Genomic DNA, 144,179 nt, shown 5'->3' with positions numbered 1-144,179 from the left:
GTTTCCTGATGTTTGCTAATGATTATTTTTATGCTTTCACTTTTCTAATTGCTCTTAAAGGGCTACACGGCAGCTCTGTTGTTGGTGAGCAGAAATCCAGGCTGGGAGGTGAGGGAAGCTGAGAGCGAAGTCAGGCCTGAAGCCACAGGAATCTGCCTGCCCGGCTGCCTGTGGCTTTGAGCGCGTGGCCACCACGCAGAAGGTTGTGCCCCGGGCCACTCTGTGATGTCTCATATGAGGAGGCTTTACAGAGAAGCTCATTCTTTCATTTTGGTCACTCGAATGAGTTTTTTCTGGTTAAGAGAGTGCCATTTTGGCTGCTGTCAGTAATCTGCATGGTTACCCTGGCCTTGCTGTTCTTGTTAATCTTTCTCAGTTTAATCCACTTTGGCTTTTGCAAGAAATGTTCTTAATTTTTTACACAGACACACACCCCCTTGGGGCACTGGGTGACAGTTCAGCACAGGTAAATTCACGGTGTGTGTCCCCAGTGAACTAGCTACTACATATTTAGGTGGAATGTGACCAAATGACCTAGTGACGGTATGTTTAGATAGAAGACTGATAAGAGCAACAAAACACCAACTCTTGATGAATTTTAAGGTCACAGATTAAAGGAATAGCCACTTACTTTAGAGTATATTTTAAGAGTGACTAGCTCCATAAATAGTAAGTCGGAGTTGTTCTCCTAACACCTTACTGGAAAAGCATAATAGGATTTCAGTGAGAACAGGTTGAACTGTTGTTGAAAGGAGTTAAGTTAAAGCCTGACAGTGGAAACCCTTATTGCTAAGTAGTCACATTGAAGCATGCTCTGCTAATAACCAAATTCTGCAATGAGCAACCCATCTTCAGAAAAATTATCTTTTAGTTGCTACACACACTTATTAATGACACAGCACACTGCTAGGATTCTTTTTAAAACAAACTGTATGTAAAATGTCATGGGACTAATTTTTATTTTATAGCTTATGTACTACTCAGTTACCAACTTTTTTTCTTAGAACACGCATTCCCTTGGCTGGACATGGCATGGGAATGTTTGGGTGGAATAGCGAACACAGCCAAGTGTTTCTGAACGGCAGCTCTCCCCTTGTCTTGGGCTCACGTGGCTCTGTTGGAATCGAGCTCGGCGGATATTACAGCTGTGGTTAAGCCTTGCTTCAGGTAGTCCCTTGAGCCTCCCGCAGAGCTGCCTCATGGTCTTCTCATTCCTAACTGGAATATTTGCTTTGGGAATATTTTTTTCTAAATAAACAAAAGTAACTGCTTTCTGTTGCAGCATGAGACCTCAGAATAATTTGGGAGTATGTTATATTTCAAACATATGGAATTCAGTATTCTTTTTGTTTGTTTTCTTGGGGGGGTTGTTTTGTTTTTTTCCTATTTGTTCAGGTGTGCATCAGGTGTTTCACACTGCACAGGGTACCTGTAGTATTTGCTGCCTCTCTGCACGCCTAATGAAGCACGTCAGTAACTACGCCATTCAGAGTCCATACATGCTACTGTCGTTTCACTTGGAAGCGATAAAGCTTTGTCTTTCTTTCCATTCTCTTTTGTTTCTTACAAACTCTATAGGTTTGCTTTCTGAACCAGAGATTTTGTTGTGTTAGACTAGTGCAACACAATGGACATGAATATTCCTCTAAATTCAGCACAAAACATATGTTGTGTGGGCAAAATGGTGTCCAGGAATAAAACTGCATATAAACTGGCTGTCATTCAACTTTCTTCTCTTGTGTCCTTTTTAGTGCTTTATGCAGATCTTCAATTTGGTAACTGGAGATGCAGCAGTTTATATAAAATGATGAAAATGTGTATTCTGTAGCTTTGTAATTTGTAGGTCTGAAAAACTGTTTCAAAAATAATAAGTGTGCACTGAAGAGTTTATAGCAGCCACTCTGCCAAATTACTTTTCTGCTTTAAGATTTCTCTTCACTGCCTCCACAAGTCATTCAGACGTGACTTCGAATGACTCTGTGTTCCAGATTAGTACAAAAATGTAACTGACAGTAGTATTCTATTTGCTACCAGTAAACGAGCAAATTGGTAAAAGAAACTGTTTTTGTTAAATGGCGCTTTGAAGATTATGTGAAGACTTTTCGAAAAGTCTGATTGCTTTTTCTTAATCTTTTATTCAGCTTTCCCCAATTAATTAGCAAAAAGTACCATTCTGTTTATTCAACAAGATGCAGTGTGGACATTGCCAATCAAATCAGCTTTAATGATTAAATCCTCTTGAAAAGAAATAGTAACTTGGCAATTAATGGAAAGTTTTCTCACTAAATGCAATATGAGGACAATAGCTGTCTTATTTCAATTACTTTTAAGCGTATTTCAGTGTTCTTTGAAACATGCATCACTATTTTACAACTTCTGACCATGTATTACCACATTGCCAAGGTACTTGAATGCCTCAATGTGTGTGTATATGTATATATGTATATATACACACACACAAACACACATATATGTATATGTATATCTCCTCACTCAAGGACATGGCCTAAACTACCTAAATTGTATATAATTTTTAATTTAATCAGCATTAACTTTTTGTCTGGATTGATAACTTCATTTTTCCAGGGGTGGGAAAGAGGAGAGATAGGAAAGAGATGAGGCTGAGATGAGACGTGGCTGCTGCCAGGACAGTGACTGGGAGAAGGGACCTGCTGTACCCTTTGCACAAACCTTTGTGCAGGTGACTTCCCACCAGCATCACTGAGCAGAAGCTGTGGCTTTTGTGGTGCTGTAGAGACAGAGGAAGAGCTGCCTTAGTTTTACCCCTCCGCACCTTCTCTCACTGTAGAGCTGAAGCACTTTGCTGCAGACATCCTTACATAGGTATCTTAAAAACACCTGAAACCCACAGATCAGTTGCTAAGGTTTGTCTCTAGAGGAGATTAGAGCTGGAAATCTGAGGAAATACCTTACGCTCTAAATATCCCTAGTTTTGCAGATATGGCAGAACCTTAGGACAGATCATGAGCTCTATGATTTTCCTTTGCGTTAGAAGCCTATATTTAGGCACTGAATACTGCAAAATATGAGAGTGCTTTGCTGGCCAAAACTAGCTGTGCAGTATGGCTCACAGATCTATGTTGGCATCTTATATTCGGGGGTGGAGGGAGCGGGAAATCTATAATTGAGCTAACCAGCTCTACAAATAACTTTCTAAACTGATGAAAAGTCAGTGGTCTGAATATTTGTATTCAGTGCTCTATTTAAAAAATATCGAACTAGATCAATTCTAATGTACTTGAAATTCTTGAACAGCACATGCTATGAACAGCACATATCCCTATTCTCTAAGAATAGATGGTGCTTGGCATAAGATATATTCCATAGTAGTTTATATGATCTCTTTCAAGTGACATTTGTACCCAGTTAGCATTATAGTCTGTGGTATAGGTACCATCCCTTAAAGGTCTAACGACAGCTTTTCTGAAAGGAAAATAATGTAATTGGTTTATGAAACTCTTTTCCCTTGAAAAGATATTCTGCATTTTACTTTTGTTAACTGTTAAACCTTTTCACAATGCCCTCTTCCCAAAGAAATGCTACCCACGCTTCCCCCCCCACTGTTTTTTAATCACATTCAAAATATATAAGTAACATGCGCCAATAAATGCTTGAATTCTAGTTTCCTGTAATTAACTACAAGTAATTGCTTGCTTTACAGTGAGTTGTACAAAGACGAGTTTATTGAATAGAACTATACACTACTGAAGCCATAGATCTCCAGGGGCATAAACTATCGATCACCTCTCATTATACAGGAAAAAAATCTATGCATAATAAAGGAGGAGAAAAGATAAGAAACTGGATTAATCTGTATTATAGGAACTAACTGATACTGTCTAGCTACCCAGACTGCATGTCTCCAATTATATTTAATTATATTTAAAACAAAAGGTTTACCTTTTATAGTCAGTATGTTAACCAATCTAGTCACAATTTCAATGTGGTAAGATGATATATCATCTATCAGTTTAAGACTTCAGAAAGATACTTTAAAAGTCTTTAAATATTGGTTAGAGGAACCTAAGCTGAGGAAGACCGATTTGGAGGGAAGAATTTTTGGCCGAATCTGCTACACTGCTGCACCTGCTGTGATAAATACAGTTTATACAAATTAGCTAGGTCACCAGTTCATGTCTTCTAAAGAAGGAGTTCAGCTCCAATGTGAGCAATAAAGCAGCAGAATTTATAATAGACTGTAGTTATATATAACATGCACTCTTTTTCTTAAGGTCAGAGGGAACTATTGTGAACTTTCATGCCAAGAGATTATAAAGAATTCTTAGAAGTAAGACAGAATGCTTTAGATGTCAGAGAATCTCAGGCAGGTAAAAGTAAAATGGGACATCACAGCAGAACAAAAATAAACTAGAAAAGCTCAGGATGCATAGAAATTTTTGTACCGAGCGCTAAAATGGAATCCCTCTACCAGCCTCTTCTAGCTATTCTTTAGTAGCTGTCGGGACTTTAATTCTTTCATAGGGAGAAAGGGGAGAACACTGTCGTGCTCCCTTTTCTGCCCCTCAGTAAACCCAAATGTTCAATTCAAAATCCAAAAGCTACTGCCCTCCTCACATCCAAGCAAAATGGGTCACCTTCTAATTAGGAAGGGGAAACGTATCACAGAGCTAACAGTTGCTTCCTAATTCATCAGAGCCCTCCCCGGGAATGCAACCTGTGGGAAAGGAGGGCTCTGACCTGTCTTGTTCCCTTTCTGTACTAAAAAAGAGCACAATATATTAAGCAAACCCATTTTCATTACCTCTTGCAAGCAGTTTCTTACCATGCTCTGTGGATTTAGGTCTGTTTCAAATACCGTTAAGATGCATTTAAAAATAAAGGAAAAAAAAAAAAACACAAAACCTTCAAATCTTCTAGTTCATATTCCAAGCTAATTTCTGCCTGGCACCCTCCTGCTGCTTCCTTCAGAATAGCACTAAAGCAGAAAACCCACCGGTGAGGTCATCCCTGTATTAGGCTTAGCTAAACCAATCCATTTACTAAGTGAAGTCCTACAGGGTGACCTGGAGGGAACCCTCACCCTCCAGACTGGGAAGGGAGATGACCCGGCAGGATCTTCCGTGTCACACCAGCCAGGGATCTTTTCATTTCTTTATTTATTGGAACTCCTTTTGGAAATCTGACATTTTGGGGGTGCTCTGATAGCATCTCAACTCTAGGGCGGCCTTTGTGAGGGGAAGGAGAGAATCTAGGCTAGTGAACAGACTAAAACATTTCTGGTTTCTGCTAATGGAAAAATAGAAGAGTTATGTATCTGTACATATATATATATACCTCTGTGCTGGAAAACTGTTTCCCACCCACTCTCTTTCTGTGATGTCTGCAGAAGTATATGGCTAATTCAAAATACTCAAGGTTATTGGTTATAGTAATCTAACAGGGAGAGGGCACAAAACAGCACCTGGCAATTCTGGGGTCAGATTTTCTGTTACTGCTTCTCCACTGCAGCAGCATGAGCTTACTGCTGACCTCCCAGAGGCTTTCATTTAACAGAGGTAACCTCAAAAACCTCTGCATCTTCTCCCTGTCTCAGCCCCACCAAGGAAAGGGGGGTGCGGAAAGGGCTGATGCGCGAGAGAGTCCTAAGCCGATGTCAGTAACTGCACTCTTGCTGCTGTGTGTTTCTGAGAAATGGGGGAAATGCCCCTGTTCAAGAGGGCAAGAAATGCTGGCAGATACATATTTATTTCATATATAATAAATATATCTATGCACATGTTCGTGAGCCAGTGCTTGAGCGTATGCTGTACTGAAGCTCCTACTAACTGTTCCACTTGCTGTATATACTGCAGGGGCTCCTGGGCAATGAACAGGTCTCCTGCCAGAAGGATGCTCCCTCCATCCCCAAACCCTTTCAGCCTGGTGCATGTGGCTGCCCCTTTCACTTCAGGAGACTTTCCAGATTTTTTTTTCCTCCCCAGTATCCAAAGAGGAATAGTCTTGGAACACAGAAAGCCCACAGTGCTGAGAGAGTGGAGGAGACAGTCCCCAGTCAGGTGGGGATGAATTGGCTCTGTGTAGCAGGGTGCCCTCTCCTAATCTATTGAATGGCTGGAAGACGAGACCAAGACAGGGACCTGCCAGAACGGCCCCCCCTGCCTCGCAGCCTCTTCTGTCCCCGAAGCTGTGAACCCTCACCCTGAGGAGCAGCCCCATGCAGTGCCCAAGCCCGCGCTCCCATCCTCGGGCAGGTCGCGCTCGCTGCCCGTCGCCGGCGCCGCGCGGAGCTGGAGCCCTGCGCGCAGCATCGCTCTGCGGGCGAGCGGGGCAGCGGCTCGGGGATGCTCCGGGCAGCGCCGCTGCCCTCGGCTCGGAGCCCCGCGCTCCCACCGCCGTGCCGCCCGCACCGCTCAGCCCGAAGCAGACGAGGTTAAGAGGAAGTGTCCAGGGAGCAAACCCGGGCGGACCGGGGCTCCAGGTGCTGCTAGGCACTTGCCTCTCTTTCTACTTTTGCTTTTTGCCCCCTTGTGTTCTCCCGCAGCCGCTCTCCGCAGCGATGCGCGGCGTGGCGGGCTCCGCGGCGCTGCCACCTGCGGGAGCAGGTGCCGGGCCAGGGGGCAGGTCCCTCCACGTCCACCCCGAACTTCCCACCTCGCGGTGCCCTTCGCAGCCGCCCCGCATCACTCACCGGCGCGGTCCGCCCTGCCATGGGCGCCCGCTGGCGACGCGGAGCGGAGCGCGGGCAGCGCGAGCGGCACCGAGCGCCCGCCTCAGCGCGGGGCGAGCGGCACCGAGCGCCCGCCTCGCCTCGCCTGGCCTCGCCTCAGCGCGGGGCGGTGCGAGCGGCACCGAGCGCCCGCCTCGCCTCAGCGCGGCGCCCCCGGCGCCCGCTTCTATGGGCCCCGCGCCGCCCTCCGCGCCGCGTCAGCGCCGGCGCCTCCCCTGCCCTCCCCGCCGCGCCGCCCCGCAGCCGGTACCGCCCCGGCCCGCCTGGGCCCGGCCCGGCAGCGCTGCGGGGAGCCCGGGCCCGCCCGGGAGGCGGTAGCGCGGCGGGGAGCGGCGCGTGCCCTCCCACCGCCTCCCTCCCGCACCTACGCGGAAACCGCCAAAAGGGCGTCTCGGGAACCGGCCTTCGCGGCTCCGCTCATGGCACCGTCAAACGCTCGTAGTTGTGTTCACTTTTTTCCCACTTCTTGGTTGTTTTCTGGAGTTTACATGGTGGCTTTGTTTTTTTTTTATTATTTTTCTCGAAGTGCTCCTAGGTGAGGTGGGAACACTTAGAGCGGGATGGGTGTTTGGGATGAAAAAACCCTGCAGCTTCTTATGAGCAGTGGGGGAAAAAGAAGGCTTTCCGGGGATTCAAGTCATTCTCTTAATTTGTTGAGATAGGCCTGTATTTGCCAAAACACAATGGATTCTTTTTTTTTTTTTTTTTTTTCCCCTCTTAAGAGAAAACGCAATAAAAATGGTATTAACGTGCTGCGTCTTCGTCCATGAATTCAACAGCAAAACTCTTAAAATTGTCTGGGAATTAAAAGCAGACCCATCCAACCGAAAAAAAAAAAAAAAAAAAAAAAAAAGGGCGAAAAGGCGCCGGTGGGGGAGCTCATTTCTCATTTTCCTTTGCTTTCTTTAGCTCCGCTGCTGTCTGAGGAGCCTTGTGCAGCCTGACAATTCGACCCACTGTCAGCAGTGCTGGAGAGCCCCTAGGAAGGTGGATTAGTGCTGTTTTACACAGGTTTTAGTACAGTCTGCCCAAAGAAATAGTTTACTAACATAACAGATCAGTGCTTTGCTGATGGCGGTTGAATGGCAGCCTGGCACCTTTCTGCAGTTGAGGGTCTATGTAAGATTCCTGGGAACCTTTAATTTTTAAGTTCTGTTTTTCTGCTGTAGTTTTGTTAGCAGGGATGGTTGTTGCGTGTTCACCAGGTTGTTGCGTGATGGTGCTGAGCGTGGGCTCAGTGCCTGATGTCCCGTCCGCGCCGGGCAGCTGCACACGTCTGGTTTTGCCACCCTTCTGCGGCACACTGTCCCTGCGGCCGCTTAGAGCTAAGCATCGAAGCAGGGCATCTTAAAATAGTGTGAAAGAAAGGCGTAAATCACCTCTTCGACCTTTAACCAGGAACGGGTAAGGTACCCACTGAGCGAGCTAGTGACAGGTTTGCAGGATATTGTGCCCATCGAGTGGGACTTCTTTGCGCCTCATGTCCTGCCCTGAGAAACGTTAGGTCACACGTGTGCGCTGCGCCATGCGCCAGCTCCCTGCGCTCACACGCAGTAACGCTCCGTGTGCTCTGCATTTGGGAAATCCTTTCCCTTTGCCCTGGCCTGTCGTGGTGATCCAACAGCAGCCACAGCAACCAACGAGCTCCGCTCCCTAACTATGACTCCTGTGGAAGGACGCGGAAACAGAGATGCTGTGTTTGTTTAAGTATCACCAGCAATTTCAAATGCATTAAAGGAAGTGGGTGTGAGGGAGAGGTATTTTGTTTACAACTGTTTGTCTGCCTCGAGCCTTGGATAGGCGTACTTTTGTGGGGGTAAATTAATTAGTAAAATAAATATGTAATAGAAAAATCCGAAGAATAAAAAGCACTCGGTTATGTTTGCAAAGCATTATCTCAATGGAATTTAGCCAAAGGTTTTTGAGAAACAAGTGCAACTATTTAAGGAAAAACAGGATAGTTTAATTATGAATTCCTCTTATTTGATTTTTTTCAAATTCAATATTTCACCAAATCACAGTATCATGGAATGGGTGAGGTTGGAAGGGACCTCTAGAGGTCATCTAGTCCAACCCCCTGCTCCAGCAGGGTCACCTAGAGCACGTGGCACAGGGTGGCATCCAGGCGGGTTTGGAAGATCTCCAGAGAAGGAGACTCCACAACCTCTCTGGGAAGCCTGTGCCAGGGCTCTGTCACCTCACAGTAAAGAAGTTCTTCCTCACATGAATGTGGAACTTCCTGTGTTTCAGCTTGTACCCATTACCCCTTGTCCTGTCACTGGCCACCACCGAGAAAGTTTGGCCCCACCCTCCCTTCATTCTCCCCTCAGGTACTTGAACACGTTGATCAATCTCCTCTCAGTCTTCTCTTCTTTAGGCTAAACTGGCCCAGCTTGCTTAGTCTTTCCTCATAAGATAGATGCTCCAGTCCCTTAGTCATCTTCATGGCTCTATGCTGGACCCTCTCTAGAAGCTGCACGTCCCTCTTGTCCTGGGGAGCCCAGAACTGCACACAATACTCCAGGTGTGGCCTCACAGGGCAGGATCACCTCCCTCGACCTGCTGGCAACACTCCTCCTGATGCAGGCCACGAGGCCTGCATCCATTGGCCTTCTTGGCCACGAAGGCACAGTGCTGCCTCGTGGTTAACTTGTTGTCAACCAGGACTCCCGAATTCCTCTCTGCGGAGCTGCTTTCCAGCAGGTCAACCCCTAATCTGTACTGATGTCTGAGGTTATTCCTCTCCAGGTGCAGGACCCTGCACTTGTCCTTTTTGAACCTCATGAGGTTCCTCTCTGCCCATCTCTCCAACAAGACTCTCCTAAGTCTCTCTCAATGGCAGCACAACATATTTAAGATATGCCCTGTATTTCAACTTACTAAATCTTTTGAATATAATGTCTTTATCAGCCATAGATGTATGCATATACTGTACTTTTGAGATATAAAGGAAGCATTCAGAACTGTATCATTGCAAAATAATATAACAATAACACTGTCTTTTACTTGTGTTTTAGTATCTTCCTTTATGTTTTGTTATAGACCTGAGGGTCTCATAGAAAAATACTTTCATTTGTGATTAACCTTGTTCATTAATCCTGCTATTTATGGCATGTGGGGTTTGGTTTTCTTGCAGACAGGTTAAAAGCAAAAGCTTAGATGTCGGTCAGCTGTTGCAGACTCACACAGTTCAGCCATAAGGGATCAGTATTTCTTCTATGTGATCTCTAGGTCAGATACTGTAATACTCATTTACTAACCTGCATGTTTAATATTCAGTCCTGATATAAAAGAATCAAAAGATGAAAAAGACACCATTTCTTTAGGTATTTTGCTCCAATAATGAACCATCTATAGTATCAAAATATAACAGAAAGTGTCTGTGCACCTCTTAATCTCACAGTATCTAAGTGTAGTTTCCAGCCATTGCTTTATATTATCACCTTCCCAGGTATATTAAATATATCTTTTGCCCCAGAACATACTTTTTTATTCTAATAAAGTCACCTCCTGATATTACTTTTTTTTTTATCCCATTTGCCAGGTTTGTATCCCAGTTATTCTGAGATCTGTCAATTGTGCTGTTCTAAAGCTATTTCAAGTGAGCCTAATTGACATTAAATCCTTATCTTTTTTTTTTAAATTAGGATGTTCTTATCTATTAAATCTGCTTTATGAAAGCCTATCTTATCTATCAAGCAAATATGTAATTTCCTCGAAGCAGATTTGTTTGACATGTTGGTGATAGTGTTTCTTCAGTTGTGGGAAAACCAGTAAGAGTTGAGTGATTCAATAGCGACGCGTGTGCGCTATTTTGCTGTGTTGATTGAGTAATGACTAATGTAAGAAGAGGAAATAAGAATTCGCAAAGCCAAAAGTGAGAAAGGAAATGAAAAGTCTCAGTGCAATATTTACGTGTTCATTTGCATCTCCCTAATTAATTTGAAAAGAAGGATGTGAAAAATCAGACCTTTGGTATTACCAAAGTTCCAGTATATCCTGGATGACTGGCATGTGTCATATGCTAGAGAAGGGTGTTCTGTCCATACACTAGATGAAATGCTTGGAAAAAAAACTGCTTGGAAAAACTTATTGGACAAAAACAATTCCGCGTGGGGACATGCCAAACTATTTGGGCCTGGTCAATGCTGGGTTGTTCATGCTGCCATCAGTGTCAAGGAGGGAATCCCTCAACTTCATTTGAAAAACTCTTCCTCTCCTCATGTTGCTACTCCGGTGTTTCTTGTAATAACTGTTTGGGAAATGCAGAGGTGGAAGGTAGCTGAAAGAAAAAAGACACGAAATTGAGGAAAAATTGCTTAATTGACGAAATACTTAAAAGCTTTCTTTGGTCTACTTCGGAGCTGCCTGTTACATAACAAACTTTAAACTCGTCAGGTTGAAGTAATGCAGTTATGACTTAAGCAATTTGGGACAATTTAGGCTTATGGATTTCTAGATTTATCAGTAGAAATGCTCAAGAGAAAGCAGGGAGAAAGCAGTGTTTTAATCAAGTCAGTGATGGGGATTCAGAGGTTGAGTTACAAGGTACATTTAAATGGATATATGAGTAAGGCAGTGCTCCTTTTTGGGCCCGGTATTGTTGTGGCTAGAGCTGTGGGTCAGCAGATAGGGTCGAAAATGTATCTTGGGGTAATAAAATCTTGTAGCACATAAGATATTTGTGGGATTTTGTGCTCCAGAAGAAGAGTTAGCTCAGTGTGTTGGCAGAAGAGACTGTGTCTCCTCTGTGGGGAAGGCTTTTTGGGCTGCTTATGAGAGAAGACCTGCTGCTGAGATGGAGGACAGCAGTTGGACTGTTCTTGCTGGAGGATATAGCTGAAATAAGATAAGAAATCGTGGGAATGGGGCAATAATTCCAAAATGATAAACTGCTTGAGTAAATATTTCAAATGTTTACAGCAAAAACAGCAAACCTTCTGAAACCTGCTTGCAGGTTCAGCTCTTTATTTTGAGCTTGCTTCTGTCAAGTGCCTCAGGACCACTCTCTGCTACCAAAACTTTCCAGAAACAATACAGCTTAATGATATAATGGCAATATTGAAGAAATACGATACTGTGGCCCAAGCTAAGAGTCATCTTTACCATGCATTTTCTCTGTGGTTCAGTGTTTTAAAAATTAACTTCATATCTGAGATTAAGCAATTAAGCTCCAGGAGTAACTGCATTGGGGCCCATACTGCTGTAAGAGAGAAGTCTGTCACACTTGTAGTTCGGTCCAAACAGTTAACACCTTGTTCTTCCTTTCCCTAACTGAAGGGCAGCTTATAATAAGAAGCAGAGATGAATACTTACTGATGCAAGTTTTTGGATTATGACTTCTACCTCATCTGAAGAATATTTGACTTAACAAATTACAAGGAAAACAAAACAAAGCAAAACAAAACAAACAAACAAAACAAGGCCGTGGATAAGATCCAAATTCCAGAGGAAGATGTTTCAGACTCATTATGGCTTTGAAAGTGATTAAACCTCTTCCTTCGAGAATGCAGAGCACCCCTTGACGGAATGGAGTTGCTCTATAAAGAAGAGGGGAGAGGAATGGAGTGATAATTGGTACAGTATAATTTTCCTCAACTATGTGTGCGTAGGTGACTAGAGAGAGCTGTGGGCAAGAGAGGCAGAGGTGAGTCAAGAGCAGTTCCTGCTGTGCAGATTTTCCAGTCCTACTGCTCAGGGTGATGTCCTAAGGCTGTCAGAGCCTTGCACGGATGGCAGAGCTCTTGGTTGCTGTCGGGGCTGGTCTCTCATTCCCCATCCCCTCCTTCATGCTGCCAAACACATTGAGGGGGCAGTTGTTTGCTACAGCAGCAGGAAAACAGCAGCACAACCAGCAAAGAGTATCTTCCCCTGTTTTATGTCTCCTTGAGGGCTTGCACCAGCCAGCGCCAGCCCATGAGCAGAAAAGGGCAGGATCCCCGTTTTCAGGGGTCCCTGCCTGTGTGATCATGTCACACTTGTTATTGGAAGAAAGAAGATGACTGCTGCAGCAATACCCTGGAAGTTGCAGTCAGCACACTGTTTACTCAGAGTAGGTGACTGCCGTGCTAGCATCTGAGCACTCCTGTGCAGCTTCAAATCCAGAAAAAAATCAGGATGATGAAAGGAGGCAGGGCAAACAACTGACCCCGGTCCACTCAAGCATTGCTACACCTTTACACTTGTAATTTCACACATCTCTCAGTGTCAAAAAGCATCTTGTCTTATTTAGGTCTATTATACTTTTAGCTGGAGAGATAGAACAAATAACCTTTTTCTAGTCACAAGCGTGTACAGATGATAGCAGATCAAATCACAGAATCATAATGGTTGGAAAAGACCTTTAAGATCATCAAGTCCAACTGTAAAGGTCCTCATATGACAAGTTATTTCTTTGCTGAATCTTCTGACCACTGTAAATTAGAAATGCAAACTATCTTAGCAGAAAGATATTTATGGCCTTCAGAATCATGTTGTTTCACTCCTTTCATCTCACTTTCTGCTGGGTGCTAACTGTGATTGAGAGCACTTGTATCTGCATTTGTTCTGTCCCCCTTGTATTTTCCTATACGTGCCACCTGGTGCCATCTCTACTTTTGATAGAGTCTTCTGTATCAAGGTGGCTTTCCAAGGAAGCCCATTCCTGTCGTGTCAGTGCTGCCTAGTCTGTGGCAGGCACATACACTACTGGCTTTCTTGCTTAAGTGAAGGTCGGACTTTCCTTTGAATTTATACTCGGCAAATCGAATACAAACCTTCATCAGGTAATGAGTGGTTCTTCTAGTTCCACACTCTGCAGTTAAGGGCTGGGCTTTGCACAACCCTTAGGTCGTGACGTGGGCCCCAGGGAGATCTATATCTCGCGCGGCTCTTGGGGAGGCTGATGACGTTGCAGTGGGGACACTTTGCTCCCAGCAGAGCTGCCTGGGGTGCTTGCTGGCATTAAGGGATCTCCAACTTTCCTGTCACACAGGCTGGCATGGAGTGAAGCAGACCGGGTGTTTCCATAAACACCAGGGACTGGCGGGATGCTTCCAAGCTGCCTTTCCCTAGCAGTATGATGTCTCGCCTGCCCAGGGCCGAGACTGAGATCCAGTGTATTGTCATCGACACCCCGGGTTTACACTGCGGGAAAAACTTATTTTGACTACTGGCTCTCCCTTGCTTCTTGCAAGTAGAATATAATATCACTGAATGGACTAGAATCCAAAAGTGGTGCTGTGATTGTTTTTAATGTTAGCAAATATAAGGTGTTTGCAGTAGCTACAGGAAAGGTAGCTGAAAAGAACATGCCCAGGCGCACACATGCTCTGTAGTCTTTATTAGATATGATGTTCAAGGCTGAGTGCTTTCACCTAGCAGATGATATCCAGCATAACTGTGTTCCTGTAAGGGCACTGTCCCTCCCTCTCCACGTCCTCTAACCCCTACGGCTCAACTCTGCCACTCGGATCCAAAGCATTACCTTAGTCTGCAAGCGATTCCACAGAAATTAACTGCACTTGCACAGAACGGTACCTTCTGCAGAGGAAAAAAGAAGCTTTATCCATACTCTTGTTAAATACAACTCATGTGAATAATGTAGGCTGGTCTGTGTTCGTCTTTTTTGCCTATAACTCGGCACTAGTGCCATTAGGTTTTCCAGGCACAGGCTGACCTGGGTTACAGATGCACAGCAAGATCCAAGGAGATTAGATGACCCACGTTACAGACATAAGACAAGTTCCATATAAAATATATATTGCCCCAAATTATTGTTGCAAGAGTAATAAAATGAAGGCATAATTGCAAGTTCCAAAGTGATATATTTTTATGATCTTAGAGCTGCTGTTTTTATAAATTCAATAGAGAAGCTGTTTGGACTTGAACGTTTATTTCCCTATTTCATTTGTTAGAAAGATGAAAAGCATTTTGTTTTTTTCTGTTTACTAGAAATGAAACTCATTACCTATCTGAGTCTGGCTGTTGAAGTTGTATTGAGATAGAGTCTATCAGGTTGCTTAGACATTGAGGGACAGAATTGGGACCAAATCTCCACGGGCCTTCTTATAATGTACGAAGTAAAAAAATAAAGATGGTTAGAAAAATTTGACTGAAGCACATACTCAAATTATATAGTAAAATCGCAGTATTTCAGCTGAGACTAGCTTGTGCTGGTGTTTGAAGGAAAGCTGTTTATTTGTGAAATTTTGCCTAAACCTGCCTATCTTCTATGCTCGAATCTTTCCCCAGCTACCCAGCTTCCCTGTCTTGGGAGCTGGCTGTTTTGGTGGGGGTCACTAAATCGTCCTGGCTGTGTGGCTGCAAGTGTATCCACGAGCCCCCGGAATTGCTAAATCAGGAATTGTAATCCGAGCAAACTGCATCCTGAAATATCAAAATGGTCAGTGAAACCGAGTGCCCTTTGTCTGGCTAGCACCAGTGCAAAATGCTTTCCATTTCCAATGCTTATCCTGACCCAAAGGCAGCTCTACTGGGCTACGTAAATTTGCTTTATTATATTTTTACTAGCATCACTACAAGATTTCTTTATGGAGGGAAGGAAGAACCCCAAGCCACTGCTGTTTCAGTCCGTGGTTAGATAAACACTTGTTCATTCTGACCTACTTCAGGTCTTAGTTCAATTTCCATTGGAAGTGATTTCAGTTCCAGGCAGATGTAGTGCCTTTGGGGTGTATTCTGACTGAATAAAAAAAGCAACACTGCGTGGAGAAGCCTCATCTAGGAACTGGCTAATTTTTTTTTTTTTTGTGACAGTAATAAAAGTTGATCCCCTTTACATCCTTAAAGAGAAAATGTAGTATATTTGCTCAAGCTTGTATATCACAAATGTAGGGTTTTTTTTCTTAAATTACGGATTTAAAATTGTTTCTTACTTATTTAAAGGAAAAAAATATCAAAAATTTGCATTTAGTACCAGAATAACTTGAAACTTTTATTGGCAGTTCCCTTCTTACCCTGCTGTTACTGTTCTTGCTGCTCTGGCAGGAATGTCTCCCAGTTTGAAGGCCAAGAGAGAAAAATAGAAACAGCTACATTTTAATTAAAAGATTTGAGTGTTTTTTTGGACCTTTTTCTTTCTTCCAAGCAAAAACCAGATTCTTCTAAGCAAAAACCTCCATTTTTTTCTCCTCCCTTTTTCTCGCACTGTTTGAAAGAGGAGTGAGATACATGGCATGTGTTGTAGGATAGACTCCTTAAAATAGGCAGGTGTACATGAGTAGTAACTAGTGTATTCTGAGGCAATGTTGTTTAAAAACTGACGTGTTTAAAATTCAGGCCTCTTCTTAGGCTCTTGTGTCCCTATGTAAACACCTTTGTACCTCTCCTTCGCTCGCTGTTTCCCTGTGGCAGATAAGATACTGGCATCTCAATTCATCCAGCTCAAGGAAATTGGAAGTGACTGGAATCACAAGCTGCAAGTGCTACGCTAGGGAGGGAACAGGTACCTGCTTTTAAATGTGTCCTCTGGTCTGCTGCTCGTTGGCACACACTCACCATGAGGGCTACAGCAATTGCAGGTATCTGTGGCCAACTAATGTGAAGTTTTATGCCTCTCTAGCACAATTGCACATCCACCTTGAAAAATGCTGTTCTATACTCATCGTTTCATCTGCCTTCATGCTCAAGTTCTGCCTCTCAATATAAGAAACTGTTTCCGTTTGTCTTTCCGTGGAAAAACCTCAGTAAAGAGGGGCTGACAAGTGGGGTGGAGCTGCCCAGAGGCCGCCGGTGGCTGCTGTGGCCTCTGAGGAAGAGGGGCCGAGTTTCAGGGCTGCGGAGGGAGCGTGAGGCAGCCGGGCAGCAGCTGCTGAGGAGGAGGCGCCGCGAGGGCAGGGCGGGCACCAGGGCGCCGAGCGGCCTGCCCGAAGTCAAACCGCGGTCGAGTATCCTGTTCTGCCATTAATTCTTCCCTGTTTAATTGTCCCTATGCGGTGTCCAGCTCTTCAGTGAGTGAAGATGTGCTGGGCAGATCGTGCTGTCTGCCTTAATTTATTGAGCATTCTGTCACCAGCCTGTGCTCTGTGATTTCCCCACTATTGCACTTTCTCAGCTGTAACCAGTTCTTAGTCATGGCTTCACGTACTACTTAATATCCTTCTCTTTTATTATAGAAAACATTTCTGTCATGTTAATATTTTCTGCCATGTTTTCCTAAAAACCTCTTATCTCTGGTCTCTGCATGCTTAAAATGTGAATTACTAGGACAGGTAGATCTTTACCTCAGAGCTAAAACCCCTTTTTATTTCTCACCAAGAAAGGCTATTTTTTTCCAATAGATCTAACTGTTTGTTTGCCGTTTTCCACAAGAATAGTTTTAGCACTGGAATTTGATAGGCTGGTGTTTCTGTTGACATGTATTGGTTTGTACTGGAATATATTTCAGCACTGAAAAGTGCTTGACCCATGCTTCTGTATTTACATATTTATGTTAAAAATTATGGATAATATGACTAAAATGACAGACTTTTTTGAATTAAATAGGCTATATCTCATTCGTTTAAAAATGATACCATGAAAGAATTCTTCCTGTTGGTGAGCATCAGCTCATGCATTCTTTGCTCCAAATCAAATAAAGAGAAAAGTAAGCAAAAGTGAACTTGAGTTAATTAAAGTGTATTTTTAAGCAGGCTTACTCTAAAAAGCTATTAAAATACAGCCTCCATTAATGAGGTGCAGCTTGATTAAAAGAAGTGACTTTAAACCCCTTGCCTCTCCTTGTTCTCTGGAAGAGCTGCAGGAAGAATTGTTCGGTAGCACTGTGCAGAACTCATTAATAAAAGAGTGATAATGCACACTTGTTACCCCGGTAAGCTGTATCTTATATAAGCCTGATTCAACCAGACAAATGACCTGTTTTTAAAAGAGATGGAAATGTTTGCAGTAAACCTCTTGGCTGTCAGACGTGTAGAGGAGGGAAATAGCTACTACAGAAAAGATGTTTATTTAAATTCTCCAGACACAGAAGGTCAAACAAGCCTAGTTAAAAGTCAAGAAGGGAAATCAGCATTTGGGACTGAATCCTTTCCTCAGTACATAGGCTAAATACCCAAGTGGTTCTCTTTGGATGTCATTGGTCCCTGGGCAGCGTTGCTGCCTCACAACTGGAGTGGAGCAGAAGTAATCTGTGATGACTGTATATAAATATATATGTATATATATATATACACACACACCTGCTGTACAGCAAAGGTTGTTCTGCTCACTGAGCTCTGCATCTTTTGTAGTTCTAGTGGAAAACATCTTCTCAAATAGATAAGTGTACACAGGAGAAGAACCTTACCAAAAGAGATACTGAGCTGTTGAAAGGAGTGGAAAGTTTCCCAGTAGGTTCCAATTAAACTTCTTGCAGCACTGCCACCACTCAGAGAGAAAAGCCAATTTTATGCATTAGTATATTTGTACAATTTAAAATACGTAAGTTTCCAGAATATGTAATTAACCATCTACTCGGGCAATTGCTGATAAGATATATATATAAAAAAGATATCTATTTTTTCTTGGCTTTCAGTCTGGCATCATGGAACAGCACACAGATACCCACGTAGCTCATTGACTGTGGCAGAATTATATCTAATTTGCCGCAAACCAGCATTTTCAACTGAGAGCTTAAGAAACATAGCTTTCTTTCTAATGCTTGCGGAAAGAGGACTTGAAAAATGCTGTTTTCAGTATTTTTATGCTCAGTTTATGCTCTTGCATTTACAGTCTCTCTCTTGCTGACATGTTCCTTGCATTTCTTATCTTTAAACAATGCTGAAGATAGCTGACTTTCAGGTTTTTATCAGTCACTCTACATCTAAGGAAAAGCAAAGGAAGCATTTTCTTATAACTTTCTAAAGGAGGTGAAAAATAACCAAGTAGAACACTACAGCACTTTTCGTTTACAAATATTTGTCAGCACTCCCGTTTTTCAAGGAACACTTCTGTCACAAAGAGGAAGGGGCCTGGTATGCATCCCTCACATTTAGCGTCGTCTTCAGCTCCACGCTTATGCAGTTGTATACTTAGGCCAGTTTCATATGCCTTGTTGATCAGCTGCTTGGGAACCAGGCCAGCAGTCCACAGCTTCTCAGAAAATTGCCTTATTAAGGTAAAGGGGTGGTGGGAACATTTTATGTGGTAACATCTTCTTGTCAGATTTCCACTCCCTAGAATCTTTCTGAGCAGCTGGGAAAGAAGTATCATACACAGTGTGCAACAGTGTTCTCATCTAAATTTAAGCATTTAAAAACGGGGCGCAACTTTTAGATAGTGTAGCAAAACAGAGATAGGCATTTCTGGACAGGACCTCCCACATCTTAGGTGTCCCCCTGTGGAGGCACATTGTGTGCAGCAATAGTAGGAGCCCATGGAAGGAGCCCCTTCTTCTGTCTTGCACTGCCTGACCTTAAGGAACTGTGTTTGGACAAACCGGTTCCTATCAGACATTGCTTCTGGTCAGCTCTTAAGCTTCTTTAAGCTGGACAAGTTGAACCTATCACGTGCTAGAGGATGGGGAGTGCCCAAGGCTAATTAAAGTCAATCTGAATCAGAATTCTGTGCTCTTAACCTTTGCCTGTACTTCTTTAATAAAAAGCTCGAGGAATTATAATGTCCAATTAACACTTAAACTCGTATTTCTGAACTGACATGATTCCTCAGTGAACAAATGTAAGTCTTTTTTCAGCTGACTGAGTTTGAATATCCTAGAGCTCTCCAGCCCTACTTCCCCAGTTCCTGAGGATGACTGGAATTCCCATGGAAAGGCATGCTGAGATTTTGCTAGTGGCTGCGTAAATGTGCATTGCTGTTGTGTGAATGTGACCCAAAGGCACGTTGTCTTACTTTTGGCCTTTTAGGAATGCAGCATACAAATGCTAATGTGTGAAGAGTTGCTGTAGACAGTGCTGTTTACTCTACTGAGAGGGGATGCCACAATATGTTATGAAATCCTCCTAGCCTAGTTTAATCTTTCTCTTGTGTTCTCTCACACAGTGTTCAAAAAAAAAAAAAAAAAAAAAAAAAAAAACAGTTAAGTGATGTGAAGAATAATGCAGGTACTTTTTATAGCAGACCATGTGGGATATCATTTTTATGGATTAGAACAATTCATTAGAAGTCAGTTCTGCTAAGTTTTACCATGCTGTGTTTTCTTCACATCTTGCCTAGCCTCCGTAGTCAGGCTGATCCTAAGCAAAGAAGGGGACTGAGGGAGCTCTCTCAATGGTCAAATACTCCCCAGTGGACATTTGCCTACACAGAAAATAATCATTTTTTTTCAAAGTATCAGAGCTCTGCCTTTCCTATCTTTCCCCTTTCCTTCCCCACCCCCGCCCCACCACCTCTTTTTTTTTTTTTTTCTTTTTTCTTTTTTTTTTTTCCAGCAGAGAAATACAGCAACTTTGAAGAAAGAAAACATACACTGTGCTCCCTCTGTGTCCAGAGCTGCTGATTAGGTGCGGAGGAGACAGGCTACATTTCTGGTGTTGCGGAAATGGGTTTTATTCCTCTCCTCCAGAACAATGAGCAAATGTGGGCAAAATGAACCAGTGCATGCATTTTTGGGCAGTATGAACTGTTCTTGGAAGGAATGGCCAAGGTTTGCTCAGGACCCGGAGGGGCTGGCAGGCAGATTCTGGGCTGGGGCGCCACACGTCAGATGTGCCAGCCAGAATAATTTGTTTCTCTCTGCCCTCTTTCTCTGCAGATGCCACCCTGCCCCCTTATATCTCCAGTGCTGTATCCTTAGCATGTCTGAAATGCAATAGGATGCAGGGCATGTCTTCTGGGTGTGCATTTGTGTATGTTTAGGTGACCTGAGATTGTATGTTCTGTTATATATATGCACACACACATATAGGCATATGCCTCTCAATGATGGTGAAACACCTGTTTTTTGGGCAAGTGTTAGATACATAAAGGTAGACAGTATTATTATGATTTGTCATTTAGTTGCAAACAGATATGGATGACTGTAGGCATCATCAGTGTGATTGTAGGATGGGTTCGTGTTCGCTTATACTACAGGGAGGGACCATGGTGTAAAGCAGTCACAAACCTTCCTGAGAGCTCTGGTAACCCGAAAGGTTGGACACCCCTGATGGAGGTAATTTTTGACATCTAATCGTTGTATCACAGGTGGATGCAATAACAGTCACCTTCCTACACAGCTGCCTGTGTCTACAGGTATGGGTGGTGAGGAGGGAGCACTGTGGTCTGTTACCAAAATGATAGTGTGGAGTCAGAATGGACTCAGATGCCAAAGCACAGATATATGCAACTTTATGAATTATACTACCTGCTGACCCTATTGGAAAGTCAATGCAATCCAGAAGAAATAGGGAGCGCCAGCACAGTGATTCTGGTCGTGTGGTGCACAGTCCTGGGGCAGAGCCATGGGGAGCCTGGGGCAATCTCACAGGATTTTCTCTCCATTTTTGAGTGACTCTGGATACTGTGACTAGTCATAGCATGCATAAAGAATACTTGGTTTTTGCTTGGCCGGTTTAAACTCCATTAGAGCCTATCTGCTGGCTGGCACCAGTACTAACAACCTGCCTCTCTTGCCCTTTGACAGCTTAGCATCTTTCACAGGTTTTTACCTCAAGGTGCTCCTCTATTTTTAGAACCTAACTGCTGCTTTGTCACACAAGGTTAACTAAAGTTCAGATGCTAACACTGTTTTCAGCTGGACCTAACCCATGCTAGCTGCCACCAGCAGCACTTTCTAGGCTTGATTCATTCCACCCTGAAGGTGGCAAGAGTCGTTCCCTTGTCCTCAGGGGTGTCAGATCTCACCAAGGTAACAGTGGCCAAAACTAATGCCTTTTAATTCGTGTGCTAGAACTGCACCAGCGTATGGCAATTCCAAATGCTACATTTACAAGTACATTTGCCAGTTGATTCATGATTTACTAATATATGTGTGTATACATGCACAACCTACACTTGTATCGCTGTAAGGAAATACAGCTGGGCGACTTGATTCAGACTGCTGAATGGCTTTGTTTTGCTTGGGCTTCTATGGCATTTAGTGGCACCAATCAGAACTATGTTCAGCTCCATGCAGGATTATATTTTATCTTGGCTCCAAATATGTTCTCAAATTAGAATGATGATACAGATGGATTCTTGTCTTGGAGCCATATGATTGATTTCATCTGTGATATTTCGCTCCATCAACATGCAAGGAATTATCCCTGACATCAAAGGGCAATCTGTTTACACTGGAGGTGCAGAATATCAGAACTAAGCAATGCAAAACAGATTAAAAAGAGTGTCACTGCCATTTCTTTTTGGGAAAAAACACCCAAACAACAAAAAAATAGGAAAGCCATGCACTTCTTTCTTTGAGACAATTCTCTTAAATGCTAAGGACATAAGAACACCCGTAGTGAGTCAGACCAAAGGTCTGCTGTCCCATCAAAAGCAGTGTTCAGCTGAGGATGTTTGGGATTAGAACAGGACAAGCGGGCAGTGCTCCACTTCCCCTCTTGCACCAGCCTTAAAAAAGATACAGCCAGTACAGGATGAAACAAAAATTAGAGTCTATATTGCAATTCTTCTGTAAATCAATACATAGGTATTTTTTCTTTTGTCAAATAGTAAGAGAAACACAGACACATAGAATTGCTTTCTTCCGTTTCCTTTTGGAACACAGATGGTGACATATTTATTTTGATTCAGAAGATTGCCTTCTGTATATGTCAGTGTAAAGGATGAAAATAAATAAAGCAGATGATTTAAATTCTGACCTTGACATTTCTAGTTTTAAGCTTGCATTTTTAAAATTTTGATTCAGGACAAATTTTTACTTGATGACTTTAAAGATACTTACTTTTTCTTTTTTATACTGGCCTTGTTGTACAGCTCATCTTTGTGAGTTCCATTTGATGAATGTGAAATAATAACAGAATCTTTTGAAAAAAATAATTGCTAAAATAGTGAGTATGAACTAATCTTACACAAGCAATAGATTGGGTAATATATAACCCTCTCTCCAGTCTATCATTTATTTTACAAGGAAGATCTTTCTTTCGTATTTGCATTCCATACAAATAATGAAGTATCTATCTGCTTTAGTCAGCTTTTGATACTGAATTCTTGCAGAAAATTGCAATTCTGAATCAAAATGTGTTGTAAAGAGAAATAATTCTCCAGTAGAAACAAATGAAGTAATCTGAGAAACTCTCTGCTACAGTACTCCACTGTACTCTGAGTACGGTACTCTGAGTCTGTCTTCAAGGAGAGAATTGCAGTAGCTGATATTTAGATTAATAAAAAAGAAAAAAAATGATCACGTATAAATGGGTAGAGCTGCAGGGAAGTAATATTAAATTTTGTTTGACTTATATTAGTTTCAGAAAATTTCTCTCTGGATGGATTTCCTTTGAGAGAGACTCTCTCCATTCCCAAGGAACTCTTTCCTTTTGTTTCTTTTTTTCTGTTTGTGATCTGGAGTGAAGGGCTATAAAACTTTCTGAAATCAGGCTGCTACTTGAGCTTGGCCTTACTCAGTGTGTAAAATACTGAGTATAAAACACAGACATGATTTGCCACATATCTATTTTTGTATTAGAGGGATTGTGGAAGGAAAACCTATTTGGAAACCTTCTTTAAAAACTGCAATGAAAAAAAGTTACTGTGTTCCAGGCAGCTTTATCGGGGTGGCTCCAGGGAAATGAACCTGATGGGAGGATGTGGTGCATCATTTTTATTTATTATCAGTAATTAGCCATGTGAGCCACTTACGCATCCCTCTGTATGACAGTAAGAAGGCGAGTACATAATTCTAAGACAGATGGTTGGGATTATATTACTTGCTAAATTAAAATATTTCTCAGAAATGTTTTCTACCTCAGATTTCCTTCTATATTCCTCCCTTCTTCAAATCCTACTTACACAGGAGTATGAATCTGTGTCCTGGTTGCAGTTTCAATGCCTTGCCATGAATCCTATTTCTGGATCTCCAGCTTTTTTGTGTTTGTTTTTCTCTATTACATTTTGTGCTAATCCAAGCAAAATTATTTGGACTGTGAGATATCTTACACGATGAAATATTCCTTTCTTGGGAAAGGCAGAAACCACTTTCCTAAAAACTAACAGCCTGGAATGTGTGATAGGAAAAGGTCTGAGTTAGAAGGGAGTGAATTAATGGCTGGTCCTTTCCATCCCCAAGCAGATTATTGCAGACTCATTGAATGCAGTGTGGCTTTTATTTGACTAGAGACAGCAAGCTAAGAGTTAGGATTAGTGTCCCACAACCCTTTTAAGTAGTTGTGATTACTTGCACTTACAGGCCATATCATGAAATATATGGAAAAGTTCATCATTTTTGCCCCTACACTGAATGCAATTGCTGCATATCACAGTAGGCCTGCTACAGGCGTATTTGCACAAAGTGGCTGGTTGGAATCATTAAATATGATTCATGCAATACATTAACCTATTTTTAGCATATAGTATTTTCAGTTTTCCAATGAGTTTATTTTTGCAATGTAGCACAGTCTATAAAACAAGGAACCTGACTTTCAACATCTCAGTAGCTTTTAAAGTGGCTTGGTGTGGATCATGACACTGATGCTGTGGCACTGGCCAAACTAGAACCCAGGTGTCCTCTTTTTATATAGCAACACCTTATTAAGTTGATTATGTCACTGTTTGCATAAGTAGGGAGCAAGGTTTGGCCCTGATCATGGCAAGAATTCCCATCTATTTTAGGAGTTTGTAAGGGTGCCCATTCCTGTGATGTCTGAGTAATGTTCGCGTAAAGACAAATATCAAAAGCTGTGTCCCTACTGGCCTTCCCTTTGTCCTCTCCAGCTTACCTAGACCTCTGCTTAGATGAGCTCTTTCATTTGCTTTTTTTTTTTTAGTGAGACTAGTGAAGAAAAAGGAAGAATGTTGGACCGTGACTCCGATTCTGATACAAATGATTGATCAGTTAAGGGACCAGGTAAAAGGAGGTTGAGCATCACAGAAATTATTTCTAAGCTCTGGAAAGAAAATCTTTGCTTTATTAGTATGTATAAAGACATTAAATAGTATTTGACACCGAAAAAATACTATGATCAGTCAAACATATGATTTTTTAATTTTTTTTTTCGTATAATGTGACCTAGGGAAGTGCATTAGCTAAGTAAGTACATTATGGATTTGTTTTTCCATTAACAATGAGTGAATTCTGTGTACATGACCTACAGTAGTGCTTTTTGGGAATGAAATAATATTGATAAAGAGAAGGGAATTTCCAAAGGAAATATTTTTGTCTTTCCAGAATACTGCACACAAAACTAAGACACTCGGGCTTCTCTGGTTTTGTATCCTTTAGAATGACCCTCTTTGTTGTGTTGTCTTCCTTTATCTCCAGGTCAAAGGAATCATGCTGCATGTTGTAAGAGCAGCATTGCTTTCATTTTCTCAACATCTATGCTCAGGCCATACCTTAAAAAAAGACAAATTTATCTTATGACTGTCTGCTCTTTGACATGTTATATAATTTGATGTATATTTATTTACATCTCTTCATTACAAAGAATGGCAGTTTTCACCAAAAGAAAACAGGACATTCATTTTCATTTCTTTGGGAATCCAAGATGTATCTTAGCAAACAATTTCCCTACACTGTTTAATCTAAGATTGAGAACAGAAAATATAGATCTGGGATGGAGAATATGACAAAGCGTGTGGCATTGGAGCTAATCTGTTATAATAAAGATTGGCCCATGATAGGCTGTGTCTGCAATTGCCATGCATTTATGCTTTCCTGATGTGTTAAGAGACAAGTATACAGCTACTGTAAATTGATATTTGGCAGATTTGTTAGTATGCAGACCTTTGCAAGATAATCAAGAGGGGACTTAGGAAGTATTGCAATAATAAATTTTTTAGAACAGATGTTCCTTAGCAGATTTTCTGTGTCATTTTGGTGATCAATCCTTCTGACTTCTTAACCTTTAACTAAATTTACATGTTTACTTTCGGTTGTGAGAAATAAAAGGAACTGATAAGAATTTTATAAAATAGGCTTGATTTATTCAGAAGTCAATGAATGAAAAAAGTTGCTCCCAAATTTACTGTGAAGAGCAATAAAGCTTAAAATTTGTGCAAAGAAGTAAAATCATTGGGTCTTATGTTGTTTTGCTCCAAGTTCTTCTCTCAAGCTCTTCTTGCAAAATATTAAGTCATCTTCATCTAACTTTCATCTTTCAACTTCATCTAACTTTTCATCATTCATCTAACTTTCCTAAAACATACTGCTCCCCCATTTTTTTTTTTTTTTGGATTTTGTTCTGACCTTGCAGATGGATTAAATGTGTCATTCAAAACACCTAACTTCAACCTTCCAAAATTATGGTGTACCAAACTGTAGGCGTCAAGGCTGTCTTTATGACTGAGAGAGAAGACCTCTCCCAAAGGGGAGCTTGCCTTGCAAGCCTTACGTGTGTGAGGTACCTGTGCCCACACCTTGGCACAGCATGACTCATGCCTGAAGTTTCACGCTTCCCGTGGTTTAGTAGCAGGACTACAAGGTCAGTTTTGTAGTTAATCCTGGCTGCAGGCTTTGCTCGCTAAAAGGAAACCTGTCCAGTTTGCTTGGGTTCTAGCCTCAGCTGGGTTTAAAGTCTTTTCTGTCCATAGCTTTCCTCGGTGAATAAACTTAAACGTAAGTCTTTGAAGATGTGAGCATTACATACCTGAATGCCTTTGAGAAAGTAAGCACAATTTTCCTTGTGTCATTGCAAAGCATGTTTTGTTCCCTTCCTGCCATCCTAAACTGAAGATCAGTAAATTAAATATTGAGAGATGGTTAGATACTGTTACTGCATCTCTACTAGAAAATTTAAAAATACCAGGAAATATTTTACCTGTAATGCCAGGTAGCATGATCTGCCTATATCCGTAAGGTTAAACTCTCTTCCCCTCTCAAACAGGGTGGCCAAACTGCCTGTTGAAATGGTCCTTAGCCTGTGTTAATGCCAAACATGTACTGAGAGTTATTTGGGATGCGGTTATTTGGCCCTGGCCATAACAACACTAGAGATGATTTGAACATCATGGAAAACCATGTCAAGAACATTCCCGTTATTTTTTATTTTACTACTATCATTGTGGTCTGTGGAGATGGAGGACATTTAAGTACTTTTACTAGTAAGAGTATCTTGATTATACTTGCCGTGGTAAGTTGAACTGTGCGAACCTCTTATTAGCAAAATAAAACTTTGAGAAGCATCATCTAAGTGCTGTAGATATGTCTGAGATTGTTTCTTCAATGTTTACCGTGGCACTGGGAGTGATTAGCAATGGCTTACAGCGCTCTGCAGTCTGGAAGCTTGTCTGCAGCACAGTGTGAAGGAAAGCACGGGACGGTGGAAAAGCTGGCAGGAGGATGCAGAGTGTTTGTCAATCCCTCACACGCCAGGGGCGAAGAAAGAAGAGACAACAGGAGAGCAGTGAGGAACTGTAATGTTTGTAGGCTCGACCCCTCTTCAGCTTAGAAGAAGTTGGGAGTGGACAAGAGCTGGACCACAGCCATTCCTGGGCGGCTGCGGGGATGGTGCTCGGAAGGTGCCAAGCCATTAGGGAAACCATGTGGAGTCTGCATGCTGTGCCGAGCTGGGCCAGGGGAGACTGGATTCCTTTTAGTCTTTGCTATTTCCCCGTTAATGTATGTATCAGCAAACTCAGGAATGGGAGATAAGTTAACTGGATGGTTTCCAGGGAAATTTCTAGAGGAAAACATGGTCACTAGTTGTTAATGCTATTAAGAAAAAAAAAGGATGCATATCGGAAAGGGCACTGGGAACTAGTTCACATCTGTCCCTTCCTCCGGAGGTGTTTAAGGCACCCCAAGGGCATAGGAGTATGGACATGCCTGAAGTCTTTTAGTGTTTCTTACCGGATTTTTCAAGGTTTCACTCTGAATGAACCTGAAACGCAATCAAAACTTGTTTGCAATCAAAACTTACAACAAGCCCTGCCAGCAGCCAGAGCTGCTTCAAACAAACAAAGCCAGTTTATAGACTCATAAATATCAAATGCAGTGCTTTGAAAACTGTATTGAACAGCCCCAAATGCCATTGTGGCGGCTGAGCAAAGATTCAAAGAGCAATGCACAGAAAAAAAAAAAATCCAAACACCTGCATGTGCAGGGAAGCAAAACCAGAAAACATAAGCATAGTTTGTGTATGGTACATTCAGGGACGTATACAATTTACCTCACACCTGGATTTGTTTATTTTGAGAGAATGAAGTGGATCCCTAAGAATAAAGCTCCTTAGAGCTGACAGAACAGAGGAAGCAGCCAATGCATTAGGGTGTCAATAAATACTTATCCCAAGAATGAATACATTTTTCACAGGCTCAATGCTTATTTTCAGTGTTGTTAATAGCAGAAGCAATATGCCTTTTATTGGTTGGGTAGGGAGCTGAGAAAAGAGCAGATCATGCATCAAGGAACTTGAAATCAATATTCAAGGGGTAGAGAAATGGTTGGCTTGTGCCTATTGTTGAGTATTTGCTGTGGGCATGGTTATTCAATAAGAAAAAGCGTATGTACTTTCTTACACTGGCATTTGATTTGCCTGTCTCCTGGGCTGTCCTGAGGATGAGGGCTACAGCAGACTCTGCTTTTGCAGCTGTGGCTGCTGTTGCTCCAACATAACTTCATTCTAGAGCTGGTGGACTGAGCGTCAGTAGCAAAGAAGAGTCTGTCTGTGTCATGACCAATAAGAGTTAGATCTACCTGGCTACTTCCTTACCTGGGGACTTTCACATCACAATTTCTGTAGGTAGAAATGTTACAGGCTCATCTAGGAAGAGTTTAGGACCTGGAGAGGATGCTTGCCAAAATGTCATGAAATATTATTCACTGATTTTATTATCCGTGTTTCAGTATATTTCACATTCTCAATGTGAATCAGCCCATTCCTCTTCAATTGAACACTTTCCCTATCACACTTAAAATGTAGAAGGAAGGGAAGGGACAGAGAGTTGGCATGACCTGAGAATGCAGAGTCTTTGGGATTTACATTTCTTTGGAGTCGGGTTTATTTTAAGATGCGTTGTGCTTGTCTTTGTAATGCAAGGCTGTAATGAGCATGGAGCTCAAAGGTTTGCTTGGGTCCTGATTGATTTCCCTGAATAGTTCTCAGCACATTCATGTTTTTTATCTGCACGCTTAAAAGGCTTATCCCCATTTTGGAGCTATGCCAGATCCAAGGGGTAGACTTTGGATCTTGGCTTTCGGTTGAATTCCTATGAATCCTCAAATCTGAGCAAGTTCATATCTGAAGTCTGGGCTTTCAGAGAGTTATTTTGCTGTAGGTATGTATATATTTTAAAATCACATTTGAAAGGGAATGTGCTTACATTTGTTGACACTTATGATACTCTTTATGATACTTACACACTTGAGTCATTCAGTTTGTTGGAAATCGACCTTGTATCCTGACACACTGGGAACTGGACTGAAGTAGGTTAACTTTGGAGACAGACTGTCTGAGGAATAGCAAGGTAAAAGCCATGTCCTATTTTGCAAAGACCGTGGAAGCTGCTTTCTGAATTACTTCCTGTTAAAATGCTTAAAAGAAAAACTTCCCCAGACTTCAGTCTGGTGCGATTCATGGGTACCATAAACTGAAGTATACTACACGCAGAGTGGCTTTGCTGTAGTCTGTGGGGCTGTTTGGTATGAGTAAAGGCAAGTGTCTGATTCTGTGTAACTCATAGGCAATTATAGCAGTGAAGGTAAGAGTGGGACTGTAAATAATCGAAGTAAATGAGAAGGCAGATACTCCTGAGCTTTTCTCACCTAACACCACAGAAGTGAAGGGCGAGAGTGAAGCAGCTTGCACTACTTGGGGAAACTTATTAACTTATTCATTGGGAAGCAAAAGCAAGTGAAAGGGCACCTTCCACATCAGTATTTGAAGCAGGTTGTAATAGCATTTTTAATGAGAATGAGACATAGGCAGAAAGAAGGGTTCATCCTTCAGGAGCACTCATCAAGCAGGACTGCATGGCTCATCGCGTGGAGCAGAGACAGTCTGTCAGGCGGGGAGGCCGGTTAGCGTCATCCTGGCAGAGATGCAGCCAGGAGCCAGGCACGGCGCTTTGTCACTGCCCTGCGTGTCCTTGCCTCCTCTTAACGAGTCCATCTGGGCAGGAGGCAATGTTTACCCGTGTGGAGTAGGGATGCTATTTTGGGCAGCACTTAGACCCTACTCTGGGTCGCATAGTTGTGTCCCAGTCCAGCTTGCCAGCTCTGATGTGGTCTTGCCAATGACTTGCAGAGGGATCCAAGAGAGCTTTGGCATCCTCGCTGAGCTCAGAGCTATCTGTAAAATGGAGACAGTTGTATAGTCACTCATGTTATTAAAATAGCTCAGTATTGCTAATGGCTCTGTGTATGGAAAAAGAACATATAATTTCTCAATAATTTCCTGGTAAGTGTCAGCTCCTGTCCTGGTAGTAGTTTTAAACTTCACTAGTGTGAATCTCTGCTTCAAAATATTTGTTCGCATTTTTGTGAGAGTCAGATTTGAGCAAGGGTCAGGGCTCAGCTCAGAAGCTTGGCATCGCCTCGTGTACGGACAAGAAGGGATATTTGGAGAGAGGGAGAGTGGGGATTGCCGGTGAGGAGGATAATTGTCAGCACATCAGATGGTGCTTCAGAGGTTCCTAAGCTGTGCCCACTGCCGGGTGTCAGAGCTGTGATGGATGTCTAAAAAATACCTGTATTACTTCTTATAAATATTGCTTTGTGTTTTTTTTGCTTTTTTTTTTTCAAATTTGATGTTACAGTTTCACAGTGACTTGTGAAATGTTTGCTCTAGTCAGTAAGCAATTCTGAAGCATGACTGTAGTCTGCTAATACAGAACTGGTCTCCTGCAGCTACTCCTTCAAATGATGGTGCAGAAAGTAAAAGTATTACTGGTATGAACATTAAGAAAATGATGTGCTTAGAAGAAATCTTTCTTCTAAACAGTACACACTTAAGATTTTCCCCAAAGTGCAAGCATTTTCATTTCTTGGTTTCTTCCTATCTGATTTAATTGTGGGTGATTTAATTATGTATTCAAATGCCCAATTCTTATTTTTCTTTTTAAAACTAAATACCTGGCTCTTGTGATACCTTGTGAAGAACAGCTCAGCTGGTTAATTAAATGCACTCTTAAGAAGCATCCAGGGAGTGTTTTGGATTTGCAAAGTATTTGTCCCACAGTAATGAAAGAGGGAATTGGACAAAAATAATCAACTTGTGTTATATGGGAATTTGGGTTCTGCAGTTTAACGTTTTGCTTGTGCTTGTAAGATGAATGAAAATGATTGCTATTAAACCCTTCCTCCCTTCTTCAATTTTATGGAAGAGAGTGGGAATTGCTTGCTCTGGTCCATGTATCAGCTAGGAGAGAGATACGGTGGGGCAATGGAGGGAATGTAATCCAGGACATGTCCAGAGATGGTACATGGTGATAATTGTATGAGAAGCAACCAAAAAAACTTCCCTGATCGGAGAGCAAAATGAAGGCTGAAGAGGGATGTGACTGTCAGTCAGTATTTCAGGTTTAAAGGAGGAGAAATGCGGGAATGGAGACAAGTTACTTGAGCTAAAGGGCAAACTCTAGCCTTAAAACAAACAGATCTGAATGGTCGTGAATACATTTAGTCTGGAAATAAGAAGAAAGTTTGTAACTGTGAGATGAAGCAAGAAAGACTCCTATTAAGAACAATAAGAGCCAGAAACATTAATTATTTTTTTAAATGGGAAATTATGAGAGGGTGTGAGCAGTTAGGAACCGAGGGGCTGGGCTTGATGCTGCTGACTCGGTGTTTCTGTGTGGTGGTGAATTAACTCCCTTCAGGATCTTTAAAGGCTTGAGCTGGAGACAGGGATCACTGGAATTCAAAGGTTACCCGGGATGTATCCCAGGATACAATTCAAGGGATACCAATCAAACACCTGTGGGCAAAACATTTAGGCAGCTAAGATATTGTGAGTTTGACATTATCCTAGTTTTTAATGGTTGAGAATCGGGCCATAAGTATCACACTATGATAATAAAAATATAAGGCATCCCATTCTGGAAGTGTGACCTATGAATTTCCCCATGCAAGCAGTTCCCTGACAAAAAAAAAAAAAAAAAAAAAAATCTTGGGAGAAATAGAGAAATAGCTTTTTCAGCTGAGCTTAATGACCTAATGAACAGGTATCTCGCACAGAAATTCTCTCGTCTATCTGTGTCTTCTGAATTTTGTAGAAAAAAGACCCCGAAACATCTATAGGCCCTGATCATGAAGATAAGACATTAGTTGTTATTAATGTGAGCTAGCAACATAATGGTGTTCATCAGTGCTGGAAACCAACTGCACAGTCCTGTGATTTTATGGAATGCAATTTCATAAACATATTCAAATTACTGTACAAAAAGACTGAGAGATGTTGCTTGTTTAATTTGTTTTGTTTTAAAACTTTTGCACAGAACTTAAAGCATCCCTAAAAAAGTGAAGTAATCAGCATATTAAAGAAGAACAATTTCTTATTTTTGAGTTCTTCATGTTAAAACACCTGCTATTACTCAGCTGCTCCTGCACAACTTGTTCATTCCTGTTTGGTTTCTTTGCCTTTTTTTCCCAGCTAAAATTATGCAACGTAAGGTGGCTGCTTCAGGGTATGTGACTAAATTAAGACTCTGCGACCTCCCTCCCTATCTGTCATTACTTTAAGCTTTTCAGTGATAGTTCAAATATGTCAAAGGAAGAGATTTTTTCAACTTGCCATTCATGGAAAATGTACAGATATTGTGCATTGCGGGGTCGCAGGTGTTCATCATTTCCTGTACACCTTAAGCAAAGATAATGAAACTTTGCTAAGGAGTGTTGATTCTGCGGTGAACTTTCCAGCTTGCATTAAGTCGGATTAGCCTGTATAGTTGCATCAGATTTCAATCTGGATTTCTTGCATAATGAAGAAATTGCTCAATGGAATAAACCAGGGCTGTATGTATATATGGAATACATGCCTGCATTCATTTCTGATTTAATTCCACTGACTTCCATAGACTCATGCCATAGATGAATTTGGCATGTTCAGTGTAGCCTATCACCATTTTCCATATTAATTTTAATGGAATTGCCACAGTGTCTTGCTTTGTCTTCTTGCCTTATAATTATGCGCTGAAAGAATAAAATACAGAATTACAAGGATAAACAACAAGCATTTGCATGTGTATGTATCTAATGTACACAGAAAATGTTGACATTTCATTGTGTTGTGTGTACTGCTTGAGGATAATTTTATAATAACTGAATAACAACAGGATCTTATTCTTTAATTAAACTTCTAGCTTTTGTGTAAAATGATGTAAAAATAGATTTAAATATTTATTGCAGAACAAACTTAGATCTTCAGATTTGAGCAAATTTAGAATCATAACAAGAAAATCATGTGAATAATTAGGTCTTAATGAATATCTTTTATGGGGGAAAAAATGAAGGTTTCCATAACAATTTTGTTTTTCTCCTTTTGTCTTTAAGCCAAATTTCTTTACTTTTAGAAAATCAACTATACGGTGTTGGCAAATTGGTCACGCTCACGCTGTGAGTGCTCAGATTAGACTCTTAGAGAAAGAGGGAATGGAGAAGAGCAAGGAAACTTTCTACCGCAGCCTCGTCAGATTGCCAAGGCCAAGGCCTAGGTTTTGCTCTCAGCCTTGTCTTTTCTGAATTCTCACCCACACAGATAACATTGCATACTCCTTTTTTTTTTTTCTTTTGGCCCTGGATAATCTGGCCAGTTTGCTATAGGCTTCAGATCAATACTGGAGTCAGACAGACTGACTATACCGGTCTAACGGGAATTGTGCTTTCACGGCTATCACGTAGCCATCGTTTTCATTCACAAGCTGGATAATGGCCCATTACCTTCTTTGTACAAATGTTATCAGTTGTTTATTTAGTTTTTCTTCTATGGAATTGATTGGAATTACTAAGTAGTTAAAGCCCAATGTAGAACATGAGCATGGGGAAATCTTTTATGAGAGCTTAGAGTCATGGCATCCTCCTAGGAAGAAAGGGGAATAGATGGTATGACTTATCACAAAGAAACCAGGGGACCGTCATGCTTCTCCCAGGAGGAACCTTGCATGGTTTATGCAATAGTCCATTCAAAACCAACCACCGAGATTTATTTTTCAACACCTCACCTGATGATTGAACGAATAACGCTCACATAAACAAAGAGCACTCTGTTTGCTTTATAGGCAACTCTGCTTCAGGCACTTGGGAAATAATGAAAAGTAACACCTAGTAGCAGTGTTAAATGGAGATGACAAGCTAAAGCTTTTGAGCAATGTGTGAGAAGGAAAAACTATGGGATTGCACATCATGCCCTGACTGAGTGCTGTTTGTTTGACAGGGGTGATTCATGAGACCTCAGAGCTGAGAGGGTGACATGCACCAGCTGAATGTGGAATAGGTGTTTTCTCCCTCCCTCTTCTCCCTCCTTCTTGTGTCTGACCTGTCCATCGTTTGCCTCATTAGAGCCGTTTGCATTTCACATCATCCTGTGGCCTTCATGTATGGCGTGTGCTAACACACAGACTCCCTTTGTATCACACTGCTTTTTCTCCCTCTTTAAACAGGGACTTACATAGCTTCTTCTGTGCATTTTACTGTTTTTACTGAGTGAGCTTATTCCTGAAACCTTGCTAATCCTCTAGAGTCTTCCTTTCAGTAAGTCCTTCTTCCTTCCCTTCTTTGTGCAGAGTATCACAGTGCTCTTTCCCATTCCTTCCTCCAGTCTAACTTCTAAAAATAATCAGACGTAAAAGTAGCTATTGAGCTTTGCTGTTACCAGCACAGTCAGATTAATAGTGGTGAATATACTGTACCTCACTAAAAGGGTGCCTTAAATTGTTCGACACATCTCCCAGGACAATCAGGGAGTTCTGAGAAACCCCAGGGTTTCCTGTTACTCCTTCCACAGTGGTGCAGGTCTGCATTGATTTTTCCAGTAGCCTGTGCCAAACAGGAACAATTTAGCTCATAGGGAGGTAATAAAATAATCTTTACAAGCATTGAATGTAGTGAAGCAGGTCAGAAACTAGACTTGTATTTGTAGGAGGGAGAGGTCCTAGTAGGTGATTTTTTTCAGTGAAATTGTAAATACAAAAAGAAAAATCTCATTACTTTGATTTGGGACCTCTGAAAGATTTCATTTTGGTGTATCAGCAGCTTTCTTTTCAAGAAGGTACAATTTATCATTTTAATATGGTTAAAACATTTCAACTTTTTTCTTTGGGTATCTATTGTTTTCAGTGGAGTACTACACAGCCTAATATGAATGTAACAATGAAGTCAACGTGACATTAACATTATCAGAATGAAATTGTTTCCCGCTTCTAGAATGTTCTGAGAAGGTGGAGGTGATTTGTATCAGCTTCTTCCTATGAAATATCTCATAGGAGGTAACCCTATTCTTATGAAAATTTTCAAAATATTTGTTGTTGTTGTTTCTCCTTGGATATGGTTATATTTGATTCTGGAGATTTTTCAAGGAATCCACTTTTTGAAATGTAGCTTCTCAGGTCCCAGGCTAGGCCAGTTTTTTTCCTCTGGCACAGTATTAATCTTGAATTAGGTGTACGTACAATCATAATCTTCGTGTTCCCTAGCCTCGCTTCAGGGCAAGGCACATAGAAAAACAGCCTGCCTGACCTACCCTGTGCCATTGGCGTTCCCATGGCTGTGTCGTGTTACACGGTGTGAGAGCCCTGCCTGATGCTTTTTATTTGTGTATCGTCAAGAGGTCAATGCATCAAACTTGTCACTAAGGAGGTTGTGTTCTGTTCCCGAGCTGCTTTTCTCTTTCCTCATGCTTGTGAAGGGTCGGTGCTTCTAAAAATAATTGCAGGACATTTTAAAATGGAGACTGATAAGTGAAAAGCATTCAGGTGAGCAATTAATTTTCTATGAAACTATGAACAGAGGAACATCTTCTGACATTAAATAATAAGAGCAATAAATCCTTCTGTTTGCTTAAGATATGGCTAAGGCTTGTTTTATTGACAGTGATAGCCGTATTACTGCAGGATTCCTGTGACTTTCCTCTTTGGGTGCTTCCAGAATTGTATTAATTCCCCTGCAGTCATAAAAGTGTATTTATATAACAGAAAACTGCACTGCCTGTGTCAGTGTAATTGTTCATGGCCAGTGTGACTTTGTGGCACTGAAAAGGAACAAGGGAGTCATTCAAAAGCTTTAGAGGTCTCACAGTGAAGAAGGAGCAGAACATTAATCACTTCTCTGGATTTTCTCTTTAATATCAATAGAAGCCACTCTCTGAGTATCAATCCTAGCAAATTGTGTATAAAGGTCTTCAATACGAAAAAAAAAAAAGGCACAATAAACATCTTTGCTGTATCTTATTAAGAAGGGTTGTGAGTGTCTGCTCAGAGTGGGTGACCAACGCAGCTGCCTTCTGGATGCTTCAGAAACTCATGGGAAAACAAAATGTAGCTGGAGGAGTTGGTGCTCTGCAGGGATTTTTCTATGGATTATTGGTCTCAGTATAGTTCTTGGCTCATGTCTCCCATATGTCAGCTATTCCTGCTTTGAGAGTATTATTTGTTGGGGTTGCTTCATGGATATCATTTTTTTCACAAGCAACTTTTGTTTCCCATTAAAAGGAAGCATTAGGTTTGTAATTATGTTGCGTAGCCTTAGACCCAATTGCAGCTATGCTTATTTAAAGAATTTAAATCACGGTTGAAAAAGTATACTGCTATTTGATTTATTATGAATCCCATGCTATTAGACTAAATAGCTGAACTTCATATGTAAAATGAAATGATTTTGCAATTTTCCTCAGGAATGGAAGCTATTAAGAGACAAGATGCATGTGAAAGGCAACCCTCCTAGAAACAAATAGGAAGTGTTACTGGTGTGTTTATTCCACTTGAACACAGTATCTCTCTATAGCACAAAGCTTTTACAGATCAACTTAGGTGTTGAAATGAATAACTAAAATAATTCTAACCCTCTTTAGTCTAAATCAATCAACTGAGTATATAAAATAGCTGATATCAAGTGGACCATTGCACAGGTGCCAAACGTGCCCCAGAAGGCCAGAGCTTCAGCTGGTATGTGTCGAAATGGTTATATTTAATTCCTGAGAATGGATAATTTTATTTCAACAGAGACATAGTGCAAATATCTGTAAGCAAACTGGAGCAAGCTGAAGAGTCAGGAAACCGTCTTTTCTTCCATGAGAGACTTTTCCAGCAGGATTGCAGTATGTAAAACCTATGAAGCCACCTACTGGTAAGTTTTCTATAATGACCTTTTCTGTGCTATTTTCATCCTGTCAAAGTCTTAGCAAAATACTTAGGAGAAGTTTTAAGTCTTTTATGCTTGTGAATGTTATTAATATATGCAAGTAGGAAGTTTGTGAAGGACATGCTCATCCAGGATTTCTTTAGAACTCATGTCCCTTCCTTGCTGAAGGGTGAATTCAAGCAGAACACTTCCAAAGAAAAAGGAGTTATGTTCAAGTCAAAATTTTCCATAGCTTGTTTGTGTCCTGCTGAGTTGGGTGGAAATGATTCATTCAATTGCTGCTGTTGTATGACAGTAAAGTCTATTACACTGCTCCATGGTAAGATAATGCCAATAATGACAATACTAGAATTCATGGATGGCTTTTTATCAGAACACCTCTGTACATTTTGCAAATGTTTCATCAAGCCTGACACTGAATTGGTGACATATGAACAACCTGTGATAGAAAATAGGGGACACAGGAGAATGGCAGCCTGATTTAATATGGCCCTCAGGAGCCTGAACTTGTCATCAGTTCCAAAGTCTCTAGCCAGCTCTGTAACAGCTGATGGGAAACCTCCCATACCTGGGAGGTGGGACTGGCTCTGATTAGATGAAGAAGCTTATCCTTAGCCTTACTGTCCAAAGTCTGCATGTAAAAAAGTATGTATATGTGTGTGCAAGTATGCACACAACCCGATGTGAAGTCATGCGAGGGCTTTTTCATTTCATTCTAAGGTAATTCATTAATCAACTGAAGATTAATAATTAACCTGGAGAGCAGACACCTCCTGTAGAAATCCAGTCAATTTTAATTTTCCTGAACAACATAATGCTCACAGCAGTCTTTTGAAACTAGTGTTAGAAACAAAACCCTCTTACTTGAAAACCATTATCTTACCTAGGAAATAAACAAAAGCAATGACATCAGCATTCAGTTTATCATGCAGCTGTTTCTGAAATAGATAGTTTACTGATCAAATATTTATATCTTGGATCCAAGTAAAGTTCAACTGATATGAAATGAAGTAGTTCCATGGAAACTCACTGAAAGGCATCCATTATAACAGGTAGATTTCTCAGTGTTTAGAAGGTAGATGATAACAAAATATTCTAATCATTCTGTGTCATGTGTGAGCCTTCCCAATCAGCTAAAGAGTGTAATGCCTCTTTCTGATGAATTCTCTTCATACTCATATTTTTGTCCTGTAATGTTTGGCCAGTGATTCTGGAGGCGAATTTCGTTGCAAGGAATATTACATGAGAAGTGTGCTTGAAAAGTATATTTATGTATTTGAAAATATACATATATATTTGTCACTTTGTGGGAGAATTTATGCTCTGTCTTAATCTAACCAGTTCTTGAGGTACTTGGAAAGTGCTTGTTGATGTTGGGCCGATGTTCCTGAAGGAACGACTGGCAGTGCTTTGTGAAGGCCCACGCTGGGTTGCTGCCAAAGCCAATATAGCCATATGACCGCGGCGTTCTTCACAGACTAATTAGCTCTGTCGAGAAGCAAGCATCACACTGTGCTAACGTGGCTACCCCTCTTCTGCACCTTAAACTAACTTGTTTAGACGTGGCTTAGGTATCTTTAGATATCGGCAGTATCTTTATCCTCGAAATGCTTCTAGGTGAAGTGACTCATTCGATAGTGCTAATCATTTCTGGCAAGTTATGGTCAGTGTTAATCAGTAACACATAACAGATGTGCTGCGATGGTATCATCTTGCTCTTTCTTGTATCCACCTGTTTAGGGAAAAGCAGATGACCTGTAAAGTTGCTCCCAGCTCTGTCACTGCACATATGGAACATTGCTCTGAGCTGTTCCGTTTTGAACTAGAGTGTGTTCAGTGCTGGTGTAACCCTCTCCGTCCCGGGAGATTTTAGCAAAAAGCAGGCCAAGTTCTAAGTGACTAATTACAAAGATATGTCATTGTTCCAGAACTGTTCTCTTGTCCTTAACAACAGAAATAATGTGGTCTGAGTATATACTTGTCAACTTGCATGGTACGTGCTGAGTGTTGAGTCACTTTCTCCTTTCATATACTTTCTTATTTCAATCTTTCTATTATCATTCTAATATTTGGCTTCAGAATTAATTTTGGACACAAGTGCTGTGAAAACAAAGACATGTGAGCACTGTAGGTTTCTGGCCCCTGAAGCCTGCAGCTTGTTGGTGAAGTATTTCTGTGTGTGTACCAATTTTGCCATGCTGTAACAGAGAACGCATAGCAGTGCATGTGCAGGGCAGAAAGAGCGTAGCATCGAGCAGGGCACATTTAGGCAGTGAACTCTAATGATAAAATGGCAACTGCTAATTGGGTATAAGGAGGGAAATGCCTTAAGGAAGATACCCTCACCAAACAAGTTGAGAGGCCAATCCTTGTTGGCAGGGAAGTTCTGAGTATATTAATACTCATGTAAAATAGCTGTAGGGAAATGAATCATACAACTGAAGGTTGTTTGAAAATGTCCTGTCACTGGGTGTGCTACTCTGAGACAGCTTCGTGTGCTGCACACTGAGCTGAATTCATTTCAAGTTAGTAAAGTAAGAGGAAATTTTAGAATAATCATCACTATATAATGACCTAGATGACAATGGTTAGGTTAAAAATAAGAAACACAGTTTTGTATTTCAGGGAAATGAGAGTGGTCTTCCTCTGGGAATCAGAAAAAAAATGAATATGAGGAAAAGAATTTCCAATTTTAGATCTGCTTCTCCTCTCCTCTTGCAACCTTGTGCTGTCATTAGCACCATTGCCAACGTGTGCAAAGTGCTCTCGTCCGGGTTCAGTAGCGCTGCTGCTCGTGCACTGATTTCCCTGGAGTAAAGGAGCCCGCCCAGGCCAGCACAGCAGACGCAAGGTCTGACCTCGCTGGGTTTAGGATGTTCCTGATATCCCTGATATCCCTCCTGGAGGAGGAGCAGCAGGAGCCCCTGTCGAGAGGATCCCAGCTTCACCGCTGCCCGCGAGCTGTTGCAGGATGGGGAACGCGATTCATGGGGTTTCCATAACACTATTCCTAGAGATCATTAAAAGTATTTGCAAGCAAAAATGCTTGTGAATTGGAAAATAAAAATGACAGCTGCCAGGATACTCTGGCAACATTATCTCTGTCCCCAGGAACGACACAGGTATATACAGTTTTCCCAAACAACTGGTGTTGGAAAGACTTTGAAAACAGAATTACAAGGAAATTACAAGGACTTTTTTTTTTTTTTTTTTTTTTCCTTTTTCTGCTCATGCCTTCCAAATTCTTTGTGTGCAGTCAGGGAAAGTGAGGAAGAAAGAACGTCAGGACCGGAGAAAGAGAGGATGTCTGGGCCCTCTGAATATCCGGGTTGGCTTGACGATGCCAATGGATTCCCGAGGCAGCAGGCTTAGAGGGTGAGAATGAAGGATGTGATGTTTCTGCTACTAATTAGGTGTTCATGTCAGATCTCGACTGTGATTGCTGAGAATATTAGATTAATAAGATCTCATATTGCAGTATTTTCCAAATCAGAAGTTTTGCAGTGAATGTGCTTATCCCCAGCAGCGAGTTGGATTTGTGACTTCCTGCCATTCTGTCGGTGTGCCCTGGCATCCTTTTGAAACTTAGTAGTCTGAAATATGCCATTAAATATTTTTCTGGACATTGAAATAATGGAGAAGTTTTCTTCCCCCCAGAAATGGCAGCAGGAAGGGAAAGAATAGCATTTTTTAAGGCTGTGGTGCTTTTTGCCTCAGGTACTGCTTTTACAGCAGTGAGAGGCAGCCAGCAGGCTGAATAGGGAAACTCTGCTCTGCTCTGCTTTGTTTATTTGGGAAGTGGTTAAATAGCTGCAGAACCCAACGGTAATGAAAGACCAGGGATCGAAATACTCCAAAGGGATTTACGCCAGTGAACCTGAAGAATCTGGCCCAAAGCTTTTAGAATGCTTGCCTAATTAGTAAAAACACTGCTAAAGGTCTTCAATGCCTGCCTTTCCTTCAGAGCTGTGCCGTCAGCATTCACAGCAGCATGGATACTTCTCCCTGGGCTTTTCCTGCGTTCTTCCTCTCTGGCTTTGAACGCTGCCGTCTGCCCCGCCGCCGCTGTTACTGCTGGCGACTGATCGTGTTTATTCCTTGCACTTAGCCTCGTGACACAGCCACACTTAACCTGTGAACCGAGGCTGTTTTGCTTAGGTGGCAATTTTGCTGAAGTTGTCATTAAGGTGCCACAGGAGGCTGCAAGGCAGCTAATTCGCAGCGAGCCGCCCGAGCGGCTGAAGCAGAGGAGGCCCCTGCCATAACCACTGTCCCTGTCAGGGGGAAGGTGCCCCTTGCATGCCAGGGCACAGAGAGGTGTTGTCTCAAAGCTGCTAATTTTCCTCATGTTTTAGCTTTCTGTTTGTGAATGTTGATCTTATCCAATTGTAATCCCTGAAGTTCCAGCTTGTGTCAGGCTTTTGTCCAGGCATAGTTAAAAATTTCCACCAAATATACTTATTTCCTATAGCCTGCCATGGGCAGCTGGTCCTTAATGACCCTCAGGAAATGTGTGAACTGTGCCTGTTATCGAGGACAACCCTGGGCTTCAAGGAAGGATTAGAAGATCCTGAAATCAGGAGAACTTCAAGCTCAGCAAGGTTTACATGTGGCACCTTCAGGTACCTGTCACATCCCTGCATGAGCATGAGCCTCTGACGTGATTTGTGACCTGTGGCAATTGCACATATTTGTGATGAACGCAATTTAATTGTGACTAACGCAAATCAGAGAGGAGGCCATTGGGAGAAAAGGTTTCTCTCAGTCAAATTGTGAATGAGGTAAATTGAACCTAAAATGTTTTCCAGGCTAGTGCTTTCATGAATAGCTATAATTAGCCCTACTAATATCCGAGGACATTTAGTCACTAACTTTAAAGGGGCCACATTTTCACCCTGTGTCTGCCAAAGACCTTTTAAACTAACATTATGTCTGTTTATCAGATAGCAATCCTGGGAAAGGCATACTGTAATAACGTGTCTGCAGTTGATTTCCTGCAGAAAAAACAATTTTCCCTGAATTCATATGGCTTTTAGCAAAATGCACCGTTAGCTGAATTACTGCATACAGTGACAATGAAAACACATGCTACAAGTTGTCATCTGTAATCATCGCTGTTTCAACTGCCTGTCTGCTTCTGGCTCCTATGTTGAAAGAAGGAAAGGGAGAAAAAAAGCACATACTCACTTGCTGTAATCTTAAAAGGATCAGATTCTGCCATCTGGCAATCACCAGAACTTGACTAGATTTCAACTGCAAACAATTTCTTGCAATTCAGTTGCTCTGATTTGCTGGTCACACATTTGCAGAGGTGAGTTGGAGCTGCACAATATGGGAATGAGGGCAGTGCTGTAGGGCCATGCATAGTTAAGTCAGTGCCTAAGTCATGCAGGTATACCTATGTATGTCTTAGATATATATAATATGCTACACTTTCCCTCAAGAAAAATACAGGAAGAGATTAGGTATTATATAATACACATATGAAAAAGATTTTTTAAAAATCTGTTTGCCAGTTTGCAGATAATGCCAGGTCCAATTCATATCTTAGCTCTTTTGTATCATGCGGTGTAAACATATTAATCAAAAAAAAAACATTTTATACTACAAACCCTTCTTTTAGTGGTGTATAGCTTTGTTAAATTTAAATTGTTTCAGCAAACATTTGTCCTGCTGAATGACTGACTAAGGAAATTATTTTCTTAATAGTTTTGTCATTTCTAAGAATGAAGTTAAGGAAAAATACTGCTGTTGCTTTTATTTCATCACACAAAACCTCTGAACTTGTTTGCTGAGTTTGCTGAACTTGTTTGCAGGAGTGCTTTCAGTCAATTTTATTAATCATAATATTTGTTATGGTGGAAGGCAGATGTGCTCATGCTCTTGTTTTTGCCAGATGCCAAATATCTAAAAGAAGTCTGATCTCTTACAGGCTGAGAGGAGTCCAAGACACTTGGACCATACAGTGGACTGTGTGTCACTCCCAAATAGTGATTGAATAGAGTGTGTGATATCCCCAGGGCAGAACAGATTTCTTTTTGAGGTGAAACAGGACTTATAACTATTTTATTTTGCAAACCTGGCTAGCATATTGACTGGTAGGCACACAGTTGTGCAACTGGACATTTACCTTTAATTTTGTGTCAGTTCTTCCTCAGTAAAGTGGAGATAATATCCTCATTTCATATGATGTCCTCTACTGCTGAAATTCATAGAGTTCATTTCTGAATACAGGTAACAAGTAACTGATAATTTTGAGGGGGATTTACACTAGGATCCCATCTATCTTTTAGGAACTTACTTCATTTACTACATGTCAAAACTGGATCTAAAATATTATGGTGAGACCAGCACAAACAAGCCGTGGAGGGAAGTAAGAAATCTGCATTCAGAGCAGTTAAACACAGGACCGTGTCCCCCAGTCTAATGATAGAAACAAGAAGGGAAATTCAGGCGTTGCCCGTTCTTCTGCATGGGATGAAGCAAAGTCTTTTAGAAAATAGGGAGTGATTGTGCCATTAAACACCGTTCTGTCAAAAGTGTGAATCAGTCAGTTAAATGCTCCTTGCAGTCTTGTGTTGCTGCACTTGACTCTACCGCCTTTACCCTTACATCCTTACAGCACTGATTGCTTTTGCCCTTGTTTCTGTGTTGACATATTGTAAGTAGTAAAATGTCCCACTTCACTGATAAATTGAAATATTACATGCCACAATGTTTAATTTGCACTTGTTGTAATTTCTCAGGAAAATGAAAGAATAAATGGTTTCATGATGACATGTATTTGTGCAATTTCCTTTATATTTAGGTCTTTAACAGTTCACTGGAATTGAGTTTTCTCTGGTTCTGAAAGCCACTGTAGTGTACAACAAATCCTTTAGTTACTCAAAATGTAAGGAATTTTTCAAAGCTAAGAATGAATAAATCTTCAGGTTTTTGCTGATAAACATTGCATTGGCTATCATGTAAGTAAGTATGTTTTTTGAGCTTTTTGAGCCACCAGGCATAGTTCAACAAAGTCTCTGCAAAGTAAATCATATTAGCTGAGGCTCTTTGAAGAAATGTATGTTTCTTCATAGTGCTCAGAGCCAAATCTTCTATCAACTGCATCGAGCTTGTTTCTTGTGTCATTGAAGATGAAGGCAATTATGGGCTGTCAGCATTTCATGAGAAGATTATCATTTTCTGGTTTGATCCTAGAGTGCCAAATGTTGACTCGTTTTCACAGGTGGACACTCTGACCTCTTCAGCTGACCAGATAGCTATTCCTTCTAGATTCCTATTAATGCAGTTTGGTGTCTCATCCCTGGCCAACAAAGTCAGTGGGAAGCCACTGACTGCAGTCTGGATAACACCCTCAGGACAAATTGGTCTCCTCTTTGCATGGACGTAAACAAAACCTTTGCAGCTAAATATTAGGGTAGCGGTGTTGAATCAAAGCCTTTCAAATTCTTCTTTCATTTTTGTATGACATTTATTTTCCTATTCTTATACTAGAGAAGAAAATGTAGTTTATTCTATGTGAGAAGGTTTTAAAGTTATATTCTGAGTCTAAACACTTCAATGTCTTTCTTTTTACAGTTAGTTTCTGCATTTTCAGTCTCTCAGTCTTGCCATGGGAGTTTTAGGTATAAAAACACTGCATGTTTGCAGTCTTCATCACTGGAGCTCTTTCCAGTAAAACAAATAATAAAAAAGCTAAGTCTGCCACCAGAAGTAACCACAATTTGACATGAGATTTAGCAAATATAGGCCTTACAATGCAGTGTTGCTAGCTTACGTAAAACAGGATCTGTGTGAAGGTAAGTAATACACCATGTGTCATGCAACTAATCCATGCTGACTGCTGTAGCAAAGCAGGCATATTTTAAGGTGCAGAATTAGTAATGCGTGGAGGCCAGGCCATAATAAATAAATAGTACAACTGCAGTAGTGCCACAGTGGTACTGTAGCAATTTGTTGGCGTAGATGTGCTTAGATATAAATTACTGTAGCAGTTTATTGAATACTGCACATAGCGAGGTTAAATATAGGCTTTTGAAATTAATATATTAGTGAAACAGTGTATTTGAGAGTAGTTACAAATGTATTTTTTAGGAAAAAACCCTAACTAATAAACTCATACTTAGCTGGAACGGTAGTTTGATTTCACAGACTTCAGTTTTATCAGTTAAGGTTGAAAGTTTAGAGACATGAACAGACAAATGCACCTGATCTATATCTTTATTTTCTGTCTGCTTCTGATTGTAGTGGTCATCTTAATAAATGAGTGTTGTTATCTCTGTAGGAAGGACTGTGGTGAGTCTGTGAGTCTCTGTATCAGTTATCTGAGAGAGACTAATTTGGGGGTTGAACTGTACCACGTTACAATTCACTGAACTAACCAAAATTAATGAGCCAGCACTATTCTTTGGCTATAGCCTGCTCTACCAGAGGGGAAAAAATGGAAGTAGGAAGGTTATAAATACATTTTCACTACTTCTAGTGACACTGAGAAGAGTTTTCTCTCTCATAGTTGCTGTTCTTGTGATACGTTTTGGTGCTGGGTTCAGACCTGCACGTCAGCAAAACTCTGGATGGGATAAATCCTCCTTCAGTTGGCTTCACTGGGGCTGAGCAATTGCAACACACTTGGTGTGTGTTTCCCCGACTCCGAGAAGGAAGTGGATTTTACCAGATCTATTGTTCTCAGTGAACAAAGCCAGGTAAATAAGTAAACCAGCGGCTTTAATCATGCAGCAAGAATTCTGACTAACAAGGAAGTTATGCCTTAGGAAAAAGTAAAGGAACTTCCAAGGTGCTTTATTTACAAGGCAGTTGAATGGTGAAATAAATGCTAATAGCCACGTTTGGAAAGCACTCAGAATCACTGCTGCCACTTTTGTCGGCTAGATCAGTGGATCCATGCCAGGATTTGACCAACTGAAAGTCATGAAGTAGTAAATAAAATGTTGATACCTGGCACAGGGAGAGGCCTTGCTGGGCAGGAGGTAGAAGTCAAAGAGGCAAAGTTTCCTTTTAATTGAATGGAGGGATACATATCTATCAATATAGCACAGTTCCTCTTTCAGCAATAATGGAACCACAGGTAAAACAAGAAGAAGAGAGGAACTATTTATCAGGATTGTGCATAGCTAACCTCCTGCCCTTCTTTCTTACTAAGGTTCTTCTAGGTGCTCTGCAAAGACAGGGCTGAATGACTGTGTTTTTCCAGGACAGTTTATAGACTAGGTGGGTGATTGCACAGAAATATCTATAGGCTGAGAGTATTCTCTGTCAGTCATCAAGTTTGTTTATCATGAACAAAGGTACTGCACAGATTCTGATTCCTGTTATATTCGTGTAAATCTAGGCAAATTTTGGCACTATTTAAAGCATTTGGCCTGGGAATATTGCTAAGGGGACGGTTAGGACATACACACACAACCTGACCACAAGCAGGGATGTGCAGTGAGCCTGTTTCCATGGGAAGGAAATTGATATGGATTGGCCAGAAGGGAACCATGGTTCACTCTCTTTCTGTGTCTGATCCGGGTAGATGGGGGCAGACATCTGCCTCCGTTTTGCAACTTATAGCTGCTACTCAGCATCGCCAAGGTCCCTACCTGGCTCCTTCTCAGCTCTGTTTCTGTTGGGTCAGTGTGAGCAGAGCAGTATGTGCTGTAAGGTCCTTTACTCCTCTGCTAGTTAGGAAAATTTAAATAGCAGAATTGACTTAATAGGTAGGATTATTCTCTTTTCTGTGTAAAAACCATCTTAATATTCTGTGGTTTTAACTGCCCATGCTTTGGGTTCGAGCTCTACAATGTGAACTCTAGAGCAAGTTATCCTGCATGGTAAAGTTGAAACAGAAGGTGAAAAAATGACTTGATCTTCAGCTTGTCACAGCTGTGCATCTCAGCAGGTCTACGTAAATGTAAGGCCCGGAACAAGGGCCATTTTATGCCAGCTGAAAATCTGGACTCACATAACCTTTTCTAATTACAGTGGTGTGTGGCTTTCCCACAAGGATTCATTCTGTGTCCTGCCTCAGATGTATGGCCTTAACCAGCCTGTTGTTTAATGCCTGTTCCTAATCATGGTGCATTGTGCTGCAGTGCCTCCCACGTTGTATTAAACTGATGAATCGCCTCGTGTTTCACCTTCGTCTTTTCCTTTTAAGTGGTAGCTGTTAATCCTTTACAGTCCTGACTGCAGCCTCTGGGAGGCCCATGTTCGCTGTGTGTTACTGCTTCTGGCCTAGTTTGCAGCTCCTTCACCGGGCACTCCGGCTTTTCAAGTAGGGCAAGCAAGACACGTGCAGCAGGTTACAGCCCTGCTCCGACCTCCACTCCCTGCCTAACTTGGTGGCGAGTTGGCTTTGCAGCAGCGTGCCTGGATCGCAGCACCGCAGGCGGGGAGCACGGCACCCCACTCGCTCTTCAGCTCTGTAGCTGGAAACGGATCAAGGAGAGTTAAATCAGGTTTTCACAATGGCTCTGGTCTTAGTTTGCAGTTGTTTATGTCTGCAACTGTAATGTCTTAATTAAATTCTCGGCAAGTTATTCCATCATTCACAAACCTGCTGTTTCATTAGCCCAGCTGCTAATGAGCCAATATTTTACCCATTTTCTGCTTAATACTAAATTACATGTGATGTTCCCCGATTATATTTTTTCTGAGGGCTACAATATCACTGAGGCTTTCCATTTATTTTGCCTTCCTGAACTCACTGGCTGCGTTTGGAGATTTTCAGGCTTGCTTTCTGACATACGTAGTGTTACTAAAACTCAGTTAATTCTTTCTGATAACCTCATCAGCTTCTAATACTATCATGTATTTGCATTCACCTTGCTAGATTTTATAGTGTTTTGTAACCTGTTCCCTGGACTGTTTCTATAATTTATGATACTTCTTAAATCTTTGAGCCATATTTTGGAAGATATGTAGGTATCTTCCTCCTGCTAAAAACACTTTTTGATAAAATACATATAGTAAAATTTTAACCAGTAAAGCTGCATATAGTATTACATCTTCATAGCTTGGAGGTATTGATGTCTGTAATAGCAAATCTCTCCTTTTACTTATTTTTCAGAATTCTAAAGTATTTTTTCTAGAAATGTATGTTTCCTAAACTGAAAGATCTCCTTTTGTAGCAGAAGAGGCTCTTGTTCGTGTTTTAAAGGAAAGTGGCAAGTATTACTTTGCTGTAGGAAAGAAAATGTGTAGTTACCTCCTTTCAGCAGATGCTCCATTCGTGTAAGGAGAGAAGCCTTGGAATGAACAGCCTGAGAACAGGAAATATTAAGACATGACTACTTAGACACAGGTTTTTAGTTCACGAGTTCTATGCATCGTTGCTCGTACTGTCATTACCCAGCTCTGTGCTGGAGACAGTGACTCTTCTTCTGAGATGCCTAATCCATGTCCTGCACTCTGTTAAGGTTTGGACTTGTGATTTGGGCTTCAAAACTGGGATGTTGCAACATATAGCTTTTATGCGCAGGGACGTTTCTTTGGAACTGACCTCTAATATTTGGATTGACCTTCAGTTTGCTTAGAAAACAGCATGAAAATCTGATTCAAGCCTGCCTAGTAAATGCCTTCTTGGCTTCTTACTGGAAACTGCAGCAGCTATCAGTGATACCTGAGCAGGTTCTAAAACAGTCAAAAAATGAAGAGATTTAATTAGGTGCTGGAATAAATAAAACACAAGATGGATGGAAGAGGAGAAGGGAAACTTTCAAGTGCTGCATTGTTAAGGTCAATGCCATTCATGGAAAGAGTTGTATAACACTAGATTCAGGTTAAAAAAGCTCTCTGTTTGTTTGCCTCAGGTCAAAGCAAAACAAGAACACCCTAAAATACAAATATTTTTTTCTTTATATAACATGAAGCAGTCCAGAAATAGGAAATCTATTATTTCAGTTGTGCTTTGATTTCTACATGGCATGGAATGAATACCCAGCATCATCGGTTACAGGAATGGAAAGAAAGTACAGCGTTTGCTGTCTTACTAAAGAAAACATAAATACTTAACTATGTGTCTGGATTATATACAGAAATTTAACAAATCATATTACTATGATTAAAACTTAGTAGTATTATTGTAGGAAGAGGCCTGAGAGCCTGCCATTTAGTGATCAGAAGGACTTGGTTTACTAATTGAGAGAAAATAGAAGACATTAATTAATACAAAATCAACAAAAAAAAACCCTGTAGTAAAATTCTTTGAGGCATTTAGAAATGATATCAAAAAAAAATAGATGCAATGTTTTTCATTCATATAATTGGTAAATTTAAAGACAGTCTAATTATTTTTTATAATGTAATTAGAGATGCTGGATAATAATTGTATTATTATGGTTAGTCTGAATTCAAAGAATAGCAATGCTAAAATCTTTCCTTAGAAAGTATCTTGACTGTAGAGGTTTCCCCTTATTTACAAGATTTGAAAGAGTGTGTTTTCCCAGGAATCATAGAATCACAGAATGGTTGCGATTGGAAGGGACCTCTAGAGGCCATCTAGTCCAACCCCCCTGCACACGCAGGGTCACCTAGAGCACGTGGCACAGGACTGCGTCCAAGTGGGTTTTGAAGATCTCCAGAGAAGGAGACTCCACAACCTCTCTGGGCAGCCTGTTCTAGGGCTCTGTCACCCTCACTGTTAAAAAAAAATTCCTTAAGTCCCTGTGACGCTTTTGGTGCTTCAGTTTGTGGTCGTTTCCTCTGGTCCTGTCGGTGGCCATCACTGAAAAGAGGCCGACCCCATTCTCCTCACTCCCTCCCTTAAGGTATTTATGTACACTGATGTTGTGCCAGTAAGAGCTGGAGTGAAGGTTTTGAGAGCTTGCTGCACAGTGAGGAACGCAGAGGCCAGGTGCCTGGGCCGCATATTCTGTGCAGGTAAACATGGATGTCTCAGAATTGACATGAAAAAGCTTCCTGTTGAGAAGGGAGCTGCCCACAGATAATCATCCGGGAATACCAAGCCCAGGGCTTTGCTGGATGAAGCATTTCTGTATGAGGCTAATGATTATATACTGGAAGTCCCAGAACTAGCCCCGCCTGGATGGCTGGTGGCAAAGAGCGAGCGCAGCTGTGTGCGTTGTGCAGAGCTGCAGGCGGCCGTGCTCCTTCGGGCACGTGTGTGTGTGCACGGTCCTGAGGCCTGCGCTGCCCACTGTCACCGTCCCCGCTGGCTGGGGAGACCTTGAGCTGCGAGGTTGGCTTGCAAGGCTGCCCTTCTTAGTCCCGTTGCGTTAAAGAAGAAGCTGTTGTTCCTTCTTGACACATTTCACAAAGGAAGTGGTTCTGTGAACGCAGTGAACACACCAGTGCTCCGAGGAGAGGCGCCTCTGAGCCAGGTGACTTCCCCAAACAGTCACGTTTTGCCGGCTCTTGGGCATAGACTTTGCTACAACTCGGTTCTGAGCTAGGAGGACTGAGTGTGCAGTTCCTCAAAATTGGAGAGATGCCCATTAAACAGAACTGCACGGTCTAGGGAACTTTACTGGCCTGATAGCAAGTGCTTTGAGAGCTTAGCCTGCAGAGGTTCTGTCTTGTGGGCTTAACTTCCTATCTCTTCTTTTTTACTTTGGCCCTGTATATTGATATGGATTTTTTAAAAAATGTGTACACATAAGAAAATTCTAGCCTATAACCTGAAAGAAACAGTTAAGTACAAAATGGAGAGCTTTTCATGTTAACTTGATGTGTTAGGATAAAATGATAGTTTTCTGATTGATCCGGGTTGCACTTTGTCCCATTGTTTGCCTTCTTCAGCATCTATTTTATCTCCTTGAAAGTGTTCCTTTAATAACTTGGAAAAGGCAACATGTAGGTTTGTGTTTATAGATAGCAAACACAACCAAAACACTTTTAGCTGATACATTATCAGCATTTTTTATGATGAATTATTATTTTCTTAGCCAGCAATAATAATGTTAACATCCTGAAAATGAAATTGCTTTTCCTTGTAGCTCAGGAAATGAAGGGGAAAGGGACTCTGTTCTCATGGTCTGGAAAGATCTTATCGTAGTAGGCTAAGGCAAGAATTTGGGATACATTTGGCACAATTTTAGAGAATTTTAGAGTCAGGAAGTAGACTGCTTAGTGGAGTTGAATAGAAGTGAAAGGACGTAAGAAAAACCTGCTTTATATCAGAGAGATTATGCATTTTTTTAATGAATTAATTGTTAAAGTAATAAGTTATCTGTTATGGATGGCACTTTGTGTGTTTCAGCTAATGCAAACAGTAGTTCAAGGAAACCATGGATTCTATATTTCTTTCACAGCTACGGATAAAATATGACTAGTGTATACATATGCAGACACACATGTATATGTATATAAAGCTTCAGCATCTATCTCCTTTTTCAAGTTATGTTTCTTTACTATTTTCCAAATAACGAATGCCTCAAAAAGGAGTATTTCTGACTAGGAAATGACAAAGAAACTCATGCAAGTCTTTCAAGAGTGCTGCTCAATATTCCTTTAAAGTGCAGCCTCCTCACCTTTTGTGTTGAGTCAAGATGCAGCTGATAAACTGATTTGCTTGGTGATCAATGCATGTTACATTTTGATCCAAATAAAGTAGATAGTAGAAAAAAAAAGTTAAAATGTTTCTGTTTTATAGTTGATCTTTATAGTTGATTCTGTCTAAAGCTTTTTTTTTTTTTTTGATAAATAGGTACATTTCTTCCTCTCATTTGATATTCTGGGATGTTCTATTTTCTATTTCTTTTCAAAAGATTTTACAGGGATACATCAGTGGTTTGACCACTGAAGTCAAAGACTGTTTAGAGCTTTCCCAATGGTATCAGTGGCTGATAGACCAATGCTAGCCCGGACTTGCTCACTTGTCTGCTTTGTGTCCAGGTCTGAACACATCTTGACCTTCATTTAGAAGTTTGTAACACAGTAATTTTGAATTGCCCCTGAGTGTAGAGAACTTTGAATCTAGAACTTGTAACTTCCTACGTGACTTTTCCACCAATACAAAATTATGCAAAAATATGAGACCCATCTCTGTCTGCAGCCGTATTTGACAGCGTCTGGCAGTTAACTGTTGTTGGGGCATATTAGCCATTCTCAGAACACACTTCCTGGCCTGGATGCCTGTGGCAACCTACGTGTGAGGACACTGTGAGTTGCAAACAGCTTTAGTCGCCTACATGTTCCTCTCAGCCTAAGCGGCGACAACTTTAGCTGAAGCCAGTCGTAAAATTGTAGATGCCTAAATAAGTGTTTACCTCAAATCTAGCTCCTTTTTGAGATGGAAAAGCTGTATTCTCTTGTATTCAAATGCTTGATTCTACCCAAGAGGCACTTTCAAGGAATCAAAGGTCTATTTCAGACCTCGCTGCAAGAGTTTTGCAGATACAAGCATCTAGTTTACGGTTGATAAGTCCACTAGTGTTATAGTCACGATGTGAAGTGTAGGCTTTGAACCAGTGCAGATGGCAAGGTGAAGATGTTATAACCATGGTCAGGCCTGGCTCTAAAATGCCCTGCTAAACCCCTGCCTGACTATAGGACTCTCTTCTCCCTTCTTTTCCTGTGAGTCATTTATCTAGGAAGCGAAAGGAAGAGAAAGGAAGTGTTCCTGCTTTATTCCCACTCCAGAATCAGTTTAATTAAAGGATGAGGCTGTGGCTTAACAGGATTTTGTCTTGGGCGATGATACTGGCCTGTTCAACAGCCAGCCCTCCTGTACTTTACACTTGGTTGTGTCCTTGTGCCAAAGGGCCTTCTCCTTCCTTTGAGTGGTACTTCCAAACCTGTTGTGAGTGGGCTCAGGGACATAGCTCGGAGATGCGGTTCACAGAGCAGCTATGCAAACAAGTTGGCAGAGGTCAGGGGGTCCTGCATGTGCTTTTGAAATTGTAATCAACTTTCACGGTGTCGGATCATGGCTTGTCCTCTGAGTCACTTCTCATGTAGCTTGTCAAGGAGCTAAAAGATTACATACTTTGCTTTAGAAAGAGAAGTCTGTCTACAGAAAAGGGATCTTATCAGTTGAATAACTAGAGAGGCAAAAGCAAGTCTACATATTTAAACTTAGGATTTAAGAGATTTGCGAATATATTTTATTCCTATACTGTAAAACTGTAAAGAGGTTCTGGTTACAAGGGGGGATACCCGCTGTCATTCTGAATAACTCTTGGTGTCAGGCCTTCCCTCTCCAAATCTATCCTACTCTCCCTTATCAATTCCGTCTTTCTTAAATAACTTTCAAAGCACAAATTTTCAGGCACCTGCATACCCATAGGCAGGACACTCTTGTCCATTATATCGAATATAAGGTCCTAGTTTTCCTTTCCCTGCTTTTCTCTAGTCCCCTGGTGCTCATGCCATGTCAAGCTGTTGACTCCAGGCGTTCAGTCCACCTCTGCTGCCTGTGTCCCTTGCTTACTTTATGCATTTTCGTATATGCACTTGCCTGCTCCAGACAACCTCCCTTAACACAAGCTCCTAATCATCCCCGGAATCGCTCCTTCGGCATGCTGTGTTCCTCAGCAAGGAGCACCGCGAGGCCTGCAAGCCTGTGCGCAGGGTGCAGAGCAGAGCGCTCCTCGTGCTGGCCACCGCTATCTCACTGCCTCCCGCTGCTCCTGCCTCTGACCCTCGCCTCTGTCTTCGGGATCCTGGAGGGACTGTCAGAGCCTTGAGAGAGGACACACTGTTCTGTTCCTCTATGGGGTGAAAAGGAGCTGATATGAAGAGAATGCTGTAGAACTGGGACTATGCTAGACTATGATAATTTAAGCAATTAAGTATAGGGATGATCTTAGTAGATCCATTCCACTTTTTACACTGTTTGCACTGAATGCTAGGTCAAGAGACTAAGTGCTTGGGATTTTTATTGGAGACATGGGCTGTAGTAATGTGAAGATGATCAATTAATTGCTTGATGCTAAGTGTGAATATCCTTCCTGCACCAGTGTGCAGAATTAACCCACAGCTCCAATATTTCAGAGTAATTTACAGCTTTCTCACAAATATAACTCAGGGGCTCAATATGTTCGCATTTTGTGGCTCATACAGAAAGGAATGAAAAATTTGTGAACCAGATTTTAAAACCATTAGTATGTTTGCATTCTAGCAAACTTTTGAACATAAAATTGTTACAAATTCTCCACATCCTGTAGGATGTCTGTAGTAAAGACAAAGTAGGTAAGGATTTTAAGAAGCTAAAAAAGTATAAACAGTATATACAAAAAGTATATACAACAGAAAACTGCTGATCTAGCATCTTTAAACCTGCCATGTGCCAGCTGTTCTTGCCCCTTATGACTACCATTCAAAGGGAACTTCTCTGATACTTGATGTGGATTTTTTTTTGAAATGGTTAATATGTTGCTTTCCACGTGGAATTAGTCTACCTTAAATGCTCAGCGTTATGCTTGAACTATATGTGAAATACTTTTCTGCATAGTATCATCAGTTTACTTATGGTTTGAGCTTGATATAATGCTGGATGAGCACACTGACTAAATAATCGAACATCTGAATTGCCATTCTGCAGGAGATTTTCCAATCCTTTGCGTGTGATAATGTTGACATCCAAACAGTTGTAATTCTTTGTTTATTTTCTGAAGCTCCTGAGAAATAATTTGAGTTGTGGATGAGAGTGTTGACTGGGATGTGCTGGCGTGCTTGGGATGAGAGATGTCTGTGGCAGCTGTTCCTGCAGGGATCGTGCCCCACGGTGCAGCTGCCGAGGGGGAGGAGAAGCAGCTCCTCAGCTACCGCTGGTTGCACCCAGCCGGTTACATTACTAAGCGGGCTGAGGTGGTTCAGCCATTGCTAATATCCCATCCAGCTGTTCAGTTGTAGCAGTTCTAAGGAGAAGAGAAGCAGGGAGCAGAGGCCTTGGCTGCATTGGCTGGGCACCGTCATGCACGGCTTGGCAACCTGAGTGTTGGCCCAGCAGGACTTCTCAGCACTGCAGCTGTGGCAGCTCTGCAGCAGCGAGGGAACCGCCCTCTGTTTCCTTTTTACCTCAGGGTGCAGATGTAGACAAAAACATCGTGACATGTGCCTGGAACGTCACCCAAGCTGCGCATCGCCTGAGTGGAACGATGGGCCTGCCCTTGGTTTTCTTCTGAGAGCAGAGCAAATCAGAACGTGATATATAGATGATTAAATCATAGTGGATCTAATCCCTGTGGAGGTTGGGTGTACCATGACAATCTCAAGGTGAGTTAAAGTTCAAAATCACTGTGCCCGGAAATCCCATGGTTTCAACACTTTTCGTTTTACACAGAAATCTGCTGAGAACATCGGTATGCTCCACTGAGCACTTTGAGCCAAAGTTCCATGTTCACCAAAGAAAGATCACTCGTCTCTTTTAAAGCAGACATTGTCAATAAAAATAATTTACAATCAAGAAACCCAGTGAGATGTGGTTTCTCAGCTAAGTGTTCAGGGAGGTGATAGGATGTTAAGGATATCTGTCAGCCACAGCTGGCAAAGGGTTATGTTAGCTGCAATTTCTTAAAATAAATGCCTATGTGATATTAATGGAACCATTAAAAGTCAGAGTGGGATTTTAACACCAATAATATTACCCTTTTATTTCTTAAAATGATGGAGTGTAGCCTAGAATAAGTTAAGCTAAGCACTGCAGCTGAGGTTTTCACTAGAATCTGGAGACGTAGTTACCTAAATCCAACTGATTTGAAGGTTTTGATCACTTCAGGTTTCTTTGAAAATGGCAGCTAAGACCCTTTCTTTTGGATTATAATATCATGTATAGGACTGTTTTGGTTTTTTTCCAGCAAAGTAGTTAGGAGATAACAAAGGTGAATTGGGTAGTCATTTATGTGAACCGAAATGAGTGCACTGCAGATCTATCATTCCCAGGACATTAATTAAGGCCTAAAGACTTTGGCCTGACACTAAATTCCTCCCCCTCATGAATTTACAACACACAGCAACCTAGAACTTTGACCTAAGACACAGGATTACTTGGACTACTTTCTGCCCATGTTTTTCTTTCTGCCCATTGCTTTATTCTCTCTCATACACTATGTCATTATCAGAGTATGCTGCGTCTTTGGAATTAATTATCACCATCTGCTTGCTTATATTGCGATCTAAATCTGTGAACCTCATTATAACAAGTTTTCTTCACTATATTCAGAGTATGTGTAAGTACAGATATAGAAATTGCATATGCAAATGTATTGGCAGATGAACAGTTGTACCAGAATTAATGCACCTGTAAATGGGTTTGAGGACTGGGCTCAGTGATGCTGCTCAAGTCCATTCTTACAGTAATTATACACAAGAGGGAAAAATAAATTGGATGGCAGCAGGATCAAATATTGGATTGAGTTTCTGCTGCCCTAAATTGCACATGTTTGAACATAAACAAATTGCTTATAGGGACAATACTTACATGGCAGATGCTACATGCAATTAGTCCAGGTTTCTTGGAGCCAAGATACCTAAAAACAAACAAAAACAAACAAACAAAGCTCTATACATTTAGCTTAATGCAGGCAATGAGGACTATGGCACCAGTGAAAGAAAATCTCCAATTTCCAACTTAAATGAAAACAGTAGGAAAATATGCTTTAAAATAAAAATCTGGCAAAGAAGAAATAGATGGAAAAGTAGGTAAGAACAGTCATTTTAAGCAGTAAATATCCAAATACCTCCCAAGTGAAAATCTAATGTTTTGAATGATCACATTTTTTTTTCTCCAATCTGCAATCCAAATATAGAATCAGCATCTTAGGCATAGTATAGGGAAAGAATACAGTTAAACACAGAGGACTCTCAGAAGCAGATCCATTTTCATTTTCAATGAAATATATTCTTTATTTCCTTCTGCAGTACTGAATGCATAGATGAGAATCACACTGTGCCTTAAGAAGATGAGGCCCTTGGATTTCAGTGTACCTGATGTGGATACCAGATATAAGGTGCAAATAAATTTCAAACAGAAGATTTCACAGTGTTTAGGTGTAGATATTTCTAAAATAATTTTCCAGGCTGATTATGATTTTAGTCACAAGTTCTAATCCACATCATTTCATGATCTAGGTTAACTTCTGATTACTACCATGTTTTATCTTTTGCCTGCAAAGCTTTTCCACTCCTGTCAGATAAAATCTTATACTTTTTTGAAGAAAAAGCAGATATCCTAAAGAGATATCCCCTTATAACTTTACTCATATTTCCTGTCAGCTCAGCAATCCCTGGGTTTAATATGTTTGTCTTCAGTGTGTGTTTTGATGATTTCAAAGGCTGATTTCTTTTTGTTCTTTTTTTTTTCCAGTCTTCTGTTCAGACTGTTATCTGTCAAAGGATACCAGTTTATTCTATTTCCAGATAACGTTTATTTGCACAGAGAGGTTTTGACTCTTCATTGGCCTTAACATCCTAGTGGATTTGCTTCATTTTTGCTTTCAGGTTGATTCAGTTCCCCCAACAGTCCTGATGATCCTCTCAGATGAAGCTTCACTTATATCTTTAAAGGGCTGGACATATCTGTAGGATATGTGTAGGATATCTGTAGGATATGTCAAGGACATATCCTTGACATACCTGTAAAAGAAAAATTGAAATTCCTATTCAGAACCTTACTCTTCCAAACATCTTATTTGCCTTCTTAGGGAAAAATAAAAAAGAAAACAGTTTTGTAAATAAGTGGAAGTAGCATCAGAGTTACGTCAAGAATGAAAAATGACTGTTAGAAGGATGGTAAATGCTCTTCCAGGATGGATCACAGAAGTTATGATTTTCATAGGAGAGATTCCTTGGAAAAATTATTAGCAAAAAGTTAGTTTATTTGGAAAAAAATTCCGTCTCATTCAGCTAAAATTTTGGCACCAAGTGCTGAAAGTAGGATAAAAATGACTTTTCTGCTATAGTATATGAGTCATTTAAGTGCTGTCATAATGTGCAAAGATTTTTTTTGAAAGGAAAATGTGTCTTTTCAAGTTTTGCTATTTGTTATTAAAAAAATGCCATTCCCTCCCTTATACGCAAGCAGTTTTCTTAGGAAATAAGAATTACTCATTGTGCAGACTCCATTTCAGCAGCTGGAACTACCTCATTTCACCTTACTTCAGTGCAGGACTGTGTTTTAAAGCATCATTCATTGTGTGGATGGACGCCAGATTCTGTCCCATTTTGATTCAAGGTTTATGTAACAAAAATGATGCTTTTTTTTTCTCATGGTTTTTCTTCCAGCCATTGAATTCCTTTCAGTGATGCAGTCTTTGTCCTAGAAAATGTTCATTCTATTGCCTTTATATTATTTTAAAAAATAAATCCATTTACTCACTTTATTTGAAGATAAAGGCAAAGAAAGAGCCTCGTTTCTACGTGTTCTTTCTTTCTGCCTTGTGATTTCTCTTCTCTGTTAAGAAGAAAATAAAGTAGTAATGTGTTAGCAAAACTAATTTCAAGTACTTGGGAATATAGCATGGACCGAACTTTTAATTGAGCAAATGGGCACTCTCCATCTTCCAGCGCCTGCGTCTGTCCCACTCTGCAAATCGCTGCTCTGACTTTGATCAACGTTCCCATCTCCTGTTCCAATCCTGTGTGTCATGAGATCTATTATTCAAAGAAAAAAAACCCGAAGTGGCTAGCTTCCAATTCAATTGTAGAGACAGCATTCTTTTTAAAAAAATAAAATAAAAAAATCTTTCCTCTAAATGCAACATAGCCACCTTCTAACTTTAACCCTTTGAGGGCTGCAGTTCCAGGTCTCTCTCCTGGAAAGCCTTCGGTGCAGCTGCACAGTGACACTTCTGCTCCTGGGTCCCCATCCTCAGCACCTTCAGAGCCAGGTTCTGCTTCTTGCAGCTTACAGGCTGGAGGGAGCATTTTTTCTCCAGGGCTCATGTGATGTGGAGTGACGGCTCCCAGCTTGTCTGCCTCCTTGCTAAGCTCTACTCACCTGTTCTCAGGGAGAAATAAAAGATGCGGAGACCACATCGTTGCCCCTCTTCTTCCCTAACACTGCAGAAAGCAGTGGTGGAACAGGCCTGCTTGAGCAGGAGAGCGTATTCCCTGCCAAAACTGCATCAGTCCTTAATCAAATATATGGCTTTTAGGCTGGAACTCAAAAGTGCTTCAAGTCTTTTTGTGTCTTTCAAAGAATGAATAGTAGAGGGACTGTTTTCAATAGTTTTTTTTTTCTCCTTTATGTAGAATGTTCACATGCAAGTTTGTTTTGATCGTCACTGAGTTTTGAGCCTGAGTCCTTTGCTGAGCTTTTGATTTTAGGCTTAAAGCCACTGAATTAGTTTTAGTGTAACCTAAGGTGCTTTAAAATGGCCTTAGACTTGAAAACATTTAAATAAAAGACAATTTACAAAAAATGTATTCTCAGGAAATTATAACAAGTTTCCTTAACTGTATTTTACATTGCAACACCAACCAAAATACCCTGTGGATGAAGTGAATATAGCAATATTTATTTTAAAACTTATTTTCTGTTTACACTGACAAGTGCACCCTTGTTAAGTGTTCCTTTCAATGGCTGTACTGTTTGTCAATACCCTCTGTCTCATGACTGTATCATATGATCAGGTAATTACAAATCTTCTGAAAATGCAAGGTCAGAAATCTTCATCCAAATATTTCTTGAAAAGATCTGCCTGTAACAGAAAGGAATGTCAGCACAGCAGGATCCGATAATTCTATAAAGGTCAAGGGCTTTTCAGCTGCGTCATTCTGGGGTTATTCTGCACTTTGAAGATATTAAGCAACCTACTTTTCACTTTCTTTAAGTCCCATTACTTTCCCAATGTCTGTTTTATTTCCTGAATTTCTTGGGTTCGAGAAGTTATATTGAATATATTGACCTGGAGAATGCAGAATGAAATTATTGTCACATTCAGGTAGTTGGGCACTTTCCAGACCTTGCATTGACCATGTCTTTCATAATCACAGAGTCAGTTTAAGTAAGTAAAGGTTAGTCATGAAAACTTCTGCTGACTCATTTTCATGCTTACATGCCTGAAATTGCACCTACGCAGAGCCATACTGTGTTGGGAATTGAAGTTTGTACTCTGTTTGTCTTTGCAGGGTTTGGGCTGTTCAGTCAGAGCAGATGTGGAGCTTCAGTGAAAGATAATGCAGCTACTCAAAAAGCGAATCAGTGACTGATTTGTAAAGGTCCTGAGGTAGCCTGCTTAGGGCTTTCTAAGGGAAATTACAAAGCTAAAGCCACAGCTTGCACAAAGCTGGATATTAACTTTATTTTCTTCAAGCTGTTGATCTAAAGTAGGGACCGGATAGGATGGACCTGACTGATAGCCATCCAGACTAGCCATCACTCAGACAGTGCCATTAAAAAAAAGAATAGACAATATAATTTAAAAGTTCTGCCATTTCACCCTCTCCTCCCTCCCCCCCCTTTTTTTTTTTTCTCTAGTCATGTGAAGAGTACTGTGGCAAGCCACTTCAAGAAAGAAAATGATTATAGCTAGGATCTGAAGCTTATCTTTGATAGCCCACGCTTTCTTATCACTTTTTTTTGTCTGAATTCACCACTGCAGTTCTCTCTGTTTACAGATATTATCTCTTTTGTGTTGCTGTTCTCATTGTTCTAAGCAGCCTAAAGACTTTGCTAGTTACCTTTTCCTCTTCTCCTAAGATAGATATCTAAAACAGGTAATGTCAGAGGCCAATTAATCCTTTCTACTTGCCACCATTGCCATGAAGTAAGCAGCAATACCTGTTTTTGACCAGACACCTAACTTAGCTGTTATGATGCCTGAGCCATTTTATATTCCTGAGCACGAGGCTCTCAAATTACATTCTTTTGACTAGTTAAAAACTGTAGCAGCAGTTGATTTACATACCTCCCAAAGTGGCTGATTGTACTTGGTGAAGAGATCTTTAATTTGAAATTACACGGCCAAATCCTCGGTGAGTAGCAATCATATAATGACATTGATTGGAATGAAATGATACCAGTTTGTTGCAGGTGAGGGTGCAGTGAAACATATAAACAATTCATGACGTTTAAAGAAACAATAAACTGTTAAAATCTTGTATTAGACTGATGCAGCTTCACAGAAATCGTCTAGCAACAAATGCTGAATTCATTTAATGGAATGAAAAATCAGATTTTTTTGTTCCATATTTTTAGTATATATTCAAACTCAACTTGAATTTTTCTGCCTTGAGTCAGTCTCCTGGGAAAATTAATTTATGAAGTAAACAAGAGCAGAGCAAAATTTAGAAAGGGTGTTAACACCCTAGGCTCAGTTTAGTAATTCTTTGCATGTGGAATAATTGTACACACCCATGCAAAGTACAAAGAAATAAAATGTCTTCACACCAGGATGTGGAAGTATTTCACATACATTTCACATCTGTGAATGAGAGTAAAATGAGAAGAGCAATGGCAGCCCCTTTAGCAAGCCTGACCGTGTGTGGGAACAGCTCCTGGGCGGCAAGGAAGCTTGCTGTGTCTCAATTAGGCCTAATTTGACTTTGTTGCTAGGTAGTTTCATAAGGGTAAGGTGGGTTAAGAGGAGGATATAATCTTAATTATGTAATCAAAGGGGAGGCTGGATTGCTGGGTGCTTTCTGAAGCCCAGGGTGCAGAAGTCCAGCAGTAGGAGGGAGGCTCTGGCACTTGCTGTGAAGGCTGATGGTCCTTCTGGGAACACGTGTGGCGTGTGCGGGTGACGCACGGCCCTCTTGGCCCTGAGGGAACACGGCTGCTCGCTTGAGGCGGGAGAGGCTGAACTGTAGCAGTTAAGAGGAGCAAACGAGGCTTGTGGGGATGTGGCAGCAGCCACACTTCCACTCTGGGCCTCATGGGACTGAGGAGGATGCGAGTCTCTCGCTCAAACAGCTTCGGATACCAGCTGGGGCCATGGTGTCCTCCTGTGCTGAGGGAGCTCCTGCGCTGGCAGGGGGGCGTAAAGGCTGTGGTGGTGGGAACGGGAGCTCTGCTTCACGGATAGCAGGGCTTGCAACACCAGTGAAGAGCATGTAGTTTTCTGTCTGCTCGTGCAAAGGCAGGAGACCTCACACGGTTCCCTTAGATTGCCTTGAGATGCAGTGAAAGAGCTAGTCATCTTGGTCCGTGTTGCTACTGTTGTCATGGGGAAATGTGGGAGAAATGGTTTGCAGGCTAAGTCCTGCTAGGCAGGAGGCTGTGTGCATGCCAGCTCTTCCATGAGCTCCTGCCAGATCTAAGGAAGGCCTGGGAAGGAGGCAGAGATCCAGTGTTCTGAGGAATGGGTGACTCCATGGTGCAGAGGAGAGGGCTGCAGTTGTGTTAGGAACTAGTGGATATTTGGAGATAAGAGAAACCTATACTGGAAAAATAGGTTTTACTTTAACCAGAGCAGAGCCAGGTTGCTTGCATTGAAAGTCAGGAGGAGTGTTGGGGATTCTTTAACTTTTGCACATTGCAGTCTGATGCAATCTGCAAAGAGGATGTGGCTAATGTTCAAGGCACGTCTGAAGAGGTGGCAGGAGGGGAATAAACAGATAATTGCCATATGAAGAAAAGCTAAATCAGATTGCTGATGGTGCCAGTTGAGTGGCATGCAGTATCAAGCAAGGCCAAAAATTACAAATGCTTCTTCATCAATAATAGAAGCCTAAAAAATAAGAAAGAAAATTGCTGCACTTGCTGTCAGTGGCAAACCTGATAGAATAGACATCTCTGAGATTGGCTGAAGGGAGATAAACTTTAGGATGCATTTTCTTAGGATATCAACTTTATGGAATATACAGATTGGATGTAAAGATGGAAGAGTGTCCCCAAAGGCACAGGAAAATAGTTCAAAATTCAACAGCATAAAATATTGTGGAACAAGAGAACAATTACAGAATCCATGTGGGTGAAATCTCGTATTTTAATAATAAAAAAGTAATACTAGGATTATATCACCAAACCATCCAATCATGACAAGATAATATAAACTGAAGAAGCTGTAAAGTTAAGAGAAGTAGTAGTAGTAGATTTTAGCTACCTATACATAGTTCAAAATCCCTGTAAGGAGGAACCTACTGGAGACTGTATTAGAAGCCCAGTTAAACTGTGTATTGCAATTCAAGAGAAACAAAGTCATCAAATAAAGTCTCTGCACAGTTCAAGGGAAAAGGTAAGATAGTAAATAGAAAAGGATACTGTCTTAGGAAAAGGAATGGCACCTAAAAACATAGAGGTCTGCACAGAAAAGGAGGAAGAAAAACTCATAAAACATGGCAGCTGAAAAATAAAAAAGAAGTTGAGGAGAGTTAAGAGAATCTGAAGTCAAGGGAACTTAACTTGACTTCAAGGGAAGTTGATAATGGGGTCACCCATGAATTAGTATTGGCATCAGTTTTATTCAACAAATCATCAATAATCTCCAAAAGGGAATGACCTGCGAGATCTCCTTTTCCACAGATGATGCTAAGCTATTTTGGATAGTAAAATGCCATGCTGGTGGTGAGCATCATCAGAAGTATCTCACTGAACTGAGTGAGTGGAGGCGGAAAAAGTGTCAGATAAGCTTCAGTGCGGATAAACATAAGCTGGGAAAAATAATACAAATCATGTTTACATGATGTTGAGCTCAGAAATGGCAGGTACAGCTCAGGAGAGTCATCATTGACAGCTGTCTGCAATTATCTCAACAAAGCTCAACAAAGAACAGCATTAAGGACAGAACAGAAAGTATCATTTTGTTACTATGTAAAATATTCATGTGCCCAAACCTTGAGTAGTGAGTGCTGTTCTGGTCTCTGTCTCAAAAAAAAAAAAAAAAAAAAAAAAGAGAAAGAAAGACATTTTAGAGAAGGTATAGTGAGGGGCAACTAAGAAATAGATAAAGCAATTGCTTTGCAAGGAGTGTCTAAGGAGCATGGGGCACCAGTTTGGAGAGCTAAAACCAGTTTAATTAAGATCTGCAAAATATCTATTGTGATGGATAAGGTAAATGTGGATCTGTTACCTGCATAATCCCACAGTGCTAGAATGAGGAAGCACTCACTGAAAGCAACAGAAGATAAGCCTAGATCAGATAATAGTACTTTTTTATATAGTGGGTAGAGAACTTCCGGGGTTTGTTGCAACAGATCATATCAACCGGTTCAAAAAGGCACAAACCAAAGTCATGGGCAGCAGGTCTCCTTCTGGCCTGAGGGAGACAGGCGCTGGAAGGGGAGAGGACAGACACACTAACACCACAAATACGAGTGCTGTGAATGCTGGAAGTGACCGCAGCTGATCATCAGTGATCTCTCAAAACAACACCTCTTACTGCCGCTGTGAGACAGGCACATGACTCAGATGGACTAATGGTCTGGCACCGTATGGCATTTCTCCTGTCCCTTCTGTTTGGTAAATTTACCCAGGTTTCAGATATGAAGGTTCTTTTAAAAATATATTCTTGATTTTTTTCTTAAAGATTTATCTGCTTTCCAATATCCACTTCAAACTTCTTCTAATAGAAAAGACCAGAAATTATTTCCACATAACACAATCCAAAAGAGAAGTGAAATTTATCTGAAAGGCAGTGGAGTGGAGCGGGAGGAGAGGAGGAAAGCAGCACCTCCTTCCTACCTATTTTGGGAACGTTAGTTGTGCCTTGCTGTTTTTCGCTCATGCTGTAAATATCCATGGTATTTAATGTAGTATTTTCTGTACCCTCAGTACAATGGGCCAAAAACTAAGGGTCCCTTTACTTATTGGGATGGTGGTCACACACCACAGATGGTGGTCAGGGAGTCCAACCTCAGACTGTTATGCTGAGGGATTATTTTTGACAGCCTGTCTCTTTGTGGCTGCTCAGCAGAGAGAAGTTTTAGTATTTCCTTGTTCACTTGCCGAAACAGCAGCAGTAAGAACAACACAAAGATCCAGAAATGCGACAGGGCCCAAAGCTGCCAAGCTTAAGTGTTTGTTGACCCAAGCTTTCAAAAATAATGAGCCAGTTTAAGAAGTCGTGAGATTTTTAGTATAGTCAAAATTATTTTAGTATGCTTCAGTAAAAGCAAATATGCTGCTGGCTTCCATGATATGCCACTGGCGCATGAGTCAAGTTATGCTTTTAGGCTGCTTTTCTACCAATCTGAAACATTAGGCACTTCCTTTATATGGGAAGCGAAGCCTCTTCGGAAGCAGGGCTATGAAGAGAATGACAAATACCTCGGGACAGGGCAACAAAGATATCGGCTCTGTGACACGTCAAAAGAGTAAGAGGCATCTCATGAGCTCCTGCTTTCAGCAAGCCATAGATGAACATAGAGTTTTATAACAAGATTAGCTCTGCTAACAGTCCCAGCCACAGATCTTCAGGATAGCAGCAGGAGGCTGCGCGTTAGACTACCTCAGAGGATAAATACTCCAGTACTTTCTTCTTTGCTACAGTGCAAACCTGCATGAGCTTCCTCCCAGCCTGGCTATTTTTTCAAGCTCTTTGCTGTATTTGTGGTTTCTTTATGTGCACCCCTGTCATATTATATGCTATCTCTGTGTATAGTTTTCTAAAATATCACAAATTGTATGAGTTCATGCTGCAAGAAAAAATACTGGAAAAGAATTGTTGAAGTAGGGCAGACTGGCATGACCTTCAACTGCACGGGTACAATTACCACCGTTCACAAACATGTTAGCAAAGGGAATGTTGCAATTTTCCTTTCATTTCCTCAGTTTTTTAGGGATGCCAATGATATAACTCACAATTTACAACAAAGAGAATCGTGACTTTTGCCTTCTCCTCCCTTTTCACTGAAATGCAATAGGGTTTAAACAAACTAACCTTATTTCTTAACCGCCACCCACCCTGTGACACACACACACACTCACTGGGCACATTTATACAAGCATAAAATCTCACACATAACATGGCCCTAGACAATTATTTGCTGTCTTTTTGGCCTCTAATAGCACACAGTATTCAGATAAAGAAGAAGAATGTTTTCCAGACGTGTACCTCCTTATCCATGGTTACTGAGTGCCATTTGTGTGAAGCCTAAAGTTCCCAGGACAGATAAATAACTAACACCAAAGCAAATCTTGCTTGCTCCTAGTCTCGTGTTCAGAAAGACTAAACAAAGACCAGTGTTTATGAAAACTGCTTTCAGGAACCATTGGTGGAGTTTGGTGTGTATTCCCGTGACACAAGAAAAGAAGAGATTACAGTAGTCACCATGAAGGAAGGTGGTATCTTGGGCTGAAGTAACGGGGTCAGACAGGAGGAAAACAAATATCGGTTTGGCACATAAAAAATAGTCCCCTTTTGTATTGGGCACTGGTTTTTATTCAGAGATGGTAAATAAACTTTACAAACTCATTATAACAGTATTTACTTGCTCATCTCTGTTGCAAATACATGAGCTATGTAGTAGAAAAGCTTCAGCAGATTAGCATAGTACAGGAGCATCAGCCAAGTTGGGATTGTGGGGAGTGTTACTGGTGTTATGACTAGAGAGATCAGAAAAACCTCATAATACTGATAGATTCTGAAATAAAACTTTTCATGAAGGATCAATAGGCTATCTATCTTAATTGTTACAATCCTCACAACTGGTTGCTTTCTTAGTTTGGTGCTATTTTAGGGAGGACTACATGTGCCTGTACATTTGCAAGTAAAATCACCTGCTTTCTAAATACCAGCTCTGCAGTTACTTGCTTTCATGTGTATCATTTTCTTCTCATTCAGGTATAATCGCGTGCAGTAATCACAGATATAGACTCAGGGAATGCCATTTTTGACAATGTTTGCTGGAGATACGAGTGCTCAGCTAAGTAAGGAAATAACCAGAGCTAAAATCAGGCGTTTGTGACACTAAAACTGACACTAAAACACCTCTGTCCTTGTGCTTTGTTGGAAGGTTTTCCACATATGGAATTGATTCTTTTCTCAGATCAGCGTATTCAGGAGAGGCTCTGGAAAGCCAATGGAGTTACACAGATGTAAGTGAGAGGAAGAGCAGGCCCTGCAGACTCCATGAGTCTGCTTAGACTATAAAAAAACAGATTTTTGTGAAATAAAAATGACCAGTTCATGGGAAAAAGGCACCATCTCAACACTTGTTTTCATAGCAGATTAATATAATGAAAAGACTGTAGAACTTTTGGCTGAAAATTTGTTTGAGAATCTAACCATTACTGTCTCAGTGTGAACAGCTGCATGTTGAAAACTCAGGAATCTGGTCCTTGTTTTGATACCCTGAAGAAGTCTGAGAAGTTTGGAAAAATCTGCCTTAGATGGTGTTTCTGAATGCTAAAAATATGGCTTTACGTGTGCAATCCACGTCATTTCTGTATTTAACAGTCCCGAGTGCAGCAATGCCGCCATATGGTCTCGTCCTCGTAGTGTATGAGTATGAGAACACCAAGAGGAGCTGCTGGAAGTGCCGCGATCATGAGTCAATGCATGGGCAACAGTGCGAGGCAGAGCTCCTCAGAGGGAGAGGGGGCAATGACTGAGAGAAGTCGCTGGTTTCTATCAGCCTTCCCCATCTCCTTCAGGGCCCTGTTTCATTTCTGCCTATAGGACCGACATCAGTTGGCATTAGCTTTTTTCCGCTACCTTCAAGAGGAGAAGGTTGCTTCATGCAAGGAAGCTCCTTGTCAGAGCGCATCCACATTTCCCCCCCCTCGAAAATTTCAGCTTTCATGGATCATATTTGAAACATAGAGCAAATCATCAAATTTAAATCAAACTCAAACAAATGAACAAACAAGACAAACAAAAAACCTTAAGCTCAATCTTCATGCAGACTTTTCTTCATTATTTGTGCATTTCTAGAGAAATTTGAAAGACTTTTTCCATGCTGTTGCTTAGAAGCTACTGTTTGCACATGAAGCTGTCCACAAGAGATGAGCCCAAACCCAGCTACAAAATTCCCTACCTTCTTTGTTAAATTGCATTAACTCCAGTGTCCAGAATGGCTCTAGGTCGAATATACACTTATTTGTCCCTGCATTTTTGATTAAGTATCCCATTTACTGCATTTCTTGTGAAGTATCACATGCTTTCAGAATATATCTAAGAGTTCCCTACACTTACAGTGTGTTGAAAATACTTTGGGATCCTCTGCATTGAAAGCTGATATGTTAATGTACGATAACGGTTATTATGGACCTCTGCCAAAGTACGTTATTGTCAATGAAAGACTCCCATTAACTTCAGTGAAATCCAGATCAAACCCTGTTTCCTTATTATTGGTGTATGTATGAACATGGATAAATAAGCTGTTATCTCAAAAATTTCCTGACCTGTGTGTTGTCACAGGTGCCACACCACTTGTCTGTGGTGAAAAGCACACATCAAGTGGCGTCTTCATAGCTGTGGCACAATGAAAGCTTGGAAAACTTTCTCATAGAGAAAAAGAAAAGAAAAACATCACTGATATCACTTGGGATTCTATTCTCTGACTAAATAGTATCAGGAGACTATAGATTCTTAAACATAGATGAACAAAAGATTTTAAAAAATAAAATAGAAACCTTTGGCTTCACATTTACTTCCTCTCCATGAATTACCTGTTCCCTTTATTTTAAACTGAGAGATCCACGGATGAAAATTTCCTTTTAATGGCACATTTTATGTGAAAAAGCATTATTTAAGAAAAAAGATCTATGCCAAGAGCTTAACGTATAACAACAAAGTCATGGACTGATTCCAGCTCTGTTTCTAGAGACGTGCATAAAATAAAGTTTGAAAAGATTTCATCCTTGCTAATCCCAGTATCATTAACAGTGAATATTTTTCAAAAATCCCCTTTGTGTATATACCACAGCCTTACAAGTTTCTTTGATATTTGCTAGGCTGCATTCAGGAGCAGTTAGAACAAAATCATCACAGAGAGAGAATGGATGTTCTCATGGGCAGTTAATATTCATATATTTATATTCAGAATTTAGCATTATTGCTCTGTGATGCCATAACACTCAAAACAAGTATCATTTTAGCCTTGTAATATTGCAATAACATTTATGACAGTTTTCTAGTGCTGATTAATACAAGCAGAATCAAAGGGACCTGATCAGTACTATCTGATCCCTATTGATTTTGCTAAGTCTCATCTAAAGCCTTTTAAAGTTACTGGAAAGATTCCCATTGACTTCAGTGAGTTGTAGGTCAGATCTTATTAGGATACTTGCTCTTGAGTAAGCAAAAAAAGATGATGCAGTGCCGTATCCCAGAAACTTCCAGTCTCACAATGCAGACAATACAGCATTCATTAAAAAACAAAACAGAAAACAAAAAAACAAGTTATTTGTTCCATTTACCCATCTTCAACAACAAAGAATCAGTTTTTGCTTTTGCTGCATTTCAATAATTCTGCACTCTCAGAAAGGTTTTCACTTCACTTGGACTGGACCAGCTACTGAGGTGAAGGAATAGGCGCAAGCCCATGAGCTCACCAAGAGTGCTCCAGGATAGAGTTAAGTAATCAAACTGATGTTCACTAAGACTCAAAAAAAAGTATAAAAATAAAAGACAAACTGTCATTTTAGTAAATGGTGTGATAGCCAGAGAGAGTCTCCTATGAGCCATAAGAGTTATCTAGGAGTCACTGGTTATGATTGGATCAGTGAAATGCTGGATCATTCGGCAGGACAGACTTAGATGGAGGTGTCAGCATGCTATTTCAGTATTGCCCAAATCACTGGAGTGCAGGATGCAGTTATTTACACCGGCTGTAGAAGGAAAGATGATGCCTATAGTGACAGAGGCAAACCGGTGCTATAGCAGTTACAAAGCCTGTGGTTGCAAAGTAACCTGCCTGCAGTTTTCAGGCCCATTTAAAATGGATAGTGAGTTTAAAATCTTTACGATAGATCTTAAGAAGTATTCATAGTCTTTGGATGGTGAATCTTCATACAGGAAACGTGAGAAAAACATTAGAGATAAAAGCTGGGGCTTTCAAAGAGACCTGAGAGGGCTGGACGTCTGGTCCTCATGAAAGTTCCTTTAGTTGCTTTCATGAATTTGAAGAGACACTTAAATGGTATCTCTTTACTCAGAATGTACATGAACAGTGTGGGTTAAGAAAAAATCTGTCATTTTGGGTAATAACATAGCTGAAGAATTTACCATAGTCCTTGTTCTGTGTACTGGACATTGGTGTCGTGGTGGCAGAGGACCTGCTCTTCCCTTAAAAGTGGAAGGCATGAAATGGTATGAAATCTGGATTTTGCTATCTGGAGTCCTGACAGTCGTAATTCTTCCATCCTATGGCTGCTTGCAGGGCTTGGTCTCTTCTTTATTCCTTGTGACACAGAGATCACTGAGATGTTGATTGGATTCTCTAGAATTAGAGCTTTTCAGGTTAAAATATAAGAAGGATTCTTATGTTTATACTTTGCAATCCTGGAGACTAGCTGCTTAATTTTTTAAAGTAACCTTGAGCTGGAAACATGTCTCCCAAAGTTCAACAGTTAAAGAAAAAAAGATTCATAGTACTAAGTCAAAATCTCTGTTGCCATCCAGCAAATCACTGATAAATGCAATCTGAATGCTCAAACAGCTTTAAAATGTTTTGGGGTTAACTTTGTAATTGCAACTTGAGCTGTCATCTGTCCCTTCAAAAAAATAAAAATAAAAAAATCCAGCTGATACAATCTCTATCATGTTCTATGAGTAATGTACAATAAATGTAATTTTATGTCCAAATTTGTACCTCTGGGTCACAAGGTGGCACAAAATTGTGGTACTAATAATCATGGGATTATTTGCTAAGATTCAAGCAAGCTTAACAAGCCCAAGAAGAAAAAGTACCTTTTGGAGATCACATATAGAAGGAGCTGCACGGAAAATTCAAATTGTGCATCCAAGTTGCTACTTTTTAGTCCAGGAGTGGCTGTGGGCAGGACCAGGAGGCTGTCTTGTTCAGAAGGGAGGGAAAGAAGAGGAGGGCCTGATGTGCCGGACCCTGGAGAAGCACAAGGAGGGGAGCACTCTTTGGGGAAGGGGTCTGTGTTGCTCCTGCTCTTCCTGGCCTAGCAGTCAGGTGGGCTGTTTCTTAATAGCAATACAAGCTGAAGAGACGTGGCCGTGAACATGTCCTAGACTTCTGAAATGAGGGAAAATGGATTCACTCTTCCCATTCAATCATCAATAATTTGATTAAGATACATGTGTGGTACTGTCCTGAGACTGTGCCTTTTTGCAATGCATAGTAGTTGCTAAGAAAGGTCTGATACAGACCACAGAACTGTGAAATAAAATTTGGTGGCTCTAGACAATCTGTGAATGAGCACATTAAAATTCAAAGGATGCTTTCCTGGGAGCAACAGAGAGTTCAGTTAAAGTTTATTTTCTGAATGTCTTAACCTCCTTAAGATGGCTTAACTGCTGATGTTAGAAGTGGTGACTAAAGGCAGTTAGGCTCAGTCGGTGTCAGGCAGCTATGTATAAAACGATTACTTAAATCTGTGCTTTAGTTTGGATGATTGAACCCAATAATTTATACTGCCATACCCTAGAAGCTACATGATCATTATGGACAAGCAATTTTAGAAGAGCTCTGAATGTTTGAATCCTGCAGTGATGCACCATTACCATTATCTTGAGACTATCAGTGCCTCATAAACTAAGTAATTAGTGACTAAGAAACAGAACTTCCCAGTTGTGTCATTTCTGTAATTTCCTGTATTTAATGGGTTAATGATATGTCAGAAGTCTAATTTGATTTTGAAGGATTTTAAAAAAGTGTTTGCTTAACTTTATTGCATATTAATATCTTATTAGTTTCTGGAAGACTTTTTATTCCCCATTTTTTATCATCTGAGAATTTACTAACGTCATAAACACCAATGTTTATTCAACCTTCAGTCGGTACTGCCTTAGAGGATTAGAAAGCTGAATAAACCAAGCTTTTATGCCTTTCATTATTATAGCTTTGAACCCAACGAGCTTACCATGATCCAAAAAAAAGGATAGCTACTCCTTAGAAAGATTAAGCACAGTTTGGATAAGGCATCTATTTTGTGGATAGTTCTAAAATATTGATTTAAAATATTAAATTATTCCTCAAATTGAAAGAAGAAAACATAGATTCTTTGTTTTCATGTCTGGAAAGAGATGGGCAAGCTTGTATGGATTCAGTTATTTGAGAATAGCTTTTAGGACTTGCTAAGCCAAATAGATTTGATTAGCAAAATAAACAGAGAGATAGATAGACAGATTTGAGTGTAAACATTAGAAACTATTAAATGCAAAAGAACTGTTGTTGCAAGGCCTCTGAAGAGAAGGAGTGATGGGGCCACTGGAGGTGATTTTGAAGTGTTCGGTAGTGTTTGCAGCTTCATGGTGCGGAGCACCTTGCCTTCGACCTAGCAGAGCCCTTGAGAACCGGCTGGTGCTTAAACACGTTACTGCATGCTCAGTGAACTGATGGACAAGTCTGGATATAAGGATTCATGTAGAGGAGGGACATTTTTCCACCAGGAGCTCAGGTACTGAGTACCTCTCCTTCTAGTGTAACAGGAGAAACTTTTGAAATGACGGAACTAGTGTGCGTTGTTACTTCGAAGAAGATGCTTGTTGTCATAAATTGGCCATTCTTTATGTGCTTAGGTAGATAATGTGTATATAAAATATATCTGTAAAATTTGAGTGATGTTATGATGACAGTGAAAGTGAACTTCAGATTTATGGTTCTTATTGCAAAAACTCCTAGACTTGGGGTAATAGGCATGCTTTTAGCTGCCACTCTGCCAGCAGAGTCATCAACCTCTAAATATGATCCACTTCCCATTTTGCAAGGGTAGAACACTATACTAAATGGTTCAAGCATATCCTTCTTTCTAAGATGCATAAAACTTAAATCAGTGAATACATTGTCACTTCCAAAATGTTTTGGACCAGATCCCAAGTGCTTTCTTAAATGAATATGCTAAGATGACCTCTGACTTTATCTCGTGTAACATAATAAATATGTCTTGTTGAATAGAAAGCCACTTCCAGCTCTTTTGGAATGCTTTTTCTGAGAAATTTCCCATGAAAATGTATCTTTTTTCTGCCCCCTTTTTTTGAGGCAAAAACTGTAGTGCTTCTTTTGTTAGCTTATGTGATAAAGCATAAAGAAGTCTTAAAAAGCCACAAAGTTGAGGAAACCATCGTTAAAAGATATGAGTGACATGTTCCATAATGAACCCTTATTATCATTTGTTAATCAGAACAGAGGGATCAGAATCAGATCAGAAGGACTGGTAATTTCCTTAGAACGCCGCTTGGTGTTGTGTGCTTTCCGATTGTGACAAGGCTCTTCAGATACTGTGTGTACTGAAAACTGTGTTGAAAAATAATTGAATCTGGGTTGATTTTAAATGCATGAAGACAAAGAAGTAATGATTTTAACTATACTTTCCATTTGGTTATTCAAATTATGTGCTGCTACACCTTTGATTATGGATTGGGACTAAATTATACACATCTGAATAATGTTTTATGCTTGTTTTTGCTAGGAGTGTTTCCGTGAGCTTCCAGAGTGTTTCAAGTAGGAATAAATCTGGTTGGCTGGTCTGTGTGTAGTCAGGTTTTCTTCAGAAGTGTCACTGTCTGCTTATGATGATGAGAAAGAAAATCATCTCCTTTTCCCAAAGTGTTTGCGAGATGGTAAACATAATGGAGTAGATCAGATCAGATTGATAACAGCCACATTTGCAATAGGGCTAATAATAGTGCCTTTATACGTGCACATTTTTCTTTTTAGAAGAGGAGAGAAGTAGAAAGTGTTAATATTTAATTCAAAAAATTCAGAAAAGCGTTTGTGATTTTATTTTCTACTGAAGAAAAAAAGAACTTCAAAATATTGAAGAGTTCCAGTATTTTTCAAGATTTTTGCAAGGATTTTTGCATTTCATTAGGAACGCATGCATTCTCTTAGTTGCAATAGAAGTGCAGAAGAAGATTCAGCCAGAAAGTCTCAGTTTGGCAAAAGCAAAGCAGAGGCTGGAGGAGTGACACGTAGCTTTGGTGCAGAGGGGAGCCCCTGGGAGGAGACCAAGGCCCTGGGGCGGGAGCATCCCCTTCTGCAGGTAGCGGTGCTGATGCAGTGGGGTCCCGGGTGCACCCCAGCCCCGTGCCCAGGCTCTCGGTGCCCGACCTTGCTGGTTCTGATTCCCTGAACCATCTCTTTAAGCACAGTGCTGGCCTGCAAACACTGTGTTGGCTTTGCAGCAGATCTCCTCCCTTATTTGATACAATCTCTGGAATTTCTCCTCCCTTATTTGATCTCTGGAATTAATACAACCTGTAAACATCTGCACTGGACTTTCTTTCTGTGGTTTCCTGTAGTTATTTCTCTTTTAGATTTTTTTTTCACTTTGTATGTATATGCATACTAATATACAAGCTACAAAGTTCCAGCTAGAAAACTGTCTTTTTATATTTTAATGTCTAATCCAGTTTACTCTTAATCACATGACTGCCTAATCCCGCTTGATGACAACTGATACTTGAATGCGTATGTCTTGCCTGATAAGTTGTAATTATTCATTTCCTTTTACTGCGTAAGAGACTTATCACAATATCTGTATTGTCTAAGCATTTTGTGTGGTGTAGGAGCAACTGTCATTTTATCAGCAATAACTTCACAGATCCTGTTTTTAGAAATATGACATAAACATAAGAGACAAACTTTCCTAAGAAAAGCAACTAATACAGATTCCTAACTTAACCTTTGATTTAAGCGCTGATCCCATAAATGTGATCAACAGGAAAAAATAGGTCTGAGAAGAGAATATTAATTCTATATGATATAGGAGCTCATTTTCTAAATTTGCTTTTTATTTGAAATTATGCCAGAAAGAAAAGAAAAAAAATCCTCAAAAAACTTAATTTGGAAGAAGATGAACTGTTTTTTAAAGAATGTAAAAATGAAATGATATCTAATGAGACGATGGAAACCTGTCATCTATGATGAGGTACAAAGTTTAGAGCTTGGCAGCCAGCAAGTCCAAGTGCCTGTGGTTCCCACAGACCTGATGAAAAGCTCCCAGTTCTCTGTCCCTGCCGTCAGCACGATGGGAGGTCACGGCATGTCCGAGGATGTCCCCATCTCCATCCAGTGCTTCATTATCTGCTGGGCACCCCTTCCTGAGGAGCAGGGCTGCCCAAGAGCCAGGCATGTGGCTGCTGTCCTTTTTGGAGGAAATTTTGCCCAGTATTTCAGAATGTGCTGAAAAATGCTTCAGCATTGATAAGCCGTTCCGAGGGGAAAAAAAATAGCTTTTTTTTTTTTTGGCTGGGGCTATAGGAGAGGGTGTTGCCAGATCAGTAGGAGGCAACTTAGGCTGATGTGTCAGAATCTGGACTAGTTGACGGAGCCTCCTGTTAAATGCAGTAGAAACAATCAACTATTGGCTTAAGTATTTAAGAGCTAAAGACATAACAGGGCTTCTATATTTGAGAGCTAAAGATATAGCAGGGCTTCTACTTCACTTCTTTGATAACCACTTTGCATCTCCAGCAAGTCTCTTTTATAGACACACAAGCGAAAAATGAGCAAATGCAGGGAGCTTAAGCAAGCAGTCTCCTGTTGACTGGAAGAAAGAAATGGTTGTTACTGGGGATGCAATATTATGGTGATGATCATTGTGGTATCAAACAGAGATGAGTCGGTAGATACTAGGGTACTTAGGAAGGCAAAATCAGCAGATAAATAGGAGGAAATGAAGGTCCGGATGTGGTTCTGGCATACCCTACTGCAAGGCAGTTCATCGAAAATCAGGAGACATAAAAGTGGTTGCAGCAGATGCCATGGATGGCAAATTTATCCCAAGAACTTTCTGGAGCGTTTTTGAATAACACGGTGTCAGTCTTTTCAATTTCACACTCCCGCTACCTAGGAGAAAGGTGGCAATAATGGTGGTGTGATTTGACCCAAATTCATCTTGTAGTCTCAGAAGAGATTAATTTACAAGAAAACTGTATGGTGTACAAAATAGTGCTACAAATATTTTATTCAGTCTGCAATTTGTAATATATGTATACATTCCATATTACTATGATAGGCAGTAAGTGATGTGTAAGTTTTCTTTTCAGGTAAGGCTCGGTTAAGATAAATAAGAGGTTTCATATGTCAAACATTTTATTTCATTTACTAAATCCCCTGGGGAGAGAATCTTTTTTGTTTGTTTTGAACGAGAATAGTGTAGGTTTGATTTAAAAACGAGTCTATTAAGTACTTCTGCATCACAAATAATAAATAATAATGCAATACTTGTTCACATTTGGAAAATTCACTGTTCATCTACTTCTGCAAATGAGGTCAATGGACTGTTTAAAAGTCTTAATTTTTATATAACCTTATGGGAAAGTGTCATCCACATTCCTTATTTACAACTAAGATGCCAAACTGAAATAAATTTGATATAGTGCACTCAAATTCTATATTTTTTCAGCTTTTATTTTTTGATACTTTAAAATGATTGAATTAGGGGAGAAGAGGTTTTCAGAACTGCTTTTATGAAACTTATCAAAACTTTTCAAAGGAAGGCAAGATTACTTATATACAATTTTCTGTAGGTAAATTCAGAAACAAAATCTAAGAGAATCTCTTAGCACAAAAACAACTGTTTCATCTTCACTGTCTTCCTGTAATTGCCTGTTAAGCCTTTACCCTTCTGTTTCAAAGAGCTACTCCCACCAATTTTCCCCAAAAAGATTTGATAGTTGCCTTTTACATTTTGCACAATGGAAGTGCTACAATCCTGAAGTAGCCATTTTACAGCTAACTTTTACTTTCTGTGCCTCTTTAGATAGTTGGTAAGTGTTATTAACATTTGATATTTTTTCCCCTATCTTTTTAAGGAAGTAACACATTTATACAGACTCACCTTGACTTAGTCATACTAACCATTTTGAATGATGTTCTTCAGGTTATGATGAGAAAATAGCCAGCTATCCCAGTTACAGGAAACATTTGAGTTTTACTGCAAGTTCTGAAGAGGTGGATCTGCTTGATTAAAAATAAAATGTTCTGACATGATGCCTTTTTGTAAGAACATTTCTAGCCTCTGTGGAAAGGTTCTTTTCCTGAGCTTTTCATTTTAGTCAAAATATTCATCACCCAGAAAACCTGAACATAGTCATCATACTACTTACTTAATCATTAGATGCCATCAATGCAGCTTTAAACTGCATAGACGTACGTATATGTATATATTCTATTCTTCTGAATAGAAAAAGAGATGAAACGATACAGTAGTTAATATTTGGAACAAGTATTTTGCAATCTTCCTTTGCAATTTTTCAACTATAGTTATAAGCATGATGTAGGAGAAAGGAAAGCAGAATAGAAATACTGACCTAAAGCCCACAGAAGTCACAACTCTCCCCAGCCAGCAATGCGTCTCTGAGAATTATGTCAACAAATATAGCCATATATAATGTGTGCAAATGATTTTGCTGAATATTTTATGTGCCAGTTCTGTGTCTTCATGATGGAGGATTTGGGTCTGTTTGCAAGTGTGAATGGAATTATCTTGAATAATTGTGTTTTAATGTGCCTTTTGTAGCCCGGTGGTTAGAACACGCAATATGAATCTTGAGCTCTAAATGAGTGTAGGTGAGTGAATCGAGCACACCCCTCAGAAGGCAGTTACAGTTGCCAGGCTTCGCGAGAGGGTCAGCTTCGGGTTCCTCACTTCCTCCCTGAGTGATGTGTTTGTCTTTTCCTTGAGATAAGAGGATCCGTGACAGTCTAGAGCCTTGCCTTTAGGAGATTCAGCAGGAAGGGTGTGTTGCTTTGCTTTCAAACCATGTATCAGAGCTTTAAAGCATCCCACCTCAAAGTTTACCTATAGCACAGTTGTTAGATCATTCTCCCGGGGCGGCCTGAGCAGGCGGCAAGGGAAGAGAGACCTAACCTCATTTCTCCCTGCAGGATGTGCCCGTCCCCTCACACGATGCTTTCATTTTCTTTTGAGGTTAAATAGGTGTTCAGGTCTTTGTGATCTAAAATCTTTTAAAATGAAGGAAGTACAGGTTCTTTTTTATCCCCCCCCACACTTTTTTTTTTCTTTGTGTTTGATTCAGTGACAACTTATGCTTTTGGCATGAAAGATGACTATGTATTTCCTAAAACTAATAAATTCCAGTGCAACAGGAGGAATAAATTAAACTGAGTATCAGAGACAAATTTGATACCCCAATTTCCATTTTATACAAGTCACCATATAAACACTTCTGTTGGTTGGAATTCTTGGCTTTTCTTCATCTGTCTAAAGTCTGGACTGAAGAAGAAATCCATTATTGAGATATATGAGTCCATATATATGAACCCATTAAAAAGACTCACAATATCTCTGGAATAATATGAGGCTTATGTCCCCGCTTCACTCAACTTTTGAAATCAAAAGGAATTTACTGAAATGAGGGTCTATAGTAGCTCATAGATTCTTTTGTTGAGTTTTTATGCAAGGCACATAGGCTAGAATAGTTAATGAAACTGAAGACATCTTGTTTTCATATTTTTTATTTCTTAAATTTAGTGAAAGTGTATCTGTTTTTTTTTCCACAGCAGTTACACTATTTGCTCTGAGTTTAACAAATAAAAAAACCCAAGAAATAGCAGACCAGTGTTTTCTTTGGACAACATCAGACTGCCTTTACACATGGATAACTCTGCCTTTGGTATGGCTGAAGTGCTCTTTTAAAAAAGTTGTGTATTGCTGACAGCAAAGAGCAAAATCCTAGCGCTTGAAGCCAGTGGGAGTTCTACCTTTGACCGGAGTCAAAACTGTATCAGAGCATAAGCTGTGTGACTCCCCTAAGACTCTGTCAGATCTGAGACTAGAATACTTGTTCGGGAATCTTTTGGTTCAAATCTCCTGCTTGAACAAAATCAGAAAATCTTTGACTTAAACAATAGTTCACTGAAGACTGGCTAAGCATCCAGCTCTGATTCATATTCTTGCTTCCAGCTAAATTTTGTTTTAAAAACTACATTACAAACCAGTAGCGACAATCAGAGCCAATATATTTGTAGAGCTTCTTTAAGTAAATGGTGACAGATGTAAAGCATGATTACGTATTTATGAGCTGGAGAGGAGGTTGTGCTGCAGATAAGATGAAAAAGGATATGACTAATAAAAATTTACCAGTAAGGGCTGAATAGTAAATGTATGAGAAACTTGGTTATACTGTATAATAATATCACTGTAAGAGGTGCATACTCTCTGTATTGTGAACCTTTCATTCATAAGCCTAATGATTAGTTGTCAATACTGGGGGAAACAAATAAACCATTTTTTAATGATAGTGTCTTTTTGACCACCATGAGTGTACTCTTAAAAGTCTTTTTTTGAAAAAAAAAAAAAAGAAAAGATACTTTGGAGTATTATGCTGGGGATGGTCAGAGAAGAACTCTCTCACTTTCCATGATCTCCAGGGTCACAAAGGTAACTTAAAATATAAAACCATTCACTTTCTCCTATCAATATGAACATGCATTGAGATTTTTTTCTATGTGACAATTTTCAGCTCTTGTAAAATCCCTCTAACTGTGCAAGCAGCTGCAAAAACAGGAAGAAGCTACACTGTCTTGTCTTCTGTGAGCCAGCCTTTTACAGATCACATCACCCAACCTTAAAAAGCTTCAAATTAAATCTTTATGCAAAGTTGGTATCTGATCCTTTTGCTTTTGGTATTATCTTTGGTATCCTTAGCCTAGATGATGAGGAATTACATGGTGTGAGCAGGAAGAGGTAATCAATTCAGTTTGATTGGAACTGTGGTTGAATAGAGATGAGTAACATCCAGGGTCTATCAGAACTTTTCAGAGTTGCAGAGTCTATTTTAGTTTGATACACACAGCAAGCAGATATATCTGAGCGGTGTGGGGGTTTAACATTGTGCAGGTGGTTGAATCTATATATTTTTTTCCTCCTTTGCCTCATATGTAGATACTCTCATACATCTGACTCATTTATGCTGAATGGTGCTTGGAATGTATACTTAGCAAATACTGCTGCAGGAATATGTTTTCAAAAACAGGATGCATATCTGTGATTTAAAGGTACCAGAAAGTCTTGTGAGAAGAGCAATGGGGCCACAGTGTGAGTAGGATATAAATGGACTCTTTAAAAAAAAAAAAAAAAAATTACTGTAGGTCAATCTGCTTGGAAAGGCCAGACAATCTGCTGAGCAAAGAAATTGCCTTTTCAGCTTCATAATTGCACTGTGTAAATTTGTAGCATTAAAAATCATTTAACAACAGCTTGTTTGGACTAGAGGAAGGGAAAATTGCTGCAAGACTTTTCGCATCCCTGTACAACTGAAATTCGTACTGGATACCCAGGGTTAGAAATCTTCTCCAGTTCTGATTTTGGACATACAGCTTGAATCTGTGTGGTTTAGTGTTACCTCTCCAGATGAAGCATTCTCTGCTGTGAATAGATCTGAAACCTAGCCTTATTTTTAGAGCTTGTAGGTAAGAAAAAAAAAAGTGATGCTGTAAGCTGGATGATGCATCCAGTTCAGTGTCTTTCAATGGGACTTTGGCATGCAAAAATATGCATTCTGGAAATATGGCAAATATATTTGATTCAGCACTAGTCTTTGTGCTTTTTTCAGTAATTCAAACTCACATTTGCACAATGAAGAGGTTTTTAAGTTAACTATGTGTTAAATGTTAGAGGCAAAAATAGTTCACTGGACTCATCACAGAGCACATCTTTCATCCATTTTGAAATTAAGCTTTCTGACCCTCTTTTGAGTTAAATATCAGATAGGTGAACTAAGCCTTTTATTTCAACCTTTCTATATGAAAGATGCACATCCGTATTTATATGTGCAGTCTGATGTCCTATTTTCTGTGAAAAGCCATTACATACATATTTTAGAAAAGTTTTTTTTTATTATTATAACTGGAGAAAGAATTCTGAGTATTGCCAGATGTAATAAAAGCAGATGGATTTGCAGGTGGTGGCGAGGAGACTATTTCTTAGAATAGTCTCAAAAAAATTGGAATTATAAATCATAACCACTTTTTTTTCTTAAGCTGTTATGTCAGAGTTTGGGGCCATGTGGTCAATCACAAGGAGAAATGGATGTATCATTGTTCATCAAAATTGTAGGAAAACAGCTTTCCTGAATGCAGGAGATTTCAAGCAGGAGAGGTTTCCTTTTTGTAGTTCCCTGCTCCTTTTCAGGTACTGTGCAGCTCAAAAATTCCTCCAAGGTTTTTATCAAGGTCATTTCCCGGTACTCCGCCAGGCTTGATTCTTCTGGTGCTTCTCTCTCAACAGTCCAGCTGTTTGTCTCCTTTTTCTTTCTAAGGTGCTAAGTGTTTATCACCAAATGGTGCTTTTAGTGAATCCTCTTCAAGCTGCATATGAACTTCTGTTCTGCTAAAAGTTATAATCCTTTCATCTGTCTAGTTCTATAAGGGATTTCATTCATTTTTACATTCATTCAGAATAAGCAGCTGTTACACATATTTCAAAAAAGTTCAGACCAAATGATAACAACATTTGAAATAGTTATGGTAATGCAAAATGTGACATGTAACATGAAGTAAGTTGCATAGTGTTAGGATAAATATTTTATCCACTCTTGTTTAGCATAACTCGGGGAAGGTCATGGTGAATTAATGCAGCTGGTTCAAATTCATACTGATAAAACCTTTAACTCAAGCTGTGCGTGGACATATATCTCCTATCCAGACATTTCATGGACAGAAGTGCTGGTAAGAGTGATTCACATGGCAGGAGGAGGAGAGGACGAATGACATGTCGGTTACAATCTCAGAATTCATTGCAAGCCCATGAAATGTTCCTAGCACACTGCAAACACAGATTACTGGACCAGATGTCATAGAAATGTCAGTGTGTATCTTTAAGGTTAAATTTCATCTTCTCTCTTTTTGAAAAGAATCAAATCTGGTTTCTGATATTCTGGGAGGAAAAAAAGAGTTATCTATACCCCAGTAATAATTATATCTGACTACAGGAGGCATATTTTAAGCAATATAGTAAAGATATTCCTAGCATATCATCATAGCAGTTTCTGTAGCTGCTCTCTGCACCATCCCCATAGCAGTTAGCCACTATAAACCTTTAAAGATTATAAACAAGGTCAATATTTAGTAGTTTAATTCAAGATGAAGGATCCTGTAAGGCATGCAGTTAGTTAATATATCGTTCTCTATCCCTGGATTTCTAAAGATAGAAAAATTTTGTAAATAACAATTGCTTAGTTCGCAATCTATCTGGAATTCATCCTTTGATTTACACTGGAGCAGTACTTTAAAATTCACAAAGAATAAAACATATATCTTGCCAATAAGGAATGTTCCCTTTTGTTAAACATACGTGTTAGATTAAATGCATCTCTTCATACACTGCTTATCGCCTTAGACAGAATTCATTCTGTCATAAGAGCAGATGGCTTGGTTTGATGGAATGTGTTTCATTCAAGGGAGAGGATTGAATAGTTTGACAAAATGCATTTTGTGGATGGATTAGACAGAGGAGAGTGACTTGTGCTGTGTTGTCTATGGGAAACACCAATGAATTGATTTTAGGATGTTCAGTATAGAATGAGGAGGCTTAAAATGTGCACTTTATTGATCAAACAGATTGAGAGGCCTGACAAAAGGTAAAATGTGCGCACAGAACTCATTCTGTCAATGGCAATGTTTTTCATCTACCTGCATCCTCAACAAATATTATTTTGCTATATCCTTCATCTGCTCCTATCGGCACGATGCCTCTTTCTCCCAACCGCTCTCTCCTCTGACAATAGAAAGTGGTTGGTGAAATTTCTCCTGGTGACAGGTTTTGCAGGCAGCGGGTAGCTCAGCTGCCCCTGCTCAGCATGGGCCGTTGGCCTGAAGACTGCCCCGTGGCCGGAGCTCAGGCAGTTGGGCATTTGGGTCCGAATCCCTGCTTTATTGCTTGGGGCAAGTAACTTACACTCCCAGTGAGGCGGGTGGCCAGCACTGAAATGCTCAACTTGGGTGGGCAGAGGAATTTCCCCCCCTACAATGTCCGGCATGAATTAGACACCTAGAAATAGCGTTCACAAAATCCCCCATGCTCAGCGGGAGGCAAGTTAGCTAGAGAGTAATGAGAGCACCTGGAGGCCGACACAGCTCTCATCAGCTGATTTGGGCTTAGTGGTGCTTGGGATGACTTACCAGTGTAGGTGCCTATGTCAGGCCTCCCTGCTCTCTCTGGGGAATGGTGGTCTCGCAGCTCAGTCTTCTAATAGGAAAATTTGCCTCATATTCACAGCATGAGAACCTCTTTGTCAGTGACCTCAAAGAACTTTGCCCCTCTTCTCTAGAGCAGAACTAGTCATGTTGCCTGGACTCCTGCAGGTACTCAGGAAGTGTAGCAAGAGCCTGAGGGACACAGGTACAGCAGAGTTATCAGAAAAATATACAAAGAACTTCCAGAGGCCGAATGGCTTATGCAACCCCTTTGCAGACCTAAGGTACAAGAAGAATAAATGCTCTTTTCTTCCTCTACCACTTGAGCAAATTATCTTTTGGGTAGTAGTTTATATATGTAATTTTTATAAGGAAAATCCCTGATCAGTTTTATGAAGAAAAATCCAAGTGATATGCAGAAAAATACTTTTTTTTTCCAGAGTGAATGGATGGATATAATTGAACTACAATTGCCGACTGCATTCACAGTAGGGTTGGTTTTAGATGAGTTCAATAACTCATAGATTGGATTGTTTCCAGGTAGAGACAGTGGCACTGTCTAGGGTTTGAAACTAGACATGACCAGATCCTTGCAGACCCACTTGCATAATATATATGAGCCTGTTGAAAGTTTAATTTTAGAAAAGTGCGTTACTGACATATGCAGAAGCTTTGAACTAGCAGACAGTCTATGGATTATTTTTCTCTTCCCTCTTTCAGAACTGTTATCATGCCTGTTTTGTATAAAACAGTCTCATAAGAGTTCATAATGCTGCATAATAGGTCTAGGTTGAAGTGTTTATAAATTGTTAATGAATAATGTTAACTGACCAAAGTTAAAAAAGTTTCATTAAAATTCATAAAATACTTCACGTATATTTCATTACAGACTAAAAACATAAAATGAGATACTTTTGCAAACATAGATGTTTCCTGAAACTTAAAATTAAGAATTTTCAGAAGCATTAATTAGTGGAAAGCTGAGGAAAAAGGTTGTAATGAATGTACTTTGTGAACTAGTTTGACTAACTCTTCTATATAAATTCATGAATTATTCAGTACTACCACTTATATAATATCTCTTAAAGGTAAAAGAAGTGCCCTTTTGGGCTTGGGTGCCCTTTCGTTATAGCAAAATAACTCTGCTACTTTACTGGAACCAAGCAACAGAAATACACTGATTTTTTTTTTTCCACGCAGAGCAGGCATCTGTTACTTCCTAAAGGAAATATTCAGGGAACATATGGATGAAAGGATTTGGCATGACAATGTTTTAGAAGAAGTATATGAGACAGAATCAGGAAAATAAAGTATCAGATTCAACTGGTAGACTCCTAGCTCCATGCCTTTGTCTAAGAGGGAGCTTTTGGCTAAAGTACTGACTGAAGGTGATGGGCACTATGAGCAAGTCTGCTTCTGAACACAGAAGGAAGTCACCCCTTATCATCTGAGCAACAAATTTTGCTTGGACTTAATTGTTTGTCCTTGGGCCCCACAGAAAATTCTTAGTCCCTTGCCTAAGGGATGGCTGAGGAGGGTAAAGGTTACTCACCTGAATAAGAATTTCAGAGCCACAAATATCAGATGATGAAATGCTACTATAATAGCATAAAAAGCCAGCAAAGGTTAGGTATATGGCTTACTATTTGAGCTCCACACTTCATTTTGAAAGAAAGTCACCAACACTTACAAAGTGAGACTTGATCTTCTTTAAAAAATGAATGTGATCAAAATTCAAAAGTGCTAATTAAAAGATTATGTGTTTCTGTGTTTAATACAGGCTGCAACCTTCCTGTCTTTTTTGAGTTCCAATTACTTTTCATTAATGAAATCTGCATTAAAACTTGGGGCGAATGTCACAGCTATGATTCCCTAGGAACTTAATAGAACCTGGGATTCATAGTAAGTTTCAGCAGGAATGGCTACTACTAAAAAAGGAGGAGAATTTCTTCTTTCCACAGGAGCTGTCAAGCCACATCAAAAGAAAAATAGTTTCTGCTTCCATTCATCTGAACTTTGTGGTCATTCATGTGAACTTTTCTTGCCCTTTTTCAGATGCATTGCCACCTGCCTTGGAATGGGGGTGAGAGGAGCCAAGGAGCCGACCTCTGCTCTGCTCCTTCTCCTCTGTGCACCTTGGCAGCCCTGAATAAATCTGTTCCGAAACTGAAAGTGAGGTGCCAGACTTCTGTAGCTCAGGACAGCTCTGCCAACTGATACATTACTGATTATCAGGAAAATATTGACAAGGAAAAAACTAGACTCCAATGAAATGAAGATGATTTTTCCATGCAGGTAGAATGAGGTGTGGTCCAGACTGCATTTTTGCACCCATTTTGCAGGTTAGAAGTATCCACTCTCTTTAAAAATGCAAGGAATTTGTCATTTTCAGTCCAAGGCACATTGCTAGCAACTTCTAATGTTACTGCTCAGAGTGCTCCTCCCAAAATGTGACTTTTTCCCCGTGTGTGAAATAGACTGCATCATGGCTTGGGCATTCATTTTCACATAATACTGAGTGTTTGAGTGGTATCTTCACGCTGCTGAGCTGCAGGGGAAGGGAGCTGGCAGGCACTCGGGTGGCTCACGTTAGGCCGAGCGTCCTCAAGAGAGTGGGTGTGCTGCTCTGAGAAGGGTCAACGTTTCCTGGCAGCCGAGAGCAGAGAAACTGTCAGTCAAAGGAAGCTGCGAGATACATGTGAGGAAAAGGTTTCGGTTAAAAGAATAATACTTTGTTTTTCTGTTTCAAAGTGCTTTTACAAAGGCTCTCAGTGTCTTTATTTTACTGCAGGCACAGAGAAGTGAATTGAAGCCAATGAAACGAAGCAATGACAAAGCTTGGATTAAAACATGGGTCTCCAAAATCTCAGCCTTGCACTTTATCTCCTGACTACACTGCCTTACTTTGGCTCATGGTCAGTTTGAGCAAGCCTGAGACAACAGACTGTGGAAGGATTTCCTGCATTCCTGTGCTTCATTAACTCCAGCCTTGAATGACTTTAAATTGTTTGACTCCTGTAGAAGTGTGGGGATTTTCTTCTCCAGAATCATAGTACATGTTTTCTAGTTTCTTTCTTTGGAGCGTACATTTCTTTTTTCAGGTTCACATCAGAGGATTTAGGCTAAAAGCTGTAATCAGCCTTTGCTGTTTAATTATTCTTTACTTCCTTGTATGTGTATTATCTGTATTTTTGTTAAGATTTCATTCACCATTAATGTGTTAATTTGCCACTGTTAAGAGAACATTCTTCACAGAAGGGAAGCCTCTGACCTACCACTAAGGCAATTACTGTCATTTGCATATTGAAAGCCTTGGCAATGTCTGGGAGAACAACTGGATGTGCTCAGAGATACCTGGATAGATATTTAACATTCCTTCAGGTGCTATGACAGTGAACAAAAATCAACCTAAGGGGATGTTTAGCTTTAAGAGTCCAGTCTAACTGCAGCAGCAAGAATCATGTCATCTAATGACACAAACTGTCAGATACATGCTCAGCAAAAAAGAAGGACATGTGAGATTTTTATTTGTCCTGTCCAGCTTTCCGATTCCTCATATTCCTAGTAATATTACACAGGGTACATCCAGATAAATCTTGATGTCATCTGCAACTCTCCTCTTTGCACAGTGTGATACAAGTGTCAGGATTATCTTGTGATCTAGGAAATTCTGCAGTTACGAATGTGATTTCATAAACTACCTTCTCCTATTCAGGGTCATTCCGAGGGGAGACTTCTGTAGTGCTACAAAAGCCTCCAGAAAAGTTGACTACATAAAAGAAAATACTTATTAATGGGCAGGTCAGCACAAAAAGGCTCTCCATGATCTGGGTGAATGTCTAAACATTCAGGTCTCATTCTGTTTGAAACAAGCAAGTCATCTCAAGATTTTGAATGTCCACCCCTTACTCTGCTTTGAAGAGAGACTCCTATCTACTGATGACTTTTAAATTATGGAAGTCCCTAAAAATGAGTTTCTTACTCAGGAGCAGATCAGAGCTATAATCTGCTGGTCCTTCCAGCCTTCTGTATTTGCCAAATCCAGAGGGAAAGAGTGAGGAGTGAGGCAGAGTTTCCAACTAATGAATCCCCAGCCTGTATCTGTAGCACATCTCCAGTTGACTCTGTGAATATATGTAAAGTCATGCTATCCAATGGGAGTACCAGGAGATGAGAGTGAGGAAAGAGGAATATCTTTTTTTTTTTTTTTCTAAGCAAATTGTAGGAAACTTAGATGATCTGTTTGATTTTGTACTGATTTTTATTTTTCATTTTTATCAGAAGAGGAGGAATGTTTTAGAAAGATGTCGTTGGAAATAAAGCTTAGGTGATTGAGATGATTGAGAGACATGTGTATGCATGAATGAGATATAATATCTTATTAATTGATGAGATTCACTGATGTATGAATGAACCTATCTAGACAATACAGCGTGTTTTAAGGGGAGGTTGCTCCCATGAGGAAATCAGTTTGAGCTAAGTTCTTTTTAGAGGGAAAGAGAAAGGAAAAATTGATATTCCAGAAGCAAAGAAAGAAGACAGAAGTGATAGAGAAACCATCTTTAAAAGAGTGGATTTGTAGGAGGAGTAAAAGATACAGGGTTATGAAAACTCAGAAAAAGGCAAGGAAAAGTAGAGAAAAGAGGTGGATGGGCATAGTAGGCATGTTTTAGATTTGGTGCAAATCAAGGTATGAGAAAGTCAGCTGAATTGCACCGATTGCAGAACCCTGGAGGCAAGCTATGAACTGTGGGGGAAAGATCACTGGATATCAACAGTCGAAAGGATCACAGCGTGAGGAAAAAGTTGGAGAGGGATTATTACTGGTTTATTTGTGCAACAAAGTTGTATAGAAGATGTAATATGATACACGGGATACATAGATACATAGAAGAGGTATGAATCCTGTGCACAGTTGATATGCCATACCTACCCATGCTGCTAGGTCTGGAGGCTTAAGTTGTGAGTCTCAAACTTAACAAATTGCCTGAGTGGTAGGTCAGGACATATACTGGGTAAGAAATAGTTTTTGAGCCACCTAAGACAGATGGAAAAAATAATTCATGGAGTAGTGAATTTAAATGCATTGACTGTTAAACTTTTTGCTGAGTATCCACAAATGTATAATACAGACTCCACTGTCTTCCCTTGCAAACTGAATGAGCATGTAGACTGGCAGTGTGCTTTTTCTATTTTCTAATTTGCTTACGTGTTTTTCTATATTACACTAAAATAATCCTTTGTACAGAAGGACCATAATTTAAAAAAAAAAAAAGGACAAAGGCCTCAGAGTGTCATCCTTGTCTAGCTGTTCACTAGTTTGATGTTTTGGTTTAACTTGGGATAGTCTATTTACCAAATAATACATTTTAAAATGTTATATAGCATTCATCCCACATGAGTGCTTTTAGCATCAGTCAATAGTTGCAATCATGCTCTCCATATTTGCCATTTTTTCTTACTTCCTCTTCTACTTACTTCATAATAATGAGATATTAATCATCTAGATATGCCATCTTGTCAAGGCAAATGAGGCATGAGTCAAGATATGGACTGAGAAGAAGATTTGTCATTAAAAAATTTATATTAAAAAAATTCATATTCACCTGCTCTGCTTCTGGCCTGGGAGATCAAGCCCGTCTTGCCTCCTACAAGAAGCCTGACTCTTTGTATTGTCTTTTAATAGCATAACCTAGAAAAGAAATTTTGCCAGCATTACTGCCATCACAGTTTTTAATTACAATTCATAAAACTTCAGCTGTCTGCAAAGAACAGGAAATTTTTAGAAAGCTGTTATTTGTCTTGAAGTGGCTGAAGGTCAAAATGCTGAGGACAGAGACTCTCCACTTGATATGCACATGAAGATATAGATATTAAATCAGTGTTAGCTTACTTGGACACAGTCAAAATCATGCCAATCTAGCTACAATTTAAAGGAGCAGTTTTCCAGTGCACCTCAAAAGTTGTTCATTTAAACCACATAATCAAATGCACATGTTCTTTCTATGATTCTGAGATTCAGTATAAACTTGACTTACTAAAGTAGTATTTGTATTGACTGGTGTGTATCCATTATGCATATCTAGAATTTAAAACTGATATTTAGAAAGTTTAAGTAAAACCTTCAGTTCATCTTTAGACACTTTGATTTGACTTTGAACCACTAAGCTATTAGTAGTTTTCATTATGTTATAATTTATCTTTGTTTCTCCTTTACAGCATATTTAGTATAACTTAACACTGTTAATGAACCTTTAAGTTTTCAAGCTCAAACCAAGTTTCTTTTTTTTTTTTTTCTGTTCTCTCCTTCAGCATTCTTCTTCTGTCATTGATCAAGGAAACCTGATTGTGCAGGATGTGAATGTTGCATATCTGACTGGAGCAGGTGAGCCTAAGGCAAAACTTAAATCCTCGGCCTATACAGTGCACATGCTGAAACATGTCGGAGTGCATTGGTGCAGTAAGTAACAATTATCAACCTTATCATAACGTGTTTTTTAAAAAAAGTCTTGATGGATGAATGTTTTGATTCACTGTTTTAAATGTTACTGTCTTCACTGAACATCTTCCGTTAGGTTTTATTTTTAGAAGAATATATTTTTAGACTGATAAGCCAGGAGCAAATGTAGTTGTTAAAAACAGCATTAGGCAGTTTTAGGAAATAATTGTTGACATATGAACATTTTAATGGACTAGCTCTGTAATTGAAATGAGTCCAGATGTGACCTGTAATTTCCTAAGAAGTTGCTGCAATCCCTGGAAGAATTCAGTAATCATTAATGGACTACTTGCAGAATCACCTCTTCTGATGTAGGTGAAAACAAACAGGAAAAAGAAATCAAGAAACAAATGTCTTCAGATTTTATTAGTTGTTTTATGTTGGGAAGTTTCAACTGCCATTTTATTTTTAGATGTTTGCATTTATTATGTAAAGGCACTTCTTCTTGAGAAACTTTGTTCCATTTCTTTGGAAGTTCTCTTTGCTCGCATAATGCAAGGATGTATGTAGGAACATCCGATCTGTTTCTTGTCCATCATTTATCACTGCGTGCCTCGTTTGCTGTCTTCCTTCTAATTAAGTCCTCTTGATTAAACTCTCTTTTTGTTTCCCACCTTTCCTCATGTGAAAGTCTGAATATTTGTCATTAATGTTTCTCTCAGCCCTTGACTAAGTGCTGTCGAGTCAGAAAAATTAAGATAACCATGAGTTCAGCTAGCCTAGCTGGCTACAGTCTGCTGCTGGTGGAACATCCAGCCTTCTACCAATCCCTCTATCAGTGCCTGCAATTCCATGCTTCAGCCTGAAGTCCATTCAAAAGGAAGCTGATTGAGAAAAGTCTTCAGAAACCCACAGTTCCTGAATCATCAAAATCATGCTAAAATGCAACAAAGCCATTAAATTCCAAAAGACCTGGGGCATTTAGAGCAGAAACTGGGAATTCCAGAAGTGTGATTAAGCAAGCAAGCAAACTCTGACTGGCTGCCAAGTGGCTTTTCTAATTGTATAACTCCTTGTTTGATTGGAAATTCTGCCTTCAGTTCCATTTATACAAGTGCTCACAGAAACTCGTGCAATTACTTGACTAGTTCCACTGAAGACCAGCCCATTCCAGGAACCTGGCAGAGCTGAAAGGTGTGATGAGTATGCTCTTGTTGTAGCTAATATGTAGCCACAGCTGGACTGTAACTGCCATGGCAATGAAAGGTTTTGAGCTGCTTTCTGTTTTCATGACTTACGGTCACCATAAAGGCAAAGTGGTTTAGCGATTTAAGCATTCACCCAAGAAATGGCTCGCTGGAGCTGGCATCTCTGGCACTGCCTAAATCTGCAGTCCTCACGTTGCCAGAGGGCTCCTCTTCTCAGGCTAGTTAATAGGTTGTGGAAAAGGAGAGGGCAAAAGGAGGACCGTTTGTGGTGTTGTAGCGTTGTGCAGGAAAGAATACCAGATTTGTGAGGTCAGAAGGAGAGAATGGAAGGGGAAACCAGGCTGTACACCAGAAGTTAGGAAATTCATTTCAGAGGAGGAAGTCTGGGCTCCGTTCTCACACCCATATCCGCTCATTCATTCTGTACAGAAAATGCAAAATGAGAAATAAATCTAGGACTTATCGCTGAGGTGAGCCTTAACTACTATATTAGACCCGTGTGCTTTTCCTGGTTTTTTGTCTTGGTTTAGTGTACATCCAGCAAAGGTGCTGGTTCAGGAAGAAGAGAGAGGAATGCCATCACTCTCCACACTGTGGTCTTACTGGTTGTATCTAGGGTTTTCCTACTTCTTGGAGGAGCGTACCAACTACTAGATACTTTTAGAGTGTATACAGAAAAAAAAAAAGGTTTTCCCCACTTCATTTTTTTCCTCAGCTTCCTGCATTTTAAAAGATGGAGAAAAGAGAGCTGTCTTCATTTCTCTCAGAGAATAGCTGTTTTTTTCTTAAAAAGGAGATTCTGACCTTTTGGAATGAACAGATGAAGGTAGCCAAGCTCTGAAAAGACAAGGGATTGTATGTTCTGTGCTCAGTATTTCTTAGTTCTACATTCTCAGCATGCCATGTTTTAAAAATACCCTAAAACATGCATGATATGTGGGAGCTGTAGTAAAACAGTTTGCATTTTTATTTGTGTCCTATACCTAGTTTTTCTGTAGGTCAAGAATGCACCGTTAGGTTTGCCAAACCCAAGAGTATGGCATGGGAATTTGGTTTCCATGTACCTTACCCCTTGCAACAGAGATTTGGCATTGTGGCTGAAATCCTGTGCTCTCAAACCATTGTTGAGTTTAGCCTAAAGTGTTGTTTCCACAATCATAAAGGCAGTCTGTAGTGGAAACGAGGTCTGACCCCCTACTACCCATCATGCATGGTGAAATTAATTGCACCATCATGATTTCTGAAATATATTCTGTTCTATGGAAAAGCAAGCAAGACAAGAGATGATATGTTTCTGATCATTAATGAGCACTGAATGACTTTTATCAAACAAAAGTCTTTTTCTGGCCTTAATTATATAGTGAATTTAGAACTAAGACTGAAATATGTCCAGGATTTGTCTCAGTCCTCATTAACAGTGACATCGACAAGTTGACAAATGTTACAGCCAGCCAAAGAGTCTTGCTTCTTCTTGAAGAATTGGGGCAGTTTGACTCTTTTGTCACACTGCATATTCTTCTAGAAGTTTTATAGGCATTATTTCTAATTTCCTTTTCATCCATTTTGTCCAATACTAAAGTGAGGCTATGGTCAGCAACCTGCAGAACACCCCAAGGACCTTTCCAAAGATATTGAACAATATTTACTTGTCATGTAATGTAGCAGCTGGCTTTTATGAAGTGATGTATTTTTGTCCTATAAGCAATTGCTGTGCTATTCAGCTTTCAGTTGTCAAAGTGTTTCCAAAGACTTTTAGTACAATTAGATTGATTCTGAATCTTGTGAATGTAATGTTAATTGTAATGGGACTATTATTAGAAGGCTCTTTGGGGTTGATAATTTGGAGGTGATTTGTTTGAAATAGAAACTGTTTATCATTATTGTATCATTGTATTTTTATGTGAAGCACAAACTGTAAGGCAAGATGTAAAGTTTGCTCATAACCTACTTTTTTATTACTGGTGAAAGGGAGATTATGGTTCAAGAAATTCATCTTACTCTCTGCAGGTGACATTTCTAATGGTTATGCTATTGATTTCTATTTGACATAACCTTTTCTTTTTGTTGCCAGTACAATAACGCTGATGTGCCAATCTCTACTTGGTCACTGCACACTTGTGTAAAAGAGGAGGGATGAAGTAGGTAGAGTTTTACAGGAGTAATGCTGACATAGGAAGGGGTAACAAGAAGTCAAAAAACTGTGAGGAGGTGATAGGGCTTCTGTTTCTGGGACTGTACATGCTCTTGTTGTTCAGCTCGGCAAACCCGGAGTTCCAGGATATGGGCAGTGTGTTTGCAGAGTCGTCATCTCATCTGACCCTCTCCGGAGGTTTCAGGGACAAATGGAAATGCAGTCATTAGATTTGGTTTTAAAGGGATTCCAGGTGAACAAAGCAAGTCTAGATTCTTTGGAGCTCCTAAATACCCACATTTAAAAGCTTACTGAAAATGGTACCTCCAAAACTAATAGTTTCCGTAGAAAATTCTGACTTCTGGCAGAGAATAAAAACCCGCAATGTTCAGCACAGTCTTCATAATTGTTGTAGTGCCTCACAGAAGCTGTGGTTTGGATACCACAGCTGGGTCTGTGGAGATCAGTCTCACTAGATCTGAAGATGCTCTGTCCCTCTTTTTAAGATGACACAATGGATCATGAGATGTTTCATCTTCTGAGAAACATGATTTATAGAAGAAGCTGGAAGAACAAAGTTTCTGATTCCCAGCAAAGACTCTGGTAGCATTTCCAAAATAACACTTTTGAATACTTTTGCCTTTGGCAAAGATTAAAATAGTTATGTTTGTTTTATATTTAGATTTCTTTAGCTGTTCATGGGAGGCTTTTTTCTTAGGGCTGACAAAGTATGGCTGGGGGTTTTCTTTGACCAGTTTTATGCATAAATGCAGTCTTTCAGAGCAACATGAAAGGTCAGCTTTAAGCACAGGCAAAGGGTATAGAGTTGGGTGATGGTGGCTGTAGGCAAGGATCCTGAGATGTGGAGGATCCTATGCAAAGGTGGGGCAATTCTCACAGCAACTTTAAGTGAAAGATTCCTGCCCTGCCTATAGGAGGAGGAACGTCAGTTCCCCAGAGCCAGAGCCAGAGTTGGAGTCTGTGTGGGGCTCTGGGAAAATACAATATATTCCCCTTTCTGCTCTAAAGGGATTGTGTGCTTTAGCCACTTTTGGAAGAAGAATATTGGGCTAAGAGAAATTCTGGTCTGACAGCACAGTGTGCTACGAAGTCTGTTTTTTTTTTTCCTTCTGTATTTCTTCATAAATTACACCATCACCTCTTAATATCCCTTTACCCCTCCAAAACCTCATTATTCTGTCTAGGTTTTCTATTTCCCTCTTGCCTGTAAATGTTCATTTATCTGGTAGGGTCTCACCAAGTTCCCTGCTGATCTCTGCTCCCCTCTCTTTCTGCCCAGTGGCACTGCTGTCATTGCATAAAGCACTTCCACACATGGTTCGCAGGCCCTGAAACAACTCAAAAAGGCTGGAGGGGACACACATTAGTGCTATCAAAGTTCCCTTTCCTTACAATGAATAGAACTCACTAAGCCTCAAAACACTTTGCATGATCCCATGCTCACTGTACTCAATGGTAACAACAATCACAGGATTAAGTCTACGGATACCTGTCACTGTCAATTTAGTCTACTGATTTCTGCACATGCCACTACGGAGTTTATGCTTCTCCACCAAGTTCTGTTTTCAAGCAAGAACCATTCTTGAATTTACGTAAATTGAGAATAGTTCCCTTTGCCTTGGCCCACTCTGTATTTGGGACTTCTCCAACCTCAGTGAAAAAAGCTCTTGACCTACTTTTCTCTGAACTCTATTCTGTAATCCATAGCAGAGCACACAGAGGGAAAACAAGACAAACATCCCTCAGAAGGATGATTTCCCTGAGCTGGTTTCCTGCACAATAATTTGCTCTGACACTGTGAGTCTTGATCTGCAGGAACTTTACCCTGCACAAAAGTCACAATGAAGCTAATTTAGGGCACAGTAAGGGGTGTCATTTAAACAAAACAACAACAAAAAAAAGCCAAGCAAAGCACAGAATGCAGTTATCCGAGTTGATTTTTGTCGTAGAGAAATATAAAAATATTTAACTGTAACTGTCTAAGAGATTCTGATAAAACAACTTTTTCTTTTTTTCATTTATTTTCAACTTTTTTTTTCTGATCTAGAGACTTTCATTTTGTCCTGAAGCATTACAAAGAAAAAGCCAGAACACTTTTTTGAGTCCTGAAACATTTCTCTAACTGGGAATATTTCCTGGTATATTTGCAATCGGTCCATAACTGTGTGGAATATGGAAATTGAATTTCTGGGATCTATTTAGCCTTTGGAATGGAAGAACACAGAGACAGACTTTTACATAAGGCTGTGTGATTCAATATGAAGGCCAAGATTCACAGTCCCTTATTGATTTCTCTTTCCATGTGGTAACATCTATGATTTCCTTCTAGACTGTAAAACTGTAGAGGATTAGTCAATCTGGCTAGTATAACATACAAAATATCCTCTGTCCTAGATAGCTAATCCAATGTAATGTGGATATAAGCTACAGATTTTCTTTGATTTCTACTTTGTTCATTTATCTCTAAGTGCTGAAAATTCAATCTTGTTATGGGATGCAAATTGCCATGTACTCTCCAATTCCCCCAGGATTTGGTTTATAGTTTTCTCATTTCGAAGCTCAACCCGTCAGAATTTTAAAGTGCCATGGTATATAATAGACTAGACCGTTACCTTGTTCAAAGCTCAGGCATGGTATTAAATACAAGTCTGAAGGGACTACAACTACCGTGAACAATAGTAGATGAATTAATGTAATATTTCAAATCAACATGTTGATTACATGTAAAAGATTTTGCACCTCTGACAACTGGAGTCTTTTATTTCTCTATAGAGAATATGCAACATAGAGTATAATTCTGCACCTTTTTGTTAATTAATGTTGCGCTGGATAGATACACTCTAGACAGTTACTCAGAATCTTCAGCTTCTGCGATTGCCTTGTAAGCTGTTATGTATAGTGTCCCCTAAAAATCAAAGTTAAAACACCAACCCATCTTGTATAATTGTCTGCAGGTGGATATTATTATCATAGAGTCAAGACCTACAAAGGTTTAGTTATTCCAGTCCCTAATTTAATGTATTAAAAGGTCTATATTTTTCAAATACACATGGTCAGGAATTTCTGAAAAATCCCTTTGAGAAATGTCGAGCAGAACCATAAAACCTGATTAATTTCTAGAGAGATTTTGTATTGTTTGTGTTCGTTAACATAATCTGTAGGAGTTCAGCATGCTCGTGCACGATAAGGGTCAGCCTCTGTTTAGCTTCTGCAGGAAAGGAGATAGCACTAAGATAAGTAAGTGGGGTGAATCAGGCTGCAGTGACTACACTCCTGGTAATGCAGTCCGTCAGTAACCTTTGATCGAAAAGCAAAGCCAGGGAAAATCAAAATAAAGCAAACAGGAAAGAAAAGAAAAGCAGAATGAGCAGCATCTCAATAATAAAAATTGGAACTCTAACAGCTACCACCTCTACTCAGCTTTTAAGAGGATATTTTTTAAAACAAATGACTGACTTGGCTTTGCAATTCTGAAGACAATCATTCTCAGCAGTGTAAGAAAATTTGTAAAATTGCAGTAATGTGTCAGACCAGCTATGCAGATCTTTACCTATATATGTACATGTAGCAAATATTGACCTCCAACCTCCAGAGAATAAAGCCCAACCATCATCCATAAATAAACTGATCTGACAGCAAGTTCACATAGTGCTTCAGGCAAGCATCTTGGAACAGGTTTTCCTGTAGTGAAATTTGAGGGTTTGGAATAACGCAGTGTGAAAACAACACCTACAGTTTCTTTGGGTTGGAAATGTCAGCATATCACAGATAGAAGAAGTACTTCATGTTTCCTGTGTTGGATCATGGAGGAGAGTTAAAAGATGGAATAGTACATGGGGGCTGAAGTATGGTATGAATTCCCTTCACATTCCCAGAGAAAGGTAGTGATAAGTACCATTAATTGCAAATGTAGTGTTATCCTTATGGGCAATCACTTCTCTTGAAGCTTAAATCTGTATTGCTGAATAAAATACAGACTTTTGCCTTTGGCTCCTTATAATACAAGATAGCATACAATAAGCAATTGCTAGCTCTGTTTTGCTTAACTAAGTCTATCTTAATGATTGGTTGAATTCATGAAGAAATTTTGCATTATCAATATAAGCTTCTCTGGTTGTATGTCTAGGGGACAGATACGTATCATCTTGTGGTAAAAAGAGCTGCATTAGCTCTTAGGAAATGCATGTTTAAATCTGGGTTCTGGCTCAGACTTCCTGTGTTATCTTTGAAAACTCAACCTTTGTTTTTGACTATAAAACTGGGATGAGAGAACTTCCTCCAAAACATTCTTTAGTTTAAAAGTGCTTTCATTGTGGGTCACTCGCATGTGGGTGTCTAGTATCCACCTGAGTATGTCCTTGTAGGCATAAAGATGATATGGAGTAAAAATAAATTCTGTAGAAGTGCACAAGATGGTGTTTGGTACAGATCTGCATCAGAAATGGGTATTTTGACAGAATCAACAATTTTTTGGGACCATACATAGGGTTTTCATAACATTTTCACATAGACATTTCTCCATCTGGGGAACAGTTTAAGAAAAAAGTTCCAATAAAATGTTTGACACCCCAAAATTTTGAAAAATATATCATGTAAAATTTGCATTTTGTGAGAAATTTTGGGTATATATTTGCCTTCCAAGGATACTACATTGTCAAAATATTGATGAAATAGTGAATGCTAGCACTCACAAGTTTAAAATGTGTCTTTTCTTTTTAGTATACTATAAGTTTTCATGCAATTTATTAAGAAATTTATGCAATTTCATAATTTACCAATATTTTGAATCAAGAGATAATGAGACAAGCAGTCAACGTAATCCATGTCCAACCTTCTGGAAACAAACCAAAGCTTTAGGAGAGACTGCATTTTAATTTGTAGAAGAAAATATCATAAATTTCAGCAGAAAACTTATATTTTTATATTACTTCTGATTTTTTTTTTTTGAAATTAGTAAGTTTCGCTTCTTTTTACTGTGATGTTGATGTCTTCTCAATCAGTGTCCACGTTTTGGGGTAGCCACTTGAGAATTCAGAAGCATTTACAAAAATAAAACAGGATAAGCCTAAATTGGGAATGTGATTTTGATTATAATTTATGAGCAAGGTAGGCACAGTTGCTGTTAAAGTCCTTTAAAGGAAAATTAAGTTTATAAGGATATCTGCTATAGTAAAACATGAGTGAATCACAGGCAGTCCAAAGATAATAGTGTGTCCTGTTTGTTTTTTATTAGCTTCTGTAACCTAAACTTCAAGATGATTCTCATATCTATAATAATACCCAGTTCTATATAAACAATTTTGAGAAACCGCTAAATTTAAATTTGGCAATAAATTTTTATCTTTTGCTTTAGATTTTTTTTTAAATGTAGGGCTTAAAAACACACCAATGCCACGAATATTATTACTTCTACTAGTAATGAAACAATCATGAGAATGTAATAACTTAAAGGAGTGCTCCTTCTGAATCTGTCTCTTGAATATTAGGGAAAGGGAGGAGAGGAATTTACTCCCCAAGGCATTGTTTAGCACAATCTTCAGCCTTGAGAATGTGTTTCCAAAGGGCAATATTTTTCCAAGGACTTCTCCTTTGGATAGATTAACACAGCCAATGAGTGAAAGAACTGGAAAAAATAATAGTCCTGAGCAGTCTATCAGAGTGTTTTGGAAATGTTATGAGCTGTTGATAGTTTTTGCCAGGAAAAAAAAAAAAAAAAGGAAGGACAGGAAAATATAAGAAAAAGTTAGCTGAAAAAAACCTTCTAAATAATTAATCTTCACTTAAGGTCATACCTAGGCATGAAGAAGAGCATTTTGTACATGGCTGTTAGGGTTTTTGTCATTACCAAGATCAAGACAGATTGAAAAAAAAAAGGTCCCATTAAAGCTTTTGCTTGTATATCTATAAAATGCATCTTTTTCTTCCACCTTTCCACCACTGTCTCTTAATTCAAAAGTCTCCAGTATATGTGATCTCAGTTTATCCTCAGTGACTCAAAAGCAATAGCAGGACTCTTCTCGCTTAATTTGAGGAAAACAATTTTATGAGATTTTATGTGTTTCTGATGAACTGAAGAAAAGCCTAGGGTGAATCTTATATTTAAATTTGAAAATGGCAATAATTATAATCATTAGTTCTTGTAGAAGAAAATCCTAGAGCTTAAATACAATTCCTATGACAGGTGTGTCACCTACATTCATCTGGCCTCCTCTTCTGAATTAATGTCAATAAAACCATCATATAAAAGGCTTGTCATTAAAGATGTGGATCTTAATATATGCTTTGGAAAACCAATGTGAAGAGAAGCAAGCAATAATATTTCAAACTTCATAAAATAATGAAATAATATATTTTATATATATATAATATATGTTGCTATATAATGAAAACCAATTTTTTTTTGCATAGTGAAATGGCTTATTTTTAACTCAAAAGTGAAATTTCCCATTAAATAGCTGAATGGAAATGATACCTTAATGTGTAGAGTTATCTTTTCACTTATTACTATGCTGGTATCTTTGTTCCCTTTTTTCTCCAATAGTATTAGCGCTGAAATGTATGTTTACTATATGCAAAATAGCTTCTAAAGCAGCAAACTTTTATATCATTGCTTATCTGCTGCTCATGGAAATACTCTCCTTAGCTACTATGGGATTGTGCATGTGAATAATATTAAATGATGCAGAAGAGGTCGTGCTGATCTGGTCCCAAGAAGAATTGGCAGAAAGCAAAGTCTTTTCATACATCTCAATTTTATGGAGCAGAAGAACAGCACTGAGGATTTCATACTGTTTATAGACAACTATAAATGTGAATTAATTTTCACTGAGTCAATGGTGATTTCTCTATTTGTTTCAGTGGAGACAGGCCTTTGCCACATGACTTTTCTGACATAATTTAGGATATTGTGTAAAACCAGTCCATTGCCTTTTTTCTTTTCCTTTTCACCAGTGCTTATGCAGCCCTTCCATGAAACATGAAAGGTTGCAAATGAAGATGTACTATTGTTTGACTGCTCTTGTAGAAGTGCATATTTTCTTCTAGATAGTGATATTTACTTTCCACTTTTCCTCTTTTATTCTGATAGTACTGAATGTTACACTGCACATCACAAATTCCAGTAGCGGGAACTTGTATCTGCAAATGAGCACAAGAAATGAGATGAACTGGTGAGACACAAACCAACAAGGATTATTGCAGTGCTGTTGAGAAAGAGATGTTTCTACCTTTGTTTTTCCTTTCCATCATCATGCATGGCCTAAAGGGCTCGCTCCTGTGACATTTCAGAGCAAACACAATGGCATCTTCTGTAGCTGTAGCTTCCAGTGTGAGAGACAACAGCAGCTTTGGAAATGCAGCTTTAGAAGGAAGGTCTCTAAGATTGCCCTAGATGGTGTTTCTCAGAGTTATTCTTTTGTTGTCTGCAAAACTTCAGCCTAACTGACAGCAAGTCTTGCTTCCTCCCTATCATCTTTCACATTCCTCTGCCCTCCCTGCTTCCTCAGATGGACTCACACTCCCTCCTTCCCTGCCTGACCGTAACCTCACCGCTGCATTCAAAGCACCGGATTTCTTCCAGCATCCTAGAGGAGGAGGTGAATTGAGGGCTAACACTGCTCTGGAGAGTGGCCAAGCTATTTATTTGCTGCATTTTCTCACTGACTAATAGAAGAGTTTTGAGTCTTTGTCTTACCAAATATCACAAGATCAGAAATCTGGAGAAATGGGAACTGAGAAGAAGAAGACTTAAAAATCCTGTATGAAGAAAAACTTTTCTTTTGTTGGCTTTCTTGGCAGGCCCTACTGTACCTTGCAAATATAGGTATGGAGATTTACAAAGCTTTTGGACACGAATACCTAGAAGAAGGGTATTTACTTTCTTTTTTTTTAAATTGAATACAATTTAGGATTTTCTGGAGATGTTTCTTGAGATTCTGAGGGTTTTAAGAAAAATATGGACCATAACACTATTTAGGACAAAATTCTGATAGTGTTGGGAGTAATGATATTCCAGCCTAGTTCCATGGATTTAAGAGGGTTATTTATTAATTTTTTTATTGCTATTTGAAAAGCACATACTTGGGAAGTGTGAAGCCTGTGGAATTCTTTGTCTAAGCCATCTCTTTATTCTAGTCCATGATACTATATAATGACAGTGAATATCTTTGCAGTGTAACAGCGTAATGAACACCTTTGCATTAACCTTTACAAATGTTTTCTTACAAGGTTTTCTCTTTTAAGGCAGTTTATTAAGAACGGATTTTTAACAGATTGGCACTCTTCCCCCTGCTGAACAAGGGATATGAAGATCAGGGTTAGGGAAGGCTTCCGCCAGGAAGACTATGGCGACCCAGACTGAACCGCCACAGAAACATGCAGCGGTCCAGGCTTCTGGCTGCGGGGAATGCCTGGGCCTCTCCATGTTACCGGGGAGTGGCGAAAGCACAGCCTGCCTTAGGTGTGAGCAGGTGGATGACCTGCTCAGCCTGGTGGCGGAGCTAAAGGAGGAGGTAGAAAGGCTGAGGGCCATCAGGGAATGCGAAAGGGAAATCGACTGGTGGAGCTGCATCCTGCAGTCTTCCCAGGAAAGCTACCCTCAGAACTCCCCAATTCAGTCAGAAAGTCCAGTGCCCTCTTGCCCTAGGGTAGAGGGGGTGGACTTAACAGTTTCCAGGGACGACCAACAATGGAAACGGGTCCCCACTCGAGGTGGCAGAAGATCCCCTCCACAGCCCACCTCACCTCCACCGGTGACCACGTTCAACAGGTACGAGGCCCTGGAACATGTGAATCAGATAGAGGAGGCCTTGAACCAAGGCCTGTCTAAGGGGATCTCTACAGAGGGGCAGTCTAATCCAAGCAGCAAGGCTGCTCCCCCTAAAGTGAGAAGGAGCACCCGGAAGAAGCGGCGGGTGATCGTCGTGGGTGACTCCACGCTGCAGGGCACAGAGGCACCGATATGTAGACCGGACCCCTCATCCAGAGAGGTCTGCTGCTTGCCTGGGGCCAAAATAAAGGATATCACAGAAAGGCTCCCAAGAATAGTTCAGGAGTCGGACTATTATCCTCTACTATTGATTCATGTGGGTGCTAATGATGCCATGGGGAAAATGAGGGACGTCAAGCAAGACTTCAGAGCCCTAGGGATGGCCATCAAAGGTACAGGTGCCCAGGTGGTGTTCTCCTCCATTCTGCCAACGAGGGGAATGGACTCAAGGAGGAGAAGGCGAATATGGCAGCTAAACAACTGGCTGCGCCGCTGGACCTGGCAACAGGGTTTCGGCTTCCACGACCATGGGTCTCTGTTTGATGACCAACAGCTAGTGGGGAACGATGGTACTCATCTTAGCAAGAGGGGCACGCGTCTCTTTGCAAAAAGGCTGGCCAACCTGGTTAGGAGGGCTTTAAACTAGGCAAGAAGGGGGAAGGGGAGTGGCACACTGACGCGGCAAGCAGTACCGCACAGCCCAGGTCAGATGGCGGCCAGTGGGAGTATGGTAGTGGGGAAGTGAGGATAGGAAATGATCACGGAGGGTCCTCTTTCGCCCCTCCTGGGAAACCTGTGGCCTCTGTTGCTTCCCTGAAATGCCTGTATACCAATGCGCGAAGCATGGGGAATAAGCAGGATGAACTGGAGATCTGTGTGCGGTCCCAGCGTCATGATCTCATCGGAATCACAGAGACGTGGTGGGATAGCTCGCACGACTGGAGCGCTGCCATGGAAGGCTATGTGCTCTTTAGGAAGGACAGGCTGGGAAGGCGAGGTGGTGGAGTTGCTCTTTATGTGAGAGAGCAACTGGAATGCATGGAGCTCAACCTGGGAGTGGAGGATGAGCGAGTTGAGAGCTTGTGGGTAAGGATTAGAGGGCAGGCTAATGTGGGAGACACTGTGGTGGGTGTCTGCTACCGGCCACCTGACCAGGACGAGGAGGTTGATGAGGCCTTCTATAGGCAGCTGGATGTTGCCTCACGGTCACAGGCCCTGGTTCTCATGGGGGACTTCAACTATCCCGACATCAACTGGGAGGACAACACAGCCAGGCATAAGCAGTCCTGGAGGTTCCTGCAGAGCGTCGACGATAACTTTTTGACGCAGGTTGTGGAGGAGCCGACGAGGAGAGGTGGGCTACTGGACCTCGTGCTATCAAATAGGGAGGGCCTAGTAGGAGATGTTAAGGTGGGGGGTAGCCTCGGCTGCAGTGACCATGAGTTGGTGGAGTTCAGGATTCAACGAGGAGGAGGCAGGGCTGTAAGTAGCCTTGCGACGATGGACTTCAGGAGGGCCAACTTTAGCCTCTTCAGAGACCTCCTCGGTAGAATCCCATGGGCTAGTGCTCTAGAAGGCAGGGGGGCCCAAGAGAGCTGGTTAGTTTTCAAGCGGCACTTCCTCCACGCCCAGCAGCAGTGCATCCCTGTGTGTAGGAAGGGAGGCAGAGGGGGCAGGCGACCTGCGTGGATGAGCCGGGAGCTTGTGGCAATGCTCAAGCAGAAGGCAGCGGTATACAGAATGTGGAAAAAAGGACAGGCCCCCTGGGAGAAATACAGGAACGTAGTCAGGGAGTGCAGAGATGCGACAAGGAAAGCTAAGGCACGTCTGGAAGGCAAGCTGGCAAGGGACGTTAAAAATAACAAAAAAAAATTCTTCAAATACATTAACAGCAAAAGGAAGATCAGGGAGAACGTGGGTCCGCTGGAGGACGGGATGGGCACCTTGGTTACAAATAACACAGAAAAAGCAGAGTTGCTCAATGCCTTCTTTGCTTCGGTGTTTACCAAGGGCAGCCCTTTAGAGCCCCAGGCCCTAGAGGCAAGAGAAGAAGCGGGTGGAGAGGAAGACTTGCCCTGGGTAGAGGAAGATTGGGTCAGAGAGCACCTAAGGAACCTCGATACCCACAAATCCATGGGCCCTGATGGGATGCACCCCAGAGTGCTGCGGGAGCTGGCAGATGCCATAGCTAAGCCGCTCTCCATCATCTTTGAAAGATCCTGGAGAACGGGGGAGGTGCCGGAAGACTGGAAGAAGGCCAATGTCACGCCAGTTTTCAAAAAAGGCAAGAAGGAGGACCCAGGCAACTACAGGCCAGTCAGCCTCACCTCCGTCCCCGGAAAAGTGATGGAACGGCTCATACTGGCTGTTGTCTCCAGGCACATGGAGGACAAGAAGGTGCTCAAGAGTAGTCAGCATGGATTCACCAAGGGAAAATCTTGCCTGACTAACCTGATAGCCTTCTATGATGAAATGACCGGCTGGATAGACGAGGGGAGAGCGGTGGATGTCGTCTATCTCGACTTCACCAAGGCTTTTGACACCGTCCCTCACAACATCCTCCTGGGCAAGCTCCGGAAGTGTGGGATAGATGAGTGGACAGTGAGATGGATTAGGAACTGGCTGGATGGCAGGGCCCAGAGAGTGGTGATCAGCGGTGCAGAGTCTAGTTGGAGGCCTGTGGCTAGTGGAGTCCCCCAGGGGTCGGTCCTTGGTCCAGTCCTGTTCAATTTATTCATCAATGACCTGGATGAAGGCACAGAGTGCTCCCTCAACAAGTTTGCTGATGATACCAAACTGGGAGGAGTAGCCGATACCCCAGAGGGCTGTGCTGCCATCCAGAGGGACCTGGACAGACTGGACAACTGGGCGGTGAAAAACCTCATGCAGTTCAACAAGGCCAAGTGCAAGGTCCTGCACCTGGGGAGGAATAACCCCAGACACCAGTACAGGCTGGGGACCGAGCTTGTGGAGAGCAGCTCTGCGGAGAAAGACCTGGGTGTCATGGTGGACGACAAGTTGACCATGAGGCAGCAGTGTGCCCTCGTGGCCAAGAAGGCCAATGGGATCCTGGGCTGCATTAAGAAGAGCGTCTCCAGCAGGTCGAGGGAGGTGATCCTGCCCCTCTACTCGGCCCTGGTGAGGCCGCATCTGGAGTATTGTGTCCAGTTCTGGGCTCCACAGTACAAGAGGGATGTGGAGCTGCTGGAGAGAGTCCAGCGCAGGGCTACAAGGATGATCAGGGGCCTGGAACATCTGCCCTATGAGGAGAGGCTGAGGGAGCTGGGCCTGTTCAGCCTGGAGAAGAGAAGGCTGAGAGGGGATCTAATCAGTGTATATAAATACCTCAAGGGAGGGAGTGCAGAGGACGGTCATGGTCTCTTTTCAGTGGTGGCCACTGATAGGACTAGAGGAAATGGCCGGAAACTGAAACATCAAAAATTCCATAGGAACTTAAGGAAAAATTTCTTAACAGTGAGGGTGACAGAGCACTGGAACAGGCTGCCCAGAGAGGTTGTGGAGTCTCCTTCTCTGGAGATCTTCAAAACCCGCTTGGATGCAGTCCTGTGCCACGTGCTTTAGGTGTCCCTGCGTATGCAGGGGGGTTGGACTAGATGATCTCTAGAGGTCCCTTCCAACCCTAAGCATTCTATGATTCTATGCATTCTATGATAAGGCAGTTCATCCTTTGGGACTTTGCTCTGCTAGGTAAAAGGCAGAAGTTTTGCTAAGCAGTGGCAGAGGGAGACTACTTACCTGCATGCCAAGGTTCTACTTGGACAGTTCTACTGTCAGATACAACTCATAGTCTGGGACTGCAGAAAACCATATGTGGGATTAATAAGGCAGGATGAGGGGGCAAGCATCTAAGTTCCAGCTCACTCACTGAATGGAGGGTATAACCATGCAGGTTTCTCAGTATAGGGGTACGAAGCATCGCTCGGCAGCAATGGCAACAAGCTGACTCAGCTGCCTCGCCGTGGTGGGATATGCTCTGCAGCAATAGGATAATGCTGCACAGCAGCAGGATAAATAAAACCTTTTCAGGCTTCCCTGCCTAAAACTGGTCAGTTGTCTAGAAGCGGTGGGCTGATGCGGCAGAGCTTGGTGTGCATGAGCAGCTCGGGTGCCGTGAGCAGGACTGCTGTGAGCAGCACGTCAGGTTGCAGCCAAGGAGTTTCCTCAAGCTTGCCGGCTTGGGGTTATTTTTTGTAAGATCACATGATTCATGGTTTTCGGTGTTCATTTATAATATTTCTGCTCCAGCTGAGGATGGGTACTGCTAATTTATTCCTTTCCTCTGTCTCTCAGTTCTTCAGAAGCTAGAGCCACATTTCTTCACAGCTGTGTTTCTGTAATTCATTCTTAATGCTGCCGAGGGAACTTTGGCCCTGAATAATTGTCATTTCCATGTCAGATTCCTGTCCCTGGCACTGTGAGATTCGTTTCTGCTCTCAGTGTTACGACTCCTTTACCGTGCTTTCTCAAGCTTGAGATTTCCCTGTTTGTCAATGCACAGTGCATGTTAATTCCAGGTGTGGAAGTGCTAATGCACAACTGCAGCCAACACTGAAACTCTGAGAAATCTGTAGAGTTTGGAAAGAGCTTGGAATCAAGCAGAATTGATTCCTATGTGTCTTAAAAGATGCAGAGGAGGTCAAGAGAAATTATGAAAGTCTGAGAAGCCCTACAGCTAAAACTTTTCAATTTGGAAAAGATCACAGTATATGATAAAGGTCTGTAACACACATGGATAGCATAGAGAATGGGTTGTTCTGTGTTACAGGGGTTGATCTGTGTTCAGGAACAAGAAGACTTCATGAAAGCAGTACCTTAAATCTATGAAATACTTTTTTCCCCCTTAGTGCGTAATTTAAATGATGACTCTCAGTTTCTGAGGAGGTCAAAATTATAAATTGATTCAAAAAGGTATTAAGCAAATTCATGAATAATAGGCGTACAAAACACAATGGCCCAGAGGTAACCTCCACCTCAAGGAGTCTCTAACTACTGATTGCTGCCATTTGTCAAGGAAAGGGTCATGCTATAGGCACTTTATTCTTCCACAATCATCAGTTTCTATCCACTGTTAGACCAAGGGGGCTGAACTGGAGCAAGGAAAATATGCCAGCTCTTAAGTTCTTGAATCAATTCTATCATTAATTTAGTTTAAGATCAAGAATTGATATTCAAGCGTTTCTTAAATGGCAGTCAAGAAGTGGGAATTTGACTCCAAATGCACTAATATCAAGAAGTAGCAAGAGTGGTTTTGTTTGTTTGTTTGTTTCTTTTTTTTTTCTTTTTTTTAAAGAATTTTACAAGTAAACATAACTATGAGCAATATGTTGGAGTGAAAACTTAATTTAGGCCAAATTCAGGACAAAAAGCCTAAAAATGTATTGAGATTAGGAACATTTTCTTAGAGAACTACTAGAAAAACAAATCACTTGGAAATGTATAGAAAACTGTCAAGTTCCTTGAGAGGTAATCCTGAAATGACATGAGGATGGAATAAGTTAAATGTCATAACCGATGACATTTAACATTTAATCCAGTTCACTTCACTGGGTTGCTGGCTCTATCACAACCACAAATGCCTATCCGAAATCTTAGAAAGTTGTGCAAAGCTTTTAATGACTATCAGCGTTTTCATGAAGGATTATGCTATTTAGAAGAAGCAGTGTGTCTTTAAAAAACTGTATATCTTGGGCAGTGCTGCTATCTCCATTTTACTCTGGGAAGCAGAAGCACAGAGAGCCTGAAGGACAAATAGATCCAGGCAGAAGGGGCTGAAAGGAAAGCTGGGGGAAGAGAGAGAGGTCCCTCAAACTTGCAAGTGTGCTTTTTCATAGGAAGGACAGTTAGACTCATACTCTGTCTTACAATGTAAATACAGATTTTTAATCAGGATCTTTTATGAAATTCTGTGAATGCAATTTGAGAAATGATGGATTTTACACAGTTTTTGTCCACTAATGAGAGTGAATATCTACAGTTTAAACCTAGCTATAGTGTTGAATCCTAGAGTGGAATATTCTTTCATTATGCAGTCTGTTTTCAACAAGGTAGATATTTATGGGTGTCTAAATGATTCTATATGCACTGATTTAGAGGCTAAATTGGAGCCTATTTGAAATATTTCCTCATGAATTTCTTATCTATTTGCTCAATTCATCTTTCTAGCATTTTTTAAAGTGTACGAGGGAGGTAATGTATAATTTCTACTGTCTTCTAATAATATTGGGTCATCTCCACAGAGTACATTTGAAGTTCTTTCCATTAATAATATGTCAAATATAAGAAAATTTTATTTTTATAAAAATGAACTTTTTTGAGACAAGATGGCTTGCATTTTTAATGCCACTTGCACTTCTTAAAGGCTAGACAGGCTGAAAGCCTACCTGTTAAACCAAACTGAATCTAAATATTCTGAAGAAAATTACGTATATATAATAACACAATTGCTTGGTCAATCGTTCATACTTTCTAGCCGATAAAGTGTGTTGTGATTAATAGCATATCCTTGCATAAGCTAGACATTACAGAGATTTAAGGCTGAGGGCTAAGAATCATGAGCACTGATACAGGAAATATTCCAGAACATTACGATGCATAATGGATGTAAATTAATATAACTGTGAAAGATTTCAAATATAAAAAGGGATAATTCCAGAAACAAATGCATCCACAGAACAGCTTCTGCCAGCAGTTGTGGTATTTACAAACATTTTGAAAGGCTCACTTAATTTCAACTTCATCTAACTTCATTCTAACCTGTTGAAGTCATTGACAGCTTTGCCTAAATTTGACCTATACAACCGAGAAAAGGTTAATATGGATTTTAAGTTTATTGGGGTAGAACATTTCCTAAATACTAGTTAAGATTAAGGCTTATCTTAAGTAGCTGTCGAAGTCTGTATGTGCATATATGCCTTTTCTTTTTCCTATTTCTCGCCATGCCAGCAGGGGATATGCCTGCTTTATGCTGGCTGCTATTCAGAGCAGAGAACTGAAACGGCAGCTAGAAATTCTATACAGGATGGAGAAATGTCATAACCTTTCCTGCTTTCTTCTAGCTATGCATCCTGTGCTATTCAGTTGCACAGGAGTGACAAGGGAAGTCACATAGCAAGGTCTGCACTCCCAGAAAAAGTGTTAATTGAACTTTCCATAGCCAGTTACACTGGAGAAGGGGCTGTAACCTTTCCGTGAAGTGGCATGAATGACTGTACCTGGCTGAATGAACTACATGAAAACCAAATGTCAAAGTGTGCCTGCTTATGCAGTCTGTAGTAACAGTTCTAATTTCTCACAAAACCTGCAACAAACAGAAAGATATTAGCTACTTGTCAATAAATCAGATTGATGGGTTCAGCATGAGAGGTAAAAAAATATCCTAAAACAGAGAGTCAGGAGACCTGGTTCACTCATCATTCTGGCCTGGTGTCTCATTTTTACTCTCCACCTTCAGGCTAATGCTGAGTTAGAAGAGCGAATGGGAGTACATTTTATTTCCTTAAAGTTTTTTACTCTTACTTACATAATTAAAATGTATTTGGAAGTTTGATTTCCCACGTTTTAGTGCTCTCTGAAGTCTCTTTTGATTTTGAGCAGAAATGAAGTCCAGAAATTGAGAGGCATTGATGGGTGAGGGTGGCTAAATAAAAAGATTGGAAAAAAATCTATATTTCTGTATTCTTGAATCTAGCATCTTTAACATAAAGTTAGAAAACAACTGGGCTCAGACACTGTAGTTCATCATTACCAATAATTAGTAATATATCTCTACAATTTTAGCTAATTTTGTTTCAGATTTTTTTTTTGGCTATTGGAAAGCATTTTTTACGAATGCTGGTATATTAAAATGGCTGTATTCTGAATTAATCTCTAGTTGTGTAATTGCATACTGAAAGGTTCTATTTCTCAGTGTATTCAAGTTGAAAAATCAAGTTGAAAAAAAAGTTTGGCTTTTTTTTCAAGTATCTGTTCCATTTCAATTTTTTTAAAAATATATAAGGAGCCAACAACAATAATTAAGCATCTCTGAGCATAAGGGACTGATAATCATGATTTTTCTAAACATATCACATTATAGGAGTCCATGACTGTATCTATCCAATTATACATAATGTTCATTTGAGCAACCCATCAGATATAATGAAATATAGTTGTCCTTCTTAAATACTTATTTAAAATAATGATTGTATTTGTAAAGTACAGTGCAATTTAACAAAGTTATGAAATATAATTGCCTCCTTGCAACATATTTATGTTAGACAATGTTATCACCTTCTAAATTGCTATGCATTCTTTACATTAAACCAACAGCTTAAGGTGAATGGAGAACTAGTTGCTGTTCATTCTGAGTCATCTTGCCAATTTAATAACTGTGTTCTGGACATAACCGGCAGTCTTTAAACTTGTAATATTAATTTTAGCACAATTTTTGAAAATTCCTCAATTCTATCAGTTTCCTCAGTTTTCACAAATCAGACACAAATAAATGCTATCTTCACCGCAAACGGAAGACGTGGAAGAAATGATGAGAAAAGTCTCAAGCAGTTCCTGGGTCAGAGTATTTCTATACAGGAGCAGATTACTCCAGCTTCTGGGCTGGCCTCTCTCAAGTGGGCAACACTTTTAAATGTGGAGCTTAAGCTGGCTGCGAGGTCCTGCTCCCAATTGCCTGTAGTTGTACAGATGGAAAACATTCAGGTGAAGTGTGTGCAGGTTTGCCAAGATGCTCCCAAACGGAAGGCAGCGCTTGCCTTGGGTCCTCAAACCCCTTTTATTCTGTAGAGCAAAGCAGGATAAGTGACAGGGTAGCTTTGTCTATCAGCTAGTCAGTGATTGTTCTCAATGTATTTTACTTAAAGAAAAACATCTAAATCTATAGTGATCCTGTTTCTGAGTCTTCACAACAAGAGGATCGAACTTACTGGTAAGGAACTGAAGTTATAACTTTCACAGTCAATAAACTTAAAGATTTATGCCATAAAACTCAGCTAATCAAGAACCAAAATCCAACAAAGGAAATTTGAAAGAATAAGTATTTTGATTTGTTTTCAAGATAACCTTCAGAATATGATTTTAGAGATTTTTGCCACTGATCAGAAGTGGAGCTTCCTATCATCGCTCTTGGTAGTACCACTGACCCCTTGAACTCTCCAGATTTTCTGAATGATTCTGTTCTCTTAATGAAATTAACCTCTGTATAATGTGTGTAAATGAATAACCCCCTTATATGAAATGGCGAAGAATCAAAACTGTGATGCTTCTGCACCAGTGTAAACAACGTCCATCTGGCATACCTTTTAAGACCCTCATATCTATAGTGCATAAGTCCTTCACGAAGATCAATTAATTCATCTTCATAATACTCCAGGTGTTTTATCATCCCTACTTTACTGAGGCCCTAGGAGAATAATGAAGATCACACAAAAATGATTTACGCAGTGAGCCACTTTTTAAAGAACCGTGTTAATGATTTAACAAAAAAGTTGTCCATTCTATCTCCCTGATTTCTCTCCATTTCTGATTTATGGAAAGTGAAAAAGAAAAAAAAAACTGTGATATATCTAAAAATGCCAAATATCAAGACCTTAATGTTAGGGAGATGGAGAGAATGAGGGAACTGCAGCATTTTATTTTTGAATGGCACTCCTTTAGATCCCCTGTGTAATACTGTGCTGTCTGATTTCAAGGAATTACATCAAAATAGACTGTTAAATGATAAACTAAACAGGGAAAAAATGACAGTTAAAAGTCTTGAAAGACAGGAATACTCTCTGTAGAGGAATATCCTGTATCTCCATCAGCCTGGGAGTTTATTTCTGCCAAGTTTTAGCATGGGGCTAGAGGGAATCTTGAGGAATGGTGTGCAGTGCAGTGCGGTCAGAGATGTGGAGCAGAAGGAATATGCTATGAACAGGTGACATCCTATCACAGAAGAAGCTGGGGCTCCCTTAGGCATTAATTGATATTTCTGTTTGAGCACAGAACAAGTGTGTGTCTTTTGTTTTATTAACCAATTTTTTGTAAATACTGAGAGAAAGGAGGTCTGACTAGTGCCACTTTCTGAAAATGTTGTTTCTATGCCCTTTGAATATATGACACACCAGCTCCTGAAGGAAAGTTCTTAACTATGTGGACTATTATTTGATTTACTGTTAAGTAGTCAGCAACTAAGATACTACAACAGAACAACACACTCCACTTATTTCGTGTAGTCCGCTTACACAATCTAACTCACTTATTTCAACTCTAGAGAGCCTGAAGTAAAGCTGTCAGCCTGATGCTTTCTATCCCTGGCAGACAGATAATTTCCTGAAATGAATATTGGTGTGATTATGTTTCATCAAATTTTACAGTATAAAGCTGGAAAAAAACCCATCTAGCTGAAGGGCTGCCAACCTGTAGCTCTTTTCCTGCAGCTGACCTTCATGCAGTTCAGACTTGGCCCCTGCTAGGGCACACTCAGAGGCCAGCCCAGGAAGGCTCTGCAGGCAAACCGAGGCCCTCTGCATACCCAGCCTTGCACCACTGCAAGAAACTGGGTCCAGGAGCTCTCCCTGGCTTCGGTAAAATGATCTGTTGTTGTCATAGTGCACTTGTCCTACGAAAACTTTGATATGCAGCTTGGCTGCCTACCACTGAGGCAGTTTGATCCTCCATACCTATACCACTTTTTCATTACATGTTCAACCAGGAACTCTTGTACTGAATCAAAAGCCACTGAATGCTTGGTCTAAATAAAGTGAAGTCCAGTCATCTGGACAGCTAAGTGTTGTGTGCCACTAGCAGAAAGACAAGAGAGACCAAGTTGCTAGCTTGAGGCCTCTGCAATGGCAGGGAACTGATGAGGAGAGATATGCCCAGACGATCATAGCAGGAAATTCATGACCCGTGCTGCGTAGAAAGATGAAAAGATCCAAGGTTACCCTCCTCCACTTGAAGTTACTTTTTAAAAATCTACAAGGTCTTTTTGCCACGGCTTTGTGCTGTGAACTCACATCGAGGCAATTACCTATGATGACCTCTTAAGTCCCTTTCTGAATTACTTATTTTCAAGAACGTGCGCAAGCTGCTCTCTGTATCCCCAGTTATCTTATGTTACATTTGACCATACAAAATGTACTTTTATTGCTTTATGGTCATTTATCAAGTGATTCAGGTCTGCCTGTACCAGTAATCTATTACATATACTCTTTGATGTTTTTATCAGTTATTGTGCTAGTAAAATTTGTATCCCACTGGCTTAACTACTGATAAAAATAAGGATCAAGAATCAGTTCTTGAGGCCTCATGGCAAAAGCTACATCCCTGATTATTTTCTCAGCAGGAAGTGCATTTTGCATTGGGGAACGAAGTTTTGATTCACTTTTCCATTTTTTACGTCTAGCTTCCCAAGATCTAAAATCAACTCCTGAGTGGTACTGAGTACAGGAGAAATCCAAGTATATAACAAAATAACTTGACCACATCATTTGGACCTGAAATCTTGCCATAAAAAAAAGGTAGCAGTTGATTCGAAAATACCTACTTTCCATGATATCAGGCTGACTGATGCTGAACATTTTCATAGTCTCCAAATTTAATTGACAGTCAGAAATTGCTTCCATGTTTTTTCCACTGGCTGATATCTAAGTCCTCTACTGTTCCCTGAGCCACTGCTTTTATTCTTTTTTTTTAATCCTGGCACCACACTGGCATTACTCCAGTCTTTTGAAATTTCTATAGTTCTCAAATGTTTGTTAATTATGAACAGTAATGAATATGCTCAGAGAGAAAGTTTTTCAGCAGTTTCATTTAAGACAACTGGATTTAGGTTATTCTGCTTGGCTCAGCTTAATTGGCTGACTTTCATTTTACAGCAGTTGCATTCTATTTTTCTTTACAAAAGAGAATAAATGTTCTATGTTCTTCACAGTCATGCAAGGGATAGATGTCCCTTGCTTTGGTAATAAGGAAACTTACCAATCTTAATTTGTTGCTTTTATAATGCTTGTTGTTTACTTCCCTCCTTACATGTACTCAAACATAAGTTATATATATTATTACTTCTTCTATATGTATTTTCAAACCATGAGGGCTAAAGTGCTCTGCTTTGTTTGGACTTAGGTACTGTCACAGCCGCTTTAGTTTGATGTACTTGGGAAATACATTGCACGAGGAGACCATATAGTGCCTCGAAGTCTCCCTGTAAGAAATCTGATCCATCCGCTCATAGATGGAATGTTTTTGGTCAAGCATGACTTTTTATTCATTCCTATTGATTATGTAACCAGGTCATTCTAAATTTCCTGTTTAACGTGTCTCACCTGGCTTATTAGTCAATTAACTTGACAGTGTTTTGAAATCGCCCTTTTAAAAAGTCTCTTAGATATATATACTAATGGTCAATCCCATATTCAGTTTGCCAGATGTAAATAGGTCATGCTGCTAGTACTTGGGAAACTGCTATTTTTTTATGAATATCTACTAGAAACCTGCTAAGCTTCCCATGTTGGGAATTAGACAAAGCAAAAATCCTTATTTTTGTAATATCTATGAGAAGCTTGGACATGATGTTGAACGATCCAGAAAAATCCTTATGGTCTCACCAAGATAACCAAGGATATATACTTTTCTTGTGGGGGTGCGGGGGCTTTGCTCTGTTGTTGTTTGAGATAGTGGATCTTAAATTCCCTTAAAGCTCCATTCAATATTGCAAGGCCAATGCATTAATCAAATAGCAGGTTTGGAAAACCCACAATAAAAATTTTAACTGTAATTTCTTGGTGCCAGTGGGTCGGAGGCACCCTCTGTTAAGTGCTCCTGTATTTGGCATCACTTCTGAGGAGCCAACCTCCAGGTACCACAAAAGTGTATTAACATTAGCTTAAAAACATCCAGCTGCCCTGTTTCCCTGCTGTAATGCTTTCCCAGCCTTAGAGTTAGTAATGGATTTATCATGCAGATAATTGTGCTTATTCAAAGCAGCATTTGTCATCATGGTAGCACACTTTTGTCTTTTTGCCTCCTCAAATCGCTAATTTCACCCTTTCTACAGTCACTGAGGGGATAAGGAGAACACAGGACTGTTCCTACGTGGATGCATCCTTGTGTCTTGTATTTTCTTTTGATTAAAATGGCTTCAGCCCTTATGCTTATTTATCATCCTTCCTCTACTTCTTCATTTTCACTTTGTCACTTAGGGTCGCAAGGGGGTCTCTGCTGCTCTGGTGTCTTCCCACGGCGAGAGCGCTCTCCTCCTCAGCACTGCACACATTAAATCATGGATCCCTCCGTGGTCTCCAAGCGGCACGTGCAAGAGGCATCCGTGCTGCATCAAACAAAGCAGAGGCGCATCTGGGTGTTAATCTCAGGTTGGGATTTCTGTGATATCAGCATCCTTGACCCTGTTGTGCCTTAGAAAGCTGGAGAGAGGTTTGTGGCAAGTGGCAGCTGAGCATCCTCAGGGTTTTCAGCTCTTTGGGGTTTTTGGGGCCTGTGAGTTCACATAGCCAGGTGAAGAGTAGGGCCAGCTGATAATGGCAAAGTCATCTCCAGCTGTGGGGTTTTCTACGTCAGGTCCAAGGCATCCCATGGCCTCGCCATGCTGAGGCTGCTGAGCTCCTTCGTTTCCTAGCAGTCAATTGCCTTAATGTGTCAGGTTACTGTGGAGCCAGTCTGTGTGGGTACCATGCTCCATCTCCATAGGGCCATAAATTGTGTGGTAATTAATATTTAATGGCAGTGTCTTTGAAATCTCCAGGATGTGATCAATATTTGATCTGCTTAAAGGAGTGTTATTTGGGTTCATCCCTGCAATAATTATGATATGCAAAAGCTTGTGGGCAATAACTACAGAGGACCCTGGGACAGCAAAAGCCAAGCTGAAGGGAGAAAAAGTATCCATAACTCAGGAAAGTTAGGAAACACACTGTCTGAGAGTAAAGACTGAGTGTACAAAATCACATTAATGTCTTCTTATTTGTCTTCGTGTATATATATATTTTTAAGAAAATTTATTTTATAGGACAACAAAATTCCTCATTTAGACATACTTTTCCATGCTATTTCTGCAGCACAGATGAAGTACAATACTTGAACATGACACCACAAATCATCAGGTTCCAAAGTAATCACAAGAGCTCATATCACGCATAACATTATCACTGAAAAGCAAAAATAAATAAATACAAAATAAAAATCTCTTCCCTTGAGACATAAGCAATCAATGGAGAACAGCATTACGTGCTTTTCCCCCAGATAAATAGCTTATTTATCCAAAATTGCACCTTTTTTTGATTGACTGCGGACATTTGTGATGTTGTGCCAAGTTTGGCAAATAGCTCCACCTTGCAAGAAACAATCTTTTCTAAAAGGAAATAGTTCATTTTGACACTTTCTAAACTTGATATTTTGATATTTTTTGACTTGAACCGATGCTCTAAAACTAAATATATATACACTTAATGTTTATAAATGGCTTTTTTAAAGTTCCTGAAGCTGAAATGTTTCACTTCAGGGGAAAGAAAATAGATTAAAACATTTATTTTTATGAGCGCAACTAATGGAGTTTTAGCTGTGGTTTTTCTCACATCCTGGAAACTCAGACATTCATGTAACAAGCCATAAGGTATTCCAGAAGGCCAACCAAAGACATTACTTCACCCTAGATGCCGAAAAAAAAGTGGCATCCTACAGCTGATAGTATGGGTGATACTGGTGCTTCTGAGGGTGAGCACAGAGTATGTGAGATCCATGCAGAACTTCAAAGTGGGAAGTACCTGAGATTCAGAGCATGTGAATATAACACTCAGAACTATTAACCTCCTCCCTCCAACCCTATTTTCTCATTTGTCTTGGCAAGATTGTTGCCTGCCGGGAGCAGGTTGTGTCGCTGAGCTTATTGCTGCTTATTCTTACTTGTAGGCTCTGGATTTTTCCACACTAGCCCTGATCCTCAGTAAGGAGTGGGAAGGTGCTCTTCTGTTTCTTCAGATCACCTTAAATTATCTGTCCAAGGGATGCCCTTAATGTAGTAATGGCCCTAATAATTTCCGACTTCTTTTCTAAGGTCAATAAAATGATGGAAACCCAAGGAACAGGCTCCAATACTGGCCCGACAGCTTTCCTTCAGCAGGGACTGCTGTCTGCTGGTGTGCGCTTATGCTACCTGGTTGTTATACTACCAGAATAACTCAAAGAAACTGGATTTCCATAAAGAAGTTCAGCATTTTGTGGTCAGGAGAAAGCAGTGTAAAAAAACAACCAATCCCTTCTTTGTATTAGGATAGATGTAGGCTCACCAAAAAAAAAAAAAAAAAAAAAGCTTCAAACTGATCTCCAGAAAGCCAAACAACAAATTAATTAATTAACAACAAATTTTGGTTGTATTTTTTTTCTTTAAATTTAACCACTTTGAAGACTTAAAGATGTGGTGACATGTCTTATTACTGTAGTGTCTGTTGGTGTGTGTTTTTTGCAGCCCATTTCATTGTTGCACCTAAAACAACTTGGAATTTATGAAGCTGCTCTCATTTTCCCACTGAGTCAAGGTATTTTTGTAGTGTGTTTGATTAGCTACCTTTGCCCTTATGTGCCGAACTAGAGCACCTGTATTTGTATTTCAAATGAATGAATAAATAAAAATATACAACAATTCTTGCTGACCGCAGCAGAGCTTTGCGGTATGTAGTTTCTAAAGTCTTCCAGTTTTGAAGCTATTTTTGTGCACAAAGGGCACAGAGAATCTCAGGCTTCAGCTGAAGTTTCATCTGTAGAACAAGAAAGCCTACCTGACCTGGGTCAGTATACAACATATGAGAAGTGTCAGAAAATGGCAGTAACCGCTATGAATGCCATGGGCATTTCATAAAGAACTAGCAAGGCGAAAGAAAAATGAGTGGACTTGCTCCTAATAAATACTTTGGGATTCTATTTAATAAATTCTGGTGGAAATTCTGACTGCATGTGATAAGTGTATCAGATATCATACCTTTTTGATTGGAAAAAAACAACATGGTCCTCAGTTCATTGATGAGTTTGAGAATTTTCCTGATTCTAGCCACAATATAATGTAAGATGCTGTGCACAGACACATGCTTTCAAGTTCTCTCAGTAAAGTCTTGAAAAGGAACAAAATCAGAGATCAGAGATGCTGGTGCGGGGTGCCACGCTGCTCGGGAGTTCTTTTTCCGGAAAGGTGGAAGTTTTATTTGCACCGCGAAGCTGCCGGCTCCTCCTTTCTGCAGGCAGCAAGCTCGGGTGCAAGTCAGCTGTGCCCACTGTGCTGCAGGGTTGCTCTCCCTCATCCTGACCTTGGGGATCTCCTCTCTGTCCTACACAGACACAGTTTTGGAATGGTCTGCTGCAGCTGAGAGGTGCAGCTCCTGGCAGAGGCAGGACGGCCTGATTCCTTCTTTCATCTTCTTGACATGAAACCAGAGAGGGGTACAGCAACACCATCCATTTTACAGCAAAGCAATACTAGCTTTGTTTCCAAAAATTGAGTATTTTGTGGGGGCAATTCCAGCAAGTCCGTAGCCCAGACCCCCCTGCAGATGTCCCCGATGCTCCCTGCCCTGCCTGATGCAGCCGCCCTCACCTGCCTGCGGAAGAGCCGCTCGTCACCAGCCCCGCTTAAGTGAATGTGAGCAGAATTTGTCACCTGTGGTTTTGGATTCAGTACTCCTAAAGTCCTCCTCTTTTATATTCCACTGTCCTTATTTGACCCAAGCCCTAAATCAAAAGAGAGTATATGTATTTAGCCTTAAAGGTTAAAGGATCTGGTACTTTTCCCTGACAATGAACTATGTCTTTAGGTGACATGCAAGTTGTATTTAAATGGCTCATATTTAAGAGAGTAATCTTCCATTTGCCTTTGATTTTCATGATCATTTGAGCATTTATATGTTAATTTTTCCTCAGTTACATAGAACATTAGAAATATTTCTTCCTAAAGATGAAACGAGGAAGCAATTGAGGAGTATGTGAAGTACAGACCAAATTCAGAAGGAACATTTATTTTGAAGTAATAATCTTTCTTAACCCTGGTGATCATATAAAAACTGAGTGTCGAGGCTTTTAAAATTTAATTTGCTGGCAGGTCAGCAATTGTGAAGACCTGATGTCCACATTCGTAATGGAAATTTTGCCACTGGAGGAAAGATTTTGACTTAGGTTCTGTCTTTTGCTGTTTGTTAAGCGGGGAGGGCCGTGTTTGCAACATGATGTAATGTCATCGCCATAAATATTCTTACCTAGGGACAATTAGTCAATGTGGAGAGCAGTTGTAATAAGTGAGATGCCAGAAGATGAAAGATACAGTTGACTTTTATATTTATATGTATTAATTTGATGTTACATGATGAACACAACTTCTGAATAGAATCAATAGGTCATTAGCACCATAACCTGCAATTCACTTTGATCCTTTGTTTTCCACGCCATTTTTCGTGGAATTGGAGCTCTTCTCTGGTAGTTGCACCCAGTGTTCTCTAATGACAAGCAAAAAGTAAACAAGAAAAAAGTAAAGTATGTTTGTGAACAGTCTGATCAGCAGAACAAGACAGAACTCTGTATGTGACTGCCATTGCTTTTAAATTTGTGATTGCATAGCTGGTGCCAGCATTATGTGACATGCAAAGGTGACCGTGTCAAGAGTTTACATTATCCACCTTGCTCTTTAGTTCTTTTCCAGTGGACATAGGGCTTGCAGGCGGAACAAAACATGCTTATTTTCCTCCTCCAGATATATCTGCATCCATTTCAGTTCCGGGCAGCTCACCAAGGAGACGCCACCTGCTCTCCTGCCTGCAGCCCTGGGCTGGGGCGGCTGCAGGAGCGACGCGAGCGCTGCAGAGCGCAGCAGCCGCGCGGAGGCCACCTCTGCCGCTGCCTTGGCGGGTCCCGGGGGACCCTGTGCGCCAGGCGCGGGGCTGACGGGCACAGCTGCCTGCTCCCGCCAGGAATAAAAGCCCTGCAGCGGTACGAGTGGGTTTTTTTTTTTTAATTTTTGCTTTTGTTTACTTTTCTCTGATTATTTTTATTTCTGCAGCTTTGCTTTTGTGCTGAGAAGAGAAAATGTGATTTATTTTCAGGTAAGGTCCCTCCGCCTAAGAAGGTCAATTAAAAAGTGGAGCCAGTCTCCAGGGAGGAGGAGCAGAGATTTTTATTTCTGCTTTTGGTATCCACTGAAGGTGCCCACTTCATGTCTTCTTTAGTCTTTTATTTTGAAGCATTTGGTTTTATATTTATTCCATTTCATTTTTCTTTTTTGTTTGCTCATTTTTTTTCCTTCTAAACCAGATAGATGCTATGTAAACCCTTCTCAAGATAATAATTGCATTACAAAAAATATCATTACACTTATAAGAAACTAACAACATAGAAAATTAGAGATGCCTCCTTGGAAGATTAAAAAGACTTGCTGGAAACAAATGGATATCTGTTCAGGGAGTTAACAGCTGAATCTGCCTGTATGTTCCTCCCATAATTTTCATAGTTACCATTTAATAAACACAGATTAGAATAGTATTTATTGGATCTATGAATAAATACAAGGCACTGTTACAAGATAGAATGTCAACTTTCATTCCAATGACCTCTGTAACAGAACTGACACAAGGAAATAAATCGGACTTTTTATCAGCCCTCTTGTTTATCACTCCCATATCATACACTCTCTTGTGATCATAGAGGGAGTTTCTACAGAAGGAATCTATTGTTTTCTTGCCTTGTCTAGTGAGCAGTTTTGCTTTTATTTGAACATATGAAAAGCTTGTTAGAATTTCTGAGGCTGTTTTATAGAAAAAGAAAAAAAACAGGAGTAGAGCAAAGTTAGAGTATTAGAAGAAAAATAAATAAGTAGGCTTGGGAAAAAAAAAGGAATGAGAAGAAGAAGATAGGGCTACAATGCTGCCTTATTTGAATAACTGACTGCATTTTCTAAGTAAAATAACCAGCAACAAAAAGCCTCTTTCATCTACCCCACAGTGATAGCTGCAATTATTACATGAATAACTGTAAAATGAATAAAATGCATATGATAATTTTAAAAATTTTCCATTATTCAGTAATCTGCTTTAATGCATCATTAACTCTGATGATATAATCTAGTTTTGATTAGCCAGGATATTAAGCATCTGTTTTCCAATGTAACTGTTCTTTGAAAAATTTCCTTCTGAGCCAGTTCACAGTACCACCTGAATGCAGCTGCTATCTCCAAAGAGCAGCTCAGAAGCATTGGACATTTCTTTTGAGATGTCAAGAGTATTGCAGTTTTGTTTATTTCTGTATCATGAACACAACTGAAAATGGTGAAGATACTGTTACAGGTGTAAGTGCTTTCCTTTCTAGCCTGAAAAACAGTCATGACTAGCTTCTTGAATTCCAGATAATCTGGGAGAAAAACATCAAAGAAATGATATACTTATTACATTAGCAGAGCCAGTTCACACTTCAGTTCCTGATCAGCCTGCTTAGTTGTTCTATTTGCTGTAACTGAATTCAAATTGTAATAGTTTCATTGTTATCACAGGCATTTCCCTACTCAGGTCTCGCTCTTCCTCTAAACGAGTAAGACATATTCAAGTCACTCAATATCTAATAATGAACACGCTTGTGTTTGTTCTGTCTCTTTGTTCTTCTGCTTTGAAGTGTTATGGGGATGGGTTTTACTATAGCAATTTTTATTGCGTTTTATAATGCTGCTATTGTAAGACTGAGCACCACCTTCAGTGGCTTACTGGGAGACTTTATAAATATATTTTTTACTATTCTCTATAAGATAGTTTGACTTAGGGCTTATTCTCATTGCTTTTTGTATCCTTCTAAGAATAGATAGTTTAGGCTTGGTCTTTTCATGTTACTCATTCTCCAAGAGACACCAGCAAGGAAATGCACAGAGGCCATTCTGCTTGTCCTGACCAGGAGAAGAGATCTGTGGCTGTGCAAATTAGGTACAGTGCTGCCATTTACACTGGGCCTTGGTGGGGATTAAAGGTAACTAGTGGTAAATTTGTCCCTGGTGCACGACAGCATGGTAACAGAAAGGTGTGATTTCTCTCATCTGGATCAATCATAATTTGGTCCTCTGTTTTAAAAATATATTATTGGCCCTATTACTAGATTTGCATTTGAGTAGCAGTATGTTTGAATGGGTTTGTACCATTTAACCAGTCACCTTAGGTGAAAACAGCAGCAGCCAAAAATGGAACAAGAGTTGCAATCTTTCTGCACACTGAAGCCTTGTACATCTAAAAATCCTGTTGTGTTCACTTTAAGCTACTTATTTAGTGTTTTTTTAGTAGCTAATATTTCTTCAAGCAAGCATATAGACCCTGCAGTTCTTTGTTACAGAACCTAAAAGGTAACACCTAGCTGGAGTACAAAACCATAGCAAAAGTTCTTTAATAAAGTATGACTATACGAGACTTTAATAATCTGTAGTCACCAAACGTTTTGCATAAGAATTAGATAGAGAACAGATACCAAAGGGCTAGAAAAACTGTCCATTTTATCTCTTTGCTTTGGGAATTGTGCTCAAGGACTGCTATGAAAGAAGAATACAGGCTTTTAATCAAACAAGTGGGGTCTGATTCCTGTTTGGAAGGTACCTTCCTGCGGCTCTGTGAGGTCAGATCTGTGAATTTTGGAGTGTTGAGCTTCATTCTGCACCTAGGCATGACTTCTCTCACCATTACATTTGTTTGGCCACCTTTTCATTAAAAAGCTAGTTGGTGATTTTACACTGTTTCCTGGGGAGCTTCTTTAGATGACACAAATATTATGAGTTGAGATCTCAGAACTCATTTCTAAAGAGAATAAGAGAAGTTGTTGAAAGAATTAGATTTTTTTCAAACACTGAGCCAAGAGAGGAAAAAGAAAATTAAATATCCTCATCACATATCCACAGACTACAGGAAGCCCGTGCCTGTGGTGCGTGTCCAAAGATCAGCACAGTATTCAGGTCATGCACTGCAAAAGCAATGAGGAGCCTGGACTCCCCCAGTGGTGTTAAACCACCACTGACATTTAAGATATTACAGGGGAAAATAATTACATAAGTGCATATTTAGCCTAAGCAGAGTATGCCTAAGCAGATTTCTTTGCTTCCCAGTGTCGACTTTATCTCCTCTTGTTTGCCCCCTACCATTCCCATGTTTATAAAAACAAATAGTTTCAGTTACTAGCAAGGCCATTATATATTTACTGCAGCAAAAAACACTCTCTTGTTTTATATTTCTTAATTTCTGTGTTTCCTCTGGCCCAATGAGTTAGTTTGTCTCACCTAGTGCTCACAGTTACACTCCTGCATGTGCTTCCCTGAATGAAGTGCTTTTATAATTTGGATCCACATCTGCCTGTCTGGACTCTCAGCTTTCCATTTGCTCCTGTTTCTGTGGTGACATTTTCTGCTTTGCCTCTTGACTCCATTTTCTGTTGTAGCACATTCCCGACAACCTCCACGACACATTCAGAGCTGCCCAACTTCTTCCTTCTCAGCTTTGTGTTTCCACTGGTGCTGTCGCTGATACCTTGGGAATTATAACATGGCCACCAATGGCTCATTTTTTAAGCTTTATGAATTTACTCCTTTAAACTTCTCTTCTTTACAGAAGTGTTTCTAGTCTTGTCTGCTCAGAACTGATAGCTCCCTATTGTCTTTTATGTTAAAATAATATGTTCGTCCTTCCTTTTCTGTGTTTTAGTACAAGATGGTCAAGAATAATGATGTTTTGAGAGTTCCAATATATGGTCAAATAATGTGTGCATGAGGGAGTTTATGCATAAGAGATATGATGAGAGATTTATATGTAGGACTGAGGTTTGACAAATGGATATAGCTGGGGAGAAAAAAGGAAACTGAAAACTAGTATTTGAACACATAAGGATTCTAATTAGCTAAGAAATTTGCTAGTTCTGTTTCAGACTTAAAAAGGGGATTGCGAGCACAAAAGCTTGTCATTTTTTCTTATTAAGTAGTTGAATAAATGCCACTGTCCTTCACTACAAACCTTTCCTTAAAGAATGCTCTGTGCAGAGATAATGCTTTTTCTGTGTTCCTAAAGAAACTTATAGACTTACTAAACTCAGCCTATTTCACTGATATTTCTACCAACAGGTGTTTCATTTCATTTTGAGATAAGTTGTATATAAATTCTTTGTGCCTTCCAAATATTTCACAGTCTCAGATCAGCATATAGCTGCATCATCTATGAGGATGGCCAAATAGTTTCACACAATTGTTACTCTTTGAAGAACAATCCTTTACAAAAGCTGAAAATATTTTGCAATTTGCAACATTTTTGTTTTTTATAAATTTGGATTGAATTTTGTGCTCTGATACCTTCTGCATTGTTAACATTTTTACTGAATTTTTTTTAACCAGTTTTCACTGAAAAGAATACGTATTTTCTTACTACCCACTAAAAAACATAAAACCCTAAGATTTCAAGCAAAAGTAGTAAAGATGCCAGGTACAATGTTGACAAAAAGAAGTATTAAAAATACTGCAAAACTGCAATATTTTTATGTTTAATTTTGGATAAATTTTTTTTTCTTATTACCCAATGAGGTCACATCTGTAACTAAATGAGAACAAAAAATGTCATTTACTGCAAAGTTTTCTGATTGTTTTTGTTATAAAGCAAACTGAGCATGTTTTCTAGTACATTATTTGCAGTCGCAGTTTCCACTGACATTTTATTGTTGAAAGCTATTTTCAATATGCTGAGACAAGGCTAAAGAAGATCTGGTGATTATTTTTGTTAGCTGTTCCAAAGGCGTAGAAAGGAAAATAATATTTCAGGAGTTTCTGAGTGAATATACCAAGAAGGATGAGATGTTTCCCGAATAAACAGTATTTGTTGCCCACACCTGCAGAAACTGTCTCTGTGGCTTGATAGACTTTCCTGCTTCTCAGGCTGCTTTCCCAGTGAAGGTTCAGTTCTGCAGTGCTAAGCTGCCCTATCTGCAGTGGCACATGGTGGTCCCAGGACTGGACAGGACACGTTGTCTGGGATTTTTAGGTGCCCAAGTTGTCTGCCAAAGCGTGCTCTGAGCTCAGAAGGGCTGCTGAATCAGCTTCAGGGGCTATTCTGCTTCTTCTGTAAGTTTTATGCAATGCAGTGTGTTTTTCTGCTCTTTCTCCTTCTGTATTCTGACTGCGTTATTCCCTTATGGCTTCTTACTTAACTCTGTGCTAATATCAAAGGACTAAAATACTACAACTAATTAGAATATAAGCAGAATGATCACTAATGGTACAGACATAAGTAGTACATTATTCAATTAAAAATAATAGTTTGGTCCTTGAGTCTGCTAAATGGTGCAAAACACTCACAGATTCAATGCACTGCAAGCCCTTAACGTTTGCCCGACGGCAGCTTTCTGCTGGGGCAAGATGACAGAGTGGAGCCATCCTTCTGGCACCAGCTTCTGTCCTGAAGGAGACAGGCGTTGCCGCTGGCCGGTCCAGCCCGGCAGGAGAAAATGCCAAGGAAACTCCTCCCTGGCCCCGGCACATCCCGAATGCGGCTGGGCTTGGCCATGTGCCCCCAGGTTTCTTTGGGATGTCAGTGACCACACTGGCACTCTGTGTGACTTGAAGAACAAACACACACCTGCAAATAGACAAAGCTGATGTCATCCTAACCAAACCAGTGGGATTGTGAAATGCTTTCTCTCACAGAAAGGGTATTTGACCATGTTTAAAAATCAGCAGTAGAAGCAGGTAGGATCAAGCAGGGCTCCCTTTATAAAATTACCATCTCAGATCCTTAAAGGTACTTAGGCCCTTTACTTAAATCTTGCTTAATGGAGGTTTGACACCTAAATATCTTGGAGGACTTGCGCCGTGATCAATATTCCCTTAATCTCTCACAAAATCTTTAGTCTGTTTAGAGGAACACTGTCTCGGAAAGTCCCTGCTCAGGTCCTTGTGCCAAGTCTAATGCCACCATAGTCCTGCAGAAGGGTTTTAAATGTCTAAAAGCTTTAGATGTTGAAGCTAAAATTACATTTCATATGACTCACAGATGAATACATCACTTTTTTCAGTGCTGCTGTTTCCTGATTGATCCTGTTGTTAGTGCAGAATTGCACTGGAAGGAGATGGGATACGGACAGGTTATATATTTGGACAGGTTATATATTGTAAATAAACAGGATATGTTTTTACTCCATTGAAGTTTCTAGCTTTTTAATAGCCCCCAAGTATATAACCTGACCACACTCCTTTCATTATTACTGGTAACTCCTTTTCTTCTTGCAAATCTGTGTTTTATGTTAAATTGTGGGAAGATAACTTATCTTTAAAGGAATCTGTAAGTTTAATAACTTGTGATTTCTAAACTCAAAACCACTCAGAAATGAAGCAGCAGCTCACTACAAGCACTTGTTGCTTTCCTGTCTTATCTGAAGTTTCTATTCTCTCGAGTGGCTTCTAAAAGCATTAAATCAACACTATTTAGTCAGAGTTGCCAGTCTAGTGCTTTTTGCCAGATGATCTTTGGAAAGCGGCAGAATATTCCTGCACTACAGTTTATCTGCAGCAACAACAATCAAAGCTGTAATTTTCCATGTATTGTAACAGAACTCTTTTTATCCCATTTTGTGGATTTTTCCTTCCCTGACTGACAGCAGCAGCTCAGGCTATAAGCTGCAGCAATGGAAGTAACACAGAGGAGGCCTGAGGTAAGAGCAGGGCTCCAGCATGGCGTATGTGCTTTTGGTGGCATTTTGTAAATGTGCCGACTGTACGGTCTGAGGAAAATACTACTGGGCTTTAACAAATCTGTGGCCATCTATCGCTTGACATTTGTCAGGCTTCTGAACATTTTGGTCAATCATGGTGGTGGGAGAATTCTGTTTTTTTTACTTAAAAAAAAAAATCTCATAAGCCTGTCGTTCGTAAGTGCTGTAGGAAGCTGAACTATCACGTACAGTGGCAGCAAAATCTACAAGCACAAGTCAGGGCTTGAGAATGTCAATAGTCTGGTAAGTACAGTTCAAGTAAATTGAAGTGTTTCTGTCTCCAGCTGGCCCCCTCTATCTGCTGTGGTTCCTGCCCCTAGGAGCAGAGGTGGTGGGACAGCTCTGCATCTCACTGTTCGAGGTTCACATTCAGAATATTATCTTAAGTTGCTGGTAAAGAGCCATACAAAACCACTAAGATCACATAAAGACAGTGGCTGTGATTCTGCTACCCTGGCAGAGGGATTACTGGCTTTGGAGAAGGGGAATTGCAAACAACCCAGGGCAGCAATGTGTTATCCTGAAACAACTAGATTTGACAGCTGACATCTTCCAGAAACCCTCTCTTCTGGGCACAGTGGATGGAAAGAGTTAGACTGGTGACTATTTCTGAAATTTCATTCGAAGTGTGGGTCTGATGTCTGAGCCAGAGAGCAAGGAGGAAATGCTAAAGGCAGAGATAATTTTTTTCTTCTAGCTTTAGGCAGCTAAGAAAACCTCCAAAGCTGGTGTTTATGAAAGACTAGCATTCACAACCCGAAACTTGCTTGTGGACGTCCATGCTCTGATTTCCTTTTTGGCTTTGGACACTGGTTTGTGGTTGTCTTTTAAAACTGAACTGAAAGAGAAGGTATTGGTGCCCCTGTCCACCTTTTTTTTAATAGATGGCTTTCTGCAGAATAACAAAACTGTTTTCTCTGCCCTCTTAATCTGGAGAAAGGTCAAGGCTACATCTTGCATATGGCAGAATGTACCTTTACTTCTTGGCTTAAGGCAAAGCGGGTAGAAATTTATTCTACACTTTTCTGTTGAAGCTGTGCCACAATGTAGAAAGAAATGCAAGACTGAGGGGCCAGACAGGGAGAAGAGGATAAACGACTGAGAATATAACTCAATGCCCCATAGCAAGTGCCTCACCCAAGAAGAGGTCTGTTTGCGTGCTGTTTATCTTTTTTACTCATGGGTTCTTCAATGCAGAAATGCATAAACAATCCTTGGGACAGGGAGCAGAGCCCATCAGCTTATTGAAGAATCATTTTCAGCTTTTTTTGTGTTTCTGTGGCATCCAAATCTCATTTCTGCAACTATTTATACAACAGTTGTGCAACTTCTGCACACTTCTTATTGTGTGCTGAAATGAGCGTGACCTGCCTAAAGCTGAAGCCAGGCAAAAGCTACAAGATCAAGATAGTGTGCCCATGCCCATGAGCTGATTTACTTTGTCTCAGCAGGGCATTCTAACTTGAACTCTGATGCTTTCATGATTTCAGCATTACATGCATCCCCAAGGCTTTTCAGAACTAGAGAGGAAGATGGCACAATCAAAATCTGCATTGGGCAATAAATTCCTAATGTAATGATCAAAGCTATGTGATTTAAGACTAGCATTAAGGTATTTTAACACTGGTTCAGCTCACCTCCTCTTGCATAGGTTTCTATTCAAAGATCTTCATAATCCATAAAGACTTTTTCATTGTGCCTATGAACTACATGACCATGCCATCTCAGTTGAACTTTTACTGCTATGACATCAAGGTCAGCAATTTACAGCACTGGATGACAATGATATCTTGCTCTTCAGTGTCAGGTATTCACCCCAGAGACCACTGAGGCAATGACAGAAATATCTGATAAGTCAGGAATAGGTGGTCCAAGTCGCACAGCCGTAAAGTATTCACAGCAGTCTTCTCTTGCTAATTAACTCAACATTCACCACTAGTTTTGATGTCATTTATCAAATCCTTGCAAAGTGATACCAGAGGTAATCATCACTCTCAGAATTTTTAAACGCAAACGATTTAGGCATAGAAAGAACTTATGTCAGCTGACACAGTGATGTCTCTGTATGTGGTCAACAGTTGAAGTTTAAGTTTCGTTGGGCACAGAAGTGATTTATGTAGGGTTTATTCATCACTCCCTTTGGCTTCTATTCCATAAAGCATCCACATTTGCAGCTTAGCCACTTGGGTTTCTACTTGGGTAGCTAATGGAAGAAGGTCCTAGTAATGGTGAAATAGTCATCTAAAGATATGAATTTGTGATTTCTTTCCACTAATTGTAGAGGAAATCTATTATGCCTAATCTTTAAACTGAAATGTCTCATTTAAGTGACTAAAGTTAGCTATTCAGTCCCAATAGTTTTAGTTGTTAGTGTTTATCATTGTAGTTACTACCAATACTGTGATGGTGAAATATAGTTGGGTCATCCATTTCTATCTGTACACAGAGATTACAATATTTATAACATGATGGTATTTCTCTTACAAGCTCTTCTGGACATCTGTGTATTTTCTCCATAAATTATTTTCAGCTGTTTAGGTAACATAATTTGCAGTACTGTTGGTCTGAAACACTGCATCTGTCATCTAGCAGAGGCAGCGTTATGTAAGTAAACACTGAATGAGCTTTTGAAATCAAGGGAGGAGGTGTAATTTAACATATAATATACTTTGAGTACTGCAAAGTTCTGATTTACTGTGATCTTGCAGAAGAAACAATAGTTCTACATCTCTCGTGTTCTGAGCACTTGAGGGTATGTGCCTGTAGCAAACTAGAGAATAACATGAGCTTTCCACAGAAAATTAAAATTAAATCATGGTTGAGATTTATGATTCTTCAGTGACAATGTGTATGTGGCCTATATAAAACAAAATATGCTACTGAATTTCTACCAATTAGTGAGAATGCAGCTCATCGCAATCTCAGAGTTTGGATTCGTGGAAAATCCTCTGACTGCAGCTTCCGGACTGGGACTACATTGCCCAAGCTTCACATAGCCTGTATGGTACCCCGTATAGTACTTCTCCTTCTCAGAAGAGACCAACCTACATTAAGGATAGGAAAAAAGGAACAGTTACAGCAGAATGAGAACATGAGACATCCCAAGTGCAGTTCCCATGATTAACTACAGCCAAGCACCAGGGAACATATGACCTAACCCTCATTCAGGAAAATAATTCAAGAAGACTTGAAATAAGCAATGAGTACAGAAACTTCAGTTTTCTCCTGTTTACCAGTGTTACTTAATGTAGCTACTCTAGATATATAGGGTTGAAATATTGTGACATTTTACAGGATAACCTATCATTATTTTAGATTGTCGTATTGTCTGAGTATCCACTGCAGTCACTGGAAGAGAAAATAAAATTCCAGCTTTTTGTACTAATTAGTAACTTTTTCTCATTTTATCCATATGGAAACAATCCTTATGAGATGACCACAGTGCAGGTAGGACCTAGTCAGTTGGATCCAGGCTGAATTTTAGCCTTTTGCATGCTGACTTTGTACCTGGCTTCATTACATTGGGAAGTCTGGTGAGTTCTGCTAAGCCAGAGTGGCAGCTGTTATTGCTTGTTCACTGCAACTAGCTTTTGTAGCACCCCACTGTTTCCATAGTTCCATGGAAGGAGGAAAATATGCCTCCTTCAGGCATGGCTGGATTCAAAATTAGCTACTTTTATCCTTTTTATTAGCTCAGCTCTCTCTTAGCAGCTTTGCATTGTGAAGAGGGTCTGATATTACATAAACAGCGTTGTAATTTTTATCAGCTTGGTGATATTGCCGCCTTTGTGGTAAAGTGTACTTGCAGTATCTTTCAAGTTTCAAATGGTCTTCTGCTTTCTATCATATTCCTTTGGTTTTAGCAGGCACTAAGAGAGTTGAAATACTGATTCAAATCTCATTCCTTACAAAGGTTCCCTGAGTTCAAAATAGACATTTTAAGTATAACTTACTTTTTAGAAGTGTCCTTAAATTTAAGCAGCCATTCCAAAAGACACTACTTCCTATTAATAGTCCTTGGAGAGTCAGTTCTTGTCATTCTGAATTTGGCATAGAAATGGTTCAAGTATTGTCAGATAGCAACTTCCCCAATTAACATAAATAGCATATGCTCAAATGGCTAGTATTCCTAGTAAGAACTCACCAAGGTTGTTTGATTCTTTGGATACATAAAATATCTTACTAGTCATCTAACAGTAGCATCTGGAAGTTGTTATTTGCAGATTTTATTTATTAACATTCACAGTGTTTGCAACCATACCACTGAAAAGGGGATTGTCATTTAAAGCAGTAAAAGAAAAAAATAAACACAAAGATTACTGCACGGAGCTGAAAAAGGAATTAGTTGATAGCAAGTATCAGGTTCTGTAAAACCTTTGCCAGCCATTCTGGGTTTCCTCTAAGTCTCTACAAAGCTGTTATTAATTGTATGTATTTTATATATATATATCGCATAGGTTAATGTAAAACCTATGAAGATATAACCTAAGGCTTTTTTTTCCTTTCCAAAGAAGGGTGTAGGGAAGGATGCTGTTTGCGGTCATTAATTTTATTAATCATTTATCATTTTATTGTTCTATTAGCACACTTTGTGTTGCTCTTTGCTCTTCGGACATAACACTCTCACACACAGCACCATGTCTTGCTATAAAACATACACCTCTTTTAAGCATTTTTTTCTGAGATAACAGATGTCTTAAAAACAAATGTTTGGTACTAGAGGAAGGAGTGCTGTTCGCTAAAGATGTGCACTACAGAGCTCTCAAATTTTGGTGAAATGGAGCTGTGTTTTATAGACTGTCTTTTGCAATAGTCTTTGAAAATAAAGATTTTAGGGTATATTTTATATGTTAAGAACAGCTCTGAGCAGACGATGATCGTATTTATGAGAACATCACTCACTGTAAATGATGAGAACATCACTCATAAAACACTGTAAAAAGTGAAAGAAAAATTGCTTAATTTTTGTCTTTTTGCACATGAATGTGATAAACTTTACATTATCTCATGGAAGTGCTATCTCCTGAACACTGGTTTTAGCTAAGCAAATGTCAGAAAGCAAAAATCTGATGCAATTTCTTTAATTAGCTTGGATCCATTCCTTAATAAAACAAGCAGCAAAAACAAGAACAGCTTGTGCACACAAATATTGTATTGAAATAAGTAGGCAGGAGATGCAACTTGACTTACTGAGACTAAATCATAAAAATGGTATTATTGTTCATTTTTGTGTCAATTTTGAGCCTTCCTGTATCCATTTTCTATTATAGTGTTATTAGCATTGCACTGGTAGTCAAACAAATTCCTAGGAGATGTTTGCAGAAGGACATGATTTTGACATGCTGAGGTCTTCCTTCCCTTCACCCTATTACCATGGCTCTCCATCTGCTCTTTATTGCTATTTAGTTTATTTAAAAGATACTCATCCTCTATTGCCTACAATTCTTGGAGTATTCAAATCAGAGTGGTAAAAATTTTAGATTGGAACTGAAAAGTGGAAGAACAAATTGAGAATTGACATCAAGAACCCTTGAATCTCCTGGAGCCTCACTGAAGCAAATGTTATTTCCATACATCTAAATGGTGTGAGTAAATGTGGGTCTGTTTTTTTTTTCTATCCATTCTTGGCTCCTGTGGTAGTTTTCATTCTGAACATTTTTTACTGAGATAATATTTTGCCTTTTTTTTTTTTTTGACATGCAGTGGTACCAGAGGAGATACCTCCCTCTGGTACGGGGGAGTTAGAGCTAGCTCTCGTCAGTATTATTCATATCTGTACAAGGAAGTTGACCTTCAGTGTACACAGTGGTATGTATAATCTCCTCCACATGCACAGTCCTTGGAAATGATGCATCACACAACACCTACAGCAGGTATTTATTTCACAAAGAATTCTTATCAGTTTTCATCATACACTTTGATAGTCTTGTTTGCTGTAATTCCGGCCATCATATGTACGTAAAGAGGGATAATGTCACATTCTTTCTTTGTAAATCCATTACATATTTGCATTAGTCACGTCTTATCATTTAAAAATACCTCTGCTCTATTTTTTTCAAGTTGCATGTCAATGTTCTCTAGAGCAGAGTGCTGCCTGTGTTATAAAGAGGTATTTTGTTTCCTAATGCACACAGAACACACAGGTACAATTAAGAGCCGGGAGAACTATTTCTGCAACTTATCCTTGGACAGGCTTCTGTGAATTTAATTTGTTATTGCAGTTGTTGGAATACAGCATTCAAACATACCTCAGTTTGTGGCTTGCTTACAAACTGTTTTTGACAGCAGCTGAGTGACTGCAGAAGTCGTACACTGTTTTAATTGCCTGCCTGATGCTTCCAGAAACAAGGGTGGGTTCTTGCAGTAGGGACAGCAAAACAGCTTTATTTGCACAAATAACCTCTGGTCAAACATGAATGATTAATTTCTATGATTAAAGGGCTCTTTTCTCAATGGTTGCATTATTCCAATCCCAGATGTAATACTTTTATGTTGTTTAGAATATAACAACATCCCAAATATGCGTTCTTCACATGATTTCTCTCCAGATAACTGTGCAGTCTGAAAGCATTTTACAAAGGATCAGGAAAACAGCATCACATGAAGGCAGGATTGTTGCCATCTAAGGTGAACTGTAGTTGTCACACACATTCATTTTAAAAGTACAAATAGTCCCCCACTTTCTGTTCCTGGCGTCTCACTGCACTTTTCTCTATGGCTGCTTCCTTAGGAGGCACTGCATTCATCTGCATTTAAAAAAAAAATAAAAATAAAAAGAATTGCCTTTATTTCCTGAGATTTTCTGCAATTTTCTTTTAGAATTAAACCTCTGAGTTAGATAGGGAAATATGGTGCCACATTCACAGACAAACTATTTTTAGAGAACATGAATAATTACACCAGATGGTTGTTTAATTCTCCTGGCATTATCTCTACTGTACATGGCTTTAAGTAATATTTTTAAAATAATATTTAAGTAATATTTTCTTACACTTTTCAGTATCTGTCAAAGGTCATGGGTAAGTCCTCTTTCTTTATTTACATTTGATCCCTTTCATAGACATATCTCAATGCTACAGCTGTCAGGGGGCTACCAAGATGCCAATCCGCAGACCTCTTAGTAAACTACTCGGCTCTTAGAGGGAAAGAAATATGTTCACAAGAAAACATTACATCTTTGACAGCAGATTATTGTTAGTGTTTTATATACAAAGGAACGCTACTCATTCTATGATTGCCTCCATTTAATCTTCCAAGATTTACTGAAATTGCCTCCTTCGATGGCCTCCCCACTCTCCCCAGCCGTGAGCACAGCAGAGGTGTCTCTCCACGTTCTGGGTACCTTTGTGAGCTGCTGAGGACATTTTTGCAGTTCAAGCCATTCAGTGGCTTAGTGAAATTACCTAGGCAATTACTGCCTTCTGAATTCTTAAACACTTGGACCAGTGTAAAAGATTTATTCTTTTAGGTGTTATTTCTGAAAACCACAGATTGTTACGTGTCAAAGTTAATTCAGCTGATATAGAAAGCTTAAAAGCACATATTCTCAGGAAATATCTGGCACGACATACTAGACTGTGGAGGATGACAATCTTTGTCAGGAGAACTTCTGAAATGTATTTTTGTTCTGCTCCGGAACAAAAATAAAATCTTTCAGAAATTTACATGGGAATGGAAATATATCAAAAAGATATTTGGAGTCTTTGGCTCCAAAATTCAAGTGATTCTGTTTAATAAGTGTATTTATAACCCATGATGCTTGAAGAGCTGGCCTTAGTTATGCAAGACATCTGCTCTGCTTAATGCCTGAATTTTTTCATCCAACATTTCTCTGGAGAAGGCAGGATAAGCCTTTACTTTTGTCCCCACATGTCAGAATGATGTCCTAGCTGTGGGTTATAAAGATAATGTGTCTCGAATAACTCCGTTGCTGTATTTCGTTTTGCCAGAAAGTTTTTGATCAGCTCAGCTGGACCTGGGGAGCAGAGATGCATTAGAAACCAGAGAAATTCTGGTGCTATTTGGCAGTTCTGGTACAGGAAGCTGCCGAGCAGCCCAGTACCTGGTTCCCGCCTAGAAACACGTAACTAGGTCCAGCATAGGAAAAAAAAAAAAAAAAGTGTTTTGAGTGCTTTTCCATGCAGCAACTTGCCTTTTATTATCCTCTCTAACATGCACTCAGAACAGAGTGTTTGTACTAAGAAAAGAGACATAGGATTGAATCAGAGAGGGAAGGGAAGGGAAGGGAAGGGAAGGGAAGGGAAGGGAAGGGAAGGGAAGGGAAGGGAAGGGAAAGGAGATCTGCAGGTGAACTCTATCTATATAAATTTACTGCCTAACTTCCCTTGTATATTCTTTACATGTAAGAAACTGCCGCACTCATTCCAAGTTTGTCCTCTTCCTGATGTTGGTTTGGAGGCACTACTTCTAGTCAAATCTAGAGTAACTTCCTAGCTCCCATCAAAGCTATCTAGTTTATGCACTTGAGAAATACTAGAAATCAAAAAGACAAAATGTGGCAACGTACACCAAGCTCATCAATTCTGAGCTAATCATAAATATCTAAGCAAGTGTGACATGTTGATGCAAAAGGAGCTCATACTTGGCATATGGAGAGGAGAAATTCAGGACTCGGCTACAAATGTTGATGTGCAACATAGAAAACAAACTACTGCTGAAAAAATTATACCTGCTGCTTAAGTGATGAATCCTTGCCAATCACTCAAAGCTAAAATAAATTCCTCATCTTTGTCATCACATTTCTCACATATATGATTTTTTACAACCTTATCTAAGGGAAGCTGTCATTTTACATGGCATATCTACATAGACTTAGGTGTGTAACTAAAATATAAACTGTAAGATAGAGAGGCAAAATATGAGCTTCAAGACAGCATTAATTAGTGTTTTGGACAACTGGACTGTTCACATCCCAGTGCTTGTGTTGGCCTGATAAGGACTAGCAAAAATCTGTGCGCTGTACACTGCAGTCTGCAATGCCAGATCCAGTGTGAATATCCCATACATAGAAATCACTAAGGGACTTCTAATAATCCTTCTTTTATCAAAATTATAAGCTGCCTTCCAACTGAAAACTTGTCTTTTAAACCCCTTTCAACACTCCTTAGCAGAATTGTCAGGAATCAGATAAAGGTCAGTGTTGATAATCTTAAATACAAGGCTACCTAAAAGCATGAAAAATAATTCACTTTTTTTTTTTGATAGACATAGTTTTTTTTTTTTTTTTTAACTAGCAAAACAGATTTTGCTAGATAATTTTGAAGCTGCTGGAAAACCTTTTACCAGAGTAATGCCTGGTAAGCATTACTTTCAGCATTGTACTCAGGAATACGTTCTAGTATAAGCTACCTCTCCATTGCAGTTTATCAGGAATACTCCACGGTGAAAACACATTTTGGCAACAACAACTATGAAAATAAGGTCTTGTAGGCTCTCTCTGCAGTGGCGAACTCCAGATAAGTGCTGTGATGAATGCTTGTGCCCTTCTTTTAATAGTGCTCCTATTTCTACTTCAGCCATTACAGTCTGCCTAATTGCTGGCTGCCACCTCAAGATTTTTCATCTGGAGACAGGATTCTCTGATGGCCAGTCCTTGTCCTCACTTGCAGAAGAGTCATTCCTTTTCCTCCTATTTTTTGGCTATCATTACATCAGCTCCAAGAAACATTTGTGTTTATCAGCATGGGCATTTGAGAAGCTCAGAGCTGAGTTTAGCTACCTACAGAGCTCTTAAGTTCTATGCATTGATTCTGCTTCCTGCTTAATGGCGAAGAACTACGTCAAAATAAACTGAGAAGTGGCTATACTGTAGCTTAATGCGGAAGGTTGAAAGTGCTGTAAATGTGTCATGGCACAGTAATATTATTGCCTAACGGTAAACAACAGAGCTTAAAAGACACTATAATTTTCTTCTCATAAAGCACCTTTAATCATAGTTTTATTGTACCTTCAGCATTTATTAAGGCAATAGTGTGATTATTAATAATTTAACCATGACTTTATAGTAAAAGCTGTAATTTCAGGTGTGCCGCCACCAGAGTCGTCTAGTTCAAATGAAGACTGCAAATCCCGCATTAGGAGGACAGCTATATGTGTTTTTTCCAAATTATCCAAGATAGGAGAGTAGCAAGTGACTTCCTGTGGCTAAGGCTGAATTCTCTGCTTTCCATATTGCTCCATACAACATAGGGAAACCTTCAAATAAGTATGGAAATTGGCTTAAATGGTGCTATGGGCAAGTGTCACTGTTTTTTTTCTGAAGGGTTTTATTCAGCTTTCCTAAAATTTGTTTGAATAATGTCTGTCAATCTGTAAGTAGTGTCTGCCAGTTTGATGGATGGATCACATTTTCGGATATTAGTAGCAAAAAAAGAAAAATCCACTTCTTTCCACAGAAAAAAAAAAAAAAAGACTTTAGGATTGTGCAGAAAGTACCTTCCTCCTTTGCAAAGTCAACTGCTGTAATAGTAATAGGTAATGCCAGACCACAGGCAAGAGATTCAAAAGCTCCTGCCTGGTCCTCCTAGGTTCTCCCTGATGCTTGTGCAGCATCCTGCATGGAAGGGGCTGCTCTTCCTTGCAGTCCTGATTAGACAGGGATCTGCTCTGCAAACCCAACCAAGAGAGTCACACAAACATATGGCCATGTTGGCGGTGCCAGCAAAATGGAGAAGAAGCAAAGAGGTAGTGGTAGTAGTCCAGGAACACCTAATCTACCAATCTTCTCCTTTCTCCTTCAGACTGCAGGATACTAGGGAATTGTGTAGCATTCCCAGCCAGGCTGCAGATCCATAAAAATTGCCATGGGGGATCAAACTACTAACCCACACTGACTCCAGTAGCAACCTATACAAACTGTCTGAAAGAGAATAACAGGAACCCTCCTCAGAGACAGCTTGGCAGCAGTAAAGCCCTTTTCTTGGTAGATGCCACTTTATTCCCTCTGGCACATCATTTTGCATAATTGTCTATGAATGACCTTGTATGAACACTTTTAATTTTTGTATTAACACTCCTAATTTTGAAAAAAAAAAACATCAGAGAGGTTTCTTCACCTCTCTGATGATTTTTTTTTTAAAATGTACTCTAAAATTGTGAGTCAGGCCTTTTCGACTCTGTCCAGGAGTAAAAAGGAGAGAGCTATTCAATAAGAATTCATCAGCGTGCCTGGCATCTTCTGCAAATCATTTGTGCTTGCAGTACAGTCTTAAAATCATCAAGGATCCAGTAATGAGCAGCCAAGTAACAGTGAAGGTGAGTTTTAGTAATAGCAGGACAACTGCAGGCTATTCCCAGTATCTCTCCAAGTCTTAGCAGACTATCTTCAAGGGTCAGCTGAGCCAAACACACTAACACCCAAACTATATTTTTATTCAGTACCATCACATCTACTCCCTGTGAAGAGCCAGTAAAGAGGCATATTCATTGTCCTCATTTATGGGTTTGCATGATGAACATGTAGCTTTCTGTAAAAAGCTAGGTTCTTAAATCTGCAATGAGAAGATGCAATCTGGAAAGATCCATTTATCTGCCAGGATGTGCTCTACTGCAGCTGGAAGTAGGCAGATTTATAGTCAAAACCCCATTCAGACTGGTGAAGCCTCGATGGTGGAGTGAAGCATTTTAAACGTATCTTTAAATTGAGTGAAAAAATAGAATTTCTGTGAAACAGAACTATATTCCTGTAGGAGACAGGAGTTAAGAAATGAGCAGTTGGTTTAATTAAATCAGTCATTGGGATCAGGGATTGCAGAAAGCTTTGGAGGAGAATATGGGCAAACTGGTGTAATTCTACTTAAAAAAGAAAATGTAAAATCAATAATGTCATTTCAAGTCTGTATTTACTTCAGAGAGGGAAAGCCAAGAAGAGAAGATGGCAACAAATCGGGGTCTGCTCAGAGGAAACGCACTAGAGGGTTGTTTAACCTGCTGGTTGCTAACCAGCAAACACCAGGAAGCAAAGTTAATGATTTTATATCATGATCAAGTTATTGTTTTGTATAATTGCAATTACAGCTAAGGATTTATTAATTTTTTTTGTCTTCATCTTCTGATTTAACTATTGTTGAATTATTCCAGAGTGCTTCCTTCACTTCATGAGGAATGGCCCTGACAGTTTGACATTCACCTCTTGACCATCAGAGCCTGCGAGAGGTGTCAGTCTTAGGGGGATGCCTTCCTGACAGATGTCAACCATGCAAGACTACGAGCAGAGAAGTCATCCCAGGGTTTTCCTGGCACTTTACTAAGCACACGCTGTTGAGAACAAGGAAGAGGATGGTTGTGGCAGTCTAGAGGACGAGGCTCTACTGAAATAGCATGTCATCAGCATTTCATGTGGCACTTCTCTGAAATCCCAGTGCCACACTGAAAGTGCCACACTTCCAACTCTACACAAATTCTTCATCTGATGATACAGCAATGCTGTTTCTTCAGCTTTTTGACAAAGTTCAAGCCACTGAAGACAGTGAAATGGAAATGGAGGTAAAATGGCAAATATATATATATATACACTTACAGAAGAATCTATTAGTTTAGTATATTGAATTATACTTCATGGCAGATTAAACTGAGTGAAATGTTACTGCCCTCAAATGTCCAGCATTCCTCTCTCCCAGGCTTTGCTTCCTTTTTGCAGAAGTAAAAAATGAAAATGAAGAAATTCCCAAATGCTCAGTTTTGTACCAACCATATCAAAGTAAATTGAAATTATCACTAGTGTTTTTTAACCTGCTACCGTGTAACTGAGTCTGTTCAGGAGACTGTCAGTCTCCTGTGCTTTTGGAGCAAAAGAGAAACGGCAGGGTAAGCCCACCAGCCATCAAAGGTTAATCTGGCTGAGATGCCTTTTAACATGTCATTTGTGCCAAGACAGCATTTAAGTCAGAAATGAAGCACTTGAAGCACGTGAAGTTCCCAAACTCATCACTGCCAAATGTCTGCCAAAAAGTTTTTACGAAACAGGTGGCAGTATGTGCTAGGCTATGTGATTAAAGACTCGTCTCCATGATCACAGAGGAGCAGAGTGGCTCCGTGGAAAGTGAGGGAGCCCCAATAGCCTAAGTGAGAGAAATGAGCCCCGTTTGCGCTGTTTCCCTTTCCTGGGTGAGGGGCCCTCTGCACTTTGTGCCTGTGGAACTCTGGGTGCCAGCAGCAGGAGCATGACCGCAGGTCACAGCGGCCCTCGTGTCCGCAGTGCGAGCAGCGGGGGAGAGTGCAGCTCACGCTCGTTGTGTGTGAACAGTAGGGCGCGTAGCAAGCAGCAAGCTCGTGAACAGGATGAGAGGCTCGAGGACGAGTACTGAGCAGCCCCGAGTCTGTGCCAAGTACCAGGTATACCAGGGGGCTATGGGGGGACCAATGGGGTCCGAGACAGCTACTGGAGAGACCTGGGGGTTAACTGCTAAGTCCAGACCGGTGACCGGGGAGACCAGTTTTGTGTGTGTGTCTCTGTGCATGAAACAACTGGAAGACCAGGAGATTTGGGGCCAGCTACTGTGTTTCTGAGTGACTTGCTGGAGGGATCCATTGTGCGTGTGTGTGTGTGTGTGTGTGTGTGTGTGCAAGGGAGATGAGAAGGGTTCTCTATCAGCAACTAGAGTGGTGTTATGGGCCAAGGGGTTTATATGTCCAGGTGCCAGCAACTAGGGTGATGTGGGAACCAGGGCAGCTGCTGGATAGACTGAGCTGCTGCAGGGATCCATACTGTATATATGTATGTATACAATACAATATACATTGTTTACATGTGTATATAATTTCCATTAACAGACTTTCATGCTGATGAGTCAGAGAGGGGAACAAGATGAGGCCATGTATGCTGTTTTTGCTCACAGCATGAGTGCTGTGCTTTCTGCCTGCGTTGACTTGTATGACTTATGTGGCCAGCCATCTGTATACATATATATATACTATTTGTATGTGTGCCCATTGAGAGTACATGTTCAGCCCCATTACTGGCTGGACCAGGGGACATGGAGCTGCAGTATCCTTGCCTCTATTGGCCTACTGGTTCTGGCATATTCTCTGTTTTATGTTCACATAAAACAACTAAGCGAGCAACTAAAAATAACTTAACTGCTAATACGTTCAGTGCCTTTGAGACCATCATAGGTGATTGAAGTGGATATTGGTCAAGCTTAACTAAGATAGTTTTATCTTAGTTTTATCTTATCTTTGAACAAAAAAAAATCAAAATAAAAGAAACAAGAGATATGGTATACTGTCCCACTGAGAAAGAAAATATAAATTTCCCTGGTTCTCTAAATGAATGTTAAATTGATACATGAGATTAAGTGCATTTTCTACCAAAGAACAAAGCCTGCATTATGAGCAAACAGAGAAGTATCTTTCTGCTAGGTTACACATAACATTGTGTGTACATTGTAGTGCCTCCTTCGGTGCACCGCTTTAACACTCGATATTTTGGAGCACAAAGAAAGACTAGAAAAAGAAGTTGAGGGTTACTATTTTGTAACTACAATGTTGGGAGTTGCGTACAAATTATATACATTATCATCGTCAATGTCGTGAAAATTCAATGGGTAATCATGTGTCCTTGTTACTTTCTTAGCTAAAAAATAAATAAACCTAACAGAAGTGGGAAATTGCACCAAATTAATGCATTCTTGTGACAAAATAGTGATGAGAATTGAATGTCATTCACAAGACAAGCTAAAATTTGTTTTGTTCCGATGCCTTTATGCAGAATAATCACAGAAGCGGATGAAATAGTTTGAAGAACAGAAAGACGCTGAATCTCTTCATAGAGCAAGCAATCCATTGATCCCCAGAAATGGTATATCACAAACGGAAAAGCTTGCAGCCCTGGAGAAAACAAGCCTCATTTAAATGACTACGCTAGTGAGACCTTCAAAGGCTCTGCTGTCTGCACAACACGGTTCCGTTGGCTCAATTCCGTCATGTTGGAAGGAGTCAAACATCCCAGCACAGTAATGCCAGTCAAAATTCAGAGAGAGGCAGCTATGGCAAATAGAAGAAATCTTCTACTGTGGGCTGTAGTGGGGGCAGACTGATCTGGCTCACCTGCCTTAAGCCTTCAGCTGAAAATACCAGTTTATCAATTGGTATGGGAATTCATAAATTACATCATGCTACAAAACATGAGGTATGGGAATTTATCAATATGGGAATTGTAGCATGATGTAAACAGGCCTGTTGTGTGCCAGGAGGGGGTTCTTCCAAGATGGCTTTGGTGGAAATGTCCATGTGTTACAGGGAGAGATATGTCCAGAGGAAACAGGTCACCTTCAGAGTCATTGTTAACTGTAGAGGGCTGGACTCATTTCTTGTTCCAGGCACAGATCCCAGGGCTCCTCCCAGATTAGTACCCAAATCATTAAGACTGTGGATACTTGTCTCTCATAGTCTGTGCATGCTGGAATACGCACATCAACAGGAACATGTGGGAAACCCTTCATCTTTCTTTTTTTTTCACTTCTCTAGGATCCAACTGTTAAACTTTTCACAGGTGGCTGAATTGCATATTTTCCTCATTTTTCTGGGCACACACTGAAGCTCTGAATTTTCATTTGTACAGGTGCAGAGTACACACAGCTGCAAGTGAAGTCAATGAAAGCTGTGGTGTGAACACATGAAATGCTTTATAATTCTAAGTTGAAATGAATTTTTAACATTGCAAAGCCACATATTGAGCTGCTTTACTGAATTTTTCAAGGATAAGGAGAATCATGAGCCAGAGGCAGATGTCTGGAATCAAATCCTTCATGAAAAATTGTTAAAACTTGGCAAAATTATATGTAAGTGAAAACCCAGTTTTTGAATGAATGAAAAGTGTCAAACTTAAGACAAGGTGACACAGTCCCAGCCTGATTAATAATAACTGTTTTCAAAATCCTTATGGTTCATTATTAAAAAAAAAAAAAAAAAAAAAACAGAACTTTCTCATATGTCAGGGAAAGTTTGGAATCAACTAACAAAAGCTTATTTTCAATTCCAAATTAATGGCTGAGATGTTTTTCTTCCAAATACTAAAAGCACTTACAAGATAAGAGAGGCTAATTGACTGTCAAATTTACATCAGTTAATGGCATTTTGCAGGTACTTAAGTTTAAAGAGACCACATTCATTTTGCTCTGTCCAACACTTTGGAGGCTTTTATTCTCTGTTAATGGAAACTGCATTAATTGAAGAGAGAAGAATATAACCTTTTGCAAGGTAAGAAGCAATTAGCAGCATGTTTAAATTATGGGATGGATTTTTTTTTTCACGTTTAATTACCATTTATACTTTTGAGCCTCCTTCAAGAGAATGACCATTTGTTTGACTGTATGTCATCCAATCTGTGTAACATCACCTTGCAAGCTGAGCAGAACAGCAAGATTTTTAAATGTGGAGTATATGTTCATATAATACTGTTATTTCATCTTTACTGGCTATTGCTAAGAGAATGGATACTGGTAGAACATGACTTTGGGAAAAGAAGGAGTTAAAAAATGACCTCTTGTGGAACTGACTGCGCAAGAGCTTTTCCTTTAGTTTACATGGCCGCTTTACAGTCTATGGAGAATTAGTTACACTCAAAGAACTATGGAATCAAAATCCCAGAGACAGGTGCCCAAAGGTCTGAATTTCATAATGCAAAACCCCATTCTAAGATCCCTTGAGGTTGCAATTAAAGTTAAAATTTTACTACCATATTAAATGTAAAGTTTCTCAGATCTCATGGAAGGAATCCACTAAGTGGGCACTGCCTGATCATCATCCCTTAAAGTGGCCATTTTGCACGGTACTAAATTGTTTGGCAAGTATTTTTTTCAAATAATGCTCAAGACAACGGACAGAAAAAATAGAAAAGGGAGATAAAACCTGTCAGAAGAAAATGAACTCTCTATCTAATGGAATGCAAATCAGTACCAGCGACGCAAACTAGAAATAGCTACTGTGAAGTAGATGTATGCAGTATTATTAGAGTGGCATGGAATATTGAAAGGCAGCTTTTATGCATCAGTGACTGAAAGAGAACGAAACAGGAAAGGCAGACAGTTGTGCATGCCCATGCATCGTTTCCATCCAAACGGGCTGTTTTGGCCAGACAGATGCCTTTAAGACACACCCATAAGTTACATGTAAATGAACAGAAAGTTTTCATGCTCTGTGGAAATGAAATTATTTTGGAGCATCTATAAGAATACATAGGAATAGCATTTTGTTGTTGTTTGCAGGAGCATAAATTTTGTTCAGATTTCATTTCGATGAAGGTCATAGGATCATCTGTTTAAATTTACTTTTGGAGGTAGCAAAGCTATTTGCTGCTCTTTCTAAATTTGGTCAGATTTCACAGCAGTGAAGGTCACATAATCATACACAGTGTAACAAATTCAAGAGGGAAGAGAAATTAAAATGGGAAGGGAAGAAAATAGCTTTCATTTGTCCATATAGTCACTCCACTGACATGGCATATTGGATAGCAGCTTCTAAGTTCTGGGAAATTTTGCACAGATCTCAAAAAATCTCCTAGAAAAAAAAGTTGTTTTGGTGTAGTCTGGATGTTTTTCCAAAGGAGATGAGGTATTACCAGATCTGTTGGTCAAAGTGTTTGAGCAGATTTTGGAGTATCGGGGCAAAAAAAAATAATTCACATATTTGGGTTTTCTGTATTTTGTTTTGTTTTTCCTAACTTTTTAAGGTAACTTTACCTAAAGGCACTGATGTTAAATAATGTTCAAGGCAACCGCTACCAGAAGAA

The 144,179-nt window shown here is 40.1% G+C and overlaps 1 protein-coding gene across 1 annotated transcript in view; it reads right to left on the bottom strand.

The window, feature by feature from the left end:
- Positions 1-6,759, bottom strand: part of HS3ST1 (heparan sulfate-glucosamine 3-sulfotransferase 1) — a 10,121-nt gene extending 3,362 nt beyond the window's left edge. Inside the window, exon 1 of the mRNA XM_088539988.1 lies at positions 6,671-6,759. The gene's annotated coding sequence lies outside the window, so the exon portion shown is untranslated. The remainder of the gene's footprint in view (positions 1-6,670) is intronic.
- Between the last annotated feature and the right edge of the window lie 137,420 nt (positions 6,760-144,179).

Source organism: Tinamus guttatus, unplaced genomic scaffold (genome assembly GCF_059628265.1).
Source record: "Tinamus guttatus ecotype Peru unplaced genomic scaffold, ASM5962826v1 Tinamus_guttatus_pri_ptg000052l, whole genome shotgun sequence".
NCBI classification, from domain to species: Eukaryota; Metazoa; Chordata; class Aves; order Tinamiformes; family Tinamidae; genus Tinamus; species Tinamus guttatus.
The sequence above is the reverse complement of the archived record's forward strand: the minus strand, read 5'-3'. Positions and strand labels throughout refer to the sequence as shown.